General features: G+C 40.2%; 5 protein-coding genes and 1 pseudogene across 6 annotated transcripts; 2 read left to right on the top strand and 4 right to left on the bottom strand.

Moving 5' to 3' along the window:
- Positions 1-5,911: 5,911 nt before the first annotated feature.
- LOC128200324 (uncharacterized) lies at positions 5,912-12,788 on the bottom strand. The gene is made up of 8 exons (XM_052893671.1): positions 12,658-12,788; positions 12,007-12,181; positions 10,101-10,196; positions 9,499-9,659; positions 8,844-8,973; positions 8,102-8,174; positions 6,872-7,489; positions 5,912-5,949 (listed from the first exon to the last, which is right to left on the bottom strand). Exons 1-8 carry the CDS (start codon positions 12,786-12,788, stop codon positions 5,912-5,914), a joined length of 1,422 nt encoding a protein of 473 aa, XP_052749631.1.
- Positions 12,789-15,091: 2,303 nt separating this feature from the next.
- Positions 15,092-39,082, bottom strand: LOC113511361 (helicase domino). Its single transcript, XM_052893079.1, has 14 exons — positions 38,509-39,082; positions 34,202-34,458; positions 32,395-32,953; positions 32,121-32,261; positions 30,140-31,395; positions 28,556-28,876; positions 26,220-26,906; positions 25,928-26,136; positions 25,116-25,597; positions 24,505-24,762; positions 24,188-24,394; positions 19,913-19,951; positions 16,195-17,250; positions 15,092-15,451 (listed from the first exon to the last, which is right to left on the bottom strand). Exons 1-14 carry the CDS (start codon positions 38,566-38,568, stop codon positions 15,107-15,109), a joined length of 5,877 nt encoding a protein of 1,958 aa, XP_052749039.1. The 5' UTR covers positions 38,569-39,082; the 3' UTR covers positions 15,092-15,106.
- LOC128200493 (uncharacterized) lies at positions 38,629-40,755 on the bottom strand (annotated as a pseudogene).
- A 1,478-nt stretch (positions 40,756-42,233) lies between these two features.
- LOC113510420 (protein-tyrosine sulfotransferase) lies at positions 42,234-48,903 on the top strand. 2 transcript variants are annotated; one of them, XM_052897670.1, is made up of 4 exons: positions 42,234-42,615; positions 43,058-43,095; positions 47,650-48,195; positions 48,389-48,903. In XM_052897670.1, exons 3-4 carry the CDS (start codon positions 47,668-47,670, stop codon positions 48,872-48,874), a joined length of 1,014 nt encoding a protein of 337 aa, XP_052753630.1. In that variant the 5' UTR covers positions 42,234-42,615; positions 43,058-43,095; positions 47,650-47,667; the 3' UTR covers positions 48,875-48,903. The 2 variants fall into 2 exon arrangements, with proteins under 2 accessions (XP_052753630.1, XP_031768287.2); XM_031912427.2 differs by lacking the exon at positions 43,058-43,095.
- Positions 48,904-58,490: 9,587 nt separating this feature from the next.
- LOC113510419 (probable G-protein coupled receptor Mth-like 1) lies at positions 58,491-65,463 on the top strand. The gene is made up of 4 exons (XM_052897450.1): positions 58,491-59,834; positions 59,946-60,024; positions 64,103-64,438; positions 64,688-65,463. The coding sequence occupies exons 1-4, from the start codon at positions 58,838-58,840 to the stop codon at positions 65,091-65,093; spliced, it is 1,818 nt and encodes a 605-aa protein (XP_052753410.1). The 5' UTR covers positions 58,491-58,837; the 3' UTR covers positions 65,094-65,463.
- Positions 65,464-97,375: 31,912 nt separating this feature from the next.
- On the bottom strand, positions 97,376-117,305 carry LOC128200635 (uncharacterized). The gene is made up of 7 exons (XM_052894934.1): positions 117,146-117,305; positions 116,828-117,028; positions 116,449-116,635; positions 115,562-115,926; positions 112,690-115,465; positions 97,830-97,919; positions 97,376-97,502 (listed from the first exon to the last, which is right to left on the bottom strand). The coding sequence occupies exons 1-7, from the start codon at positions 117,303-117,305 to the stop codon at positions 97,376-97,378; spliced, it is 3,906 nt and encodes a 1,301-aa protein (XP_052750894.1).
- Positions 117,306-144,179: the final 26,874 nt, after the last annotated feature.

Below are 144,179 nucleotides of genomic sequence, written 5' to 3' on the forward strand. Positions count from 1 at the left end.
ACCTAACCCAACTCTGACTATTTCTCCCCTATTTTCTACCCCCCCTATCAGTTTTGGAATTTTTCTAGTATTTTTCCCGTGCTGTGCGCTCCGTCCCGAGTGCATAGACACCACACTTGTCCCTATCGGAGCACTTTTGCGAAAAATTTGCCCGCCCACCTGCCCTTTTTTCTGTCTCTATAAGGTGGAAATTTCGAGACGAAAATTTTTCATTTTCTTTTTCCGCCCGAAATCGATAGTGTTGCTTCCCAGCAACCCTCCCGTCAACTTTTACACACCCGTCTCTCTTTGTTGCATTCCTGCAGCCTCCTACCCCCCAAAAACTCGACCTCTCCTTCCAACCTAACCTATTGAGCAAAACATGCCTATAGTTCATTCACCGGTCAGGAGTCGCATTAAATCTTCTACACCGACACCAGAAGCTACAATGCCTTCTATAGAATCATCCAAACCCATTTCGGCCAAATCGGCTCCTGAGGCCAAACACGCCCCTCGTGACGCAATAGTCGTTCTCGAACGCTGTCCAAATCTTCCAGCAAAAGCCTCAGTAACCCAATCACCGGATGGGCAACTAACTCAGCTCACCAGTCTGACACCTGCCATAGCAGCATCCGATCCCTCTCCTGTCCTCGATAAACCGATATCACCTATCCCAACCCCTCCTCTTCTGCTAGATATGTCCCCAGATAGAACTTCATTAATTGCAGATACAGCGGCCCCTACAACCGCACCGATCGTCCCGAGTACCCCATGTGGTGTCCCAGATTCGGTCTCCAAAAGGAAGAAAGGCGGTAAAAACGTACCGGAAAAACCTCTACCTATCACCGCAGAACAGGTCTCTGACTTGGCCTCCCACATGTTGTCACCTCGTTGTCAGAGGCTATCACCTCGGCGACCTTTGAAACCAAAAGTGTCACTACACAAAACAAGAACTTTATATCTCGCGCCTCCGAAGAGATTCGGAAAGCCATGGGCATCTTCCAACGATTGTCACCCGGCGCCTTGCCTGCTGCTGCTGGCCGAGAAGCCTGCGGAAACAATGCCATCACTTCTGTTCCGGAGACATCCACTATCCCGGACTCGGCGAGTTTGTGCAGCGAACTTCTCACCTGCATGCGAGAGGAGATGGGTAAAATAAAGAGAGAGCTGACCCGATCCGTACGTGGCGCTTCTACTCCTAATACCGATCTCGCCTCCGACACTGCCGTCGCAGCACAGGCGCCCCGCCCTCGAGGTCCTCAGCCCACCTATGCGCAAGTAGCGGACCTCGGGAGAAAACCCCCAAGTGCACCGAAGAAGACTTCGACCTCGCCACCAGTCACGCGACCCGCCCTTATAGTTACGCCCAAGGTTCAGGCGGAAACTAGGCAAGACGCTATAAATGCGTTCAGACGCAGCATCTCCTTTAAAGAGTGCAACTATGCGCCAGTTAAAGTAATCCCGATATCGCGAGGCAAACTCAGAGTCGAGTTCGACACGGATCGCGAATGCGATGATGTTTTACATCGACTGTCGATCTCCAATGCATCCTGGGTCACTGCTGAAAAATCTCACAAAATCAAGCCAATGCTCATCCTTAAGGGCGTAGCACTCACGACCCCAAGCGACGAGCTAGCTAAGATAATGCTTCAGCAGAACCCCGAACTCAGCAACTTCTCTGAGGATGCCGTTCAATTCAAATTCAAGCGCAACAATCGCAATCCCAATTTGTATAACGCTGTTCTAGTCGTCAGCCCCGGACTATGGAGAGAGCGGCCACCGCCATGGAGAGAGTTCGAGTGGACCATCAAAGGGTGCATTGCGAAGATTTCTCTCCGTTTATACAATGCCACTCTTGTCTGCAATTCGGACACATGAAATCGCGCTGCCCTAACGAGATAAGACGTTGCGCACACTGTGCGGAGAGTTCTCACACCGACAGTGACTGCCCCGCAAAGAATAGCACGCCCAAATGTTATAACTGCTCACAGAATAACTCCAGATATCAGACTGAAAACAGCGTCAAACACAAGGCCACATCACCCTCATGCCCCGTAGTCATCACTGTAAAAAGGCGAATAACTTCCCGAATCAATTATGGACCAGAGTAAATTAATCAAGGTTATCCAATGCAATTTAGATCGTTCCAAAGGCGCTTTACTGGAGTTTACTCGCTTTTTCGTGGCCGGCGAGTACTCCATTGCTCTGGTTTCCGAGCCGTATGTCGACTCGACCAATCTTGTTAAATCCATCCCAGGTGTGCAAATATTTCAATTCCCCAATGCCTCATCTGATAGAATTAAGGCCTGCATCTTTGTTAAAGAGGGCATCCCCTGTTTTAGCGCTTTAGGCTTCACCCAGTACTCCTCGCCCAACCTGTCTGTAGTGCAATTAAAAATTAGAGCGACGCCACTGTTTATAGCATCGGCCTATGTAGAGCCAGACGCTGACAACCTGAGTACAATCGAGCGTTTAGACGTTTTCCTCACCGGCATTGGCGATTCTCGCTGCGTCGTGGGTGGTGACTTCAATGGTTGGCATCCCATTTGGGGCAGCGAGAGAGCTAACGCCAAGTAGTGCACTCACCGATCTGGCACATGGACACGACTTCTTTTTCTGCAACACCGGAGTGACACCCACATTTGAGACCATTACCCATGGCAGACACAGGACATCCATCATCGATATAACAATGGCCTCGGCATCCACCGTTGACTGGATCGAAAATTGGGCGGTCAATCTTGAAGCATGTCCTATTTCTCAGCATAACGCAGTCGTTTTTGACATTCATGCTCGTTGCGACCGACACTACGGAGGTAACAACGCGCATTCCACCTTCAAGTATAAGAGTCATAAAGCAAATTGGGTCAAATTCAAAACTGAACTTCACACACTTATGACTAACACAGATCTTCTCGATATCCCCATATCCAGCCTGGATGCATACGGATTGGAAAGCTTTGTGGACAGGACCACTGAAATTATACATGCGGCTTGCAAGGAATCCATGCCTCCCAAGGGTCCCGGCGGTCGTTACAGACCTCCCTGGTGGACCGACGCACTGGAAAGTCGAAAGGCTGAAGTCATCGGTCTCCATCGTCGGCTTCATGCTGCCAGACACCGCTCTCCCGAGTCGCAGGATGAAATTGACCGTCTATCTCAGGAAACCCAAGCCAAACGCACCCTGTATGCGCAAGAGCTCAGAGATGCATCGACGGCTAACTTCCGCGAATTCTGCAACCGCCAGAGCAAAGAGAATGTCTGGTCTCTGACCAATCGTCTCCTCAAGGAAACTGCACCTCGGCGTCCCCCTATCACTCTCAAACTCGGTACAGAGCACACTACTGATGCGCAACAAACCGCCAAGGTCCTACTTGACCACTTCTATCCGGATGACTCACTTGACTCCTCTCCCAGACACCGTGACCTCAGACAACGTACCAACGACCTGCCTGACACCCCTGACGAACCCCCTTTCGTTGTCGGGGAAGTACTGGAAACTCTTAAAACGATGAATCCCAAAAAAGCGCCCGGTTTGGATGGCTTGACCTCCGATATATGCATGCAATTTGCCCTGGCATACCCAAATCTCATCACGCACATTCTTAATCGTTGTCTCGAGTTGCAGTACTTTCCTAGACAATGGAAGAAAGCTTTTGTTAAAATCATCCCGAAACCGAATAAGTCCGATTACAGCGATCTCTCTTCTCATCGTCCCATCGGTCTGTTGTCTGTGCTTGGCAAGTTGTTAGAGAAGATACTCATAAAGCGGGTTACATATGCTGCTGGTATTGCGGGTAAATTAAATAACAGGCAGTTCGGCTTCAAAGAGCAAACCAACACCACAGCAGCACTGTCCACAGCTCTTAATGTTATACACTCCGCCAAACAAAATAAGGAATTGGTGATCGCCGTTTCCTTGGATATCAAGGCGGCTTTCGATAACGCTTGGTGGCCAGCGCTCTTCGACGGCCTCCGTCGCATAGGCTGTCCTAAGAACATCTTCGGTCTCATCGGTAGCTACTTTCAGGATAGGGAGGTAGTCCTGAACTACGGGGATGAGCGCGCCACCAAGTCTTTGACGAAGGGTTGCATCCAGGGATCGGCGTGTGGCCCTATAATGTGGAATGTGATTCTAGACGAGCTACTTGATATCCAACTACCACGAGGTTGTCACATCCAGGCTTTCGCCGACGATGTACTCCTCGTGGTACATAGCGCTAGAATTGAGGAGTTACAGAGGCTCACCAACACCGCGCTACTCAAAATTATTGAGTGGGGCCATAGCGTAAAACTGACTTTTAGCCCCTCAAAAACGCACGCTATTGCTTTCACACCCAAAGCCAAAGGAGCCACCATCAGAATGGCAGACACCGCTCTCCCTTTCGTGAGAGAACTTAAACTTCTCGGGGTCACACTGGATGAAAAACTGTCATTTAATAGGCACGTACAGCTCATCATCGACAAAGCCACGCGCATATTCAACAGACTCTGTCTCTTCTGTCGTCCCACTTGGGGAGCCCACCCCGAAAATGTCAGAACTATATACCAGCACGTCGTCGAGCCTATCATCACGTATGCTGCTGGTGTATGGGGGCAAGCGGCTCTTAAGAAAGGTATCAAGAGGAGACTGTTGAGTATGCAGCGAGGATTTGCGATTCGAATTATTAGGGCGTTTAGGACTGTGTCCACTACTGCAGCGATCGCGTTAGCAGAACTCACTCCCTTGGACCTTAAAGTTCTCGAAGTCCACCACCTTGAGCAAACGCGACTCACAGGATCTACGCATCTTCTGCGCAGTGATTTGTCTCTTGAGCGTCCCACCCCGCCTCATAAGTTACTTCACCCTGCTGTCAGAGTCTCCATCACTTCGCTTCCTTATTCCTCTCTCACCACTTCACAGTCATCCCTCACCATTTATACAGATGGAAGTAAGCTGGAGAATTCTGACACCGGGGCCGCTTTCGTCGCATATTCTGAAAATAAGCAAATCGCTGTTAAGAAGTTTAAACTCCATCGATCTTGCTCAGTCTTCCAGGCCGAGCTTCTCGCCATCCTTAAAGCTTGCACGTGGGCTAACTCGTTCCACCCACATTCACATATCACCATATTAACCGACTCCCAAGCGGCCCTCGCCGCATTGCAAGATCGAAGCAATACGCATCCTCTGGTCTCACAAACTCATGCACAAATCCATTCGCGCACATCCGGTTCGTTTAGCTTCGTGTGGGTCAAGGGACATATAGGCGTAGACGGGAACGAGGCGGCTGACTCTGCGGCGAAACACGCTGCCGCTTCACACTCCTCTTTATCCTATGCTTCTTATCCCATGTCTTTTGTCAAGCATAATATCCGCGCTGAACACAACCGTATTTGGCAAGCAAGATATGAGAGTTCGTCTCAAGGTCGTCATACGATTTCTCTTCTCCCTAAATTAACTGACATTACCAGATTTAGACAGCTACTCAAAACTTCCTTTCATCTTACTCAAATATTAACAGGACACGGCTATACAAAGCAATACTTGCATCGCTTCAATATAGCCGCTGACGACGCTTGTCCCTGTGATGATTCCACTACGCAGACTTTTGAACATCTTCTAGAACACTGCCCCAGATTTAGCCAGAAGAGACTAAATCATGTCTTGCTTTGCAACAATCTGAGATTGCCCCCATTTAACATATTAGAATTGTTAAAACACGAATCGGCCATCAGTTCATTCGACACTTTTGCTAAACACATTATCACCAATCTTAAAGCTTTCAACGGCCAACTAAGATCATGACAGACTACTTGCGTCCACTAATTAATTAATATCACCTCACCTTCACAAGTCTTCACCTCCCACTAGTACATTTATCACACTCGCCTCACCTCCATTCCATTGTCCGTGTATATAGTTGTCAATTCATCATTACCACATTCATCATCATCAATTCACCTTGTTCCCCCATTGGCATTCGAGTAATCCTGCGGATGTGGTGTATGGATAGCCGTATCAAATCGCGTCTGCCATTCCGCCTGGCCTGGCCTGGCCTGGCCTGGCCTGGCCTGGCCTGGCCTGGCCTGGCCTGGCCTGGCCTGGCCTGGCCTGGCCTGGCCTGGCCTGGCCTGGCCTGGCCTGGCCTGGCCTGGCCTGGCCTGGCCTGGCCTGGCCTGGCCTGGCCTGGCCTGGCCTGGCCTGGCCTGGCCTGGCCTGGCCTGGCCTGGCCTGGCCTGGCCTGGCCTGGCCTGGCCTGGCCTGGCCTGGCCTGGCCTGGCCTGGCCTGGCCTGGCCTGGCCTGGCCTGGCCTGGCCTGGCCTGGCCTGGCCTGGCCTGGCCTGGCCTGGCCTGGCCTGGCCTGGCCTGGCCTGGCCTGGCCTGGCCTGGCCTGGCCTGGCCTGGCCTGGCCTGGCCTGGCCTGGCCTGGCCTGGCCCTGGCCTGGCCTGGCCTGGCCTGGCCTGGCCTGGCCTGGCCTGGCCTGGCCTGGCCTGGCCTGGCCTGGCCTGGCCTGGCCTGGCCTGGCCTGGCCTGGCCTGGCCTGGCCTGGCCTGGCCTGGCCTGGCCTGGCCTGGCCTGGCCTGGCCTGGCCTGGCCTGGCCTGGCCTGGCCTGGCCTGGCCTGGCCTGGCCTGGCCTGGCCTGGCCTGGCCTGGCCTGGCCTGGCCTGGCCTGGCCTGGCCTGGCCTGGCCTGGCCTGGCCTGGCCTGGCCTGGCCTGGCCTGGCCTGGCCTGGCCTGGCCTGGCCTGGCCTGGCCTGGCCTGGCCTGGCCTGGCCTGGCCTGGCCTGGCCTGGCCTGGCCTGGCCTGGCCTGGCCTGGCCTGGCCTGGCCTGGCCTGGCCTGGCCTGGCCTGGCCTGGCCTGGCCTGGCCTGGCCTGGCCTGGCCTGGCCTGGCCTGGCCTGGCCTGGCCTGGCCCTGGCCTGGCCTGGCTGGCCTGGCCTGCACATGCGCAGCCGCAGAGCGCGGGGCCGGCGGCGGGCGGCGCGGGCGCGGCGTGCACGTGCACGTGCACGAGGCGCAGCGCGCCCAGCAGCCGCGCCAGCGGGGCCAGCGCGTCCTGCGCCGCCAGCGCGCCCGGCCGCAGCGCCTCGCGCCCGGCGCGCAGCACGTTGGCGGCGAACACGAGCGGCGGGTGCAGCACCGCGTTAAAGGCTAGCGCCAACGCCGGCTTCAGCGCGTAGTCCGACGCCGTCTGCACGCAGCCCGTCACCGCGCCGCGCAACGTTATCAGCACACACCTGCGAGTCGCGGCGGAATGGCTTGTGAGATAGTATAGATACTGGTTGTCAGAGGCGAGCGTATCGACATAGACGTGTTGCGGCGGGCACCTTTCGATATGCAGCAGCAGCGCGAGCGGCGCGGCGAGCAGCAGGCGCGCGGCGGCGAGCGGCTCGGCGAGCAGCTCGGCGGCGCGGCGGCCGGCGCGGCGCGCGCCCGCCTCCAGCCGCGCCGCGCGCGCGCCGCCGCTCGTGCGCAGGTACTCGGCGCCGCCGCGCTCGAAGTAGTACACCTCCACGCGCTCCGGGCCTGCCGTGCAGACACGCACACCTTTACAATAACATCGTCCAGCTCGATTCACATAATCGGCCGTCGGCGACGCGTGACACGCAAATAAAAATCTTATATAATACCTACCTCAACAGATAATTACGCTATGTGGGCACAAAAATATTAAGCTATTTGTTAAATAAAGGGATTTTAGTAAATTTTTTTTTTTAGCTTTCATCACCTACTTCATCTCGCATTAAGGTCACAGGTTCGAGGTTCCTGAAAAGTGCATTGTCGATGACGATGCCTATTTTTCATCATTGTTTGGAATTATGCCTATTCATCCTCACACGCTTGAACCTAAAGTGCAATTTCAGATGAATTTTGTCCCGCGAACACTCAGACTGTAGAATAAACTCCCTGCCAAGGTTTTCCTACCAGACCACAATATAAACAAATAAGAAGGGTATGTTAAAGTTTCTTCAGGGTCGGCAACGCGCACGTGACACCCCCTAGTGTTGCAGGTGTCCATAGTCTACAGTGACCGTTTACCATCAGACGAGCTGTATGCTTGTTTGCTTGTTTGCCACCTTTGAATATAAAATTGACCAAAATATATATTAGGTTGTATGTCACAATAATATTACTTACTGCAGTCTTTTGAATTGACTTGTTCATTTCCAAATTGCTTGAGATCACTCCAATCTGATATTTTATATTTTTGCTGTAATTACACAACAGTTACAAAATTAACATATAATAAAATATATATATAAAGTACACGCCACCATCAACGACGTATCTATCGAGAACACTATGGTTGTGACAATATCATTTTTAGTGAACGACAATGATATGGTCACCCTGCCTGCGCTACCAGTATACACTGGCGATACCAATAAGAGACAGGTGAGGATGAAAGTCAGTTACCATGTCTTGACCATTTTCATAAGAACAGCGGCGGCCTGAGGGGGGGTGGCAAACAAGGCAATTACCCGGGGCCTCGCGCTTACCCGGGGCCTCAATGAATAATAAGACAGTTTTCTTAAGTCAGCGGAAAATTTCCAGTAATTTGATATATATATATATATATATATATATATATATATATATATATATATATATATATATATATATATATATATATATATTGTATAACTTTAATATTTGTCGTCAAACATGACAAATACCGCAATCAAACAACCAGGCCTAGTTTCGCATACTTTTCAGGAAGGACAAAGGGCCTCGCAAAGACCAACCGCCCGGAGCTTCGCAATGGGTTAGACGACGATAGACGACCGACACCCACGAGGGGGAGGGGGGAGGACGATATCATTATGTATGGCTAGGTGTATACAGCTGTATGCGTGATGTAGTGGGTGGGAGTAGTCACCTGAGGTCCGGCGGTGAGGTGTGGGTCCGGCTTATCGTCCTCCAGTAGGGCGGCGGCTCCAGTAGTAGTGTCGCCGCCCGCGCCCTCCGCGTCACCTCGGCCCATGAAGTTCCAAGCTGGCCGCACCCCGCTGTTCATAATTATATATATATAAATATAAAAATAATAATAGTACTATAAATACGAGCCCCACCCGGTCCCGAAAAGCGACACCGTCAGGTTCTACTGGGACCGATCCATCATCACGAACAAGACAGTTCTTGCGAACAAATCTGATATCGTAATAATGGATCGAGCACTTTCGAGGGTGTTTTTGGTGGATGTCACCATACCGCATGACGAGAACCTCGTGAAAGCCGAAACAGAGAAAAAGAGAAAATATCTCGACCTGGCTCACGAGGTGACCGAAATGTGGGGGGTGACAACATCTCAGACGGTTGGGATTCCGAGGCGGCTCATTCCTGGGAAAGATGCAGAAAGCGGTGATTTTAGATTCTGCCCGCATTGTACGCCAGTTTCTCTCCCTGGGGCCCTGATCCGCGACCGACTGTGCTTCTGGCGGGGGTTACTTGCCATCTCCTCTCCTTAAGAGGGGAGATGAGAATTTTTGTGAAATTTAAAAAATAATAATAAAAAAAAGCACAAGTATTATTACGGGTCATTATCACGCCACAATTGCACGAGCGGCGGGCACGCGTGCGTGGCAGCGACTGCAGCGACAGGTCCGTCAGGGCGACTGAACGCTAGCGGCGCGCACAACGCTGCCGGCAGTATGTACACAGCTCCGCTTCCACAGTCCGGGCGTCCGTCTCCCTCCTTATGCTACATCAACATGCATCAGAAACAAAAGTCATTGTTGTTACTATTATTACCGTATATAGTCAGTCAATAAAGCTAACTAGTTGCCAGCTAATCTAACTAAAAAAACTAGCGATCTGTCCCGACTTCACACGGTGTGAAAATAAAATAATATCCATTTTAAAATCGGTTTAGTATTTTTAAAACAGGTTATATTTTCTGGATGATAATGAAATGGTAAACCCGCCTGCGCTAACGGTGTCCTCCAGCTGGTGGGCTCCAGTGAGGGATGACGGATGGGGATGAAGCAGGTCAGTTAGTCCATTGTAATGAATATATCAGGTATTCAGCACGATGGTTTCCAGGAGGGACCACGTGGAGATCGACCTGACAGGGTATAATGCTAATAATGGGACTCTTTTGATATTAGCTAAGATCAGTGTCGTAGCAACAACATACAAGAGGCCCAGGACGAGGACTGGAAGCGGTGGGCAAGCGCGGCCCGGCATCCGCCGCCGCTGGTCTCCGCTGTTGTCGGTATTTCTCTACCACAACCTGCGTAAGTAAGTGTACTGCATACACATTTTGCTGGTAACAGAAATGCATTAGGATAAATAAATAATAAATAAATAAAAAATACATACCGAGTATGACTATGTTAAATATCCCACTAGTAACATGTTCATAGTCTGAGTACCTAAGTATGTTGACATCTATCGTAACTAAATGGCGTTGTATAAAATTAGAAAGCCATATTAAAATATCTGTAGTAATCTATACTTACAATAAATCTGTAGAGAGGTCAATTCTGTACATGAGATATATTTCCAAAATAACTATCAGCGGGTGATTAGTGATCGATACTGATGCCAAAAATGCAAGCAGTAAAATTTTTGTCTGTCTGTCTGTATGTTCGTTATAGAAACAAAAACTACTCGACGGATTTTAACGAAACTTGGTACAATTATTCTTCATTCTCCTGAGCAGGTTACAGTATATTTTTTATCACGCTACGATCAATAGGAGCAGCGCAGTGAAGGGAAATGTAGGAAAAACGGGAGAAGTTACTCCATTTTTAAGCTTCCGTCGCGTGTGCAGCCTTAATGGCCACTTTTTAAAATGTAAAAATGTCCACCCGTGTGACGCCGGGACGGGCCGCTAGTAAATAAATAAATAAGTAATGATCATATACTTGTAGTTATTTAGAGGTTATTTAGTTTTGTCACCCATAATGGTGCTAGGTCCGATGCGTGGAACAGAGTACGGTAGTCCGGTTCTTCAAGAAGAGTGGTAACGGCAATATCCTATTTAAGAACTATACACCGATATCCTTTGTGAACTGCCTCTACATACCGATTCGAAAAAAAAAAAAAAAAACTATGCAGCGGGGGAAAAGGAGTTGTTAGCAATGGAGTTTGACAGCCCCATTGCTAACAATATGTCCTATTAGGTCGACCTCCACGTAGTCCCCCATGGAAACCGTCGTGAACAATTCTTGTTGAATTCGTCACGATGGACTAACTGACCTGCTTCATCCGTCACTGGTGCCCCGCCTGCGTATACCGATAGCGCAGGTGGGGTTACCATACCATTATCATCCAATAAGACATACGCTACGGCAAATTATACAGAAGACAGAAGAGTATATTCTGCTAGTACGTGTGACGTTTGTGGACTGTGAGAAAACCTTTGATTCGGTCGAGACATGGGCGGTACTGCAATCCTTCAATTAATTAAGAATTGTAGTACCATTAATTAATAGCCTATATATGTATGTCCAGCAATGGACAGATAGTGGCCGATATGATGACGATGATGATGATGATGATGAATGGTTGCATATATATCACAGATTTATTTTTATTTCTTTGCAAATATACCTTGTTGTGGATACTTGAAGTTCTTATTTGATAGACCGAGATCAGAGTAGTTGTCGGCAAAGGCACCCTCTGTTGTTCAGATTGTGACGGGTTCCTTTTTACCTTTATGCTAGGTAGGTAGGTGGTAGAACTATAAAACTCTCTTTTTTACTTTTGATTAAAACAAGATGGCGCTGTTAAATTTCACAATAACTAATCTCTGTCCCTTGTATTTATAAGTAATTTTGAATTTATAACAAATTTATCGATTAAATAACTGGAGCCGTAGTAGCGACCATACTGAGTGTTCAGGGAATGGTTATCTTCTGCTACCTTACCGTCACTTCTTTTTCTATTAGGTGAGGTAAGACCAAGCGCAAACTAGTGATTATCTACAATGTTTTTAGGAAAATAAAATTACTGTGCCTAATTGAATTTAAGAACAATGTTTGTCGGGTTACCTTAATAATTTAAATGTAAGAAGGTACCCGCTGCTACCTATATACCTGAATATATGACGCTGCATCGTCAGCGGCCGGCCGGGGAGTGCTGCCAGCAGCCGGCCGCGCGTGCTGCGCCGCCGTAGTCGATTGCCCGGCCGCGCCCGCCGCGCCCGCCGCCCCCGCGGCCTCGTGTATCTCGTTGTATCCACTGTTACTGTCAGATGGCAACTGGCTGCAGCTTGACGCGTTAACATCTGGAAATTACTTTGATGCTCTTCTTTCCTTCTTATTCTATACAAATAGCTAGCGCCACGTGACAGTGACAGTGACGGTACCTATCAAGCACGCGCAGGCGGTGCAGCTGTGCCATACTGTGCCCACTTGTCTTGTGTCTAATAATGCTAATTTGAATTTCAATTATTATAAACTTCACGAACGATACTTACACAAATAGATATTATTATAGTTCTAAGTTCGCTTCAGATTTTTGGTTTCCAAATTCTGGAGAATGGTACTTTTTTAGAAGAACTATCTGAGAACTAGAGACTAGGTAAATTGGATAATACTATTATAAACTCTCTTATGATACCAGCAAAACCTATTTTACTACGAATATCAGTAAAATTACATCGACGTATGAGAATCGACACAACGTGCCTACAGGTTCTCGTCGTTATTACCAAAATAATATCTGCGGGCGGTGCTGTGGACTACCTTCCTACCATCTTCGAAGTCGCGCAGTATCCATCAGCGCAGGTTGTGTGCGCCGCCGACTGCGCGAATTTCATCTTGGAAACACAGGACATATCATACATCGGAAGCCCCAGCTTTTCAGCCGTCGTCATGAAGTTTTTTTTTTATATATGAGCTTTGTATTTTTATAATACAACCTTTTAAGTATGAGCCATGATACGGTCGCGCCTCCCATCGCGGAGATATGTAAGGTATCGGTTAAGCTTTCCCCTTTCTGCTCAAAATGTAGTTTGCGCAGGCTGTAGCAAACTTTGAGCTCGCCAGTATAAAAGCATGCTAAGCAGCGGAAGTGTAGGATTTCCTAACCAACCCACCTCATAAAGACATAATTAAAACTACACTTATTAATAGACTTTCTTGGACTGAACAAAAGCGTTGAGGAACTGGGTGGACGCAAGTCTTCCCAATTCCTCCGTCACTTACAATTTCTTGCCGGTTTGTCCCTACGCGATGATATGTTATTATGGCAGCTTTGGTTAGGTCGCTTACCTGAAAACGTGCAAGTCTTTGCTACACATACCGATGTACCTTTAGCAAAATTAGCTGATTTAGCTGACAAAATTTTAGAGGTAACTCCAAATTTTTTCCTCTGTCTGCGCAGCAATTAATCACTCCGCTCACATCTCAAATGATGATGATCCGATACTAGTTATAGCTCAACGTTTAGAGTCATTGTACACTCAGATTATTAGGCATAGGCTATAGGCATTATAGCGAGGACGCAACCCTGGTCGATCAAAGTCAAGATCGCTTGGTCGCTCACAACAACCTGGTATTTGTTGGTACCAGCACCCATTTGAAGAGCTGCGCTGTGAGTGTGCCTTTGGCACTAGTTTGGTAGGTACGGAACACATTTTAGCAGATAAAACAGATTTCAGCAGAGTATACCTAGATATGTATTGGCGATTTCCGACTCTTTTGCTTCAACGCCTCTGTTCGATGTTACTTTTGAGAAGTGTAAGCCGTACGCATTCATTTTAATTATGCGTAAATCTCTTCACACTCTTATAAGCTATATTTATTACAATTCAAAATAAGTGCCAATGTAGGTATTATATTTTCATTGATAAGATCGATATTTTTGACAATTATTACTGTTGGTGACATAATTTTTTTAAAACCACGTCACGGTCGCCAGTATGGGAAGGGTTCGTTGTATAAAACAATAAAATAGAAAATCCTGAATAGAGATATATTACATTTTTCCTACATTACAATAATAGTATAATATAATAAATATTAATAAAAAAATTAAAAGTAAAATAAATAAAACTTCAACAACTGTAATGCAATAAAAATAGATCGTAATTATTTATTTCCGAAACATTTTATTACTTTGAACAAGAATTTCCAACAAATTTTTCCAAGGAATTTCCAAAAAAAAAAAATTCTTTTTTAATTCCATAAAAAAGAAAACCTATGTAGCAATGATGCAGTTCACTTTATCCTTATAGCGTAATAATTATTTATGCGAGATTGAGCCAACATACTAGAGGCGCTACAAAAGCGAGGTAGCCCCAACAGCACTGTGAAACTGTTATTATATTGGACTCGTAGGGCATTGAGAGGACTGTGTGCAGTTGACCCACCGGCAGCTCGTGTAGAATGTTTACAAGTATGCTTTCAAGAGTGTAATTTTTACTTCTTCACTACGAGCAAACCTGACGAGCCGACATGTTGCATCTAACAGCCAATGCCCTACGCTCCCTTTCGACATTAGTTTGATCTTTAAGGTCATCAATAAAATAATGCCCCAGGTATTTAAATTTATACACTCTTTTTATATTTGCTCCGTATAATCGGATATTGAGCACATGTGTAGAACATTTAGCCCATGACTCGCCGAGTACATCTTACACATGGGTGGCAGCACAACTGCAATGCCGTTGGTGTTGTGGGTAATCATGGGCAGCGGTAGTCACTTACCATCAGGTGAGCCGCAAGCTAGTTTGCTCCGTGATGTTAAAAAAAAAGAAAAAAAAAAAAAACGTGCATAATGTGTCTTAGGGCTCTGATCGTTAGAGTCAGAGCAGTACCATGTCGTCTCTCGCTCTAACTATATGTAAATTGTTGTAATTAAGTTCGGCTTTGTCGATCTCTATCCATCCGGTTATGCCTTCATAACGTTAATCATAGATCGATAATTATATTGAGTGTGGGGTCATTAGTAGTGAGGCAATTGCTAGCAATGTAAGTAGCTAGATTTTTACAGTTTTATCTGTAAAACATTGTGACTAATATTTGATAATTTCCTCACGACGGGTCAATCTATAATCCCTCGCCGAGGCCCCGCTGGGATTACCATTCCAGTGTTAAATGATGGCGGAGCGGGGGCGTCACTGCGAGAGGTGGCGCTCACTTGTTACTTTATCATCTCCCACATGCAACTTAAATAGACTACAAGTTTTTGCTAGCTTGTGCAGGATTTTTCAATAAAAACGACAAGTGGATCGATAATTAATTTATTGTCTCGATTCAGGTGGCCTCTGTGCGGTGACGGCAGCGGCGGGCGCTGCGGGCGTGGCTGCTGCGGCGGTGGCGGCGGCGGCGGGAGCGGCGGGGGCGGCTGCGGCGGCGGGGGCCGGCGCCAGGTGCGTGACCACGACGTGCGAGTGGCGCGCCGCCGGCAGCAGCCGCGCGGGCCGGCGGCGGCGGCGGCGGCGGCGGCGCGCCGCAGCGGCAGCTGCTGCAGCTGCAGCGTGCGCAGCGTGGCGCCACCCGTCGCCTCCGCGCCCGACGAGCTCGCTGCGGCACCCTGTCCACGCCACACACGTAGTTAATACATATTCTACTGCGTGATACTAGCTTCAGATTCCATACAAATAATTAGATATTGGTGAAGAATTATGAGTAGATTTCATTGTTGTTATCCTGTCGTTATTTTTATGTAAATAAGCTTTGGTTTGCTGATGACATAGCGGAAATGGTGGAATCCCTGCTTCTTAATAGGCTGGTCTTATACATAAGCAAGACTAAAATCATATCTAACGTACATGTCACTCCTATATCGGTCACGATAATATTTCAGAGTTTGAAGACGAAGGTCTTTAACCAGTGCGTGTTGCCAATGATGACTTATGGGACCGAAACATGCTTCTACACTGTTGTTTGTATGCAAAAACTCTAAATTACACAGCGGGCTATGATCGGAGTTTCTTTGCGTGATAGAATCTGAAACGAGGACATCCGCAAAAGAACTAAAGTAACCGACATAGCCTGAAGGATAAGCAAGCTGAACTGGCAATGGGCTAGTCACATAGTTCGAAGAATCGACAACCGATGGGCAATCAAGGTTCTTGAGTGCGGACCCCCCACTAGATAGAATGACGACCTCAAATGCATTGCAGGGAGTTAGTGGATGCAGGTGGCTCAGGACCTTCTCTTATGGCAGTCTGTGGGGGAGGCATGTGTCCAGCAGTAGATGGATACTGGCTGAAATGATGATGGTTTGCCTGTTTCAAATAATATATAGATGGAATACCATAAGGAGGAACGTACCTGAGCGTGTGGTGCGCCCGCGTGGTGTAATATTTTAAGATGGTGGCGGGCGGCGAGCGCCTGCTGCTGTCTGTAGAGCAGCTGCGCGGGCGCCGCGCTAGTGACCGTCGCCACGGCCACGGGAGCTGCGGCCCGCGGCTTGTCCGGCGACGCGGCCACCGCCGGGCCCGGCGCTGCTTGCCCGGCGGCCGCGGCCGGCCGGACCCGGCGCGCCGGCTCCGTCTTCGTCAACTGGGCCGCGTGCGTGGCCACCACGATCCGCTGCGGCGGGGTGGCCGCGGGCGGCGCGGCGGCGGCGGCGGCGGCGGCGGCGGGCGCGGCGGCGGGGGCGCCGGCCTTGAGCTTCTCCTTGGCGATGCGGTCGGCGCGGCGCGACGCGACCTCCATGGGCGTGGGGGGCGCGTCGTAGTCGATGCCGTGGTCGGCGAGCAGCGCCGCGTGCTTGGGGTTGGGGTGCGGCGGCTCGTCGAGGCGGCGCTTGGGCGCGTCGCGGCGGCGCTGCGCGGCGTCGAGCATGGCGTCGAGGCGCGGCAGCGGCGGGCGCGGCGGCTCGTCGTCGGCGCGGCGGCGCGCGGCGCGGCGGTGCTTGCGGCGCGCGCGCTCGGGGTCGGCGAGTGCGTCGTGGCGGTCGCGCGCGGCGCGCGGCGAGCGGTGCGCGCGCGCCAGCTCGGCCAGCGCGTCCGCCACCCACTCCCAGTTGGGCGCCAGCGCGGCCGGCGGCTCGCCGGGCAGCCGCTGCAGGCGCAGCGCGCGCCGCAGCGCCGCGTCCTCGGCGGCCGACCAGTCGGGCGGCGCGGGCGCGGCGCCGTGCGGCGGCGGCAGGCGCGCGCGCGGCCGCGGCCGCCCGCCGCCGCGCTCGAACAGCGAGGGCGGCGCGGGCGGCGGGCGCGCGGCGCCGGCGCGGCCGCGGCGCGGCGAGCGCGCGGCGCGCGGCGAGCGCCGCCCGACGGCGGGCAGCAGCGCCTCGGCGGCGGCGCCGCGCCGGTACAGCGCGCGCGCCCAGCTCTCGCAGTACACGTCACCGTCGCCGGAGGGCGGCGTGGGCGGGCACCACACCTGCAGTCAGCCCGCGGCGTATAATTATAATAATTTGCCAGAAATATAAATAATATGATGTTACAGTTTGTTTTTTAATGTTCAGTATGTTTCGCCATATTTAATAGCATGCAAATGTTTATAAATAGTGTTAAAGCATTAACAATATGCAATGAATATTATTCACTCCTGCGTATAATGAAGCGGTTTCAGCGGTAAAACCAATGGACGAGTGGTAAGTTATTAATAGATAATCACACACAACATCAACCAGTAACAAGAGTCACTCATCACGACATCGCAAGAACGCCAGTCATAACGCAGGAGAAATTTACATGACCTTTCAGGTTTTCAAAATTGTAACTGACTCGCAAAACAAAACTGCAACGCATTACATCAAATTTATATTACATCAACGCTTCAAATTATTATCTATTTTTATTTACCCTAGTTAAACCGCTCAAATACTAGGTATATTTATTCATCATCATCATCATCATCCGTTCATCATCAAAACACAAGCGCACATAATTAACAAATAGTATCCATCAAACACAATGAATCCATCACATTGTAATTTTAATATAATAACATAACAAAATGGAACTCCCTACGAATAATACTGAGTGTATAATTTATTCGTTTGTCATTTGTTTTACGGTTCAGCAACACAAGAAAATTTTCGTGCGATGATTTTTTATGACTTTCGATGTCATCTAAGTCAACAAGAAAGTTATGATAGACTACGATTGGCCTTTCACAATGAAGCCCCGTCTCGTGCCACTGTTTATAACTGGTTTAATGAGTTTAAACGTGGTCGCACTAATCTCACCGATGATGTGCGTGAGGGACGGCCTTCTACGGCGACGACTGAAGATAACATCAGTGTTGTGCGGCGTGTGATAGAGACTGACAAAAGAGTGACCTATCAGCAGATCCGGGCAAGCTTAGGGATTGGTATGAGTCAAGTGCACAAAATCCTCCATGAACATCTGGCGGCGAGGAAGCTTTGTGCCTAGTGCATACCTCATAATTTGACCGAGACTCAAAAACTCCGTCGTGTTGATTGATGGCGTGAAATGCATGAAAGATTTAACAGAGGTGACTCAAATTCTGTGTTTGACATAGTTACGGGAGACGAAAGCTGGATTTACTGTTATAATCCCGAAACTAAAAGACAGTCAGTTCAGTGGGTGTTTCCTTCCGAGGAGTTGCCAACTAAAGTGAAGAGAGGTCGAAGCGTGGGAAAAAAGATGGTGGCCTCGTTCTTTGGAAAAACAGGTCATTACTCGACAATTGTTTTAGGGGATCGAAAAACAGTTACTGCAGAGTGGTACAGTAACAATTGTTTGCCACATGTTTTGGAAAAAGTGCGTGAGAAACGACCTCGCAGTAGGATCCTCCTTCACCACGACATTGCTTCGTCCCACACAATGATTTGGCGACCTCAGACGTAGAACTACTGGGTCATCCGCCTTATAGCCCCGACCTCGCACCTTGCGATTTTTATTTATTCCGAAAAATAAAAGAAAAACTTCGAGAAAACGTTTTATGGACGCCGAGGAAGCTGTGGCTACGTTTCAGAAGGCCGTCGAAGAAATCCCTAAGAACGTGCTTTTCTCAGTGGTTCTATCGGATGCAGCGATGTATTGACGTGAATGGACACTATCTTGAAAAGATAAAGGTAAAAACTTGCTAATTTAATCAGTTTTTAATTTTCTAAGGGGTTTCAGTTTGACACTCGTATTAAAATATTTCAAATTAATATTTATACAAATACTTGTGTCAATATATTTAAATCCGGAACAAGCCCAAAATTAAAATCCCAAGATATAATAAATGGTATACAGTATAGCTGAATCATTTATACATACATACATTTCATTATTTAAAAAAGTCATTTATTGAATAAAAATTATATTCCAGCAACCATTTTTTTAACCGTAATTTAGCGTAAAATTAAATGAAATATTTTTTTGCTTCGTGACTTAATGGCAGTTCCCTCTGACTTTGGTATTTTATCATACATTCTAATGGTCTTTATATCACAATTTTGTTGCTGCAGTGTGGCTCTGCAGACGGGCAATTTCAACCGTGTGGGATCTCTTGATCTTGAATAAATTCACACTCGAAAGTTTTGTAAGAAATTGTGGGTTTTGTTTGATAAATATTCCTACTTCATAAATATACATCGATGTAAGAGTTAATATTTCTATTTTTTTAAATAGTGGTCTAAATGTTTCGGTTGGTTTTACACCGCAGATATCTCTAACGCATTTTTTCTGTGCTGTAATGTCGAAAAAGGTCTCTATAAGACCTTTTTCGACATTACAGTTTCCCCAAAGCAGAATCCTATATCTTAAAATCGAACCCACATGCCTACCACGACACGCTATCAGTACGGTTTGTTCATTGGCCACTCTTTTTAATCGCCTAAGAGCGTATACAAAACTGTTTAGACGTTTCCTTACGTAGTTAGTATGAGCCTTCCAGTTACAATTTTTATCCAAGATAAGTCCTAAAAATTTAATTTCAGTCACTTTTTCATTTTTACATTTTATAACCATATTGTTGGTGGCATGGAATAATTAGAAAATTGTAAAAATTTAGCCTTAGAAATGTTAACATTTAGGTCATTATTTTGAAGCAAAGATAAAATTTTTTTACAATGTGCTGTACTCACCGGCATGGTCTCGCCGCCGCCGGTGTCGCTCACCCACACCTGTAAAGACGACTATACTTAATTCTATACATTTAATACCATTAAAATTTTGGATATTTTTTCGGATATCACCTTTCGAGTGGCGCTATGACAGAGACGATACTCACTGTCTCGTGGCTCGGCGAGCCGCTAAGTGATGGCTGGCTGCCGTACGTTTAGTCTACATTCTGCTGTACTATCTCATATTGAAGAAAAACAAATAGTAAGCAATACATGCACAGTATATATTGGCCGTAATGGATATTAAGAACGCGCGTCGTCTCTACTTCCCTAATCGATACCCTCGTATTCGTTAGGACGTGCTGCATGTTGCGATTCAAATTAAAATTTCCGATACCTATTACATTCAACAACAACTACAAAAACATGAGTGTAACACACTAATGTAATGTAATGTAGATTGGACTCTCTTTACCGCGCTTAGCGTCTCATTTGGGCCGTTGTGCATATGAATCGGAGTTAGTACAGCCAGCCCAGCTCCGCCCAGAAGCACAGAAGCTTTCTGGTATCTTCACATGCCTCACGGAGCGACCTCACCGTTCCGAGGACTTCTAAACGTTGATGGGCCAGTGTCATATTTCAGGATTAAGTGAGTAGTCGTTTCTTCGGCGTCGAAACAGCCTCGACATAGAGGGCCGTCTATGGCTCCTTTTGTATATACATGTTTGTTTAATGGGCAATGGCCCGTTATTGTCCCTATCATTATTTTAAGGTTTTTCCTATCTAGATGTAGTAAACGTTTTGAGAGTCGTTGATTCAACGTTGGCACGACCAATTTTAATTACCTGCAATCAGTAGCCTGTATCCATCTTTGATTTTGTATGTCAGCGGATCTTTGACGAATACATATTCAAAATTGCGAGAACGGAAGAAGTGGATACGGGCCTACCACCTTCGTTCCAGAATCCGTTCTAGCTAACTCGTCTGCGGCATCATTACCATAAGATCCACTGTGCCCTCTTATCCACTGGAGGATAACTTAGTTATTGGAAGATATCTTACCCAGTGCCCGGTGGCATTCAATTATCAATTTGTTGTTTGTCTTGTTGTTTCGTAATGCTGCGCTGTCAGATAAGAATGTAATGCTAATACTATTTATTCCTAGCTTATGTACAGCTGCAGCAGCCTCGGTTATTGCAACACATTCGCATTGGAATATTGAGCTGTGTACGCCAAGCTGTATGTCAATGTTTATATTAAGGTCTAAGGAAAAGACTCCGGCTCCTGAACTGGTCTCAGTATTGGCGAGCCATCGATAACGTTACACTATCTGATATACAAAACAACAAACAGAATGGCAACGATTGAAATATATTTTGATATTCATCTAAACTAGCTACATCTGTTTTTTTTTTTTTTTTTAAGAATGATAATGGAATCGTAACGCTACCGTGATAAATTCAACAATAAATAAATAAATCTACAATCACGACGGTTTCTAGGCGGAACTGCGAGGGGGTCTAGCTGATAGAGTATATTGCTGGCAATGGGGTTGGTAATCTCCATTACTAACAACCCTTTCTGCCCCGACTCGGATCTGGATGTTCTGGGAAAGTCTCTAGTTATTAGCCTAGTAGCTAGTGATTTTTTGTAGCCAAGATTGATTGCCGTGTGAGTGGGGCGGCGCTCGCGGCCGTAACGACTGCCGCCGCGCTGTGGTCGCACGGTCGCGGTGGAATCGCTTCGATAGAAAGAATGCCAAATGGCAGCGCTGTTTGTCTAAGAACGACGGTTCCCGCTACCATCGGTGGACCGTCCGTCACTTTACTATTCCAAGTTCCGTAAAAAAAAAATTAAGGAAAACAACATTTTGTGACAAATAACAATTTGCGTGAAACGATCACTCGATTCTTAAAGTTGATTTTTGTAAGTGACAATATCGACTGATGAAATATTTCGAAACTGACGAGTTTAATTCCTGACCAGGAAAATCATTTTCCTAATAATGTAATGATGCAGTTTCAGTATTTTTCGTTATTTCTTAGTTTTAAATTTAACCACCGATACAGTGTAATTGTATAAAAAGATATAACAAAAAAAAAGTTTGTTATAAACGTTTAGCTTTTTAAAAAATTATTATTACTCATATTCATAGAATCCTAAACGTATATTGATGCTAGGCGTGGATAATATCGGTTATGTGCAATATAGTATCTTAACTATATATTATTATTATCTATTTCGATTCGAAGAGATATAGGACGCAACTCGCTATGAAGTTGGCGAGTGTTTTCGTTTCGATGTCACCCACACCGAGTCCGCTATTCATATATTAAAATTCACAATTTAGCGATGATGACGATAAAAAAAAAACATCACCATTTTCCGTATCCCCTACACCCGGTCCGACAACTGTATATATTTACATAAAAGCTGCTCGCTCTGACTTTTACGTATCCTTATTGCTTCTAGATATTACTACTGCCTATCGGTCATCCATTATGCAAATTTCATATATGAAGGAGCCAATATAGTAGATGTCAGTCGTGGTCGACGTCATATGTCGGCTCCTTCATTTAGATATTTATTATATTTTGAATAAACCGACAACGTATGTGCAGTCGTCGTGATAATCTTTATATAGTTGTGATATTGGGACAATACGATATGTATCGCCCATATCTAATTTCTGATACATCATGAGACATACTATAGCACGGTTGTAACAGATCTGCGCGAGGTTGCCCACCGAATACTTACACCTGATCCTTCAGGATGTACCTGTAGGTATGTTTGCGCTACCAATCGCGTTACATGGCTGCCACTTGTCTAAGGGCGCTGTGCTTCTGGCAGGTCACCATAACGGATTCATTTGTTTTATTGTCATTAACCAGATGCTATACTCGTACTGCTGCGCAAGGTGTCTATCTCTTAAGGATAACCCACAATAACCATTTTTTATCGTTTACATTTTACGGGAAAAAATGGCTTATTTACGAAGTGATTTTAAGCAATACAGCATTAATTTTTATCCAATTAAGTACCTTAAATACATTGTCCATTTCATAAATTAATATGGCTCTTTACAGCATGTAATTTAAATGAATATTTCCGAAGATATTACAAATTTAAAATGCAGGGACATAGCAGTGCGGAGGTACCGGTCCGGCCGACGACGGGCCGGTATCTCCGCACTATTTGATTCGCATACTACGTTGTTTTATGGTCGAGTTGATGGAGGATCTATAGCGAACTTTAACAAGACAGGTGCCTTCGCCATCTCAGGTCAGGTTAGCGGGGGAGGCGAGAGTCAAAATGACCCACACAGCGTACATCTGCGTCCACGATAACCAGGCAACCGCAGCAAAACAAAAGATCGATAGACCGCGCAGATCACTACTACTATTGAGAATGTAAATCCGTGATGGTGACGTGCACAAGAGTTAGACGTAACGTTTTAATATTGTGTTATAACAAAACCTAAGCAACCTAAATACCATATGTACTCAGTACGAGTTGATCATTCTACATTGGTTATTGATGTCCAGGACAATTTATAATTATATACTTAGTGCATATGATTAGAACGCATACCAATGTAGCGACCACTCACACTATCTATGCCGAGTAAAATATAACTTTTTTTTTAAAGGTACCAACCAAGCAGTAACTTTCTTTTACCAATATTCTATTAGGGTCAACGCAGATGGAGGATAACTTTTAACAGATGAGTGACAAAATGTTGTTTTAAAATTCTCCGCGGATCAAAATCCCCCGTCCGCGCCGGCCGCTAAGGGTGGTGGGGGTGATGGGGGGGTGGGCGGCGGTCGCTCGGCCCGTAAATGCTTGCCATCTTACATCCCTGACGTTCGGGCGGGCGGCTCGCGCAGGCGCGGGCCTGCAGACGGTGACGGTCAAGCATTTACGGACGAGAAACGAGCGGCACCGTCGAACGTCAGGAATATAAAACGCACGTGTAGCATCGAATCATTTATTATCATCACGGGGGCGCGCGTCCGTCGCGTTCGACAGCCAGGCGTCCAGCGTGCCGTTCCGGAGCGGCCGGCGCCGCGCCGCGCCGCCGCCGCCGCCGCCGTCCGCGCCGTCCAGCGTCCACAGGTTGATGTGCACGGTGCCGCGCGAGCGCGTGCGCGGCGCCGCGGCCGCGGCCGGCGCGGGGTGCGCCGCGGGCGGGGACGGCGGCGGCGACGGCGGCGGCGGCGGCGGCGGCGGCGGCGGCGGCGGCGGCGGCGGCGCGAGCGGCGCGGGCGGCGCGCGGCGCCGGCGGACACGCACCTTGGCGCGGGCTTGCTCCCGCTCGTACGTGAGCTCGGGCTCGGGCTCGGGCTCGGTCGCGGCGGGCGGCTGGTCGCGCAGCTGGCGGCGCGCCGCCTCCCACTCGCGCAGCTGGCGCCGCATCTCGCCGAGCGCGCTGCGCTCCGCCTCGGTGGCCGCCTCGCTGCTCTCCACGAGCCGCATCGCGTACTTCTCTATCGGCGTGAGCTGTCGACGAGACGACCGATCAATATGCGATGCGATACGAAACTAAACACGACAGGGGCGAGGGCGAGGGCGAGGGCGAGGAGGAGAGCGAGCGGTCGGCCGGGCCGTACCTGCTTCATGAGCGCGGCGAGGTCGCCGGCGTCGTCGGCGGCGCGGGCGGGGCTGGCGGGCGGCTCGTCGTCGAGCGGCAGCGTCTCGTCAAACTCGGCGAGCTCGCCCTGCGCCTCGCAGCGGGCGGCGTGCGCGGCGGCCGCGTCGGCCTCGTCCTCGGCGGCGGCCAGCGCCGACTCCAGCTCGCCGCCGGCCTCGGCGCCCGACGAACTTGGAACGTTCTCCGCCTCCGCGCCGAATAGTTCCTTGATGTTAGACTGCAACCGAGTAAATTTCACTTTTATATTTGCATGTGATCAAGTATGAGTCGAAACCGGTGATCTGCGAAGCGAGTACCGTCTGCGAAGAGGATTGAAAGTAGACGCTACTGAACCCCGACGTTCAGTAACTGCGAGTAGTACATTTCAATATCTGATACATTATCTAGGCGAAGTACTCGTCGCCGATCCAAGCCCGATCAATTCAAATTCTATTAAATTACAACACATCTAAGCTACTTCTAAGGAAGCCGGTAATATAAAAACTGTTGCGACTCTGTTATCGATTTGAAACTGTGGTTTAGGGTGATTCTGTCCCCGGTGCCATAAGACTATCGATCGGATGGACTCACGAGTTTCAGGTAGGAGGTGGTGAAGTGGCCGCCATCGATGGCGAGGTCGCCGAGAGCGCGCTTCTGGTCGGCCTTGCGCAGGATGTTCTCCTCGACGGTGGCGGCGGTGACGAGGCGGAACACGTGCACGTCGCGCGTCTGGCCGATGCGGTGGCAGCGGTCCTGCGCCTGCGCGTCCATGGTCGGGTTCCAGTCCGAGTCGTAGAACACGACCGAGTCGGCGCCGGTGAGGTTGAGGCCGACGCCGCCGCTGCGCGTCGACAGAATAAACGCGAAGATGCGCGCGTCGCTGTTGAAGCGGTCGACGAGCGGCTGGCGGCGGTCCACGCGCGTGCTGCCGTCCAGCCGCAGGTACGTGTGGCCGTGCATGGACAGGAACGCCTCCAACACGTCCAGTACGCGCGTCATTTGCGTGAAGATCAGCACGCGGTGCCCGCCCGCCTTAAGCCGCCGCAGCAGCCCATCCAACGTCTGCAGCTTTCCTTTAAACGATATCGTTCCCTTTTATTACACCGTTTTAACATGAAACTGTTGAACGAAGCGAGTTTTTCTACGAATTAAGGAAAATCATAGTTTCTTTAGGGAATCCTACTCGAAGGACCAATTTTATACACGGTCTTATCCGGCGGTACCGAATTAACTGGATTATATAGACAAATCGAAACGAAAGAAATTCGTAATCGGTTCTTCAATGATAATCAGATTGGCAAACAAACAAATTGATGGAAAACGGTAACCGCCGCCGAGATATGAGTAACACGACAGGATTACAAACGCATCAGTTTAAATAATCGCTCAGAGCTAGTACTAACCGCAATCGTACTGCAGCAGGCGCGGGTGCGGGAAGGCGACCGCCTGGCGCGAGGCGGGCGCGTGCAGCAGCGCCAGCAGCGCGCGCGCCGCGGGCGCCAGCGCCGCCTCCAGCAGCGCGGCGCGGCGCCGCCAGCCGCGCGCCGCCTCGCCCGCGCCCGCCGCCAGCCGCGCGCCGCCCGCCACGGCGCCGCGCCAGCACACGCTGAACCTGAAAATGTCGCATATTACATTGCAATCATTTAGAAGCGGGCGAATTTAACGTCACCACCGTAAACTCGTAACGCCGTATACCTGTCGATGACGTCGTGCAGGCGGTCGAGCAATGTGGTAAAATCGACCGGCGGCACGGGCGGCGGGCCCGCGTCGACCGCGGCGCGCAGGTCGGCGCCGTAGAGCGGCAGCCGCCAGCAGCGGCGCTCGTTGACGGCCGCGAGGCGACGCAGCGCGGCGCGGCGGCGCGCGGCGAGGCGCGCGGCGGAGGGCGCGGCGGGCGGCGCGGCGGGCGGCGCGGGCGCGGGCGCGGCGCGGGCGGCGTGTGCGCGGGGCCGCGGCGCGGGCGGCGCGGCGACGGCGGCGGGCGCGGCGGGCGCGGCGCGCGGCACGAGGCGCAGGTGCAGGCGCAGCGCGGCGGGCGGCGGCGGCGGCGGCGCGAGCGCGGCGCCGGTGGCGGCGCCGGCCAGCTCCTCGACGAGGCGGCGCGGCGGCGCCAGGTGGCGCGCGCGGTGCGCGGCGAAGGCGCCGGCGCCGGCCAGCTCGAGCGCGGCGAGGTCGCCGCCGAGGCGCGCGGCGCGGGCGGCGCGGGCGGCCCAGCCGCCGCCGAGCGCGAGCGCGGGCGCGCGGTACTGCAGCGGCGGCAGCTGCAGCGGCGACGCGACCGGCCGCGGCTCGAACAGGTCCGGATGGTTGCACACCTTGCGCAGCTGCATCAGTACGTTGATCACGCTCAGCAGGTTGCCTGACGCGAGGCTCTCCTTGGTCCTGCGCGGAAAACGTACGAGTTACGGTAACGAGCGCCTCGCTACTCCGACACCGATACGTATCTACAAAGATTGAGATATTTGTATTCAATTGTAATGTTTTATAGTATTTGTAGTTAAGCGTGTTGAGTCTCCCATCCGAGAAATAGGTATTGGCGATCCGCACGCATGCTAAAAGTAAAGGAGTTAAGGGGCCGCCTAAAAATCAGCGCTATGTAGGTACATCTCGTTGGAGCGTGCATATATAGCAACAGCTGAGACAGCTCCTATTACCAGCAACATTAATTGTTTTTTTTTTATCTTTTGTTTCAATTTTTTATTTTCTTAATACAGGTATTAAAGGTTATCTATCTAAAGTAAAAAAAATCAAAATGGCCGTCAATTTTAGTAACATTCATCCATATTTAAAGTATAATTCACATTAAAATTTTACTAATTAAGCAACATCAAACAATTATAATAAAAAATTATAATAAATCTGCTGCATTGTCTTGAAATAATATTACTAATGATGATAATATGATAGTAATTCTCTACCAGCTCGATAGTCGATAGATTATATAAAGGTGTTTCCATGCATCATAGCTCTGGAGGATACTCGAACAATTATACAAAACCGATAATGCAGTTCGAGTGTTCATGGAGGCATGCATGGGACAATAAACGATCCTTACTATCCAGGGCATTTGACGCATCCCACTGAGTAAATTAAGGTTAAGAGAGGTATTCCTCATCATAATATATTATAATATCGTTGTGAGTGAGGCGGATGTGAAACGGTCTATCTGCCAGAAATTTCCTTGTCGAGCGCGAATAAAATCTGAGCTCATAACGGCTGAGTCATACCCTTACTCCTCTACACTTTTGGCGTGCTCAAGTGGTCTCCAACCGATATCGAAGCCTTGGATCGGAAAGTCCGCACCTATATGACCCTCCACAGAACGCGTCATTCGAAGTCGTTAGTCATGAGGCTATATATCTCGCGAAAAGCTAACAGTCAAGACCTATTAAGCCTTAAGACCATGCATAACCGCGAGGTTAACAGCCTCAGGACATATTTTCTAAAGAGATGAGGGTATGCATAGAGGTCATAGAATGTGACAACGGATTCACCCCTCTTTTTCTGGCTAAAAAGGATTGGCAAAAACCTAAGGTGCAGGTTGCCTTTCAACGGGAGGCCGTATGGAAAGAGGAGTCGCACGGAAGATGGTTCAAAGCTCTTCACGGGCCATACGTCAACACAGACACTTCCGTTTCGTCGTTTGGCTACAATTGTCTTAATAGAGTTTTCATAGCACAAGAAATGTTTGCAGCAAGCACTTTGTGACATCACCCCTCGAACGTGTTGGGAGTCATTAATTGATTACATATTTGAGATTTATAACTATGTTGAACAACATTATGACCTCTTTCCGAAAATCAAGGATATATCCACGTTTGTAATGCAAAGATTAGTATTGGATGATATCTCTCGGCCCGCTTTGTATCGAAACAATGGGCCTACTGTGTACATAAAAAAATATATAACAAATTTAGTACAAAACAATTGAGAGCAAAATAATAGTAGTATGAATGTTGTGTTGTGTTGTGTCGTGTCGTGTCGTGTGGTGTCGTGTCGTGTCGTGTGGTGTCGTGTCGTGTCGCGTATACCTGGCGCGCGCCATGAAGTCGTCGTAGAGGAAGCGCTGGCGGCGCGCGAGGCGGCACAGCAGCACGTGGTCGTACTTGCGCGGCATCTGGCGCTCCACGTCGGCCTTGAGGCGGCGCAGCAGGAAGGGCCGCAGCACGCCGTGCAGGCGCCGCACCAGCGCCTCGTTGTAGCGGTGCGAGCCGTCCGCGATGCCCGCCACCTCGCTGAACCACTCGCGGAACTCCGAGTGCGACGCGAACACGTCCGGCATCAGGAAGTGCATCAGCGACCACAGCTCCAGCAGGCTGTTCTGCAGCGGCGTGCCCGTCAGCAGCAGCCGCCTGCCCACCACGTATACCGATCATAACCACTATCTCCACCGACAAACGACCATACCCATTAGCCTAAACATAATTCTATTGCCGATGACTTGCGCCTAGTGTTGCCAGGTGTCCCGATTTGCGAGGGACGCGTCCCAATTTGTAATGAAAAAGTTAAATGAAAAGCTTTTTCATAAAAAAAAATATATTTACGCTAAGTATATTACTACGTATTGTGTATATTTACACCTAAAGTACAATTTTATTTTATAATTTCTACTAGTCCAGCAAGACTGATTACTTGTTATGTAAGATTAAATACATATTTAATTTTGTTTACTGTCCCATCTACAACAAATTTAAAACAAATCAAACCTAGCAACATTACTTGCGCCATATGTTTAAAAGTATTAATGTTAGTTGCAAATATAGCCACCACTTCAGTACACTTGTGTTTTCTTGCACCCTAAATTGATATACAAAAGTGAAGATTAACCTACAAAATGTATGATCCTTCGAGCCGGACTACCCGAGAACTGCATTGATATCTATTCACCACTGCGTCGACCCTTTCCGCGAGAGTATATCGTCGGATTATATTAGTCCGATAACAATGAAATTTAACAAATTGAATGATCTACGCAAGTAGAACTATTATTTAGTGGATGGAAGCCAGTGGCAATGCTCCGAAGAAGGCCAAAGCGATTCCATCAAATAGCAAAATTTTGGCAAGTTTTCTAGAACACACTAGATATAATCTTAATAGATTTCTTCAAAAAGGAAAAACAATAAATGGAGAGTATTGCGCCACACTCTTGGACCACTTGAATTAAGAAAATAAAACAAAACTGCTTTATATGGTCATGATATTATTTCATTAGGATAATGCTCCTGGCCATTCTTTCCTCATTGCAATGATCAAGCTGGTGGAGTTACGATATGAAATGATTCCCTATCCACCATATTGTTTCAAGTGATTTTTTGAAACATGAAAAAGTTACTTAGGAGACAACAATTTCGAGGTTATCTCTGAAACTAAGGAATATTTTGAGGAGCTTGGAAAAGATTACTATAACATCAAAAACTTCAACATCATTAAATCAAGAGTTTCAAAAGGAGATTATGTTGAAAAACAAATGACACTCATTCAAAAAAGTAACTCTTTGTTTCATTTTTACCGGACTTATCAATCCACCTTCATAGTGTTAATCTACAAATAATACCAAATTCATCAATTCAGTAAATTTAAATAATGAATAGAAATAGATGATTGCTGAAACTCACCTTTCAGTTTGAAAATTTAACAACATCTGCCACCTCTGAGATTTAAAGTTTTTAATATTTTGAGCTTCGTCCAGTATAAGATATTTCCATCGCTTTCTACGAAAACTTTGATGGTCCTGCACTACAAGTTTATACGAGGTTATGCACACATGAAAAGAGTTCACTTTAGTCCAGCCGACACGCTTGAGCTTGCGCTCCTTGATGGTGCCGTAGTAGGTGAGCAGCTTGAAGGCGGGGCACCACTTCTTGAACTCCATCTCCCAGTTGAGCACGAGCGAGGTGGGCGCCACGACCAGGTGCGGCCCCCAGTCGTGCCGCTCGAGCGCCAGGTGCGCCAGCAGCGCGATGGTCTGGATGGTCTTGCCGAGCCCCATCTCGTCGGCCAGGATGCCGTTGAGGCCGCGCGCGTGCATGGTGGCGAGCCAGTGCAGCCCCACGTGCTGGTACTCGCGCAGCGCGTGGCGCAGCAGCCGCGGCACGGGCGTGCCCACCGCCGTCGACGACAGCGTCGTGCCCGTGGGCTGCAGCGTGGCCGCCAGCGACGCGGCCGCCTCCACGCGCTGCTCGCCGCCCTCCGCCGCGCCCTGCACCAGCGCCTCGAGCGCCTCGGACGCGGAGCCGGAGCTGTCCTCGTCGCTGGACTGGTCCGAGGGCGCGGCGGTGCCGGTGCCGGCGCTCGTGTCGGCGTCCGTGTCGGTGTCGGTGTCGGCGTCCGTGTCGGAGCCGGGGCCGGGGTCCGCGTGGCCGGCGCGGCCGCAGCGGCGCACGAGGTCGTCGAGCCCGAGGCGGGCGTCGTCGCGCAGCGCGGCCAGCTCGGCGGCGCGGGCGGCGCGGGCGGCGGGCGACTCGCGGCGCTCCTGGCGGGCGATGGAGCGCTCGTCGTCGGCCGAGTCGTCGCCGCCGGGCGCGTAGTCGGACGGCGGCGGCGAGTGCGCGCGCAGGTAGCCGGGCGGCAGCAGGTCGCCGAGCTCGAGCCGCGACTCGCGCCGCAGCGCCTCGAGCTCGTCGCGGTGGTCGGCGGCGTCGTGCGCGGCCTCGCGCTCGGCGGCCGCGATGGTCTCCTCGTCGTCGTCGGACGCGTCGCGCGGCTCGAACTCGTCGTCGGAGGGCGGCGTGTCGGGCTGGCCGCCGCCGGACAGGTTGGCGGCCAGTTGCTGCGAGTACCGCTCGGTGCGGTCCACGATGTAGCTCAGCTGCTCGTCCAGGGCCTCTTTACGAGCGCGCTCCACCCGTCGCACGCGTTTCCATTCGACTAGCTGCAATAACACCGAGTATAAGGAAGTCTGCTTAGCAGCTGAACTGACATGTCTATGATATGATAGTGTATTATGGCACTAAAATCAGAATATGTATATGTAAATGTTTTAACATTGTATGATGGGTATGGTATAAGTGACATGCCAGATATCTATATCCACAGATATCCAAGTGAAATAAAAAATGTATTGTACCTTTATCTGTATCTGTAATTTTTTTTTTTAATTTTGAATGGATCTTTTATCTTATTAAATGTTACTAAGTGTATGAAATTCTAATTATATAAATAAGTATTCCCTTCTGAACTTGTTGTAGATATTGTTAGATAGATAGATAAATTATTTATTCACCATTACAAGAGCACATAATTATTTAATTTATAAGTGAAACAAAAAACTTTTAGGTGGTTTATAATAGACCTAAAAGAGTGTGGACACTCCTTGTCGCCCGCTGCTACCTATCATCACCCCCTCTCAAATAACCTATATGTACAGACATTAGTTGTTTCTGTAGTTATGACGAGCACAAGACAAGTGGTATTTTGTATGAAATGCTGGGTGTGTCTGTCTGTCTAGTTGATTACTATTACATTATGCATAAAAAAATAGATTGGAGTAGTTACTTTTGATAACAATAAAATTTCATTTCAGCATTTTTAGAGTATTATTTTACAACAACATAAGTAACAATTTATTTAAGTTTAGTATGTAATTACACGATTTACCTTTTCAACATTTGACCAAAATGTCCGAATTTCTTTTGCAGCGAATGCCGCAATCTTCCGTAACTGTAACTCCTGTGCTTTTTCAGCCTTCTGTGCCGCCATTGCTTTATCTTGAAAGTATTTTTGAACTGCACGAGCACACTGAAAATAAAACGGTTAAAAAAAAATAACTATAAAGAGCTCTCATTAGTTTACAATGGTCTCGACAACAAAAACAGTCCATTGACATCATTATCCTAACAAAATGTGTCTAGTAACATCTGAACCGACGTACCTTTTTTGCGGCCTGTTTCTTCCATTTACGCTCATGCGCAAAGTCCTGCGCGAGCCAGGCCATCTCTTCGAGCAGATAATCCCAGTGTGTTTTAGCACGAGGAGGTTCCATCACTCGCGGCAGTCGCCGCTCGGCCCACAGGCCGGCGCGTGTGAGTTCTGCCACCCGCGACGCCACGTACGCCTCCTGTTTCGCCTTTTCGACCATCTCATCGGCCGCGGAGGGAGGTGCGGAGGGCGTAGACGGAACGGGAGGCGTGAGCGGCGCAGATGGCGCGGACGGCGCGGGCGGCGCAGGCGGCGCGGACGGCGCGGGCGGCGCGAGCGAAACGGGCGGCGTGAGCGGCGCGCGCGTGGCAGGCGGCGGCGCGGCAGGCGGAGGCGGCGGCTCGGGCGGCACGATGGCCGGCGGCGGCGACACGATCTGCACGGCGGGGGGGCGTCGCGCCTCTAGAAAAGCGAGCAGCTGAGGTGCCGGAGGGCGTTTCCGCCAAGCTACGTAATCCATCATATTGCCACCGGCCTGGAGAAAGTAGAGCTCACTCAGTTGTTCCGTTATCCTGGAATAAAAAATAATGCTGTGTAAGTTGTAGCCCGCATTTGCATGGAGTAGGAAGATGATGTAAAAGAAAATGAAAACTCAACAATGAATGCATTGCTTTTCCGGTGGTTTTCTTGAGTCTAACTTTGTAATGGCATCTATTAGCTTATTGGTGTATCCATATTTATACAGTAATCATAATTAGGTAATACGATCGCAATCTGATGTAATAGTTAATTTGTATCTGTTCATCAAAAAGAATCTGTAAAGATCGAGTGTCGGCAGAGAGGTATATCTCGAACTAGGGAATATGAACATAGGGCTCCAAATAAGGAGGCGTTTTACTACTAGTTGACACACTTAGCGTGTGATTCGGCAATGCTTAGTCGCCTCTTAAGACACCCACGGGAAAGGAAGGGATGGCCTATGCCGGGACCACATGGCCATCGACGGCTCTAAAATACTTAGTATAACTACATGATTGATGTGCTTTCATACGCCCTGCGTCATCTCTTTCGGCCGGTGATCGGTCGTCCTTCGAATTGGGGACCGGTAGACAGTAGAGGTCGCCAGATCGGAGGCCGACCACATACTCATTTGTTGCAGTATTCGGCCGTTCATTTATCTTCCTAATACTCCTCAAATATTGCGTTTAAATTGCGCCCACCAAATGCCCTCTTGTATAGGCATTCCGCCACTTGTATCCAATAGCGAGGACGGGATGCCTTAAATACCTATATATAATGTACCTCAAACCATAAAAAAATAAAAATAAAACTTAGTATTGTTTATCTAATATTCCCTACATCCCTTGTAGATAAATGGGCGTATATAATGCAGTGTACTGTGATCCCTTTAAGCACATCTACAGTTCTGTGTTATTGCCTTCTTTTACTCATCTAAATATTATCCTGCAATAATGTTTAAACCCTCGACGCAAAAAGAAGCGTGTTATAAGTTTGACCTGCCTGTGTGTCTGTTTGTGCATTGTAGTTCCTAAACAAATGAGCCGATTGAGATTTTTTTTTGTTTGAAAGCTGAGGTAATGGAAATTCCTTAGATTATGATCGTTAGCTGCATTTTATGAAGATCTGTTCAGGTGTTTCGGGAGTTACTTAATTTTTTTTTTATTTATGTGTGTACCATGCTATTTACATCCTAACTTTTTTATAGGTTTTTAAACAGAATAGATTAAAATACATTTTATTTCTTTATATTATTTTATCATTTATTATGAAATAACAGTGATATGCAATAATTTACTCACCTTTCACGCAAGCTTCTCTGACGCAGAGCCTCATATTCAAGAATCCGTTTGCGAAGAGCGTGCACCTCATCGCTGGATATCTTTGGCCTTTTCCGAGGCGGCTCATCGATACGTTCAACGCCCGCTGTTCCACCGTTGAGGATCCCGCCCGGTGCCGCGCTGCCGCCACCGCTAGCGCCGACGCCGCCGCCGCCGCCGCCGCCGCCGCCGCCTCCGCCTCCGCCGCCACCGGCGGAGATCCCGATTCGTTCCACACCCTGAATATAATTCATTGTAAGACTCTAACATGATCTCAATATCATATTACCTCACTAAACTACAATATTATCAACTTACTAACTTATCTATGTTACAGTTGTTGTCAGTATAAGTATTACTCACATTTATATACATATGTCGTATCATGTATGACTTTTCAAATTGTATATGACGTCACTCTTGCTAGTAAGAGAACGGACCCACCCCTACACCACGTTTTAAATTACAAACCTATGAACTTTTTTTTATATGGATATCCTTTCAACAACAACATACACAATAAAAAAAGGCAGATGTAAAACTATGTAGAGTATGTGTATTTTTTTATGAATGACTAACGACCCGCCCCGGCTTCGCACGGGTGCAAAGCCGCACCGCTATGTCCTTGCATTTTAAATCTGTAATATCTTCGGAAATATTCATTTAAAATATATTAAATGGACAATGTATTTAAGGTACTTAACCCTAGAAAGATAATCATATTAATTAAAATATTAAAAATTAATGCGGTATTGCTTAAAATCACTTCGTAAATAAGCCATTTTTTCCCGTAAAATGTTATTGTTAAAAAATGGTTATTGTGGATTATCCTTAAGAGATAGACATATACCATCAGGGACTTTTTTGTTAATCTTTTTAAGGTGTACATGTACTTACAGTACATTAATTCTTTATAAAATAATTTACTTTTTATTTTTGATTTATCTCGTGGGGTTCAGCCAGCGTTTGCAATGTAAGCGCAAAAAATGTGTTAATTTGCGACATCACATTAGAGACCTCTAAATTTATCAGTGTTTCTCTACAATATTATGCATGTATTATACATATAACCTTCCTCTCGAATCACTTTATCTATTACAAAAAACCGCTTCAAAATCAGTTGTGGTGTTTTAAAGATTTAAGCATACATAGGGACAGACAGCGACAGCGACTTTGTTTTATACTATGTAGTGATAATGGAATTATAGCCCCACCTGCGCTCTGGGTATACGTTGGCGGGGTACCGATGACGGATGTCAGTTGAAGATGAAGCAGGTCTATGAGCCCATTGTGATCAATCATTAACCATCCATCAAGAATTAACCATGATGGTTTCCAGAGGGTACCCCGCGTGAGATCAACCTAGGACTTTGGGTATATTGCTAGTAATGGGACTGTTAGATATCATTACTAACAATCCCTTTCTCCCCCGGATATGTGTATTAGATATGTAGATACATAGCAAAGAAATGATAAAGTACACAAATATCTTTGTAGAGAGCATGTCTGGCTAAATTCGTGTTGCTAACCCTGAAAAAGGCCCGACGGTATTCCTTCAATTATGCTTAGGACCAGCGCGCCAGTGTTAGTCCCGGCTCTTACCCGTCTTTTTTGGCTTTGTTACTAATCAGGTTTTGGAAAACTGCTCTGGTATATCTAATCCCTAAAAAGGGATTCTCAGATTCAGCTAACTATAGGCCCATAGCTATTACTTGCTTATTCTCGAAGGTTATGGAATCTATCATTAACCGTAAACTGCTCCGAAACCTAGAAGAGCACCAGCTGATCTGTGATCGCCAGTACGGCTTTCAACAGGGACGCTCGATCGGTGATCTTTTAGCTTATTTAAAACACCGATGGGCAGTGGAAATCGAGAATAAGGGATAGGCCTTAGTTGAAATTACCGAAAAACCGCTTGAAATTGTATAAAGTTCAAATCAGGTCACATACGGAATACTGTTCTCACCTATAGGCAGGAGCGCCACAATACCAGCTCCTTCCGTTAGACCGCATTCAAAGTCGCGCAACACGAATTATTGATGATCAGTATTTACTCTCCAACTCGATCTACTGAAACTGCATAGAGATGTATTTCTGTACATCTTCTATCAAATTTAACATGGAGTGTGAGAGATTCTTTGGATTGATACCTCAGCAGCAAGCATTTTTACCAACGTACAACCCGCCTCAAACTAAAGTTTCATCACAACCATCTGGATATGTGGCAGTCTATCACCATATGTTTTTCAAAGCACTTTCTTCCACAACCACTCTTTGGAATCAACTTCCCGCAGCAATATTTCTAAACCGATATGACATCATAACCTTCAAGAAAAGAGCATATTGTTTTTTAAAAGGCCCGCAGCACACATACAATGCTTCTTCGTTGTAGGTGATCATGGGCGGCGGTAGTCACTTAACATTAGGTGAGCCGCATGTTTGTTCCTCCCATGTTATAAAAAAAATCTCAATACACTGTTTTCCAAAAAAAAAAGGGAAGGGAGGATTAGCAACATATTTATTAGTATAAACATCTTATCAGGTTGACCTTCACATGGTTCCCCCTGGGAACCATAGTGAAAGGAACCATATATATCAATATCGTACACGGCTCAAGTGGCTCTCTATCCATTTCTTGAGGAGAGCAATTCTTATTTTTAACGCAGTACTGACAACCTCCAACTCATAATTCCTACTCATTCATCCTCTTTCTACTCCAAATCCTTTTCCATGCAAGCAGTTCGTTTGTGAAACTCACTCATTACCTGTGAGTTCAATCTTTGCACATTTTTAAAAACTTAATAAAATCCCGCTACCTATCCTTATAATCATTTACCAGCTCTATGGCAAGAGGTGTGATAGTAAAAGGGTGGCAATGATATCTGGTCATATAATTCTCTGGAATACTCTCCATTGTACAGCCAATAGGAAACGGATAAAAAGGTAACATACTGTCTCAAACAAAATTGTCTGTTAGAATGGGTTTATCGACAACTCATATCACTTGACATTATACAGTCAAGTGGAAGGAGCCGATATTGGGGTGTTCCTGCCCAAAGATGTAAACAATATTCCATATGTCAATGTTTTATTTGTCTTTCAGAAATCTGCCTGCAGAAATTAGCTGCAAGATCTTACGACTATAACACAATTGTATTATATTTGTTCATTTTGAGCGTTGTCCATGTAATTAACATAAATATTTTTTTTTTTATGTATTTGTCCTACAAATCTTTATTCAGTGATTTTTTGTGTAATAAAGTGGATTCAAAATTATGTTAAGAGCAATTATTTTTAAGTAAGTAATGCAACTTCTTCATTAGTTTTCTATGAAACATTGTTTTGAAAAAATGCAGATTTTTATTGAAGTCTACATTTTTATTCAAAATAAATAGAAGTAGGATCATGGCATAAATAAACTGAAATAAGCACATTTTCTTAACATAACCATATTTTAAGAAAATCTGCTTATTTAAATAATTTGGAGTTCATTTTTTCATATTAAAGCAAAAGTTTTTTAAATATAAAAAAATCTTCCATGCAAAATTATTTTTTCAAATTCACAAGCTACCTAAGTGGCCTTCAACCAATACATCCAGCCTGTTGTACAATGATAGAACCCATAATGAAACATCTGCTTGCTTTACATACATCAGCCAACATAAAATCAAACCAAAACTAATTTATTATTAATAGGTGTAGAGATATTATAATTATATTATCCTATTAATACTATAAATGTAGAAGTCAACAAATAGATTTATGTATAGTACTATAATTGAACAAGTGTGAATGAAATTTGGCAAACAGAGGGGCCATGATGACGGGCTATAAGTAGAATATGAAAAAACATGTGTTTATAGGTGAGCCCACAGGTTGATTACCATTCTATGCTGTACAAAGCAGACATGAACATTTTAAACTTTATGTATTTTGTAGCACAGTACAAGTGACAATCAACATTTTGATAGTCTACTGTAACAAACCAGTATTGAGTAAGAATTTTGGAGTCAGACAATTTAATAATCATAATTTGATACTTTGCTATAATCATTTGAATCCGTAAGTTATATTTATAGATAGTTATTAATTTATAAATATAAACATTATTTGTCATAAAAGAAATGAAAATAAAATTAACTATTTTTTTTCTTCTATTTTAATTACGAGTTTAATAGTTTTGTAGAATATCAACATTCCAGTACATCAAAATTGGTTGTAAGAAATAGCCGGCTTCTGACACATTAAGATATTGACAGATATGGAAAATTATGATGAATTGGACTAACCATGAGTTGTAGCGCTGGGCCGCGTGTGAGAGACACAGCAGACTCATCACAATCGCTCATGTTGTGACATCGCGATCACTACTGTTGGTCTTCTCGACATATGAATTGTAAACAATCACTTCACCGCACTGCACAATTTTTATATACATATACATTTATTTTTTCCTTATTTATTTCTATTGTATTCACAGACAGAGAAACGAGTCACTGTAAACTAATTAAAAAAGTGAGGTCAGGCTGATAGTCATACATATCACATGAATTACAAACTCGCAATCCATCGTAAACAAAATAATTACAGACATTGAAAAGAGCGGCCATATTGAAGATTAACCGATTTCGTTTGCTGAGACGCGGTAAGGCATCAAAAAATTAATCAAGATTTCTTAGCACTGTCATTGCTCATCATGAAAATAATATGAATACTTAAAAAGAATATATAGTTGATCTAACACTTTATTATAATATTTGCACACTGTATTTATTTAAAAGACATATTTTAAAATTATTAGAAGTCTGTAAGGAAGTCGATTTATTATTCGTTTTAATCAGTGTTGCCAACAATCAACGTGGCGTCAAATTCTCGCTAATAACTAGGACTGCTTAGGATTTTCTAGTTAAATTTTGTGTATTATATAAAAAAAAAAGTTAGTGTATTATTACAAAAATTTTATTAAATTGCCACTTCCCTACTAATAAAAAAAAAAATACAGATTTCTGTATGTACGCATTCTCATGCTTATCAAAAAAACAAAATGGAAAAATATGCCATATTGCGTTCTAGAAAGTGTGCTCTCAATAATTCTCTCATTTCATTAAAATTCCTTTTCATAAATCCATTTTATGCTTATTAATTAATCCTGGCCCATTGATTTATAACTCCTTAGCGTCCTTTATTTTTATAGGCGATATCTATAGATGACGGTTACCATTTTCCATCAGGTGGGCCGTCAGCTTGTTTGTCATTCTAAGTTGTATAAAAAAAAAAATATCTGTCGACTACTGAACATAGAACTCTCCTTTAAAAAACCAGTGAGTGATGATAGATGAGAATAATAAGGCTGGTCAATTAGTCCATCGTGATGAATACATTTGCAATTGAGCACTATGACCGAATCAAAGGCTTTCTCATAATCCACAAACGCCAGACATAGTGGCAAATTATACTCTTCGGTCTTCTGTATAATCTGCCGTAGCGTATGTATGTGTCCTATGGTGCTAAAACTTTTTGGAAGCTAGCTTGTTCGGGTGGCTGGAAGTCGTCGAGTTTGCGTGTAAGACGATTGGTCAAGATTCTCGAAAACAGTACGTAGGCGGGATATAGGTCTATAATTCCTCAATAGGCGTAAAGCACTTCTGCTCTACGCCTCTGGCGTAACACCGTTATGGATGATAAAATTAAATAACTCCTGAAGGACCATAAGTACCAGTTTTCCACCCGTTCTCAGAAGCTCTGTTATAATTCCATCCACCCCAGGTGCCTTGCCGTTTTTAAGCTGTTTGAGAGCCCTTTCAATCTCCTGTAAACTGACGTCCGGATTATCATCGGTATAGTGTGGGGTGACTTTAGCTCTTTGGTCGTTATGCGCATTAGTATGCGGTGTTAACGGCGTTGTGTACAGTTGTCTATAAAACCTCTTAATCTCACTTAAAATCTTAGATGCGGCGGAAATTACGTCACTAGTGTCGGTCTTCAACTTTGTCAGTTGGCTTCGCCCAATAGCCAAATCTCTGGCGAACACTTTGGAATCTTGGTTCTGCTCTATGGCCTGTTCAATACATATAGTGTTGAACTGGCGTATGTCACGCCATATACATTTGGAGATTTGCTTATTAAGTTGTCTATGTTTTTTTTTTTATACAACTTAGAATGGCAAACAAGCTGACGGCCCACCTGATGGAAAGTGATAACCGTAGCCTATAGAAATGAGCAGTATCATGGACATAACAGAGTATACTGTTTTGCCCATGATATCCCCATGCGTTGCCATTCCTGAGGACTCAGGTGTTATTCCTCTGTATCCAGTAAATTCATGCTATATCCGTCCCTTCAAACCGAAACACAGCCATGCAAACACAACTGCTTCACGGTTGAAACACGAATGGGGCAGAGATACCTAAGCAATCAACTTTTGTACAAAGTCTTCTTCTGGTAAATTCTGACTCAGACGTTGAAGACTGGGACCATAATACGCGCCGCCTCCTCATAAGATCCAGAGTGCGATTAGAGAGCTTTTTGGTTCTTTTTGAGCGTTAGTGTTTGCAAAATTTAACTCCCACTGCTTGGACAGTTTCCATCAGCTTAATGTTGATATCGTCCGATCTTTCACAGTTCACTAGACACTGAAAGCGATTCGACAATTCGAGTTGAAAACTCCCGGGGTTTTCGATAAGGGCATACAAAGATCGGAGCATCAACTTCATTAAACGAAACCCTTCTCATACTCCGGACCGGCTATTTTCCATCAAATTGGAAACTAGGCAGAGTCATAGCCCTCCTCTCATCTTTAGAACATTATTAACGAGGGACTTGCGGACGATGAACCCGATACCGTCGAACGGATTGTCAGTCTCCCAGTGATAAAACAAGGTACCGGATTCAAGTATTACCGTATCCTCTCCATGTTTTCGGACTTCAGATAATCCTATGATATCCCAGTGTAACTAGTTCACTTCTTCTTCCACCTCCACAATCTTTTTATTGGTCCTTAAGGTTCGTGCATTGTATGTTGTATGGAGATTCTTAGCACCCCTGCTCCGCCGTTACTGTGACCGCTACTATGACCAGGAATACCGGAACTGCCGGGGACTGGGGGCCGTTGCTTTACGGTGTTTACCATTGGAGAGTTTTGTCAGTACTTGCCGCGCTTGGTAAGCGGGTTGGCAACCACAGTTAGGTCTTTTAAGATATTTTAAGAGGGACGCTGCTGCTTATCTCTCGACCACAAGTTCCCTTAATCGCCTCTTACAACACCCACGGGAAAAAAAGGGGTGTCCCATTCTATGCCGGGACCGACACGGTGGTATAATGTAATGAAATACCTTAAATCTTTCTAAGGTAACTTAACTATTTGTAAGGGACTCTCTAGGTAAAAAAATTCGAAATAGAATAGATGGAATGCAAATTTATATAGTGTGTTGCTGGTTGTATTTATGAGATTGTAATACGTTAGAGAGAGATAGACATATAAAAATGCATCTGCCTTTTGACTAGTCCGTAAATATATGTAACTTGGTTTTCATCATCATCATCTTCCTACCCTTATCCCAATTATTATTTGGGGTCGGCGTAATATGGTTTTATCCATATTACTAAAGGATTGGGCTTATAGTTTCACTTGGTTTTATTGACCCTATAACCCTACAAATTCAAATATAACCTGCTTGCATACTTTCTACATAAATTGTGTCAAATATATAATCAAATAAAATTATCTAGTAAAAATCTAGCAAATGAACATAACTTTTACAGACACATTTTTATACACTAGCCTGCTGTGAACTAAGAAAAATAGCAACTAATAGTGTATCTTTCGTCCTCTTTTAATTAATTATATTTGCATAAGAAGAAAGGAGGCAATCATATGATTTACAGTTTTTATTTTATCAGTCCTTCTATGTAATTCCTTGTTCTTAGGCTCTAGACGGTTTATTTCCGATTTGTTTTAACATTTTGACCGTTATTGCAATGACAATGACATTTGGTATACGTATGATTACTTATCTACACTTATGTGATATACATGTTGCTAACTTCATTAAACACAATAAAATTAAAAATTAACCATATTCATATTTACTCAAAATCGCAATTCTTTAATATTATACCTGTACTGTAATAAAAGATCTTGGATCATAATAACAATATTCTGTATATATTTTTTATGGTATAATCTCGGATTTGGTTTGTTATTGGCTGCGTACTGCAAAAACAAGTACAGTATTGCTGTATAGTCGTTCGCTAATTTGCAAATAATTCAATCGCTTTTTATGTTCAATATTTATTCATACGTTCAGTTTCGTGAGTGAAGTGAAGCGATTTTAAAGAGATGTGTTGGCAAAAAGGGAGCAGTAATTATTTTTTTGCATAGAGTCGAGTTCATGTAGGTGAGTAATATAAACTGTAAATAAGGAATGTTATCCTGAATTATTACCACCAATACATTTGCATTATGTTTAAATTTAATCGATTTTGTGATTAATATTCGTAAATGCAAATATACATGCACCACGTTACTGATTCAATATTGTAATCCACAAAATATTATGTATAAGCCATAATACATGTAATATTTTGGTAGAATAATTTACTGAATTTACTAATTCATGTAGGTAATCAGTCTAAACAATTACGTTACTGTTATAAAATTGGTGGTAGTGCTATTGGCATAGCGCTACTTTATTACTAAGTATATGGAGGCAGTCGGCTACACGAGCCTTTGTAAAATGTGTTGAGGATGCAGTGTCCGGGATCCAGTAGCCATGGTTCATTAGTGTTAGTGCAACATGATAATTATATGCATGAAGTCTTTACATGTAATTGTTACAGGATCTGTTTTGGTCATAACAAGAAGTGGTAAACCTATCGTAAGTTAATAGTACCATACCATATACGGTGTCATGAATATGATGGGTTTTTATCAGTAGTATGACCTCATTATTTTTTGCATTAGTTTAACATTGTTTCATTATTTGTCATTCATTACCTTATCGTACTTTTTTGCAATGAGACTAAACTGTAAGATATATCATTACATTCATGTATGGGCATCAATGTATGGGCTCTACATTTGTTACTAATGTATTATTATGAGATTTTGATATTTAAATATTTTGGTGACATATAGCGATGGGTGTCCTCACAGGTGGGCCATAATCATATTTGTGGTGACATAAATTGTTCTAGCAGAGTATAGGCCAGTGGGCCTTCATATGGTGGGACTTTATTGCTGTGCTTGTGACTGCGTTGTTAGGACATTGATTGATTTGTATAAAAAGTTACTTGGCTCTCTTCATACTCAATTTTTGTCTGAACCATTAAGGCTTTAAAGTGTTACAAGCAAACAACATCAATTTCATGTTTCTAATATCAGCAAGGAGTGATATTGAGCACACATATATTTATGAGTGTGTGTACATACATATAATTACTACACACAATACTGTTGTAGTGGCTGGCAGCCCTTTACACCTTTGTTGTATGTGAAATTGAACATTTACTGATAACAAAATTTGTAATGATCAAAAACCAATAAAAACTGTATGGAACAATAACCAAAAAAGCATGAAATTGTGTACATAGTGAAGTATTGTGTGTATGTTATTTTCAAATTATAATTTTTCAATAAACTACCTGAATAGATATTAGTTTAATAATTATAAATAAATATTTTTATTTTTTTTCATATATTTATTGATATAAGAAGTTAGAAGTCTGTTGTTGTAAGTATAAGAGATGAGTATAAGTAAATTAATTAAATACCATAAATGAAATATATCATACATTATTTTTTTAAAAAATCATGCTTACTGCAAGCACCACAATTGCCATATATCTGACTTGCCCCACCTTATGCCAGAAGTTGGGTACATACATGCAATTTGCCAATTGTACTTGTTGTAAGTCTGTAGTTAGAAATGGAAAGTAGTAAACAAAATAGTTTTATACTTGCAGTTTTCCACATTAGTAAGTCCTACTACTAATATAAATAGTTATTAAAATAAATATATAAAAGTAAATAAATACAACAGTTTGTGAAGATGTATGGACGGACGTTTGTTATTCTCATGTACAAACTACTGAATGGATTTAAATTAAATTTGGTACATCCATGTGTTATACCTCATCCTAACATATAGGATACTAATATATACATGAGAAAACCCCATAAACAATCAACAACATCAGATTTATTATGTTTATGTAAAAAAGTGATTGATTGATAGTTAAATTTCTTGTATCTAGATTTAATTTTAGGTCTTGAATAAGAATCTTTGTAAATTTTTTTATTCCCAGTGAAAAAACAAAGTGTATAGAAGATATCATAGACATACTGACAGACTGCCAATGTAATCATAAAAAGGAGGCAAGGAAATTGTTATTCTATTATATTATTAGTCACATTTGAATTTATATGGAGTTGAAGTTGCAATAAAAATCGGTAAAAAAAACTTTTAAGTTAAACGGTTTTATTTGATGTGCACTGAAAACTACAAAATAAATAAATAGTTACTTACCTATCAACCTACGTAGGTGATCTCGGTCATTAATATCTCTGATGGTAGTGGTTGTCATAACATGAACTATGTCAGCGGTCGAAAGGCAGTTCATGAGAGAACACTAACACCAGGGTTTGCTTGGTAGGTAAACTAAGCAGCCCACACTATAACAAGTAGGTATTTTGACCTTCTAGTTCAGAAATATTTTAGTACTAGGCAGAATAGCTTTTAGGCATATTAGACTAAAATAAAAACGTGGGGCCCATTAACTATTTCTGTATTACTTTCTACTATACTAAGTGTGGATTGCATCGACTTATTATAATCGTCATCATCATCATCCTAGCGGTTTATCCCGGTCGCATCCGAAACCTCATAGCTCCGGAGTCCAGGGTCCGCTGAATCGACTTACTATAATCGTAACTGGAGGTTTGACCATCAATAACCAGCAGTTACGGCTTCACCAGCGAACACCGAGCTCATGATCTACCAAAGTATAAGATATGCTCTGCTATAGGTATGATTTCAGAGGGGCCCCACGTTTTTATTTTAGTCTAATATGCCTAAAAGCTATTCTGCCTAGTACTAAAATATTTCTGAACTAGAAGGTCAAAATACCTACTTGTTATAGTGTGGGCTGCTTAGTTTACCTACCAGCAAACCCTGGTGTTAGTGTTCTCTCATGAACTGCCTTTCGACCGCTGACATAGTTCATGTTATGACAACCACTACCATCAGAGATATTAATGACCGAGATCACCTACGTAGGTTGATAGGTAAGTAACTATTTATTTATTTTGTACTTTTCAGTGCACATAAAATAAAACCGTTTAACTTAAAAGTTTTTTAACCGATTTTTATTTTCTTGTTTTTAGTATTTAGTGAAATTGTTTACCGAATATTCCTCATTCTATTTAATTCATTCAGTGCATCATTATTACATGGTTTCTTACCTGATAATTTAGTACAATCTAATTCCTCAATACATAGCCCTTCCAGAGACTTGACTTAGAGCCATGTATGCTTGTCCTTCCTCAAACCATTTTGAGCCCAAATATACTACTGCATGGTCGACGGTGCTGCCCTGCATTTTATGGACGGTGAATGCCCATGACAAAACTATGGGCAACATCCTTTTTTCAGCCATACCATAATTGAATTTTGCTGGAAACTGTATGGCTTTAGGGTAAATAACGTGCATGCCGTCTGTGCCAAAGTCAATTAAAACTGATGATATATCTGTTTCGTACATTTGGGTTCGACGGAACTGAGGCCAAAAAATTACTGTAATGTGGCCTATAGCGTTATTTACCAATCCTTTTGTAACGTCAATGTTGGACCGCAACATTACTTTTGCACCTACAAATATTTCAAGTACTGATGGTAAGCCTCCAGTCTTATTTATATTTGTTGGTATTTTTTGTTTATTGTTACCATGTTGTTCCCACGATTAAGGGGCATTTTGACGGTCGACCCCCCCCCCCCCCGCAGTCCAGTAAAGGGGCAAGGCTTAATATACAACAAGATGCGCCCAATCTTGAGGGGGAAGCGCTTACGACATTACATTTTTATCCACCCTAATGCCATACAGTCCTCGGCACGTTTTAACCTATTACCTTAACTTGGGTGGTATAACTACCGCTTACTAACGAGGTATCTAATTACCTATTTTTTTTTTTATCTGCCTCTAACGTCACACAATCTTAGACGCAACTGTTCTCGATACGACTAATCATGCCCCCACCTAATACGCCATTTTGTAACAGCGTCCATCTTGAATTTGAAATTTTGACATAATCATCGTGTTTTACTAGTGTAGCCCTTTCATTTGATACCCATATTGCGGGGGTTAAGGAAAAATATGTAATCCGCCATTTTGTATCGGCGGCCATCTTAGATTTATAATGTTATTGATTTTATTATATTGTATTGTCATCTAAATTAAATGTGTGTACCAAATTACAGATCAATCTGACAACGGGAAGGTATTTAAATTCCAATTTCTAATTTTGACCCAAATAAATAAATACCGTACGGGTCGAGCTAAATAAAACCGTTTAATAATAAAAATGCAAAAAATCCTATATTTGTTATAATTTTAATTTTAATTCATGCACCTTTATGGCTTGGATTATATTAGATAGGTATGTTTTTCCACCAATTTTTGTACAAAATATTTCTGATAGTTATATATTATTGCATTTAAAGAGATAAATAATTAACACTTAAAAATGTGGAATTTTGTGGTTTTTTCCTAATTTATGTTGTATACAAATACAACACATTTATTTCTAATCAACTATGTTTACTTAAAATTAACTCCATTTTAAAGTATAAATATATTTAGAACTTGTTTTATTTATACTCTTGTCAAATCAGCTTTGAGCCTATATTTTTTATTTTTCTATTTGTTTGTCTCACTCTGACATATACATTATCATATTTTTCACTTTTATATTATCATTCTATATACCTAATACTGTAAATAAGATATTGATGTTACATTACTTCATATGAAATAAATTTCATTATTTGATATTAACCATATGGGTCTCGATAGGTGGACAAAGATCTCCACCCAGTATGTGTCTACTGATGGACAGCGTAGCCGGGACTGGCCCAGGAAGCGATTGTGTGACGATCTAAGTGCTGGACTAAAAAGGACTGCTTTGAAGTGGCACTGAATGGGAAGTTTAGATAGGAGATGGGGAGACCTATGGCCGGCAGTGGGACATCATGGGTCAGAAAATAATAGATAGATTTAAAATATGACGTAAGGCACGTGTACCACTATATATCTAGTCGAGAGAGCTTAATTTTTAGAATACGAGTACATGTCATAATGACTGTTTCAACCAATACCTGTTTCTGATACTTGTATTACAGTTAAAATCGGGGGTTACATTGGATATATTTTTTCAGGTGGGAGGCGGGGGGAGCATGGGTAGGGGTGCGCGCTGGCGGCTGGCGGCGGCGCTGGCGGCGGCGGCGCTGGTGACGTGGGCGTGGCGCGGCGGCGGCGCGGGCGGCGCGGGCGGCGGGGCGCGGCGCGGCGCGGCGGCGCCGGTGGAGGGCCGCGAGCTGCCGCTGATCTTCATCGGCGGCGTGCCGCGCTCGGGCACGACGCTGATGCGCGCGATGCTGGACGCGCACCCGGACGTGCGCTGCGGCCAGGAGACGCGCGTGGTGCCGCGCATCCTGCAGATGCGGCAGCACTGGGCGCGCTCGCAGAAGGAGAGCGTGCGCCTGGAGCAGGCCGGCGTGTCCAAGGCCGTGCTCGACAACGCCATCGCCGCCTTCTGCCTCGAGGTCATCGTGCGCCACGGCGAGCCCGCGCCGCGCCTCTGCAACAAGGACCCGCTCGTCCTCAAGATGGGCACCTACGTCCTCGAACTTTTCCCCAATGCTAAATTCTTGTTCATGGTGCGCGACGGTCGTGCTACTGTTCATTCGATAATCACCAGGAAGGTGAGTTAGCTAGTATTCGTAAGTCGAGTGGTATTTTAATGACACGTTTTAAGTCTTCAGTCCTCGCATTATGATTCGTTCGTATTAGTATTCGTAAAAATATATTGTATATACATATATTCTGTATTATATGTGTTATTAATTATTAAATAATGTGTATTGTGTTGTATTAATTTGTCGATCGCAATCTCAGGTGACGATCACGGGCTTCGACTTGACCAGCTACCGCCAGTGTTTGAACAAGTGGAACCACGCGGTAGAGCTGATGTACCAGCAGTGCAAGACGATGGGCCCCGACAAGTGTCTGATGGTGCGGTACGAGTCGCTGGTGCTGGCGCCGGAGGACACGCTGCGCCGCGTGCTGGCCTTCCTCGAGCTGCCGTGGGACGAGGCCGTGCTGCACCACGAGCGCTACATCAACCAGCCCAACGGCGTCGCGCTCTCCAACGTGGAGCGGTCGTCGGACCAGGTGGTGCGGCCGGTGAACCTGGACGCGCTGGACAAGTGGGTGGGGCAGATCCCGGCCGACGTGCGCGCCGACATGGCCGAGCTGGCACCCATGCTGTCGGTGCTGGGCTACGACCCCTGGGCCAACCCGCCGCGCTACTCGCCCGCCGCCGCCGCCGCCGCCGCCTCCGCCTCCGCCGCCGCCACGCAGCGCGCGCCGCAGCCACCTTAGACAAATAATAAATAAATTATCACTGTTGTCTTGGTGTTTTTAATTATAGCCCCCACATTGTAAACGAGTGTAGTAGTATGTTGCGCGTTATAATAACGAGACACCGGACCTGCTGTCTCGTCTCATGCGTGCGACAGCGCAGATCTATTAAATGGAATTATTCTTAAAATACATGAATCGATTGATGTGAAGGAATGTTGATACAAATTGTGAATTCAATGTCTGACCGCGTGACAGCTTATTGTAGGTAGATGTTATTATTAAAATTGCGCCTCTTCATAAGGTACCATCATCATATCGGCGTCCACTGCTGAACTTAAGCTTACCCCTTAGTGGGTTTTGCCAATAGTCATGCTTGGCAGGCGGATTGGCAACCGTAGCCAGGCTTTACAGATGTTTTCCCATAGAGAGAGCCCATCCCTCGCCCTCCCTTAATGGACTTATGACACCCACTGGAAAGGCCTATTCTATGCCGGGACCACGTGGCTGTTCTGTAATTGCTGTGGTAACACACCTCGGACACTTCACTTGGACTTCACGATCCGTGATTGTCACAATTACAGAAACTGTATATTTCTGTAGTGAATTGAATGTGTGATTTTGAAAAAGTTATGCCTCGTTCATTCGACTCAATAATTTATTGCATTCTCATATTGTAACAATATAGATCTTAAGCGTTTGAGGTACAGTATCAAAATAATTATTTAAATCTTTGGAAAATAACAAAGGTGTACTTCAGTTAACCAAACTGCTGATTATTATATTTTTTTTAACACGGGGGAAACGAGCATACAGCTCCCTGATGGTAAGTGATAACCGGCGCCCATAGGCACCCGCAACACCAGAGGCATGCATGTGTGCTGCCGGCCTTTTGAAAAGAAATATGCTGTTTTCTTGAAGCTGACGCATATTTGAGAGGGCGTGAGGTTAGACCACAGAGAGCGACAGGGCGTGTGCATACTATACCTAAGTACTATTTACTTTATTACTTATAATGTGGTATTAAGTAGTTAACAAATACGCTCAAAATTGTCAGAATTGACTTCCTCGCGACTGGAGAAAGGATGCAGCTATTGTGATAAACGCAGTGAGTCAGTTGATAGGGCGACGATGAGCCTCCCTACACATTGTGAACGCCAATTTTGCGAAGATTTGTGTATTTACTGCACATATCGTCATAGTCGTAGAATACTGACGGATCTGACAAATATTATATTTTTAGCATCAGAAGTGGAAAATAATAAAAAAAAAAAGAGGACGGTAGCAACACAAATGATTTAATACTTATTATTACAAAATTATAACAATTTTATAAAGATATTTAAATAATAAATCGAACAAATCACCAATCTTAAGTAATTAAAATAATAATAAACCGATTACAGCAAAACACGTCACACACACCGTCTGCGCTCCTCGAGAGTTGGCGAACGAAAAAGACCAATGCTATGAACTACCCGGTTTTTATAGGCTTGGCTCCCCACTCCTTGCCCCACTCCTTGTTTTTAGTAGTCTTAATATCTAACACGGCCTATCCTGACGTAGAGTCGTCCTCGACTCTAGCATCTTCGTCCGTGCTCGATGATAGACACAGGTCTTCCTCTAAGACGTTCTGTGGCGTGCAGGTGCTTCCTTGTGATCCCGATGGTCCTGCTATAGGATCACTATCATCAGAGTTATCTGAAACATATATGAATCATACACACAAAGCTCGCGTCTTTATCACATTCATTCGTCTAACTTTCACTCGTTATTTAAGGTAGGAAAATTAATTCACTTTCATATTTCAATCATAAAAGATCTGGGTTATAAAGAGCTCAACTTGGGGACATAGTGGTAGGTTCTTCTCTTCTCTGGGCTGTTCGAAGTCCAAACTGGCAGAGTTGCTACATCTGTGAACAAATCAGGCAAAGGGCGTCCCCAGTGCCTGCATCAGCAGAGGCATCACTGAATCGCTTGCTGATACCCGTAAAATCTTTACACACCATTGTAAAGCTTTACGTCACCAGTCAGACAGAGGCATCACTGAATCGCTTGCTCTGACCGGTCCGGGATGGAGGCATCACTGAATCGCACATCCCAATGTACCGTGTACATTTGACTTAGAAGTCACACCATATGAGTCTAACAGGTTACCAAACAGCACAATGTTTATAACTCAGCCAGTCACTGTGTATGTGTGTAGTGAAACAGGGAGGTTATTTTAATGGGTTAGTATTAGTCAGTGAACGGCGAGCTTGATATGTGTGTATGATGTAATTTTGTGACTGCCTAAGATACAAACGTGTACATACAAAATAGTAACCGTCAACTTACTTGCAAAAAATGGGGCGCACGTTTCGGGACACCATTCCCCGTGCCACTGAACCATGTATTCTGCTGCCGCTTGTGTAGTCTTCCCGTATGACCCACTCAACAATTTCAACTCATAGCGGCCACTAGGCAAAATCCTGGTGACTTTGTACGGTCCTCGCATTCCTGGGTCCAACTTACCCGTTGATTGCGAGTATTTAATGACAAACACTAAGTCATTGACTTTAAAAATACGAGGTGCACACCGATTTCGATTAACGTAATTATTTTGACATTCCCGATTTTTCTCCAATAATTCGTTGGCCCACGCCCTTCGAATTGCGCGCCAACCTTCCCTATTACATAAAGATCCTTCCATTGCTACGTCTCGTACCAGTAAACGGATAAGTGGCGTCGTTGCTTCGGTGCTAACAAGCAGGTTCAGAGCTGACGTCTGTGTCGTCTTTTGTTTTGTAATATTCAAGATGAGTTGAAGCCTCCATAGCTGATCTGACCATGACGCCATCTTATGGTTGGCTTCGATTCTAATCATGTTAAGTACGGTCCGCACGTACCGTTCTATCTGACCGTTAGAGTGGTGCATCTCAGGTGTTATATAGTGTACTGAACAACCGAGTTCGGAGATGAACTTAGTAAAAATGGACGATTCAAACATTGCCCACGGTCTTTTACTAATAATCTTGGTACACCGAATAATGATATAGCATTAGTGAGTATACGTACAAGTTCGCCTGCGTCTTGCCTATGTATTGCATATAACATACAAAACTTTGTAAAAGCATCTACTATTAGCAACACAAATCTATAACCGTTGGACTCGGGCAATGGTCCTAAGGCGTCTAAGTGCAAAGTATCAAAAGGGGTGTCTGGCTTTTTCCATGAAGTTATTAGCTGGTGTGGAGCCCTGGGTACACGTTTTTTGGATAAACATACTAAACAATGCGTAACGTATTTGTTAACAAATTGTCGTAATCCAGGGAACCAAAAATGTTTAAGTATTAAATCTAGAGTTTTGTCCGCGCCTATATGTTCGTGTCCGTCATGAAATATTCTCAACAAACTTAACCGATGCCCCTTTGGTATAAAACAAAGTAGTCTCGGTTCATCGCCTACTGGAGAATAGCGATAATTAAGGGATTAAAAATAGCTAATATGGGTTCACTGGTTAGACAAGTTATGATTTCTTGACGCGCACGTTCTTGCTCCGGTGTCCAACAAAAGTCAATATTTTTCTTAGTTAGGCGTGATATGCAAGCGGTTTTGGTTGCATAATTTTTTTTATGTAACGTCTAAAATAACCTGACAAGCCTAAGAACTGCCTAACCTGTTTAACGTTTGCGGGAGCCGGTGCGTTCACCAGTGCTTCCACCTTACTCAAAATCGGCCTAACCTGACCTTGGCTCACCATACGCCCTAGGTATTCTACTTGCATCGAGAGAAAGGTACATTTCCGTAAGTTAATAGAAAAGCCCGCATTTGTCAGAGTCGTTAACACGTCTCTCAACAGGTTAATACCTTCTTCGACTGCGTGACTCATCAGTAAGACGTCATCTACGTAAACTAACACATTACCAGCCTCAATATGTTTGCGAAGGGTTTCGTTAATGATACGTTGGTATACAATCGGAGAGTTAGTCAATCCGTAGGGCATTTTCAAATATTCAAAATGACCCTCTGGAATGACAAATGCCGTTCGGTGTATAGACTCCTCATCTATTTGGATTTGATGAAAGCCAGTAGCCATATCTAAACTCGAAAAATATTTAAAGTTACCTAATCGATCTATATGGTCGTCAATGAGAGGCATAGGATAACGGTCTCTAACAGTTACTCGATTTAATGCTCGGAAGTCAACGCACATTCGATCGCTGCCATCTTTCTTTTTCACAAGAAGGATGGGGCTAACATATTCTGAATTTGAATCGTGAATGATACCTTTTTCTTTTAAATCATGTACTATTTCACGAACTTTGAATTTCTCTTGATGTGGTAATCTATACGGTCTATAAGCTATAGGAGTGTCATCCTTAACGACAATACTCATTTTGCCTGTAGTAACAGTTGTTGAAGTTGTACCAGATATCAAATAATTTGAAAAGTCATTAATCACTAACATGAGCAAATTGCGATCATCACCTTGAAGAGGTGTATTGATTTGGTCTTTTGTATTGGGGACTACCGTATACTTGCTGTTGTGTCATAGGTGAACGCGTTAAATATTGTTTAGCTTTAGACCTAACATAAGTGACACCGTCGCGATTAAGTATATCCGTACCTATTATCAAAGGAAATGCGATGCATGACTCTGGAACGACTACAAAATCCGCTTTAAGAGTAATTTCATCAAATTCGATAGTCAACGTTACATAAAAATTGGCATGAATTACTGTTGCACTGATTCCCTTTAACGCACAATTAATAGGTTTTAATTCACATGAAAGATATTTTACTACCCCGGATGATATAAACGAAATATTCCAGGCGCCACTATCAATGGGTGCGTCAACGGGAATACCCTGTATTACCGCTGTTACTACGTCTTTGCTTCGAGAGGGATCCGTTAATAAAAGGGTAGTGCATAAATTTAGGTTTCGTTTATTACGCATATTCGATCTTTCTTTTGCGAAACAATTTTCCTCGCGATGGCCCGGTTTCTTACAAAAGTCACATTTTGTGCTTTTGTATTCGAAGTGACAGATCGCTGCGTAGATTCAGAAGAATCAACAATAGCGTGGGTAGAAACAATAGTGTCCTTTGGCTTTTTCGTGCAATTCAACCTTTTATGTCCAGACTGACCACAGTTAAAACACCTAAGGGGACCTTTCATATGATTTAAAGGTAAGGGGCGCTTTCCTAGATTATTTCTTGTTGCCGTACTATTGCTAGGTTTAACGTAAATATTAAGAAACGACACTATGTTGTCGCAAGTCAAATTAGCATTCGCTGCGGCGGCTCGGATTTGAGGGTCACTAATACCGCGTATGATTATTAGTGTCATGAGCTCCTCACTTAGTCCCTTTACTACACGTAAACGTAATAGGCTACGTCGAGCGTATTCAGCATAAGTACAAATTTTTTCGGAAGTTGTTTTCATAATATCGAATAGTATATTGGCATAGTCAAGTGTACGCGGACAAAGTGGTTTAAATTCTTGTAGAAAATTGGACCATGTCCTTTCATTAGTTACCCACTCGTCTAACCAAGTGCGCGCGTCACCCCTGAGGCATTTCGATACACGTGACAAACACTCCGAATCACTCCACCCGTTAGTATCCTTAGCGCGTTCAACCTCTGCACACCATACCTCGATATTATGAAGTGAGGGATCAAAACTAGACACAAAATGGTTGCGACCGTTGTGAACTAATAGATTTAATCGCGTCTGCTAATGCTTGCGTACTATCTACTACCCTATCTTCGCGGAAAGCTTGATCAACATTGTTAATAATAATATCGGACCGGGATGTGTCCAGTTGGCGATCCCCAGGTGGGGTAGTCACACGAATGGGAATATTCGATACGTTATTTTGCTGTACTTTAGTTACGGTGACATTCCTACTTGGCGTAGAACAGTTAAATGTTACATCGGAAATGGTGGGTAATTCGAGATTATGTTGACAAGTATTATCACTATGATTATTTGTGGAGTAATTTTTTTCTAATGTATTTAATCGCGTCAATATCGCTTGTAATGTTTCTTGCATCGAATTATGGGATACTATGGGTTGGCGAGGAGGCGTGTTAGTACGTTTATTCCGTAACCTAGGCTGTGATGTTTGCATCCTATCTCGCGATCTAGTAGGTGATCTATAAGTCGACCTATGGCGTGATCTAACATGCGATCTACTATGCGACCTATCACGCGATCTACTATCACGGTCGTGTCGACGCGTCTTGCTGCGCGACTGACTCCGCTTATCACAGATAATGTTCAACAACAATTGTTCATGCACATACAAGAAATATAAAAACAAAAGAAGATTGATGCTTTGTTGATCTTATATTAAACAGATCGAAAGTTATAGTGGGCATTTAAGTTCTTTATCCCACTTCTGATTTTAGCATCAGAAGTGGAAAATAATAAAAAAAAAAAGAGGACGGTAGCAACACAAATGATTTAATACTTATTATTACAAAATTATAACAATTTTATAAAGATATTTAAATAATAAATCGAACAAATCACCAATCTTAAGTAATTAAAATAATAATAAACCGATTACAGCAAAACACGTCACACACACCGTCTGCGCTCCTCGAGAGTTGGCGAACGAAAAAGACCAATGCTATGAACTACCCGGTTTTTATAGGCTTGGCTCCCCACTCCTTGCCCCACTCCTTGTTTTTAGTAGTCTTAATATCTAACAATATATATAGATCCGTCAGTATTCTACCACTATGACGATATGTACATACATATATTTAGTCTATTCAAACAAATATGTTTATTCTTTTTCCCATACAAACTTTTTTTTTATTTTATTTATACAACTTAGAATGGCAAACAAGCTGACGGTCAACCTGATGGAAAGTGGTAACCGTCGCCTATAGATATGAGCAGTACCATAGACATAACAGAGTATACTGTTTCGCCCATGATACCCCCCATGCGTTGCCATTCCTGAGGACTCACGAGGACCCGACAAACCGAAACAGCCATGCAAAGTCAACTGCTTCACGGTAGAAACACGAATGGGACAGAGGTACCCAAGCAATCGACTTTTGTACAAAGTCTTCCTCTGTTCCTAATTGCCAGTTAAAACATTTCAGTAACTATAATAATAACGCCAAATATATTAATGAAAAATGAACTATATTTGAAAAGTAGTGTGTGTGGTTTCCTATGTCTAGTATAGTGTTATATTATTTGTGCTTATGTGTTGCCAAATGTGAAATTTTAGAACGGCGAGAATTTTTTGATAAATAAAATTTAGAATAGTGCCATCTATGAATTTCACGAAACATTATCATACCATAAAATTTGTTTCCTAGCGTCATCTCAGTATCTCATGTGGATACTAGATGTCGCTGCTTGTTCTTCAAACGAATAAATCTTTTTCACTTCCGATGTAACTACATAACAGTGGGATAGCATATATATGTATATGTCTATCGTAAATATTGTATATCATCATCATCATCATCATATCAGCCTTTAATAGTTTACTGCTGAATATAGGCCTCCTCCTTGGGGGTCAGGCTTCAGAGATGTTTAAGAGGGACGCTGCTGCCCATCCCTCGCCTTCCCTTAGTTGGTTCTTACGACACCGACGCGACGGGCAAGGAAGGGGTAGCCTATTCTATGCCGGGATCACACAGCCATTTGTTGTTCTATTTAGTGGACAATAAATAAGTACATGCTGTATGGTCCCGGCATAGAATGGGCCACTCCCTTCTTTCCCGTTCGTGTCATAAGAAGCGACTAAGGGAACTTAATGGTCGAAGGATTGGCAGCAGCGTCCCTCTTAAAACATCAATAAAGTCTATGTAACTGCGATTGCCAATCCAAGCGAGGCAACTACTGCCAATACTTCCCTTATCGGGGAGACTTATGGTCAGCAGTGCATCGCTGACGGCTGATATGAATCATCATCAGATGCAATGAATACATAAATAGTAATAAAAATATTTATCTTGTTAATCAATCAATCAAATACTATATTTGCCAAATATACGTGTTACAAAGAGGCGTAAATACTCACATCTGGGTTGGTTTTATTATTTCCTATCATTTGCTGTACAGACCGTGGCCCGTGGGGCTCAGATGCCAAGCATTTTTATCGGACGATCACAACGCGCCACATCGAGGTTACTAATGACTCAAGAGCTGGTAGCTACTTTGCGCAAAAGATAAGTTTGGCGATCCAAAGAGGCCATGCTGCCAGTATCTTGGGTACGCTGCCTCGATGTGGTGCGCTGGAAGACTATTTATATAATTATAAATGTTTAGTGTTGTTTTTTAACAAGCTTACTAGTCTAGTAATCTGAAAGTAATAGGGTCTCATATAAAAGTTCTACATTTGTACTATATAGTTTTTTTATATAAAAAACAAACCATATACAAACTTAAATGTACCAATCACAGAAATTGTAATAATATCACGAAGTGGTAAACATGCATACATCCAGTCTGATGAAAAACAGTTACTGTAGTCTTTAGATACCTGCAACACTAGGGGTGTCACATGCGCGTTGCCGACCCTGAAGAAACCTCTTTACCCCCCTTTTGAAGAACCCCACGCTGTAGTCTCTTGGGAAAATCTCGGCAGGGAGCTCATTCTACAGCCTCAGCATTTATAAGAGAAAATTCCTTTGAAACCACATTGCACGTGATCCTTTATCTTTAAGTATATGAGAATGAATTCCTTGTGGACCACTCTCCCAGTGATCGATGATAAAAGGTGCTTATCTATATCATAATATGAGATACAAAAAGCCTGAGGCTTTGGGAGAAGCTCTCTGTTGGAGATTTTTTAATGGATGATAATGGAGTGGTTAATTTTGCTTGTGCAAAATTAGTATATAGGCAGCAATGATAGGCAACGATGAAGTAGGTTAGACGGCCCATTTGACAAATTTAAAAACAATCATGATGGTTCCTAGGGGCAGCCATGTGAAGGTCAACATGTTAGTATGTATTACTAACAAAGTGTTGTTAATCCTCCCCTTTTTTTTCGAAAAGAGTGTATGGAGTTTTTTTTTATAACACGGGGCAAACGAGCAATGACCACCGCCGCCCATGATCACCCGCAACACCAAAGGCATCGCAGGTGTGCTGCCGGTCTTTTAAGAAGTAATATGTTTTTTTCTTGAAGATTATGTTGTCGTATCGGTTAGGAAATACTGCTGCTGGAAGTTGATTCCAAAGAGTGGTCGTCTTGAGGGTATATTGCTAGTAATGAGGCCATTAGGCCTCATTACTAACAATCCCTTTCCCCCAACAGTTCAAGGTTAATAATTATAGACGATAAATATGTGAGATTGGCTATTTTAGTTATCCAAGATCACATGATAGGGCAAATGACCTCAGAGCCCCAGCCTTTTCAATTCCGTAATCTTATCGCAGACGCCATAGCCAATATCGACTAGAGATATACCATATACTATATCTTTAATGCTTAACTACTAAACTGATGTAGATTGACATTATAGATAAAAATACAGAGTATACGGGATTAAATTATCATAAAATTTTTGTACACGAAATCTGGGATGTCATCTCATAGTAATAGGAGAGCGCGTAATTAGTGTGTAGTGGGGTTGATCGCATCGTGCAGCGTGCATCGTACCGGTTGTGGTCGCGGCGCGCCAGTCAGCTGGCGGCGGGGCGCTCCGCGCCGCTCGCGTCCGTCGCCGCCGCCGGCTGCCGCGCCACGCTGCACGGCCGCTCTCTCCACTAGTGTCGTGTTTACTCTCCACGAGGAAACTCGTGTCGTTGGCGAGCTGAGCTTTTACGCACGTGTTCTTACGCTAACATGTTTTTTTCGCAACTTGCGGGTTTATCGCACAAGATTAAATATATAAGATATCATCAATGGGCAGTCGTAGTTGTCTATTCTTCATAATAGTGCAGTGCTTATAGTGGCGTAAAATTGACGAGATGCAGTGTCGATTACTATTTTATTGTGGTCGGTAAACGCGGTCCGAGTGATGTTCGGAACCATAAGCCTGGCCGTGTGGAGTGTGTGGTGGGTGGCGGCCGGCGGTGTTCAACCGCCTTTACTAAACGTACCGCTTTGCTGTCCCGCCGGCCAAGAATTAGGACAAGAGGCAATTTCGCGCAACTTAACGCAAGTTCTGTCGGTCGCAGACGCCATCGAAGCCTGCCAGCCCTCCGACAGACGAGACCCGTGGAAGCCTCGCATCTATGCCCCAGCGAGAGGCTCTTTTATGGTGCGGTTGCCGGCTCACTGGCACTTGGCGTACGGAGCCATCCCCGACTGCGATAAGGTTCGCGTGCTTCCCGAGCACGCAGCAGCGTATGCGTTGCTCGCTAACAATGGCTCTCTGTGGTTACGCAGTGCGGCGCTCGCGTTGCCGACGAGCGTTTACTGTGCTGATGCAACCGCTGCACTAGTCTGTGTCGAGAATGCTCCCCATCCGCCTTCCAAGTGTTGCCCCGAAAACAGAACGTTCGATGGAATCAGATGTATCGATGATGAACGCCGTGCGGCGAAGACGGTGCTAGAATTGAACGCTCTCGCGAATGGTAGCGCGGTCGGAGTCGGGTGGCCGGCGTGCGCGGAGGGGCTGCGTTACGCGGTAGCGGGAGCTCTGCGAGGAGCGAAGCTAGATAAGGAGGGAGGACTTCAACTAGTGCAAGGAGAGTGGCTCGCGGCCGGCGCTTGGTGCGCTGAGGCCGTGGTGGACGAGGACGAGCCACGAATCCTAGCATGCGAGGCGGCGGCGCGAGCCACTAGACCAGCCCAGGCCACGCGGCACGCGCTGTACGGCGCCGGGCTGGCAGTGGGCGCGGCGTTCCTGGCGGCGACCCTGGCAGCCGGCTTCGCGCTGCCCGCCGCACACCACGCGCTCCACTGGCGCTGCCAGACGCACTACGTGGCGGCGCTGATGCTGGGCGACGTGCTGCTCGCCGCCACGCAATTGGCCGGGGACAGGGTGCCTCCGACGCTATGTCGAGCTCTCGGTGAGTTCCGCCCTTTTAATACCTACATCGATGTACGATATGGTAAAGTACTTCGAATACTTTAAAATTCTTACATTGAATTGTTTTGTTTTGTTGTGTTGCATGGTGCAGCGGTGTGTATGCACTTTCTGTTCCTGTCAGCGTTCTTCTGGCTCAACACGATGTGTTTCAACATATGGTGGACATTTAGGTGAGTTTTAAATGTAGGAAGATTTATTGATCACTTACAAGATATTTGAAGTACATTTCAAACCATTATCATCATAAACTTCCTTGCTAGAATTATTGGATCAACATAGAGAAGTTGAGTAAAAGAACAGAAACAGTTGGACCGAGATAAGAATAAAATGTCCTTTTAAAATTGGAAACTACTCGGTACTAATGTGCACCTGTACCTATTCGCGTAACATTCAATTATTTTCTCTTACTTGATATTTAATTCATATTGAAAGAAGAGAACGAATTTATCAGCATATAAAAAGAGATTATTATATTTTATGCAGAGAATTTAAATAAATAAAATAAAAATAACGGCAAACAATGAGTAGGATACGCTTGACATCTATTGCCTCATGACGCCGATATTTATTAATTTATTTTATTAAGCACATTACAAAAAAATGTTTTGGTACAGAAGGCGGACTGAATACTATATAGCGTTCTCTCGCAGCCAACTTAATCTTTACGCATATGCGAGAAGTACAATCCATTGTACTATGCGCTCGTTTAGTTAAATGATATTGATTTTAACTTAAAATTTCTACAATCTGTTTTATTATAAACTTAATAAAAATATAAAAAAAAAAGGAATTGATCCGAACATGAAACTACACTTGGGTAATGTCCAATAGTAGTAGAAATAAAACATCGATTAATTGTATAAATGCTTCAATTGGTCACTGTTCATTTACACTGTGTCTCCGAGTTCTGTACCATAAATATTATTCACAACGTTTCTACTTTCACACCTTAAACAGTCTAACCAGTTACTTACAGAGATGGATGCAAAAGATTTAAACGGGTTTTAGTTATTAATATAAACTTTATAGTAAAATAGTTGTTTCGTGTCGGCTACGTCTCAGTGTTCGTAATCGCAACCTTCCAGCCTGTTCTGAATCTCGGCTTGACGAGATTCGGAACGAAAATATACGACTAATTATTTACACGTACATGCAAGTAAAGCTCGTTTAAATCTTTTATATGCGAGTACAGCAAACAGTTTATAAAGTTAACCAAATTGTGTTCAAAATAATTATCTAGAAACAAATACTTATTATTATAATCATTGTAACAACCCATTGGTGTCCCACTGTTGGGCACAGTTTATTTCATATCAGCAGGCTATTATAGCGCTGGCTGGGTTACTTTATGAGATTTCACTATGAACTCGACTTAGTGAGGGCTGGAGTCGTTACTAACTAATAGTTCCTGCCCTCGGGCTGACTGGAATGCGCTGGTTTATAGGTAGTCTGTTTCTTATTACGACACCTTCTCTCTCTTAATCTTTTATGTCATTCTTAACTTATCGTCCACCACTTTCGTTCGTTTGGACAATAATTATAAAACGCATATGTAAGTTTGAAGGTTTTAAATAATTGCACGTTAAGAAACATGAAGAAAATTAAAATGTTTTTTACTAACGCGTGGTATCGTGATTCTTTTTTAAATTAATAAAAAAATAAATAAATTCTTAACGAGTGCTTACATTATAAAATATACGTTATGTTCTAAAATTAAACTTTCGTTGCCAGGACTAACATTTTTATTGTAGATTGTTATAGATTGGACCTCACGTAACAAATAGTTCGTATGTTGGCAGAGAAGAGTACTATAATTATTAAATCAAAAGTAAAAGTTCGCTCGTGGCGTGTGTCAATGCTATACCCACTGTAATGCAAAGTCCCCGTATTTATGTTGTGTTGTAATTCCATTCTTGCGGAATGCAATACCGAACGTTTCAATCGAAGTGACAATCGGCCGGAGAACGAAACCGATAACACGCATACACTGTGACGATACGAATACGACGCACTCCCTTGTGAATACTAAAGACCGGTAAACCGGTCTTGTGAATCAGGCTCGTATTGCAACAGTTATGCGGACTACAAGGACGTACGTGTTTCATTGTTCAATACAATAATTCGGTAAAACAGATGATTATTTCTCATTTCTAAAATTTGATTTATCAAAGGACGTTTTTATTAAAAAGGTTATAATGATATATGATTATAATCCTAAATAATAATGACATTGATAATAAAAAACCCTAAAAACTAAATATAACCATTATTAAACGACTAGTACAGTAATACATACTACTACTACTACCCATTCGTGTTTCAACCGTGAAGCAGTTGTGTTTGCATGGCTGTGTTTCGGTTTGAAGGGTGGGATATGGCGTGAATTTACTGGGTACAGAGGAATAACACCTGAGTCCTCAGGAATGGCAACGCATGGGGGTATCATGGGCGAAACAGTATACTCTGTTATGTCCATGATACTGCTCATGTCTATAGGCGACGGTTACCACTTTACATCAGGTGGGCCGTCAGCTTGTTTGCCATTCTAAGTTGTATAAAAAAAAATACTAGATTTGTTTCGTTGGTAAGAAATGACGATATTAAATCATAAACAATAACATTGATTATCAAGATCACAAAACACCAGATCTTATATGGTTGCAATGTATTTATGCACAAAAGAAATACCTTCTGAAAATAGAATCTAATTGCATCTTTATATGCAAGCATAACTCCTTAGCGATATATCTTCTATTGTTTATTATGACTATATATTCAATTCGTACTGCTGACGTGCCTTCCAAGCGTGGCAGCTATTGATAAAGCCACCTTTTTATGGCGGGAGGCCTATGTTCATCAGTGGTCAGTAAACGGCTGACATGATGATTCAGTTCCTAATTGAAAGTATTGAGAAAACATTGCGAGAATATTATCATTGTCAATCAATGACATCATCATACTATAGGACCTTATCTCGTATTGGCGTGGACAGTTTTTGGTTTTTTTTAGTACATTTTTGGTACGGAACCCTAACAAACGAATTGAGCACCTCCTTCTTTTGGAGGTAGTTTAAAAATTGATAATTAAAACATAAGAAAATTCTAATGCAATATTTGGGAACGGACGTCCAATTCATATCCGCGACAGAAAATGTAACAATAGGTGACTCATCAAACAGCATTGGATTGCATAAGAAATTGTTGACAAGTCGACAAGTCGGACGTGTCTGGCGTTGTCTTGCGTTGTCTTGCTGCAGCCCACTGACATTGTAAATGTGAAAGTTTGTAAAGATGTTCGGAATTCGGATGTTTGTTGCTCCATTACGCTTAAACGGCAAACGGATTTGACCATACACAACTGGACCACGTCCTAGATTATATATTGTACAGAATGATTTTATCCTCATTTACACGGACAAAGTCGCGGAATACGGTCAGTACATAGTTTGCCTGACTATTTTTAAAAGTTCATTAAGTGAAATACTCATAAGAAGATGAACTTGTTTAAGTACATATGTAAATGTAATAGATTTTATTTTTCGTTTATAATTAATGCTTGAACCTATTGAACCTTTTTATCAATCTTCTTCAAAAATAAGAAGCTTCTCAATTCGGTGTTTTTGATGTTTGTTACCTCATAACTCCGTCAATTCTAAATCTACTATATTTGGAAATACTTTTTTTTTATCTGAAAGGGTATCCTTACAGATCGGTCCCATAAAATTTTTTGTCAAAACCTAGTTTAATTTTAGATTTGGATTTTTGATTGGATTTGTTAAAATTGAAATCGGTTTTTTGGGACACAACATTTAATTATATTTACTACTTTGTATGCGTGGATTAAGTACGTGTAGTGATAGGATTATACATAATACGTATCATATCAGCTTGTAACTGTCCATTGCTGGACATAAGTGTCGCCCTTGGTGGATTTTGCCAGTAGTCGTCACGCTTGTCAGGTGGATTGACAACCGCAGTTAGGCTTTGGAGATGTTTTAAGAGGGACGTTGCTGTCTTCTCTCGCTCTCCCTTAGTCGCTTCTTACGACATCCATGGGAAAGGAAGGGATAACCTATTCTATGCTGGGACCACACGGCAACTTAGTGTATAATTGGAAAATTACAACACGGCGCCTAGATGTGGGATGCTAATGGGTTGTTATGGCTTACTGAATGTGTACATAACATCGATGATAATGTTGCGAAGTGAGCGAGTGCGAGACATGTACGGTGTGGGTCGTGGTGCACAGAGACTTCCGGCCGACGAGCCTGGAGCGCGGCCAGGAGGCGTGGCGGCTGCGCGTGTACATGCTGTACGCGTGGGGCGGGCCGCTCGTGGTGGCCGGCGCGGCCGCGCTGCTCGACCAGCTGCCACCCGCCGCCGCCGGTGCCGGCGCCGCGCCCTTCCTGCGCCCGCGCTTCGCCGTCCAGCGCTGCTGGTTCTACGGTGACATGGAGATCCTCGTCTACTTCTTCGGCCCCGTCGGCGTGCTGCTGCTCGTCAACCTGGCACTCTTTATATCTACCACGCGCCAGCTCACCTGCGGGCTCTGGCGGCGGGACGAGGTCAAGTCCACTTCGGAAAGGTTCGTCGCTTACTTAATGCAACTTAAAAAATGTAATCAACATTTGCTTCTTTTAATGGTGACTTATAGTTTGTTTATTGTATATGGGAGATATCTACACTCAGTAATGAGAAGCTACGGAATGTCATGTGTATTCAATTTAAGACCACAAATTATTACAAGGCCGAAAGAGTTAATAGCTTTTTTAAGTGAATTTTCGTGACTCCCCTGATGGAATTTCTATTAAAAGTGTTGTATGTCCGCGTGCAGGGCGGCGCTGGGGCGCGTGTGTGCCAAGCTGGTGGTGGTGATGGGAGTGACTTGGGGCGCGGACGTGGTGTCGTGGGCGGCCGGCGGGCCCGACTACGTGTGGTACGCGACGGACCTGCTGAACGCGCTGCAGGGCGTGTTCATCTTCCTGGTGGTGGGGTGCCAGCCGCACGCGTGGGCCGCGCTGCGGCGGTGCGCGGCGGCGCGCTGCTGCCGCTGGTGCTGCGGGGCCGCGGCCGCCGCCGACGGCGCCGGCGCCGCCGCGCGCGCCACGCACTCCTCCACGCACCTGCCCTCCTGCGGCGAGTCGCTCACGCACACCACCGCCGCGCCCGCGCCCGCGTCCGCCGCCGCCGCCGCCGCCGCCCCCGCCCCCGCCAAGATCCCCATGGAGACGGTGTGCTGAGTGGTGCGTGCCCGTGCAGTGCAGACTAGTGCCTACTGCCCCGCGAATCCAGCTTTAATGTACTTCTCGTATGTCATACGTGTATTTATTCTACAGTATTATTTTTGTATTTGTGTTTAACGATTACGATAACAGTGTATCGTATGATTGTGTGTAACAGTAGATAGTGATCCGTATCTACGAGTACAGCGAGACTGTCGGCCGCTACGAGAGGCTCTGTGTAGTTCGTTATGTCCGCGAGGCGAAATAGTTGTGTAATTAATGACTAAGTAAGTAGTGACGTGCACTCCGTGCATCCTCACAATGAATGTCGACGAGACTTTCGCTCTTGCCTGTTCGATTGGCTGTTGAATAAAAATTAATGATGTAACGACCGAGTCTCATTGTTCCCGCGTCCACTATGTGAAGGTAGTGCGAGGGGCGGCAGGGTGCTGGCGACGCGGCGCGCGTTTATATCTTTTGTTCGCGCGGCGGCTCTCCCGTCCGCAACATTCGACAGGTGTTGCCGCGCCTGCCTGTGTGTGTATCGACGCGGCGTGCAGCGCGCGCTACGTCAATGGTAAGTGGTCACACACTGGCCGCCGTCCTCCCCCCGCCCCCCGCGGTGCGCGCCACCGGTCCGGTCGCGGCTTTCTCTCGTGTTACGTAAACACTGTGCGCCCAGCACGCTCGCAGTCACGAGTCACGTGAGCCGCATACTCTAACAGGCGTCGCAGGTCGCCGTGAACCAGGCGGTGGCGAATGTGCCCTGCAGCATAATACACATTGGCGAATACATTTTATAGATGTAGACTACACGTGCTCCATGGTTTCGCTCGTTTGAATTAGTTATAACATAAGAAATGTTAAGTAAGGATATAACCTATCTATGCACTAAATTTCATTCAAACCTGTTCGATAGATTTTATATGAAAGGGTAATAAATATCCACCCATACATATTCGCGAACTTTCTCGTTTCTAGTGGTGGTTGCAAGTAGGTTTGTCGCTGCAGGTGTATGCAGGTGCGGTTGTAATTATACAACGATATTTAGCGAGCGAGCCTGCGACCTGAGTAGCAAGCTAGCAGCTTGTGTTGCTATTTCATTTAACTTTGTTCAATGGCTTAAGTTATTTTTATATACCGCGAAGGTAGTAAACAAGCATACAACCCGTCTGATAGGGGTGGAAGAGGAGTTGTTAGTGAAGCGGACTACCAATCCCCATTGCTAGCAATATACCCTGTCAGGTCGACCTCCACGTGGTCCCCCTAGAAACCATCGTGCTGAATGGATGTGGATGTTAGGTGAGAATAAAAAGACAGGTCAGTTAGCCCATCGTGATGAATTCAACAATAAATTAGTCACGATAGTTTCTAGGGAGAACCGCTTGGAGGTCGACCTGATAGGGTATATTGATAGCAATGTGGACTAACCTCTTATTACTAACAATCCCTTCCCCCCGCCCGTTCTGTGCTGGGTGTGTATTGCTGTCGCGGTGCCGTATCCGGCTGTCTGTTGGCACGCGACTGGAGGCGAGCGTTACGTGAATCACGGGATGGTATGGTCGCAGCGCGCTTATGCCTGATTGCGCAATGTTCATGCAATCAATCGCTTCCCATGAACTACCCGTGACATACATACCTGCACCAACTGTCTATCGTCTGACAAATTAACTACCTTTACAGGAGATTAACATATTTTAGTACAGCCGGCGGTTCTTTTTTATTGGGTGATAATGGTATGGTAACTCCGTCCCCGCTATCAGTATACACTGGCGTGGCACCAGTGATAGATGACTGATGAGGATGAACTACTACTACTACATGGTCTTAACAATATCACAGACTGTGTGAAACTGTACCAGTCTTTACTATTATTATAAACTAGTTCTTACCCGTGACATTGTCCGCGTGACCGGGATATGTTTGGTATCGGGGACAAGAAGTTGCCTATTTAAATCTCTATCCTATATGATCGTATAGTGTGTGTAGTGTACCAAATGGCATAGTGACTGGTCAAGCTGTAAAGGCATTGAGAGGTAACAAACAAACAAACTTAAGTAAAAATATTTATATTTACACACACAATATATACACACACACACATATACATGGTACAGGACATATATATATATATATATGTTTATATATATATACATATATATTTTTACATATATACACACACATACATATACAATCAAAAAACGGAACCTTATATAGGATCACTTCGATATATGTCTGTGTGTCGGGATACATATTAATTTTCATAGGAACGCGTGAAGATATCATAAAATAAATAATTATATAATCATAAATAAAGTCTGCAATCTCTGAAATGAAGCAATGAAAAAATAATCTTTAAATCGACGCAATCAAAAGATACGGTCGTTTATGTTCCATTTATATCGCATACTTCGACATTCGCAAAGGGAATCAAAACCTATAGAGTACTTCCCGTTGACCTAGAATCAGGAAATTTGGCAAAAAGCAATGTCATGCAGCACAAGTAAATGGGGGGAAAAACAAAACCCGTAAATTTGTAGTTATTTCATAAAAAAAATTAAACTTGATGTTTTTGTACGGAATCCTCGTAGCGTGAGTTCGACTCGCATTTCACCTGCTTTTTTCCAATGGTCATGTTTGAACTACGGCGAGAGGGTGAAGTGAATTCAAAAAGAAAAGCAGGCAGTAGTCTATATATATCAAGTAATATGATATATCGTTTATACTGTGACATCACAGTTTAGCTTAAGATGTCCTCAGTGCTGTTCAAGTCTGAATGGTTCACCGCTTTCCGTCATTGGTTTGCCATTTCAAGTTGTATAAAAACCGACTGCTAATAATAAATGAGCGGCGATTGTCTTCTCTATTATAACTGTCATTGTTGAGATACAGGTTGTGCTGTATTGAGTAATGGAGTGAGTCATTTGTACTCAACAATGGAGGCATTAGTGAAATGCTGCCAGTGACGCGTCCGATGTTCGTGCAATCGACGCCTCGCTGCAGTACCTAGTAGGTAGGTGTTGGGGGAAAGAGATTATTAGCAATGGAGTTTGACAGCTAATTGATAGCAATATGCCCTATTTTTTTTTTGGGTGATAATGGAATGGTAACCCCACCTGCGCTATCGGTATACACCGGCGGGGCACAAGTGAAGGATGATAGGTGTGGATGAAGCAGGTCAGTTAGCCCATCGTGACGAATTCAACAAGAATTGTTCTCGATGGTTTCCAGGAGGAACCACGTGGAGGTCGACCTAATAGGGCATATTGCTAGCAATGGGGCTGTCAAACTCCATTGCTAACAATCCCTTTCCCCCTAATATGCCCTATTAGATCAACTTCCACGTGGTTCCCCCTGGAAACCATCGTGAACAATTTTTGTTGAATTCGTCACGATGGGCTAATCTGCGTCATCCTCACCTATTATCCTTCTACTCCGCCGGTGTATTCCGATATCGCAGGTGGTGTTACCATTCCTTTATCATCCATTAAAAAAAAGTAGATAGGTGAGGCACGGCGGCACAGCTGTGTCCGTGGTACTTAACGTCACGTCTTTAATATTATGAGTGGATATGTAATAAATAACTTGTAAATACGTGTACGTAGATAAAGGGCTCTGTGTGTAGGGGTTATCGCTCGCCCTGTGCCCTCCGGCCTCGCCGGTCGCGGGCTCTCCGCGGCGCTCTCTGGTGCCGCGCTCCGTCACTCAGCGTGATCACATAGCACGGTCTACAATCTACATTGACAGACCAGATAAGCAGCTCTGTCCGCGACGTACCTACTCGCCTAATAACCGGCGCCGGCTGCATGCATGATTCATTCGGGTGAGCGACTACTATGACTAGCTGCCCATTACTCCTCAGTATCGCATCCCAGATAACGGATATAGGAACTCGTTTAGTTCTTACAATTGGTTGTTTTGTTGTTTATCTCGGTGCGGTGTCCCCGCTCGGGGCGCTCGGGAGCGATGTGTGCGTGTTTGTTGCATGGACACTGGCCCTTTTATCAACCGACTTTCAAAAAGAAGGTTTCGAGTCGCTTGTATTTTTCTACGTTTGTTACCTCATAACCTTATCAGTTGTAAACCAATTTGGAATATTTTTTTTTTTATCTAAAAGAACGTATTTATAGATTGGTCACATAGAAATTTTATCAAAATCGTTCCAGTAGTTTAGTTTTTAAATTAAAATAACTGGTTTTGCCACAAATAGTGGCTAAACTTAATAAAATGGGGAAAAGGGATTGTTAGTAATGGAAATTAGTAACCCTATTGCTAGCAATATACCCTGTCAGGTCGACTTTCTAGTGGTTCCCTCTGGTAACTATCGTGATTGATTTATTATTACATTCGTCACGGTGAGCTAACTGACCCGCTTCATCCCTCACTGATGCCTCGTCAGTGTATGCCGATAGTGTAGGCGGGGTTACCATTCCATTATCACCCAGCAAAAAAACCCTAACAGTAAGTAATGACATGCAGTACAGTGTAGCTCATAGAAGAACAAGTATAATATTATATCAGTTACAACTTATAGAAGGGAGAAGGTATTATTAGTAATGGCTAGTAAATACTAGCAATATACTCTGCTAGCTCGACCTCCACAAGGTTCTCCCTGAAAACCATCGCGATTAGTGCTAATAAATTCGTCACGATGGGCCGACTGACCTCTTTCATCTTGACCTATAATCCGTCACTAGTTCAGGGGGGGTTGCCATTCCATTATCATCTCATATAAATCTATAACCTATAGTTATTTTTCAATATCGAAGTAATTTGCTCGTTTTCAAATTCATTACAGTCGCTATGGTAACTATGAAGTTCGTGCTCAGGATGCTGAGGATACAGGTACATTGCCACCGTGAATAATCTACGTGCTAGAACCGATTTGAATAATATTCGAATAGATAGATAGATAGATAGATATATATAATTTATTTGCATTACTTACAGCACACAAATCACAACCGACGTAGATAGGCATACACAGTAAAAAGAGATAAAAATAAATGCATAAACAAAAAAATACATAAAAGAAAAATATTAATAAAGAGATTGCTTAGCGATAAAGTCGCATTTTGTATCATTTCTCATTACAATTAAATGTATTTACTATTCTATAAATGGTGCAATAAAGTGTAAAATAAAATAAATATATATTTTTTTCCTTTCATGGTCACACACACTATGTCACAAACACAAAATGGTCACAACTCAGTTTATGACTTTTCCCTAAAAAGAATATAATTATTATTAGCAAATTTGGATAAGTTAAGGTAAAATAAGATATTAATATGGAATGTAAAATTGTAGTGGGATATGTCTTAACTGATAAACGGATATTCAATGCAGACCCACACAATGAGTGCTAGGTGCTGGTGAGTCACAGTGATAAGATTATAAATTGCATGTGATTCTCGAACGCATTCCGTGAACGAGCGGCACAAAGAGCATCCGAGGCTGACACGAGAGCTGGGTCACGACTCGCGAGTGGCGCGACCTTGGACACGGCCACTCTGTAGTTAGGTCTCTGCACTTTAGAATTAACTTAAAAATTTTACTACAATGAATAGAGTTATTTGTAAAAGTCACAATCTCCATTGAGTATAAATATTGGGACTTTTGTTTCCCAACACAAATTAATTAGATATTCAGAACAATACAATTCCTTTTTCCCATTCGTGTTTTTGCTGTGCAGAACCTGTGTTTATATGGTTGTGTTTCAGTTTGAAGGATGGGATATAGCAAGTAGATTACAGGATAAGCTCGGGGTGCTCAATAGAGTTAAACAGTACTTCAGCCCGACACAAAGACTTGTTGTACAAGTCGCAAATCCGATCCCTCATTGAGTACTGCTTACATCTGTGGTATGGAGCACCTGGATACCAGCTTGATTCTCTTGACTCGGTTCAAAGACGGCATATGAGAATTGTTGACGATCCTAAGCTCACAGGCGATATCGAGCCTTTTAGTCTAACTTACTGACTTTGCTTCCCTTTATGTATTCTACCGTTAGTATAACGGATTATGTTCTGAGGAATTGTTTGAAATGATGTGCACAGCCACCTTTTATCATCGCACCGCTCGCTGTTGACAGGGAATTCATCCTCACACGCTTGAACCTAAATATCTATGGTGTTGTTCATATCTATAGGCAATGATGTCTAGTTTCTATTAGGGCAATCAGTTTGTTTGCCATTCTGATTATCATAAAAAAATAATGTTTTTGTAAAATTTGTGTTAAACGATTTATTTTAATGAATAAAGTATACCATATTATGTACAATTTACTCATTGATCCGAGTAGAGTCCAGTGAATCGAGCGAGGTCGGCGAGGAGCGCGCTCGGCTGGCGCGGCATAGAATCACGTCTGTGACCGCCTGCACTCGCACGATCAGGTGGCGGCCTTCTTTGCCACGTCTCTAGTTCTCTATTGTACTGAATTGATCCAATTTTCTGACCTGTACAACTGGATTGCACAGAATTATGGCAAACGTACTATCTACGCTTATCACTTTCACTGCATTGTTTGTTAATTGTAAAAGAAGCAAGCGAGTCCATCATTCGAATGAAAGTGTTAATTATTGTGCTAGGTAAGTTTTCTGTTATTACCAATTCACAACGAATACTTAAAATGACTTTTATAAATGTAATGGATTTTATAATAAGACTGAATGTAGAGGTCCAATGTCTGTACATAGAAAGAAAACGCTAAAAACCGAGTCACGGGGTTGATAGAAGTGATATAGAACACATTCAAATTTTTTGTTTCTTTATCTGTTTATACGGGCTAATCTCCGAAACTGTTGGACCAATAAAAATGAAATTATGCATGGTGGTACCTTACATTCTCGGTCAATATATTAAAATACTTTTAATCAAGGAAAATTAAAGAATTCTCGAGGGATAGTTAAAAAACTATAGTAACCAATACAGCTTAGTATACAACGTACTTTGAGTCATTTTGACCAATGACTTTGAGTCATTTTTGACAAAGTGAGAACGATACATCATTTGTTAGTTTTGATCCAGTATTCCCAGATATAGTTCACTACAGTAAGGACGTTAAAAATTTCAATCGAAGGAATATCAAATACCACACGGATAAAATCGGTTGGCATCAGCTAGCTAGTTATATTATTCGTCATTGAGGATCGAAGACACAACAGTAGCAGCATGTAGGCACAGTACAGTACACACAGCAGCGGTCGGTGGAGTATAGTGTGGCCGCTACAATGTACGTATTCGTGCAGTGATGGACGCACTGTACCTACCTACCCGATCATATGTAACATTAGCACAAGTTAGGGATGCTAGCAGCCGCATGTTTGTGGGTTGTTTATTTATTGAACACTCTATTGCAACAATATTACATGAGTTATTGAAGGATTTTTAATAAGTATAGTATAGTACGAAAGGAGGTCTTATTGCTAAGTAATCTTTTCCAGATTACCTTTGGGTAGAAGGAATTAGAGAATGAAATGGAAGATGGCGCGTTAAAAAAATGTACAGCTAAACGTACGTAGTAGTAACATAAGTACATGGACAAATATATACATACACAATTTCTATTATTATTATTACTTTTCCAAATATTTTTTTTTATCATAAATGTAATGCATTTCGATAGCTACTGAACGAGTTTGATGTACTCGTAAATCCAGAGATGGATTTTGACACTTCGGGTTACATTATTTGTAATTGTCGTAGGGATCTCATTTTTTTTTAAGTATATAGCCTATTTTACTGGCTGATAATGTAACTTTCTGTAGGTGAAAGAATTGTTTAAATCGGTTGAGTAGTTTTTGAGTTTATCCATTACAAACAAACAAACAATCACATTTTTCCTGTTTATAATATTAGTATAGAAGTATAGGTTATCCATTACATCGTAGTAACTAAATATTTAAAAAAATATGTGTATATCACATCATCATCATTATTTCAGCTACTATCCTTCCACTGCGGGACATAAGCCTCCCTCATAGACTGCCATAAAGAACGGTCCTGAGCCACCTGCATCCACTGACTCCCTGCATTGTATTTCAGGTCGTCACTCCATCTCGTAAAGGGTCCTCCTACACTGTATTTTCCTGTACGCGGTTGTCACTCAAGAACCTTTCTTCCCCTTCATGTGTATATTATTAATAATTATATAAATTGAATGTAAAGTATCAGTTGGTAGCCCTGGGTGGACGGCGCGCCGGTCGCCACGGTCCAGTCAATTGCTAATAATTGTAGGTGTGCCTCGGCGTGCTATACGTACTGTAGGCCTCATATACTCGCACGAGTCTGTACCTATAGACACCTACACTACGCGTCCTATATATGCGATAGTCTGATACATATATAAACAAAGGACCGGTGTTGTACTCCCTGAGATGCGTCAACATTCATACGTATACGCAATTAGTACGTCTGCACGTACATATATTATGAACGTGGAGGCCCTTTGAAGGCAATCCGCTATGCAATTACTGAGCAATTTAGAATCTAGGCAATCTATTCAGCCAATGTATCTAATATTCCCATCATTATGACCTTTTGCTCTTGTATTAGCAATCCGATCCTCAGCCATAGTTTGTCTGGTCGTGCACTCTGTTTATAGCCTGACTGTATAATCGTTCTGTACATTTGAATCTTCTTGTATCTCGGAACTGTGTTGAATTTAAAAGTTTATATGTAAGTATAGTTTAGTATTGGGTTGGCTAAAAGAGATCGCTTTCAGAGATAAATCCACCCTGGCTTATAATATTTATAACTGTCCTGTCTATGTCATTTCTTTTCATTTAAGAGTTTCCTCTTGTCGGTGCAACTAATTCATGCATCTTCCTCCAGCCAGCTCTATCCCAGGCCATATCCTTGACCTCCCTATACGACGTGACACCTAGTGTTTCTTTTATCTATCCCATGTAGTTATTCCTCGGTCTTCCTCTTCCTCTTTTGTCCTCTATTTTTCCCTCTACTATGCTCTCAAAAAAAATGTAATTTACATGTGCAATAAAGAATATACATTCAATTTAACTATACAGGAAGCTCGAAGTAACAGCTTATTCTTGAAATTATCATTTCGCAATTTTTAAGTTCAAAAAGTAAGTAGAAAATAGATACAAAAACATATAATTATAATAAACTAGTATCTAGAAGAGTACTATACAATTTGACCGGAGCCGTTTGCTATTCCGTAACGAGTATTATGTTATTAACAATATGCAACAGGTAATAATAATTAAAAACATATTACGAAGAACTTTGACCTGTACCTATACGGGCACAGTGCAAATAGTGGTAGCATGACGTTTACTTTAAGTCATTACGAGTAACTAGATTCGACCGCTGGTATTCAGCCTGTTTTTCTTTTTGGTAATTTCATGTTGGTAATTTGACAAAAAATTTTTGTTTTTTTAATTGTGAAGATTCTTACAATTTTTTCATGGATTCAAATATAACATGTATTTCTTGTTTTTAAAAATAAATCTATTATATTTTAGGTGAAATTAGTATGCAACTTTTAAAATTATGTATAAATATTTACGTAGTAATTTCCAATTAATTTTGGTAAATGCGAGTTACATAGGTTGACAGCGATATTATTAGCATCCTTTATTAGATAATATTCTATTGATGGCTTTGAACATTTTTCGTACAGAAACATGAGTCAAAAACGACATAAGAACAATATTCTTGGACCTATGTATATTCTCAGGGTACTTGTATATTACAGATGTAGCGTCTGAACTTTGCTTAAGGTGGATATTTAAATTATACGCCTTTCATCAATAATTCCATCGACATGCAGGAAAGAGACAGCGAATCTAAAGATTAAGACGCTTTGATAAAAACAAGGAAGTCGGTAATTTTATGGTCGAGCAAAGTTGGAAAGCAGGTAAGCAAATACTGGGTAGCGGGCGCGGAGGTGCGGAGGCGCGGCGACTGCATTCCTACTGCTATTTATGTAAAACAAACCCAGTGCCACTGGCCGTAAGGCTTTGCACTTTTTATAGCAGCCAATCGAAATGACCATGCTGCACGGTTACTGTGCGTGTGGCACACGAACAGTGCAGCTGCCTCTGAACGAGGCATCGTTACCTTGACAATACGCTTCATTCTTGCACTCTGGATTGTAGAAAGAGACGTTGTTGTCGTAATCAGAGGAAGACTTTGTACAAAAATCGTTTGCTTGGGTACCTCTGTCCCATTCGTGTTTCAACCGTAAAGCAGTTGTGTTTGCATGGCTGTGTTTCAGTTTGAAGGGTGGGATATGGCGTGAATTTATAGGATACAGAGGAATTACACCTGAGGAATGATTCCTCAGGAATGGCAACGCATGGGGGATATCATGGGCGAAACAGTATACTCTATTATGTCCATGGTACTGCTCATGTCTATAGGTGACGGTTACCACTTTCCATCAGGTGGACCGTCAGCTTGTTTGCCATTTTAAGTTGTATAAAAAAAAAACATATCAAAGCGGCAGCTCGATAATGCCAATATGACCTTTTGATATTTATACATTGATTTACTATCTTTACCAACTTCTCTAACACGAACACATCCACGTAGTTTTCTCAGTAAACTAAGATTCATGTTTGAACATAATTAAGATTGATTATTATAGATGGTAATTTATTATCGACAGTACGGAGATTTAGGGTCTAACTAGGAACCCGGGAAAGTGTAAGTGTAATCAAAATCTGTCACTCAGGCAAGAGTTCGTGAACGTTGCTTAAAGTCGTTCTTATAGCCGAGTACCTACTGCAGCGTGACGAGCGTGAGTAGAGGTCATATTCGTATACCAACTACATACATTTAAAAGTAAATGATAGTGAAAGTCTAATCGCTGCTATTTTTAATTGCAACTCGCTTATAAGTACAGACAGTGTTTAGTAATCAGTTTATTTACCTTGGTGATAGTAACAGTATTAGATTTGACATCTAGACAAGGATATTAAAATAAAGTGTTAAATTATATAATTTTTTTTTATACAACTTAGAATGGCAAACAAGCTGACAGCCCACCTAATGTAAAGTGGTAACCGTCGCCTATAGACATGAGCAGTACCATGGACATAACAGAGTATACTGTTTCGCCCATGATACTCCCCATGTGTTGCCATTCCTGAGGACTCAGGTGTTATTCCTCTGTACCCTGTAAATTCACGCCATATCCCACCCTTCAAACTGAAACACAGCCATGCAAACACAACTGCTTCACGGTAGAAACACGAATGGGACAGAGGTACCCAAGCAATCGACTTTTGTACAAAGTCTCCCTCTGGTGAATGTTCCGGTGATAGTATTGTACCCGTAGCATATATTTATTATGAGTGTGATTGTCTGCAGAGTACATTTATATAAGAATATAATATAGTAAGTAAAGCAAAGCGAGGGAAGCTGGGAATGGCGGCGGAGCACGAGTGCAGCTGCGGCCCTGCGCGCTGCGGTCTGCTTTCTCCGACCCGGTTATGACGCGGCCGCCGTCGCCGCTGCGGATTTCCTATCGTACATCCATGATACTGTTACTCCAATATTAATAGACACGTTTAGTGCATCCTATTTGAAAGTAACTAGTTGGTAATTAAAAAAAGTTAAAATATATTAGGAGTACAAATAAGTTTCCGCCGTTTTATTGTGGATGGCGCGGCACGGAGTTTCGGTTAGCTTTCGCAGATGATAACCGGCTTAAAAAATAGTTTCGACATTCAAGACCAACATAACCTATTAATATTATTGATTTGATATTGGTAAAATATAATTTTTATAACTTGAAAATGTCAAAATTTGAGCCAAATAAGCGTCATTTGCGGGAAATATTAATTTACTTCTTTAATTTAAAGAAATCTGCTGCTAAGGCGCATCAATTGCTCGTAGAAGCATATGGTGAGGGTGCTTTGAGTGAGAGAACGTGTCGAGAGTGGTTTCAAAAGTTTAAAAACGGTGATTTCGACGTAGAAGACAAAGATCGCAGTGGAAGGCCAAAAATTTACGAGGATGCAGAATTGGAGGAATTATTGGAGGAGGATTCATCTCAAACACAAAAAGAACTTGCTCTAACATTAGAAGTCACTCAGCAAGCAGTCTCACATCGTTTAAAATCATTAGGAATGATTCATAAACAAGGAAATTGGGTTCCGTACGAATTAAAGCCGAGAGATATTGAACGCCGATTATGCTTAAGTGAAATGCTGCTAGCTAGACATAAAAAAAAGGGTTTTTTACATCGTATCGTAACTGGTGATGAGAAGTGGATACATTATGAAAATACAAAAAGAAAAAAATCATGGGGATTACCTAAAAACAAGAAAATAAAAATCGGTAAAAAAACTTTTAAGTTAAACGGTTTTATTTTATGTGGCACTGAAAACTACAAAATAAATAAATAGTTACTTACCTATCAACCTACGTAGGTGATCTCGGTCATTAACGCGTCAACATCAACAGCAAAACCGAATATTCACGGAAAAAAACTTATGCTGTGTATTTGGTGGGATCAGCTAGGTGTAGTGTATTATGAGTTGCTTAATCCGAGCGAAACAATTACTGGAGCCCTCTATCGAACACAATTGATGAGATTGAGCCGAGCTCTGAAAGAAAAACGCCCTCAATACTATTCTAGACACGAAAAAAATTATTCTTCTGCATGACAATGCTCGTCCACATGTTGCGGCTCCCGTAAAAAAGTACTTGGAAACACTTGATTGGGAAGTGTTACCCCACCCGCCGTATTCACCAGACATTGCACCGTCCGATTATCACCTGTTTCGGTCCATGGCACATGCTCTGACGACGCAGCGGTTTACATCTTATGAGGATACCAAAAATTGGGTTGATTCGTGGATAGCCTCAAAAGACAAGGAGTTCTTCAGACGTGGAATTCGAATGCTGCCTGAGAGATGGGAAAAAGTGGTTGCAAGTGATGGGCAATATTTTATATAAATCTATATTACCGTTCTTCTATAATAAATATTTAATTTGTGTTAAAAAACGGCGGAAACTTATTTGTACTCCTAATATTTATTACCAAAGTATGTTTGTATAAGCACAAAGTTTAACATTGATCCCCACACTAGGCTGAGCCTGTCATATAGAAACCAGGAATTGTGTTGCCAAATACATGCTTACAGAAATTAAAATAGGCTTTCTAGTGGTGCAGATAACTGTTTACCTATAAGTTTATATAAAGCAGTTTTTTTACAATACGATTTCATGACCAATAAATTCATGTGTGTGTGTGTGTGTGTGTGTGTGTGTGTGTGTGTGTGTGTGTGTGTGTGTGGAATGGAATTTTTGTTTATATGATTAACATGAGTATGTTTTCATTATTTCTCTCAGAAGTAGAATATTGATAATAGATTGATTAAAAAAAACAGAAGAGTTGTGTTCAAAAACATTCATTCATTTGCCCAAATTTCGCCTTGCCTAAATCTGAGGATGCATTGGTTAGTAGAGAAATATAATAATAGCAATGTGGCAGTGCGCGTTTGTATCCAATAGCTGCCGCATTCCTTGCACTATTGTTTTGAGAAAGTACTGCGAGTGGCCGCGCGAATATTTTACCCACACATTTCACGAGCGTTCCAACAAGTACAAGTGAGTACAATGGAAGTGGTTTAAGTATGCCACACTTATATCTTTATGTGCTGATATTATCCATTCATGTATTTGTGTGTATTAATGATTATGGGCGTAGAGTATTCGGTGTTGTGGATGTGAGCCCGGCTGGATTGTTTCAAAGGTCAACCACGCACAACGGGTTTGTATTTTTTGCATCGTCTCTACCTACACGCACAGATGGTGCAATGGTACTCGTATTCGTATAGGCTGAGACAGCTGCAAGTATGTAGGTGTTGCACCGACGTATACAACTGTAGGAACATTCACGAATATTCATTTGGGATCATTATTCCTGGACTTTATATATACTTAGCATTATTTTTTAATTGATTATTTAAATTTATACGCATTATAAGCGTATAACATCTTATATTTAATGTGGTTCGCATACCACTCGCATTTTCTTTATGCTGCGCTCATTATCGTATTAATCAATTTCACTATTTAGAGTTTCACTCTTGGCCGTATCTTATTCTCAACAAAGGTTTATAATACTTATAATTGGGGAGAAAGGGATTGTTAGTAATGGAGACTGAGAATCCCATTGCTAGCAATATAGCCAACCAGGTCGACCTCCTCGCGGTTCCCCCTGGAAACTATCATGGTTAATTCATGATGAATTCATCATGATGGGCTAACTGGCCTGTTTTCATTCTCATCAATCACCCTTCACTGGTGCTCCGCCAGCGTATCCCGTTAGCCAGGCGGGGTTGCCATTCCATATTCACCCATCAAAAAAAAATACATATAATTGTAATATATTATGTAGGTACCTCATCAAATGTCAATTAGTTGATGATGTAAAAAAATACACAACATTGTATTTTTGTCGAGTTTGTTTTATTAATTGTGCATTATAAATAAATAAATAATAATAATAAATAAACAATTTGCCTTGATAAGGTTCTGTAATTTTACATTTTCATTTCCGTGGCGGAATGGTCCATATTTGTACTTGCTTATTAACGTCGCCTATTTTATTATCTTTGAATTAAGTATTTTTTTTTTTTTTTTATGGGTGTAAATGGTATGGTAGCCCCGCCTGCGCTAATGGGATACGCTGGCGGAGCACCAGTGAAGGATGATAGGTTTGTTAGCCCATCGTGACTAATTCAACAAGAATTGTTCACGATGGTTTCCAGGGGGAACCACGTGGAGGTCGACCTGGTAGGGCGTATTGCTAGTAATGGGGCTGTCAAACTCCATTGCTAACAATCCCTTTCCCCCCTGAATTAAGTATTTTATGGATGATAATAAGTAGGAAGAAAGTATATCTTTATTAATATTGTAAATATGAAAGTTTGTTTATCTGTTACCTGTTGGCCTCGGTCTCAGCCATAGGTTTTTTTTTATTAAACTTGAAAGGCAAACAAGCTGACGAGCCACCACCATGCATGCATGGCTGTGTTTCGGTTTGAAGGGTGGGATATGGCGTGAATTTACTGGGTACGGAGGAATAACACCTGAGTCCTCAGTAATGGCAACGCATGGGGGGTATCATGGGCGAAACAGTATACTCTGTTATGTCCATGGTTCTGTTCATGTCTATAGGCGACGGTTACCACTTTCCATCAGATGGGCCGTCAGCTTGTTTGCCATTCTAAGTTGTATAAAACAAAAATATATAGTATTTGGTGGACAGCGGTAACTGTCGCTAGTAGACATGGTAAATTATTATGTTAACTTTATTATCTGCTGTTTTGTGATTATTCTGGAAAATTTCATAGATTGGATTATTGTAGTCATAACATAAAGTATTAATGACTGAGCAGTCACGTGGTCGGCCGGAACACAATGATAACGAATTGTGTTGACGAGGTAATTAACGTAGGTATAGGGGCTCCCCAGTACGAGTGGAGCGGTTACGGCTCCCACATTATATTAGGTGAGATATCAGTTTATGAAAAGTTTTGCAGGGAGTCAGTGGATGTAGGTGATCCTAAAAATCATTAGTAAGACTGTTTTTTTTTTTTTTTTTGATGGGTGAAAATGGTATGGTAACTCCGCCTGCGTTAACGGGATACGCTGGCGGAGCACCAGTGAAGGGTGATAGATGAGAATGAAAACAGGTCAGTTAGCCCATCATGATGAATTCATCAGGAATTAACCATGATAGTTTCCAGGTAGAACCGCGAGGAGGTCGACCTGGTTGGGTGTATTGCTAGCAATGGGATTCTCAGTCTCCATTACTAATAATCCCTTCCCCTCAGTAAAATTGGTTTAGAATCAGCAATGATGCGGCGGAATATAACGGTGAATTAAGAACTTTGTCCGATTACAGAATAAAATGTCAAATCAATGACTGCGAGCGAGTAATGTCGAAACGCACCGTTAATAATCTTTTTCCTCTGTTTCTAGTGTGAATAATAGGTATGCTTAATACGAACGGTGTGCAATATGTTCTAAATACAATGTTAAAATGCATACTATTCATATTTTAATTTGTGTGTCGACATCAGATCGTAATAATTGTTGCGCTGCAGAAATTGTTACATTGCATTATCTACGTCGATTACCTAATCGTGTTACGCCATTTATATAAACGCCTTGTAGGGTCGGTATCGTCCGAATAGTTATTCTATTAATAAAGTTTGTAATGGATGGCAAAAAAGAAATTTGGTACACACGTAGGTAATGTAAGGTATATGCTAACTTAACATATCGGTCTTTAACTTTCCACTGCTGAGTACAAGGACAACTAAGCGAGTTTTGGCAGTAGTTGTCATGCCTGGCAGGTGGATTAGCAACCGCAGGTAGCTTTGGAAATGTTTAAAGAAGGACGTTGCTGCCCATCCCTTGGTCTTCCTTAGTAGCCTCTTACGACACCCATGGGAAAGAAAGAAGTGGCCTATTCTATGGATCACGGGATCAATTTAGCATATAGGATATTTTATATACTGTTTGACGTGGGCGAAGCTGCGGAATACAGCTAGTTAGAAATAATTATTATTACACCAACTCATAAATACTTTTTGATTATATTGAATGTGGTTAACTATCAAGAAGAATTCGCGAGAAACACGACAGTTACTTGTGTAACGGGAATGAAGCACGGGTTTAGACACTACACCACCGTCTGCTCCCGCCGCCGTCTCCGCTCCCACCTCCGGCCGCACCGATGTCTTCACTCTGCGAGCTGCGGCCCTCAGGGCGAGACGAGATTATGCTGAAATCGGCAAACATATTGAATTTATAAAATTCCCATTACACTCACATATAGACATTGTTAAAAAAAGATATGTTATACCATATAAGTAATATGGCAAATTACTGTTTTTAAATAATTAAGCAATCGTCTAGAAAGGCTATAAATAAGTTGAATCCAAATGGCTCTTTGAATTTAATAATTTAATAATCTTGTGTAGGTTTTACATTTAAGGCTATATAGAAAATTTTTGAACATCTCTGTAAATTATTGATGCCCATTAATTCCTCTTTTTCCGAGTCTAGGGGCAGTATGTAAAACTTTTCTTGACAAATCAGTTCAGGGTGCGATAGGGCTGATATTCCTGTGGAAGGTAAAAGCCCCTACAATAAAAAGAAAAAAAGTAGCAGGGCATTAAAATTTACCAAGAAAAAAAAAATGCAATTTTGATGTCACCTGTTCGTCAAACTGTTTGTTAGACACATCATTATCATTATGTTATTACATGTACAGTTAGAATAAATTGAACAAACGCATTTCTATATAAAGGAGGGGTGTGCGAAATGTTATTTATGCTAAGAATTATCAACCGATTTATGTTTGTTTTATGGAGTTATAAGGTAACAAAACCCCATCAGTTGTAAACCAATTTTGATAATTCTATTTTATGTTATTAAATATTATCAAAATAGGTCCAGTGGTTGAGTTTTAAAATTAAAATAATTGGGTTTGCTACAATTGATAAAAAAGCCGGCAGCACACCTGCAATGCCGTTGGTGTTGTGGGTGATCATGGGCGGCGGTAGTCACTTACCATCAGGTGAGCCGCATGCCCGTTTGCCCCCTGTGTTGTAAAAAAAAAATTGAAGTTGTTAAGGTTATTTTTTGTGGATCACAATTTTATATTTAAAGTGGTTCGAAATCTCAGTGGGCCGTCGACGTCGCGGTGGTAGTGGCGGCGAGCTGCGGCGGCCGGGGACGGCCGGCGGCGCCGTCAGCTGACATCAGCGGAGATAGTAAAATGGGGCTTTTAACACATCTGGTACAGTAATGAGACATACCACAGCTAATGTGCTCTCTCTGCCTGCACATTAACGTATCTATGTTTCGTGATATTTTACTATTACCGTTCCAAGATACCTCGGCTCTAGATAGCGTCTTGCGAAACTATGATAACCAGCAATCACCACTCTTAGTTGCGATAAACGTTGCGTTGCGGACAATATTTCAAATAGTTGGTCATTTTCATTAATTAATATAATGTGTTTTAATTATGTGTAAATGTAATAAACTTACGAGATGTGAAAGTGGATCATACACAGAATTTATTCTAATTTAAAATCTAGCATTAAATTCGCCAGTAGTTGCCACGCTTGGCAGGCCTGTTAGCAACTGCAGTTAGACTTTGTTGATGTTTTAAGAGAGACTCTGCTGCCCATCCCTCGACCATTATGTTCCCTTAGTCGCCTTTTACGACAGCCACGGGAAAGGAAGGGGTGGCGTATTCTATGCCGGGACCACACGGTGATTACATACGTAAATATAGAAAAAATAATGTTCTTTATCTTTATACTTTTCCGTAATAATTAAAGATATTTGTATCATTGATACTTGATAGTCAACTAGGAGAATGAATCAATGTAGTGTTACTAAAATATAATTATTCAATAAATTAGTATTTATTCACGTAGTGTGGGTATATCTATTGACACGTTGATAACTGCATCAAATATTAGTTCGTATTTAGGCCGTGTGTACGTATATTTGATAATTATATTTTGTCTAATACAATGTTGTGTTTAAAAGTAAGTGTAAGTAATGTGACACCATATAGAGAATGTACATACAATACGCAGAAGTTATGCACATATTGTTTTATTTGTGGTATGCATTCGTAACATGTGCGGATGCGTGGACGCGCGGACGGCAAGGACGGGCCTCCAGCCACGGTGCTCGCTCCACATTTAGGTGTCAGATTACCGAGGGATAATTTGTTACTTTTCAACTGGCTCCAATAAGGTTCAATTCGACAATATATGTATATTTGTTTTATCTTGCGCGATATTATTGACAATTTTAATAACTATTTCCTGAAACTAGTTTAATTTCATTTTAATCACATACAAGTACAAATATATACTTAAATGACAATTTGTGGTCAGATTAAAGTTGATTTGATTTTTTAAATAGCTCGTTTTCAATTTTAACAATATCTTGTCTATAAAATGTATAATTGAATTAAACAAATTCTTTTTAAAGTTTTCTCGTTTTCTAAAAAAAAAACGTGAATAGATTTATGTACAATTGAAGCTATTTTTCAATATAACTATTTAAAAAATAATGTAGCCTCAGTATGTATTTATATATATTGCATGTAGCTGTATATGCTGCTAAAACGATATAATACAAACGCTAATCTGGATCCAGCCTTGTATATGAGCTAAGTTAAACCTCATTAACAGACTTCCTCACTTATCTGACTTAGTAGCTGCTGTATAAACTTTTCATAGGTAATTGGCAGGTAACTCGCAGACTGGGGTGTTAATTTCCCGCTCTACCGAATACTTTTATCTCGCACTCCTACGGTAGGTAAAACAACGTTATTTATATAATTTTGCTGATCAATATTCAAAAGTTAAACATTTATACTTAATTAATCTGTGATGTTCTCAAATAGGTACAAAAGCATAGAATATCCTCAATATTAAATACTCTTCGTTGGTGAGAGCAGCACTTATCGATTATTTCTTTTAAATGTTCATATTGGGTCGATTTCTGTTTTGGGGATAGAAAAGTAATAAAAATCTGGACTAGATAAAAGCGGTCAGGTCAGGGAGTGAGATACAATTTATAAAATTTAAATAATATCTTGAAATAAAACATTGATTCATGTAGGACATTATAGACGCATACTACAGATAATGAGGATGAATCGTACCGCGCAAAAGCGGTTCGTGTATTGTATACCGCTAAGATCGCTTCCTGTTGACGTATCGCATACATGGAAGAATGTAATGTCATTACTCGCAGCTGGGCTGTTCACTGGGAATCCTTGTAAAGCTGTGTGATATCTGAGCCCGTAGAGAGCTCCTTGTTGCAAATTTACGATTGTTTATCTTTTGAATACAAATATTAATAATATACATATTTCAGTCAGTCAATAATTTATTTTGTAATGAAATAGAATAGATAGAAATGTGTTGTAAAATAACTTTGAGCAAGTTTTGTAGGATCAATCGATAGATAGATACAGAAATACATAAAGTAGGCTAATAAATTGGTAATGTCATTTAAAATATTACAATCTCAAATATTTTTCTCAACTTTTTATCACAAGAATTTCTCAATTGAATAGTATGTTCTGTTAACTATTTATTATATTAGTATTTAATTTATTTATATTGTAATGTTCTCTGTGTCACAAGTTTTTTGCAGCGTGAGCACGTGCGTTCGTATCCGAAACATGTGCAGCGGGCAAGCAAGATACCATACATGGCGCCGTGGGTCAGCGAATTCTTCGCGCTTTACAGGAAGTATAATTGTGACTGTCAAATTTATAAAATACATAACATGATGATAAAGAAGCTTTTATTCTGTACGATAATAAAAATATATTTAAAGCTTTGGAAAATATCTTATTATTGTTATTTAAATAAAAATAATATGTACCCGTTGGTTTGTCTTTTATTTTTGTCTGTATTTGTTATTTTTATTTAAGTAGATTAACTATATGGTTTACATGGATCTTAAGTAAAAAATTCAATGTAAAATAGGTTGTTAGTTACAAAAGTGCAATCAGTCATGCGTGTCATTTGTTCTTTGATGTTTAGAAAGTGGTAAACCCATTAAAAAGATCAATCATTTAGTTAATACACAGCAGAATCACTAGTGGACTAGTTTTTGTTGGTCTCGTGGGAATTTATCGATTTTCTAATATGTATAGCACACGTATAACGAATCGACACGAAAGTTATTCGCATTGGAGCGGTGAAAATAGCAATTTTTGTGTCTACCCTACGAGTATTACCATTCAGCACTTCTGCCAATTTGGACCACTACCACAGAATGTCTATTTTTTTTATTGGATGAAAATGGAATGGTAACCCCGCCTGCGCTAATGGGATACGCTGACGGGGCGCCAGTGAATGGTGATCGATGAGGATGAAATCAGGCCAGTTAGCCCATCATGATGAATTCGTCTGGAATTAATCATGATAGTTTCCAGGGGGAACCGCGAGGAGGTCGACCTAGTTGGGTATAGTATAGTTGGGCTAGTAATGGGATTCTCAGTCTCCATTACTAACAATCCCTTTCCCCCCACAGAATGTCTTATTGTCCCCACAGACAATATAAAACTGGTTTTGTATGTCAACGTATAGTATTATGTATAATTAAATTGGATTTACTGGGTTATTTTTACTGAAATATGTTGATAGCTCACTAAATGGAAAGTGGTACCTCACTCACGTGTAAACACGAACAGAATCAGTATCACTTTCTCATACCAATGATTATATAGATTATACCAATAATCTATGTTGAAGGCCTTATATGTTCAGCAATGAGCAAGGAATGGTTGAAATGATGATGACAGGTAGAGTTGTGGGTCTGATCTGGGTATAGTGATACATTGTAGTTTTACCTATATCGATCGAGAGGTATTAATAATAAACAGGTTTTTTTTTATAATGTAAGCAGTTAGTATATTTATATTACTATACAGGGGCCTACACATTACGATTACGCGTACGCATATACAGTACGATTTTTTTTTATGGGCGATAATGGAATGGTAACCCCACTTGTGAAGGATGATAGGTGAAGATGAAGCAGGTCAGTTAGTCCATCGTGACGAATTTAACAAGAATTGTTCACGATGGTTTCCAGGGGGAACCACGTGGAGGTCGACTTAATAGGGCATATTGCTAGCAATGGGAATATCAAACTCCATAGCTAACAATCCCTATCCCCCCTATATAGTACGATTATCATTGATATTTTTTTATAAAATGTTATTAGTACAGGAAATATTTATTATTTTAACGATTACGTAGTTTATCTAATATGGTTTAGCATTAAATGTAACCACTTTGAATAACTACGAAGAGCCGAGCTCGTCGTAGCCCCGCGAGGGGGTGGGTGCAGGGGATGCCAGGCGAGGAGGGCAGGGGTGGGCGGGGGAGCCGCGAGCGTACCGCCACTAGATTAAATCGTGAGTGCGTGCGGCTCCGCATTTTCTCTACACCTATCGAATAAAGGTTATATTGCGAGGAGCGGCGTCGCCACATAACTAATTATCCATACAGAGTCCATGCTACATACTAACGAGCCGTTCTAGGTGATTTTATACAAGCGTACTACAACTGAGCCGGTGCAAACCAGTTCTTATTATGGAAGAGTGTGTTAACAATGTTAATAGAGGAAAATTAAATGATAATCTAGCCTGCGCTATTAGTTTAACCTGGCGTGCTTGGAAATTAGTGATAAATGTGCCAAAAATTAAACGCAATTGCTGCCAGGAAGGACTGCGTGGAGTTCACCTATCAGAGTATATTGGCTGCCACGAGCCGCTAGACTATGTTGCTATCAATATATTTCTTCCATATATAAGTGTGAGTGTACTTACAGTGTGAGTATACGTCGTGTGTGCTTCGGTATAGAATGGGCCACCCCTTTCTTTCCCGTGGGTGTCGTAAAAGACTACTAAGGGAGGGCGAGGGATGAACAGCAATGTCCTTCTTAAAATATCTCTAAAAGCGTAACTGCGGTTGCCAACCCGCCTGCCAAACATGACAACTACTGGCAAAACACCCCTTATGGGAAAGGCTTATGTTCAGCAGTGGACAGTTAACGGTTGAAATAATAATACCTACAGTGGATCGCTTGTATGAAACTTGGGCTCTGTATAGAGACTTACTCAGGTGTCACCGCGCCGCGGGCGGACTCAGCCCCGTTTACCGATATAACATTATCGGCATTTGCTCATTTTCATTCCACTTCTGCAGAATTGTAGTAAAGATAATATTTCTAATGTCTTCAATGACATTTCGGGCGTCGTTTACAGCTGTAACAGTGACGTCTGAACTGATCACTTGAATCGGTTATAAGTATGAGTAGTTATAATAGGACTCGAATAAAAGTGTTACAATGGTTATTCGTTATATACTTAGATGTTGATAATTCCAGTTTTTAAGTCAAATATAATTTGATACATACATTAGACATGTATGCACTCTACCCACCACTCGTATTAAATTTGGAGGACGTGGTAATGAATTAAACACAAATCTAACTTAATAAAGACATACACAGAAAACTTTAAGAAAAAAATGGTATTGGCTGCTATTATTCTTCTCAAACTCTTCACATGTCTTTTTTAAATATTTCATATGTACAGACAACGTCAAGTTATAAATTTATTATATTATTATAGTATGATGATAATGTATGTAAATATTTATAGTTGGGTACAATGAACACAGTACAGTATCAGTAATTACCTAAACAAAATCTAGTACACGTATAGGAGCGAGGAGGGTGGGGGGATTAATTGTTAGTAAAGGGGTCGAACTACCTCCTTGTTCGTAATATACCCTACCAGGTCGACCTCCACGCGGTTTCCACTGGAATTATCGTAGGTAATGTTGAACTCGTCACGATGGGCTAGCTGACCTTCTTTCGTCCTTACCCATCACCCTTTACTAGTGGGGCACCAGTGAACGGCCAGCGTATACTGATAGCGCAAGCGGGGTCACAATTTCCTTTTCACATATAAAAAAAAATACACATATCTGAAGACAATCCAAACATATTTTTAAGGGTTTTTAAAATATGTCTGAAATGACAATGCTAGTCCTATCGTAGTTTAATTTCGGTCTTGTCGTCATCTAAGAGTCCACCTCGAGGAGTTCTGTTACTAGCGTGATCACGTCAAAGGTATATTTCATTCCATCATCGGTAATTAACTAATCGGCTCGCTCGTAAAATGTCAGCGGTGTCATGTGGGATATTAATGGGCGATGCATTCTTCAATAACGTGTTAGTGGCATGCTTGTATAATTAGATATTTCTCCAAACATTCTTAAAAAATATATATATATAGTATAAGGCAAACAAGGACGGTGATGAAAAGTGGTAACTCCCATGTATGCGTTGCCATTTCTATAGGTATGATTTTAGACCGAAACACAGCCATGCAAATACAACTGCTTCACGGTTTTTACTTTTTAGTCTAATATGTTATCCTTGTGGTGGTGAAAGCTATATTTTTTCTGCCTAGTACTAAAATATTTCTGAACACAACACCAATGGCATTGTAGGGTCAAAATAAAGGTTATGATGTCGTCTCGGTTGAGAAATACTGCTGCTGGATGTTGATTCCAAACAGTGGTTATGCGTGGAAGAAAGTGCCTTGTAAAACGCACGATGGAAGACCGCCACTCATCCAGATGTGTGGGATGAAACTTTAGTTGTACGGTGGTAAAAAATAGCAGCAGGAATCAATACGAACAATACCTTAGAGCACTGCCCATGATAAATTCGATAGGTGATAACAGTATTTCGTATGTGGCCTGACTTGAGCTTTATACAATTTCAAGCGGTGTTTCGGCGTGAAACACTGTCTTGCTCTATGTATCGATAAAGTTCTCTTCCTAGTTGGTCTCGTATTCATTTTGTCATATTCAAAGTTGCTATTTTTATTAGCAAAGAATCAATAAATTATTGGAAAGTAATAAAACTATAGTAGAATGGGAGTGGCCTATGTCCAGCAGTGGACAGTTAACGGCAAATACAATAACAACAAAATTATTATAGACATTTCTTTCTCTAGCAATTTACAATAATTATAATATTTTTTAATTTTATTAACTATTTCAATTAACAAATGATTATTTATTAATAAACAATTTGATTATAATTTTTGTAAATTAAAAAAAAAATGTAAAACTAATAATAAACAATACAGTAAATAATACATCGATGGTGATAATTGTTGACACCTGTTTGTAGTTTACATTGTAAAAACGGTTGTATTATTATACGACTTCATATTTCTATTATTATTTATATTAGCAGACGACTCTTTGTGCCTTTATACCTTCTGATACGACGAATGAATACCATACACTGCTCTAAATTCTCCCACGAATGAGGTCTTTTTACACATACAGGTAAATAAAAAAAATACTGTAAGATGAAAGTGTTTCAAAAGAGAGTATTGCTTTAGGCGATCTTTGAACGTATAAAATGTGGAAAAATATTACACAACATGACGTTACAGTGCGGTTTTCACAACCTTCGCAACTTCATTGACGGTAATTGTATACTAAATATATAACTAAAACATAGGTCGTGATATTCCTTAGATATTCGTTAAGAGTAGATCGTCAGCTATGATATAATATCATCATCATATTAGACTTTAACTGTCCACTGCTGGACATGGGCCTTCCCTATTGGGGTTTTTTGTCAGTAGTTGTCACGCTTAGCAACCGCAGTTTGGCTTTAGTTATGTTTTAATAAGGACGCTGTTGCCCATCTCTCGCCTTCCCTAAGTCGTCTCTTACGATACGTACGAGAACGAAAGGGCTGGCCAATTTTATGCGGGGACCATATGGTAGTTATGCTACACATCCGGTAAATTAATATTGCACGAGTTTCTTCCCATAAGAAACTAGGCGACTTTGTATATGGTTCAGATTTGGTGTTGGAACGGTAGATATATGTACTGTAGGTGAGATAGAAAGCTAATTACACACAGAGAAAGGGAATGTTAGTAATGGGAATTGACAATTGCGTAATATTGCAAAATAATCTGTCGTGGCAGCTTCGCTGGAATTCGTTATAACTCAAGTGACTTGAGTACATCCTTACCAATCGTCGTTCATTGGTGCCCCGCCAGCATATACTGATACTGCAGATAAGGTTATCATTCTGGTATCATCTGTCTAAGAGCAGAACGCCTAAGACTTGTCACAGATGTTTGTCAAACGGCATCGTTTCCATCGGCGTCGTTAGCCCGCAGCCGCAGCGCGCATAACTGTTGACTAGTTTGTAAATACAAAGTACTGCTCAATCGTGAGAAGGTAACGGTCACGAACAAAACAATTCTGAGCCGCGGAGCGGGCTGGCAGCTGTGCAGTGGCCCAGGGTTGCCAGTTGAATTTTTAAAATATATCTAATATAAAATATATCTAATAAATTAATTATATTGGTATTAAAATACGAGTGTAGGTATAGGAGACTATTGTGAATAACTGATTTTTAATGACCATGTAATTTTAGATATAGTATATTTAATTAAATATATATGAATGTGTAAGTAGATATAATATATAAAATAATTTCGAATTTGGTCGATCCTAACAACTTCGTGTTTTAACATAGAATTAAATTAACAAAACTAATTCGTCCTAGAGACGATGATACGCTTCACCGCATATTGTATTGTTGAATTTGAATAATGTTTGGAGAAATGTGGGCAATTTTAGAATCTGCGCAACGGCAAAATAAAAAAATCTCCGAATACTTTTGCAATCATAATTATATTTTCAAAATTAATGGTAGAAAAAGAACTGAGATTTTCGGCGGTGTAACTTAAATGTCACACTTAATTTCATACGGAAACTAACAATTGTTTATTCTTGAAGAGTGACGACGCTTCATTTATTGTAAATATTTCTCGTTTTTGAAGGAATTTAGTAATTAATCTGAGAGCCGATCGTTTGACTTAATAGTATATCATTATATTCGTGTTGTTCAGTTCAATCTGTTGTATTTATGACATCAAAATAATACGAAACTAGTAATATTAAATAATGTAGTATGGATTACGACTGGCAACCCTAGCTATCGTGGACCACTCGGCGGAGCGACGACCCTACTGCATTTATTCATTTGTATTTTCAACACTCTGAAAAGTTGTGAATTGTATTTTCAGAGGAATGCTTGCGTATTGTATTATTAAAAACTGGGAAAAACTGTTTTTTTTTTATACAATTTAGAATGGCAAACAAGCTGACGGCCCACCTGATGGAAAGTGGTAACCGTCGCCTATAGACATGAGCAGTACCATGGACATAATAGAGTTTTCATTTCACTTATATGTATGATATTTTCTGTGTATGTTAGGCCTTATTTTTTGTCAATTACGAAGCGATTTTGATGATCATGTTCGCATTGGATAGGGCAGGTGACCCGTATTGTTTTGATATACATGTTTTGAGGAAAAAAAAACTTTAATAAATTCAATTGAAATGTGAATATTTATGTTGACTGTTACAATAATTGTGCGTAGGAAGGGGGGGGGGGAGGGGTTGTTAGTAATGTAATACTATCAGTCTCATTGCTAGCGATATGCCCTATAAGGTCGACCTCCACGTGGTTCCCACTGGAAACCATCGTGCTGAACTCCTGGTGTATTCATCACGATGGACTAACTGACCTGCCTTTTCATTGTCACCTGTCACCCTTCACTGGTGCCCCGCCAGTGTATACCGTTAGCGCAGGCTGGGCTATCATTCCATTATCATCAATTAAAAAATAAATAGTTATGCGTTTTAATATGTTTCGCTATATTAACAGATCGTTTGCACTGCGGTCAGAAGGTCTACGTGTCCTCAGGAGTATTACTTACACACGTGCATGCACCGCCGTCCATCCGTCTACTCGCATCACCTTGGCACGCGCACACGTCACTCAGTCTAAACATATAATATTAATCTACAGTCTAAACCAAGGGATCTTTTACTGTATAAAATGATAACAAATTATTGTACTTATAAACATGTAATGGTAATACATTTGTCATTTATTTCTCGCAACTTGTTTCGGTAATCCAAAAATGTGTGATTTTTTTTGTTGGATGAAAATGAATTGGTAACCCCGCCCGTGCTAACGGGATACGCTAACGGAGCACCAGTGAAGGGTGATCGATGAGGATGAAAACAGGCCAGTTAGCCTACCATGATGAATTTATCATGAAGAATTAATCATGATAGTTTCCAAGGGGAACCGCGTGGAGGTCGACCTGGTTAGGTATATTGCTAGCAATGGGATTTTTAGCCTCCATTACTAACAATTCCTTTCCCCCCAAATGTGTGATATTGGTGTCTTCAGTCTCTAAAGATTTGTTGAATCTGTTATAATTTCTTGATCGTACATAACAGTTGTGATTCGGGGGGAAAGGGATGTTAGCATTGGAGTTTGACAGCCCCATTGCTAGCAATATGCCTTATTAGGTCAACCTCCACGTGGTTCCCCCTGGAAACCATCGTGAACAATTTTTGTGGAATTCGTCACGGTGAGCTAACTGACCTACTTCATCCTCACCTATCATCTTTCACTGGTGCCCCGCCGGTGTATACAGATAGCGCGGGTGGGGTTACGTTCCATTATCATCCATTAAAAAAAAACAGTTGTGATTCATTCATTTCAATTTATTACGTTTTTTCACATCATATGCATATATAGTTTTATTGCACATCACCTGCCAGTACTAGGCGCCCATCAAGTCGAGCTAGTGTTCCCTTACAGTGCACTGTTACAGTACATTGTCGTTTATCACCGGTCCGCCTGTGACCGCGTCGATTGTTATACAGCGCCACCGAGGGACATTTTATAAAGTTCTCTCTCTTTGTAAACAAGTTGTTTCGACTACCCAAGTCTTAAATTACTTATAATATAACTTAATTAAAATAAATATTACTTTAGGATCGTTGGCCTGATTTGATCAATTTTCGATAAAATATTAAAGTTTTTAGGGAAAGAAAATATGGAAAGTTGCTCGGAAAGTTAGAGAAGAAAAGTTGTAATTTTTTAGATGCACTCTCGATAATAATTATTCGACATAATTTATACGGTCAATCACCGCACATTTCGATGCATCAGCGATATGTCGCCGCACACGCATGACGCAGGTGACTTTATTGTAATAATTTTATATCATCATTGTTCAAGTTTGCCAAGCTAGTCGATTGCGCATGTTCAAAATTGAGGCTTTTAAAATCAAAGACAGCTAAATCCAAGTCAAATGTTCAGGAAACTACATAAACTAATATTTTGTCAAGGATATGGAACGATATCCTGTATTTTAAATCAAATTGAAGAAAATTAGAATATTAGTAATAATTTGAATTTGAATTAACATAACTCCCTCTATATTTGAGTACAGAGTCAAAATGAAATCGATTTAATGGCGTTTAGCTTTTAGTTAGCCTTTGATTTTATAGACCTCAACTATATCATATACATAAGTTGTATTAAATATTAATAAAGGCACAGGAATACACCTCTACATAATTATTTGATTGATTATTTTTTTATTTTTCGTTATCTTTTTCAAGCTATTATTTTACGCTATTACATGACAACCAATTATGTTAAAGTACTGAAATAAATATATAGCGGTCTATATATGGTGATGTAAAAAGAATCAAGAAGGTAACATGGCAAAGCAACTGAAATACTATGATGTATAGAGGAAGAAAGTTGCGTCGAAATTAGGTTAGAACAATGTCTGTCGCTCGTATGTAATACATAAAATATAGAGATAGCCCGCGCGTCTCATCCCGAAGTTTGCAAACAAATTTAACTTTACGGACGTAATGTAATTAATGCAGTAGGTAGGCATATTAAAATTAAAACTCAGTGATTCATTACAGGCCTGTATAGAAGCCGGCCATGTTCGCAAATGATTTAGGTAGAAATTCTGCAGATAATAATTAACTTCCTTTACGAAAGTACATTTATACTGATAACTGTTATTTGTATGATAATTATAATGTACAATTTGAAGTACATGATTGAGAAATATTCTTTGTTATGATTAATATACGTAATGAATTTAATAAAATCGTTGTGCTCGTCCTCGAAGAAAGATATGTGTAAATTTTATAAGAGATTTTTACATTCTATAATAATCGATATAATTTAAATTAAAATAGATAAAATATTTTCTTAATTAAAGAACAAAACACATGGATTTTATCGATGCACGATTTAGCAGATATCATTAATTTTATCAGCTCCGAGCTTCAATTACAATCAAGAGAATATGATAAAATTATTAAAGTTGTCGAAGATAGCTGACTAGGTTTCTAGTGGGTAGGTACTTTCCATTTGAACGCTTCTATTATCGGAGATCAGCTACTTTTCCTGCAGAGGCCAGGCCAAGGCAAAGTGATGTCTATTCCTTGTCTTATTTATTTGTCTTTCCCCATATTGAGGGCCAATTAACTTCGTTAAGTTCCTGCCGGCGCCAGTGATGTAATTAAGTGGATACCACTGAATGATTACACTCAATAATGGCTAATATGTAGAATTATTCGTAATAAATTGTTGAGAAAAATTTCATTTATGTATAGGGACATAAATAGGAGATATATTAAAATAAAAGTCATCGTCGCGCGTCGGTATTCAAAAGGGATGGACATTAAGGTAGGTGAGTAGGTAGGTACTCTATACGTGCTGAGGTGCTCTCACACAATTTGAGGCGGTATAATTGAGTAAAATGTCAAGTAGGACAGGCTATTTAAACAGACAGAAATAATGCAGATTACATATATACATATCTGTCACGCCTGTTACCCATTAGGATAGGCAGTAACAAAGAAATGCCAATAGCTTCGATTTAAACAAACCTTTTTCGCTTCTTCTATGTTGATCAATCTTAACGCAGCTTATGTTGGGAAAAAGATCTTACAGTTGATTATATCTGGAAATACATCGAAGATTTTTTTTTTCGTTATTTCTTTAGAAATAAAGTCTGCGCCTGCGCTATCGACATATACTGCTCGGGCACCAGTGAGAGATGATAGATGGGGATGAATTCGATCCATCGTGATTAGTCAACAAGAAATAACCGCTGTTTCCAAGGGGAACCGCGTTGAGGTCGACCTGATAATGTTTGCTGCTACGAGTAGCAATGAAGCTATTAGGCTAACAATTCCTCCCTCTTCTTGTCAATGGTATACGCTCGCAGAGTATTAGTGCAGGACCATGGGTGAAAGGAAGTTTGGTCAGTTTTTTTATTGGTGATAATAAAATAGTAACCCCACCGCGCTATCGGTATACGCTGTAGGGCACCAGTGAAGGATGACAGAGGAGGATGAAACAGGTCAGTTAGCCCATCGTAACGAATTCAAGTTGTCCTGACATGACCAATTTACTAGAGTTAGTATAAAGCACTCATATAATGCCCTTATGAGTATAAAACGTACTTATGTTCGTATAAAAGAGTCAGTTCGATTTGAGACAGTAGGTATTAAAGACTATAGCAGAACTGTTATGATTTATGTAATTAATTATAAATATAAAATACTTGGCAACGCTATGCAAGTATCATATTATTTAGTTTTGGAAAAAAGAATTTACTATATAGTATTATTATAAATAATGAATCATTATTACTTATTTATTAATAGATAGATAGATAGATACTCTTTATTGTTTCCTCCATAAGATTACAATAGTAAACTTATTATAAATATAAACAATTACAAAAAAATATTGCACTGAGAAAACAATTAACGGTCTTATCGCTAAGAGCGATCTCTTCCAGGCAACCTTTGGATGGAGAGGAGTAATGTTTATTTATTAATTTTGGTGACATATGTCTTTAGGCATGTCAGCATTTGAGGAGGTCAAGAGGTCCTAGAAACAACAAAGGTTCAGCATTATTATATTTCACACGCGGTGGGCTCGTGTCGTCGTGGAAACACGAGTAGGATCTCGAAGAGTCGCTGCGTCGCGCCGCGCCCTTCTAAATCATCCTCGCATAGCTTTCGGAAATGTTTTATTTTTATACACATATATACATATCCATCATGCCTTATCCCTTTGGGGTAGGCAAAAACAATGGAATGCCAAATGCTCCTATTCAAACACTGTATCGATAGCTCCACATTCATCAGTCTATTCATACACGCTCGCCAGTTATGAGTACTTATAATTTGGCCCTTCTTCAGCACTTCGCCTAGTTGGTCGACATACGTTCGTCTACAGCAGGCTCTAGCGCCATCTCCATTCATTCTTGCTTGATAAATCTCTTTCGTAATTCTTCTTTCATCCATCCACTCCAAATGGCCAAACCAAAGCAACATCCTCTTTTTGATTTTATTTTTTAATTGTTAAAAAAAAAATAATGGTATAAAAATATTACTATACAGCACTAGTATGGTAGCTCAGTAGCTATCCTTGAAGCAGTCTTCAAGGATTCTTTCGACATTCGAAGTGATTTGAGAACCTGCTTGATTGAAGTCGGTTCAAAATTAATATTATTACTGTCAGTGGGATTTTTAATTTATCACATTTTGGGTCAAAGTGAAATACAAATATTTAATGGATAAAACTATTAGCTTGAAGTTGAAACAATTATTGCATTATTTGGTGCTATAACAAGAAACGGCGTTAATATTCGCGCCGTGCCGTATTCTTAAGAAGCAACTATGCAGTTTATTATTAATTCAGGTTTTAAAGGGCAGCCAAAAGAAGGCTATGATTTCGACAATGTCCCCAGGCGACTATCGGCATTCCTATTTACCGGCTTAATCGAACGAGTTGCTACAAGGATTCGCCTGGGGCGCAATATACGGTTCGTATTTTGCAAAATTTGTAGGGAAACCGGGCAATACCAGAGTGCTTCTGAGTTTCCGCTGATTTGTTCCGTTATCACTATTGAATTTATTAAATTGTGTAACGTTTTTCTTGGACCTAACCTGCATGCACTACCGGAATTCACTTCATCTCTAAATAATACTTGTAATTAAACACAGCTTTACCAACATTTATTTTTCACAGGTTTTATTTTTCACAGGTATTTAGAGAGAGGACTTCATATATCTAGTCCTAAATAGTTTAATGTATATCAACCGCATTAATTGCAGGATTTTCTTATTTTGTTAACATACCGTAGATACAGTTATTTCTATTGTAGTAATCATTCGTTGTAATAAATATTTTAAATGTAATACATACTAATAGTGTTGTTTAAGAGAGTACCTCGGATGCGGCGGCAGTACGTGCTCCGACGCAGCGCTGTCGGCTTTAGCTGTGTAGTTGCTTCCATAACTGTAATGAAGATATTCTGTACTGTTTGAATAAAGGTTTTTTTAGATTTAGATTAATTATACCAGGCGTGCGTACAGAATTTTTGAATAGAACAAGAACTATAATAGAAAAGTAAGTAGTTGAATGTTGAATAAAAAAAAATGGATAATGTTAATCAATTAAAAATAGCTATTCGCTTATAAATCTTAGCTATATTTTATCTTTTAAATTATAGAATAATAGCTCAGTCAGATAAGACTAGATTGGGATCTATATATCGAACCAATATTTTGTAAATAAATGATTATTATTATTATTATTATAAAATTTCTAAATTTTGGTAGTACATATTTGTCCACTTGTGTCGTCGATAAGCTACGTTAAATGCAATTGTTTATTATAAAAGTAGCCTATATAATATTGACACCAGAAAGTTGTATTTTTACATAGGAGCGATAAAGCTTTCAAGGTGGGAGGAGAGGGTATTTAGTGACAGGGATTAGAGCCCTATTGTCAGTAATGTCAGATCGATCTCCACGCGTTTGTAACTGGAAAACATTGCAGTAAATTCGTCACAACGAGCCAACTGTCTTGACTTCTGCTAATTTTATATTTCACTTGTATATGACCAGTCCACGCTTAACACAAAGCTGGATTTTGTTTGTGTTTAGTTCGCACATTGCCGGGAGTGGGGCCAAGTCGCGCGCCGCCAGACGCCGCGGTGGGTGGTTTGTTGAGACTACTGCAGCCTTATTTATACCCACACATCGTTCTGTTTGCACTCCGTAGACACCTCATAGACGTATTAACTAATTATACCCGCGCTCTGGGAATAATTCTGTTATATAACACCCATGTACTCTGTTGTGGTCGAATTGCGCTGCATTTCAATATTATCTATTGAGTTAGAAGATTTTGGATAATACAATATATCAGCGTAGGTGTCCTGTTTGAGGTTTTTTTTTTGTGTAACTTAGAATGACAAACAAGCTGACGGCTCACCTGATGGAAAGTGGTTGCCATTAACTTTATATTACGGAAACGTTTGCTTAGAAACTATTGTACAAACTTGGATTATGCTCGTACAAAAATTGTCGGTATTCTATATTGTACTTGTAAACTTAAACTTATAAATTTAAAAGAAAGAGTGACATTGTGAGCAAGGGTGGGATTATCTCTGAAAGTGTTCTCTTCCAACATTTGTTCCATTCGAGTTTGAGCTACTGCTGTACGTTCATAATTATATTTTAGGTTGAAAGGTATCGCATGATTGCATGGGAAAGGCACTTACAACGATCCTGTGATACCCTAAGTGGATATCGAAGCGGCGAATAATACAATGCGTTGTTGTTTATAGGTGATGCAACGATTATCATTTCACAATAGAACGAATGTTAGCTAGTTAGCTATTTTAATAGGTATAAGAAAACCTTACTCACCCAGATGGTTGTCAGTTATTCGAGCTATGTGAAGGATTAATTAGCAAGCTGTAGTAGCAATGGGCCAATCATTTATTCCTAACAGTGTTTGTATGGAGGGGGAGGCGAAGGTATAGTTATTGATGGAGTTTGACAGTACATTGCTAGCAATATATTCTATTGGGTCGACCTCCACGTGGTTCCCCCTGGAAACCATAGTGAACAATTCTTGTTGAATTCGTCACGATGGGCTAACTGACCTGCTTCATCCTCACTTATCATCCTTCACTGGTGCCCCGCCGGTGTATACCGATAGCGCGGTTGGGGTTACCATTCCATTATCACCTATTAAAAAAAAAAAAACAGTATTTGTATTGCTTTAATAAATGAAAATGTCACAAATTAGTGCCTTCTTCCAGTGCGTGACAAGGAAAACTTGAAATAAAGCCTTATAACAAGCTGTTAATAAAATGCAATAGTTAACTATAACCTTCCACTTCACGGAGAGGGACTCGTCCTCAGGAATTACTGTCATAAGCGTATTTTTTACTAGTAACTAATATAGTAACCCGTTTAAAAGGTAAATGATGTTTTATCATCAATGTGCCTCTTCATTATTATCTTTATTATGCATATCTTTATCTTAAACACGTAAAGGTCAGTTGCTGTCTTTCAGATTATAAATTAAACAGACATTTCCATCCGTTTCGTTTAATTTACAGCGCGATGAAGACTGATTGCTGAGGCTCGTTGGCGTTGTTTGACTGATGAACACTAACTACTCACGATGAGGACCTACTGAGTGGTGAGTGCCAGACTATCCACTACGTTTTACATTTAATAACTTTCCTTTCATTGCTATTAACGTCTCGAAAATATTTAGCGTAGTAATATTTTATTATTTTTATATTTCCTTATCATGTTATGTCAAAGGGAATGCGAGTTTTTTAAAGGAAAGGATTTCGTGAAATGTTTATCTGATAACAACGTCTTGGTAAAAAAAATGACGACTATATGCCCAATGATATTATAGCTCTTATCAATTAAAATATAGTAAAAAGGGAAAAAGGAAACCTATTGATATTTATTTTACAAATAAAACTTTTAGTCAATTACCTATATTTATTTATTTATTCATTAGTACAAATATGTGTAGACGGCGGACTTAATGCTAAAAGCGTTCTCTCCCAGTCAACCATAGGGAAGTGTCAGAACACTCGAATGCGGTACTACTAATTATTGATATACATACATACTAAAATGACATATATATAAATGTATGAATAACAAATATACTTACACATATATGACATATACTATATTATACATGAAATTGAGAATAATATAAAGCACTTACTGCTCGGATAAAGATAAAAAGTGAGCGTTGTTGTACCTATAGTTGTTGAATTTTTAATGCAACTTAGAATGGCAAACAAACTGATGGCCCACCTGATGGAAAGTGGTAACTATTGCCTATAGACATGATCAGTAGCATGGACATAACAGAGGTATACTTTGTTATGTCCATGTGTGAGGTATGTGCGAAACAGTATTGTTTCGTCCACGATACCCCCCATGCGTTACCATTCCTGAAGACTCAGGTGTTATTCCTCCGTACCCTGTAAATTTCACCCTTCGAACTGAAACACAACCATGCAAACACAACTGCTTCACGGTAGAAACACGAATGGGACAGAAGTACCCGAGCAATCGAATTTTGTACAAAGTCTCCTGTTTGGTGACAGACAGGCACCTTCTTTTGAGCTCTCAATTGTAATCGTTAAATCACGAATTCTTATGTCTTATCATTAATCATTTTAGTTGGTTTCGATTTTTTTGGGCTAGATAGCTACAAGAATATCTGCCAATGCTTATTTCTAGAAAGGCTAGGTTTACTAAATCTTTTTTTAACGTAAGCGATCCATAAAATCGAGGGCTTTCCATGGTTCAGTTGGAGTAGAGTGGTTCAAGTGGTCGAAATAAAATAAAGGGCTCCTAAAAACTCATCAGGAAAGTAGTGCTGTTGATTTTGTCACGTTCTTAGACTGTTGCTCTGCACTGGGGCGCGCCATGTTAGCGACAGACTTCTTATTATATGAATGTTAATTTTTAGATTGTATATCTGTTTGTATAAAGTTATATTTTTTGTTTTTCCTTTATTGTCATATAGGTCTTGGTGGAAGAAATATAAACTGGCAATTCTCTAATTATATTTATTTATTGCAGCTGCCCCTCCCCCCTCCCACCAGCGCACGTTTAACAATAGTAATAATAGCACATAAATGATCTTATAACAAGCAATTAATTTACATCTCCAATTAGATGTTAAGTACCTAAAATATAAAGTTTTTATGTGTCTAACATTAAATTACAAGTTTATGATATTAGAAACATAAAAGGCAAGTATCTTTATGACTGGGGAATGATTAGATCGATATGTCTATTTTATTTAATGGTCGTAGTGTATAATAATCCGATTAACGTCTTAGGAATAGAAAGAAAAAAAAATGGTACATGGACAGGACGACGACTGTCTGGTCAGCTGTATTGTAACATACATTTCTAAATAATTTAGAAAGGATTATTTCTACATAAAAAAATGTAAGGTATTTGGTAAGGGTTGATTTAATAGGCTATACTGATCTGTAATTCATTTAATACTGCGGTCAGCTTATGGCTTACTACCGTAGATTATTAAGTTTAATAATATAGGTGTACTTAAATAATAAAAGGTAAAAGGTTTTTTATTCAGGACAGTACAAATTGTGTCTGTGTATTTTTGAAAGAAAAATATTATTTTCTCAAACATGCTTGGAAATGTGAGCATTATTTTGGCAATCTTCGAGATAAATCAAAATTGTAGTATTGGCCAGATACATGAAAAAGTTGTATGATAATCCATATCTGTCGTGTTTTTAAACGGTTTTATTTAGCTCGACCTGTACGGTATTTATTTATTTGGGTCAAAATTAGAAATTGGAATTTAAGCACCTTCCCGTTGTCAGATTGATCTGAAATTTGGTACACACATTTAATTTAGATGACAATACAATATAATAAAATCAATAACATTATAAATCTAAGATGGCCGCCGATACAAAATGGCGGATTACATATTTTTCCTTAACCCCCGCAATATGGGTATCAAATGAAAGGGCTACACTAGTAAAACACGATGATTATGTCAAAATTTAAAATTCAAGATGGACGCCGTTCCAATATGGCGGACTAGGTACATATTTTTCCACAACCATCACAATATGGGTATCAAATAATAGGACTACACTGAGACACCCAGACACTAGACACTCGGACACTAGAGACTCAGACGCTAGACCCTCAGACACTAGACACTCAGACACTCAGACCCTAGACACACAGACACTAGACACTCGGATACAAGACACTCAGACACTAGACACTCGGACACTAGACACTCAGACACTAGACACTCGACACTCGACACTCAGACACTAAACACCAGACACAAGACACTCAGACACTCGACACTCAGACACTAGACACTAGACACTCATCACTAGACACTCGACACTCGACACTCGACACTCAGATACTAAACACTAGACACTAGACACTAGACACTCAGACACTCGACACTCAGACACTAGACACTCGACACTCGACACTCAGATACTAAACACTAGACACTAGACACTCAGACACTCGACACTCTTGACACTCGACACTCGACAGACACTAGACACTCAGACACTAGACACTCAGACACTCGACACTCAGACACTAGACACTCGACACTCGACACTCAAATACTAAACACTACACACTAGACACTCCGACACTCGGATATAAGACACTCAGACACTAGACTCTCAGACACTTGACACTCAGACACCCAGACACTAGACACTCAGACACTAGACACTCGAAACTCGATACTCGACACTTGACACTCGACACTCGACACTCGACACTCGACACTCGACACTCGACACTTAGACACAAGACACTCAGACACTCGACACTCAGACACTAGACACTAGACACTCATCACTAGACACTCGACACTCGACACTCAGATACTAAACACTAGACACTAGACACTAGACACTTTGACACTCGTCACTCAGACACTAGACACTAGACACTCGACACTCGACACTCAGATACTAAACACTAGACACTAGACACTCAGACATCCAGACACTAGACACTCAGACACTGGACACTCGGATACAAGACACTCAGACACTAGACTCTCAGACACTTGACACTCAGACACCCAGACACTAGACACTCTGACACTCGACACTCGACACTCAGACACAAAACACCAGACACTAGACACTCAGACACTCGACACTCGAAGTTACTCGACACTCGACACTCGACACTCGACACTCGACACCTCGACACTCGACACCCGACACTCGACACTCGACACTCGACACTCGACACTCGGATATAAGACACTCAGACACTAGACTCTCAGACACTTGACACTCAGACACCCAGACACTATAGACACTCTGAAACTCGACACTCGACATGACACTCGACACTCGACACTCGACACTCGACACTCGACACTCGACACTCGACACTCGACACTCGACACTCGACACTCGACACTCGACACTCGACACTTAGACACTAGACACTCAGACACCCAGACACTAGACACTCAGACACTAGACTCTCAGACACTTGACACTCAGACACCCAGACGCTAAACACTCTGACACTAGACACTCGATACTCGATACTCGACACTCGACACTGTTGACACTTCGACACGACACTCGACACTCGACACTCGACACTCAGACACTCAGACACTCAGACACTAGACACTCAGACACTCGACACTAGACACTCAGACACTCAGACACTCAGACACTCAGACACTAGACACTCAGACACTAGACACTCAGACACTAGACACTCAGACACTAGACACTCAGACACTAGACACTCAGACACTAGACACTAGACACTCGACACTCGACAGTCGACAGTCGACAGTCGACACTCGACACTCGACACTCAGACACTAAACACTAGACACTAGACACTAGACACTCAGACACTCGACACTCAGACACTAGACACTCGACACTCGACACTCGACATTCGACACTCAGATACTAAACACTAGACACTAGACACTCAGACACTGGACACTCGGATACAAGACACTCTGACACTAGACTCTCAGACACTTGACACTCAGACACCTTTTAGATCTCAGTTCCGTCGAACCCAAATGTACGAAACAGATATATCATCAGTTTTAATTGACTTTGGCACAGACGGCATGCACGTTATTTACCCTAAAGCCATACAGTTTCCAGCAAAATTCAATTATGGTACGGCTGAAAAAAGGATGTTGCCCTTAGTTTTGTCATGAGCATTCACCGTCCATAAAATGCAGGGCAGCACCGTCGACCATGCAGTAGTATATTTGGGCTCAAAATGGTTTGAGGAAGGACAAGCATACGTGGCTCTAAGTCGAGTCAAGTCTCTGGAAGGGCTATGTATTGAGGAATTAGATTGTACTAAATTATCAGGTAAGAAACCATGTAATAATGATGCACTGAATGAATTAAATAGAATGAGGAATATTCGGTAAACAATTTCACTCAATACTAAAAACAAGAAAATAAAAATCGGTAAAAAAACTTTTAAGTTAAACGGTTTTATTTTATGTGCACTGAAAACTACAAAATAAATAAATAGTTACTTACCTATCAACCTACGTAGGTGATCTCGGTCATTAATATCTCTAATGGTAGTGGTTGTCATAACATGAACCATGTCAGCGGCCAAAAGGCAGTTCATGAGAGAACACTAACACCAGGGTTTGCTTGGTAGGTAAACTAAGCAGCCCGCACTATAACAAGTAGGTATTTTGACCTTCTAGTTCAGAAATATTTTAGTACTAGGCAGAATAGCTTTTAGGCATATTAGACTAAAATAAAAACGTGGGGCCCCTCTGAAATCATACCTATAGCAGAGCATATCTTATACTTTGGTAGATCATGAGCTCGGCGTTCGCTGGTGAAGCCGTAACGGCTGGTTATTGATGGTCAAAACCTCCAGTTACGATTATAGTAAGTCGATTCAGCGGACCCTGGACTCCGGAGCTATGAGGTTTCGGATGCGACCGGGCAATATATAATAAGTGCAATCCACACTTAGTATAGTAGAAAGTAATACAGAAATAGTTAATGGGCCCCACGTTTTTATTTTAGTCTAATATGCCTAAAAGCTATTCTGCCTAGTACTAAAATATTTCTGAACTAGAAGGTCAAAATACCTACTTGTTATAGTGCGGGCTGCTTAGTTTACCTACCAAGCAAACCCTGGTGTTAGTGTTCTCTCATGAACTGCCTTTTGGCCGCTGACATGGTTCATGTTATGACAACCACTACCATTAGAGATATTAATGACCGAGATCACCTACGTAGGTTGATAGGTAAGTAACTATTTATTTATTTTGTAGTTTTCAGTGCACATAAAATAAAACCGTTTAACTTAAAAGTTTTTTTACCGATTTTTATTTATTGATGGACTCACGTATGTGTGCCTCAGCTACGCTCGGCTCACATTTGCACGTTCATCCATCAATACCTCAGTTGCTGGCTGCTGCAGTAATGTAATTCGGGTATATATGAGTATGTTATGTATTGACATCGCTAATTTTGAACCAGTTTAGATAATTCTCTTCGTAATGAATAGAGATCACTCTCATCTTGATCTCGTATTAAGTAATTTTTATTAAGTTGTCTGATTGTCTGCTGATAAAATTAATATAAAGTCTCGTGCTGTGAGTAAACGTTACATTTATAACTAAAATATATGATAGAGCAAAAGAAACCAACGGCTAGTTTTAATAATAAGCTATGCCTTAGATTTATGCTTACTAATATACAAGTCGAAGCACGCCGAGTGGTACAATGAACTTTGGATAGTACATAATATATGCGAGCATATAATATTTATTCATGAAACAATCTGCAAACTGTTGCTTCGTATAGGCCCTTATTACAATGTTGAAATAATTAGGCATATACCTACCTAATACGAGACGAATAACGCTCGTATACATTGTGCTACTTATATTACTTATTTTATCTTAGTGTAATAGTATGTTGACAAATAATTAGGGCAACGTATGTAATTCTAATTTATATAAATTAGAATTGTTCGGATTGATACCTGCTGCTGATTTTCACCACCGTACAACCCGCCATAAACTAAAGTGTCATCCCAACCATCTGGACGAGTGGCGGTCTTCCACCGTGCGTTTTTCAAGGCACTTTCTTCCACGCACAACCATTCTTTGGAATCAGCTTCCAGCAGCAGTATTTCCGAACCGATACGACAACATAACCTTCAAGAAAAGAGTATATTCCTTTTTAAAAGGCCGGCAGCACACCTGCAATGCCGCTGGTGTTGTGGGTGATCATGGGCGGCGGTAGTCACTTACCATCAGGTGAGCCGCATGTTCGTTTGCCCTCTGTGTTGTAAAAAAATATATATATATGTATTTGTATGTGCCAAATATAGGCACAAATAAAAACTTCTTTCCTTTTTATTTAGTATATTGTTTAAGAAATAATTCTTGAAAGAAGCAATTACAGCGGTACCCTGCACTTTGGTTGTATATTGTTAAGAGAGAAACTAGCTGAAAACCAGCGCTGTGCAGTTGTTCACATTGCGCTGGGACACTCACAGCATCAGCTGAGCCGGCTCCTTTTGCCTAGTATGGGACACTTCTTGTACATGTATTTTCTATATAATTTATGTTATCATTGTGTGTTTATTTTATTTATTTCTCTCACAAAACTGTTTAACTTACTGGCAATAAATGTTTTTAATTCTATTCTGTTATGTTCTGTTCTGTTCTGTTCTATTCTATTCTATTCTAAATATAGTTAATTGATTACATTATTTATCATTTATTAAAAGTCACACATAAAAAAAGTCACGTCTATCTTCTAATGGAGTAAGTACAAAATAATTATTTTTTCTTTCTATAATTCTTAAGACTTTCTACAATTTAATCATAGTCTAAGAGTAAATATACACCATTTTTAAGGGAGCAGGACTCTTCTGAGAAATAAACTTAAATACGTCAATGATAATTACCTGCCCACGCTATGCACCATGGCCTAGTCACATTATTCTCAATACGAGTATAAACATGTCATTAGGAATTATATGCGGTTAATGAACACCCTTAAAGCTGACGAAAATATGTGAATAATGACACCGACGACACGAGTGCGCACTCATCACCCCTTAATCACGTTTGTCTTTTGTACACATATCGTTTTTATAAACATACAAGTACTTCCCACTTGGCTTGTGATAGGATCATATTCTTAAATCACTAGTCCCCTATTAAATATGAGTTTATATAGATAGATTTTTTTTTTATTGGGTGATAATGGAATGGTAACCCCGCCTGCGCTATCGGGATACGCTGGCGGAGCACCAGTGAAGAATGATAGGTGAGGATGAAGCAGGTCAGTTGGCCCATCGTGATGAATTTAACAATAATTGTTCACGATGGTTTCCAGGGGGAACCACGTGGAGGTCGACCTAATAGGGCATATTGCTAGCAATGGGGCTGTCAAACTCCATTGCTAACAATCCCTTTCCCCCCTATATAGATAGATTATAGATAGATAATTTATTTGCATCACTTACAGCACACAAACAGCAAAAGATACAAATGCAATGTGAAAAAAGATAAAAAAAAAGATACATGTACAAAAGATTTAAAAAAAAACCCAAAAACAAAATCAGAATGCATAAAATTAGTAAATTTTTTTTATATATGTTGCAGTTAAAACCCTTAACCAGTCAAAAGTACTATTGACTAGCAAAATCAGTCAAAAGTACTTTTGACTGACCAGGTTGGTCAAAAGTGATTTTGAGTGAAAATTATTGGTCATTAGTATTTTTGACTGACGCTCTTCATCAAAAGTAGTTTAAACTGCAATAAAGCATCAGTCAAAAGCACTATTAACTCGTTAGATGTGAATAAAAAAGACATTTATTAAATGTGAAATCGTTTATTACCAAAAATTTGGCCTTACAATTAATACAAAGAAAACATACTAACCTAACCTAAGTAAATTAGGTTAGGTTAGGACTTTTTAAGAGTTTTGACTGATACAATCAGTCAAAATCACTTTTGACAGAATCGCTTAGTCAAAAGCACTTGTGACCAGCTCCATTGGGCAAAAGTACTTCTAACTGTTATTTTAGCCAAAAGTATTATTGACTTAAGCATACGGTGAAAAGTACTTTTGACTGATTTTGCTAGTCAATAGTACTTTTGACTGATTAAGGGTTTTGACTGCAACATATATAACTACAGATAATATAAACTTATATTAATCGTGCGAACGTCTGTTAGTAGTCGACTATAATCGACTCAATACAATTCAGTTTCACGCAATTCATCGATTGTCAAGAATGTTAATTGGAAACACTATTATGTTCAGGAACCAGTGTTGTATGGATGGCGCTTAATTGATCGAGTGGAGGCAATTAGCAGACAGTTAATATATTAATTTGTTTGTTTATGCCGCTATTGTATTTCAACTCCAGCAGCAGTATTTCCGAACCGATACGACAACATAACCTTCAAGAAAAGAGCATATTTGTTTTTAAAAGGCCGGTAGCACACCTACAATGCCGTTGGTGTTGTGGATGACCATGGGCGGCGGTAGTCACTTACCATCAGGTGAGCCGTATGCTCGTTTGCCCCCTGTGTTGTAAAAAAAAAACTGTAATGTATGGAACAAATTACATAATCAATTATTTGCCAAGGTTTCCGGTCATGAAAAAAAATCTATATTTTATAAAGTATTGAGAGGCCTGAGATAGACCCATGAGAAAACCAAAGTTAAAAAGATTGGTTTTATGAAAATCGTACGATTAAGTAATCTTTGAAGTGTATCTGAAAAAAGGATAAATTACAAAGGATTTTCTATAAAGAAACGGAATATTGTAAAAAATCGATCTTAAAAATATCCATTAAAAATTATATATATAATATATATATATATATATATAATGATTTATAATTTATGTAAATATTTATTTAAATTTCTGTCTTGCACTACTACTGCCCACTCACGACTTCCTACGCCACTGTGTTAGGTTGACTGGAAGAAATCTCTTTTAGAGATAAGTTCGCCTTTGCTAACATTGTTATTAACTTATTGTTGTTACTGTATGTTTTAATGCAATAAAGAATGTATATTCCAAAAGAACGATATTTCGATATAATTGAATCGTGATCGGTAACCCTCGGTCGCATCAGTTGAATAGTACAAACAGAGAGAGCGCAGCACCTGGTGTCCCGTGTCTATTACTATGGCAGCTGCTGACGTGATGATTAAGTCGTTACAAAAAGCAGCGGCTCCAATCGTGACTAAATATAATGATATTAACACAAGAGTATATAATCTTATGCATGCAAAGAGAAATATTAAAATTGGTTTAGTGTTGGCGAAGATATGTGTACTGTAGTATTCCGTATCTACACATTGTGTTTATTGCTTTTCCAATTAGATATATACTTTGTATAAAAGTCGTTTGCTTGGGTACCTTTGTCCCATTCGTGTTTCTACCATAAGACGAATTGGTGCAATATGTTGGACGGTGTTAAACATATGTGACGATATTTTTATGTTGTGACTGTTACCATGGTCGTATCTTTTTATAGAGTTTTCTTAGAAATTGGGTATTTTATAGCTGTAAGTTATAATATATTTATAACGTTTATTACATCTAGATAGAAAAAACCTCAAAATAATGATAGGGACAATAACGGGTCATTGTCCATTAAACAAACATTTATACACAATAGGGGCCACAGACAGCCCTCTATGTTGAGGCTGTTTCGACGCCGAAGAAACGGCTGCTCACGTAATCCTGGAATGCGAGGCTATGGCCCATCAACGTTTAGAAATCGGAACGGTGAGGTTCCGTCTTGAAGAACCCAGGAAGCTTCTGCGCTTCTGGGCGGAGCTAGGTTGGCTGTACTAGCCACGACTCACACGCACAACGGCCCAAATGGGAGGCTAAGTGCGGAAAACAGAGTCTTTCTTACATTACATTACATTACAATATATTTATTTTTAATTTTAGCTTGAAATCATAAACTGTTTCAACAAGAGAGAAAATGATTTGAAAGATGTATAATAAGTGGGCGGGACTTTGTTTTCTAAATTGGTTATTGCATGGTAAACAAACCTTCTACTGGGTATTATTATAATAACATGTGTGACTTCGGGTGTATTTTTAAATATAAATTAAAATGAATGAATGAGTGATTATAGTTTATTTGCGTTATACAATATAGGAAATAAGCAAGACAATGAATGTAACGGTATAGTTATATAAGTACAGTAAGGCGGTCTTATTGCTGAGAGCAATCTTTTCAACACATCTTTAAGGTAATGGACTAATATTTATTTGTTTGTTGTACAAGTAGGCATGATGACATTGTATAATTAAGCACATTTGGAATAACAGCTTTTTTTTATAAAACTTAGAATGGCAACAAGCTGACGGCCCACCTGATAAAAAGCGTATCCCGTTAGCGCAGGCGGGGTTACCACACCATTTTCACCCATTAAAAAAAAAAAAAACTTTAAACGCCACTTTAGGGTGGAATTGCTTTTGAAATCAAATTCTAAGATTTCGCAAAATTAAATAAAGAAATCAATTGATCATCGTTTGTCTGCTGAGAATGTTGCATCGGTAATTCGGTCCGTGGTAAGAGGAAAGTCGTCGGGACATGTTAGTCTAAGTATAGAGCACCTGCTACATGCTGCCAAATATTTATACCAAGAAGCAAGATTTTTACCCTTTGCGTCGGAAATCCATATCTACCTGATAAATTAATGTACACTTGATTGTAGCTACAGTGATGAATAAAACTGGTAAATCCTCTGATTTATCAAACTATAGGCCGATGTCATTGGCCACAATAATAGCTAAAGTATTGGATAGCCTGCTTGATCAATATCCGAAGGAGCATATTTGTTTAAATGATGCCCAATTTGGATTCAAGGCCAGTCCCTCTCTGCTTAGTCGCCTCCTCGCCAGCTCCAACGGCATTCTGAGCGTGTTATAAAAGTCTCTGTGCGAGAATGTAAAGTGGACTGTATGTACGATAAGTTCTTTGAAATATTTGAGAATGCGAAAAACGACAAGTTGTTTTAAAAGCAGTACTAAATTACCTAGATTCAAAATTAGTTCAAATGACTTACCCTTTGATTAGCGAAAATTCCTTTTACAACATACTCAGATCACTCAGTTCCCTAAAGCATGCTAAAGTTACCTGAGATTACCTCGTAAATGTTATAAGAACTAAGGGTTTCGATCTTGAATCTTCCGACAGACGTTTCAATCTTAAATCCTTTTAAATATTTAAGAACGACACGAGAAATTATCTGTTGTGTAGTTCTTTTATAAAACAAAAATATTAAATTCAAAAACTAGTCACACGATTGTGAAATTAAATGTTATACTTATTAAATACTTTATGAGCGACAACGACAAAACTGTTCTGTTTCTGTATTTAAGAGCAGACACCAACAACTTTTTTTTATCTTACTACCTCCAATCAAAATTATTAATTGCCACATACAAGAATAAATGTTTTTATGAATTATCGAGAATGTTGCCATGCAATTATTACATCTAAAGTGAACATTCCGCCCACCTAAATACAAGGTATTTAAACGAAAATAAATAATAATAATACACAAAGAAGTACAATTATGAATCTTAATAAAGTTTACTAATATAATTTGAAATTACAGCTATTAAGAATAAATAATTTAGCGAAAATATTTTAATAACATATAGGCAATGGACAAATTTTAACAACTGGTCTTTTGTATTGACCGGTTACAGTTTTTACTGTTACAACCCTACAGACACCATCATGTCCGGGATGCAAAGCGATGATACGACCCATAGTCCATTTTAAGGGGCTTGATTGTTCATTTACAATTAGTACTAATGTACCGATAGCTATATTAGTATAATTTTTATCCCATTTAGCCTTTTGGTTAAGCGTGTGTATATATTCACGTTGGTACCTACGCCAAAAGTCCTGATGGATTTTTTTAACTAGCTTCCATCGCTGAAGGATGCTAATAGTTTGATTGGTTATATTTTCTTCCGGAATAGTCGACAAAGGTTCCAATGTCAAGAAATGGCCTGGGGTTAACACTGAAAAATCGTTAGCATCAGAGCTGAGTGGCGACAGAGGACGAGAATTTAACATTGATTCTATCTGAGTTAAAATTGTATAAAATTCTTCAAAGGTTAATCTTTGAAGACCAATAACCCGAACCAGATGAGCCTTGACAGACTTTATTCCAGCTTCAGCCAACCCATTAAAATGCGGGCTACCAGGTGGGCTTAACGAAAATTTTATTTCTTGAGATTCTGAAATCTCTTTCATGATCGAAGCAAGATAGTTACTAGCACCAACGAAATTTCTTCCTTGGTCCGATATAATATGGCTACAACGACCTCTTCGTGCGATAAATCTTTTTAATGCGGCTAAAAAGGCTTCAGTTGTAAGTTCTGAGGCAAGCTCTAGATGAATGGCCTTGGTGGCAGTGCACACAAAAACGCAAATGTAGCCTTTATAGGTCTTTACGCCCCTACCACGACCTAACGCAATATCAAAAGGACCGCCGTAATCAACGACAACATTTGAAAAAGGTTTAATTTGATTGATACGATAAGCGGGCAGATTGCCCATAAGAGGGGCTGGAGCCGGCTGAGGCTTAGCCCGAAAACATTTCATACAACCTGCTATGACAGATCGAATCGCTCTCTTAGGTGACAGAATCCAAAAATTTTGCGCCAGTATATTCTGAAGTGTTTGTGCACCAGGATGCATAAACTTTTTGTGACAATCATCAATTATGAGATGAGTTAGGCGATGATCGCGAGGTAAGAGAAGGGGGTGCTTGACATTATAATTTACATTGGCATTAGCCAGTCGTCCGCCCACCCTCAAAAGTCCCGCAACATCGAGGAACAACGACAATTTACGTAAGCTTTTAGGAAGTAAATTCGAACGGTTTCTTTTCAAATTATCAATTTCCTTCGAAAAGGTAGTTTGCTGGACATATTTAATTAAATACATAAAAGATTTATTCGTTTCAGACGACAATAAAGGACCAAAATTTTTTTCATTTGAACTGCTTCGACGCGAGTTATGAATAAACCGGAAACAAAACGACAATACACGTTTCAAAGTTATTAGCAACGAGAATTTATTTAATAACTGATCGACAAAGTTGACATTAGAAGAAGTTTGAAGACAAAGAATCTTTTGCTCTGCTTGAACGTCATGAGAAGATGGCAAAATTAACAATGATTCTGGCCAATTTTCTTCAGGTTCAGATAGCCATACTGGCCCCTTCCACCAACATTTATGTTTAACTAAGTCAGCTGGATGCATGCCGCGTGATCTTCCATCAGCAGGATTAAAATTTGTACTAACATGATGCCAACATTCAGGAGAGACTATGTCTTGGATATGACTTACTCTATTAGCTACAAACGTCTGCCATTTAGATGGGCATGACTTTATCCACGACAAAGCAACAGTAGAATCTGACCAAGCAAAAATGTTATTTATATCATGCAGTGGTTTCAAAGCACTCAGTACTGAATTTATCAAGTCTGCTAGTAAAACAGCAGCTTGTAACTCCAATCGAGGTAACGACAGTTTACGAAGAGGTGCAACTTTAGTTTTTGCACAGCAAAATTCGACAGAACAACAACCATTTGCATCGACAGACCGACAATAAACGACAGCGCAATATCCACGCTCTGAAGCATCACAAAAACCGTGAAACTGTAGAGACACAAAAGAGTTGACCATACGACGAGTGATAGAAATAGACGACAAAGACGATAATTGAGATTTGAACTTCGACCATTCCCTGGCAATATCCTCAGGTATATCGCTATCCCAAGAAACGCCCGAAGTCCAAAGAAGCTGCATAAGATACTTAGCGTAGAATGTAACAGGACCAAGAAAACCTAAAGGATCATAGATTCGTGCAATGTCCGATAATATTGTTCTTTTTGTGAGTCGCCGCTCTTCGAATTCAGCAACTTTAAATGTAAAGCAGTCTACACTTGGTATCCACAAAAGTCCCAAAATTTTAAGTGTGACATCAGAGGCTTCTTCGAAACTCCTAAATTCCTCTGAGTACAAATCAGATGGTTTAATATTATTCAAGAAATCTTTATGATTAGAGGTCCACTTTCGTAAATGGAACCCATTCGACGACAACATTTTAGTCAATTCCGATCTTATGCTTAAAGCCTTTTCGACAGATTCAGCTCCTGATACCACATCATCCACATAAATATCACGACTCAACACAGCGGATCCCGATGGAAATTCCGTTGCCGAGTTTTCAGCCACTTGAGCAATTGTACGCAGCGCTTGATAAGGAGCAGACGACACGCCATACGTGACTGTAAGGAGTTTATAGTCTCGAATAGGTTCATCAGGTGAAGATCGCCACAGAATTCGCTGATATTCCGAATCTTTATCAGAAACCATTATTTGACGGTACATTTGTTTAATATCACCTGTGAAAACTACAGAGTGCCAACGAAAACGCAATAATAAATCAGTGATATTTAATTGAAGCTTAGGACCAGGCAAAAGAGTATCATTTAAGGACAGATTATTAGCATCTTTTGCACTGGCATCAAATACGACACGAAGTGGAGTTGTAACTGATTCAGGCCGTAATATACCATGATGAGGGATATAATAAAATTCGCCGACACTACTGATTGGAACATTGACTTCTTTAAGATGACCACATGTCTCATAGTCTTCCATGAAAGAAGTATATAGCTGGCGAAATTCAAAATTATTTTTTAATTTATTTTCAAGCGACAAAAACCTTCTCATAGCTATCTCCCGCGAATTTGAGAAGATGGGTTTATTATTAGGATCAATGAAAGGTAAGGGTACAATAAACCTCCCTTCATGATTACGATGAGAATTTTTAACGAAGTATTGTTCACAAATCTGATCTTCCTTCGACAATTTTGAAGAAGATGTGACATTTTCTATCTCCCAAAATCTTTTAATATTATTATCTAACGACAAGTTCGAAATATTACACTGGGAATTATTTGTAACGAAATAACAATCCGCGTTTCGATTTTGACAACTATCAGCTGAGTTGCACTCACCCATAATAATCCAACCAAATACAGTGCGCAAAGCCCGTGGTTGTCCTACTTTACCTTTTCTTAAACCAGGGAGCAGTGCAGAAGCAAAAACACCAGCGCTTAAAAGCATATCAATTGGACCAGGACGATCGAAGTCAGAGTCGGCAAGTGATAATTTATTTATGTGAGACCAATCTGCAGAATTAATATACTGGCTTGGTTGATGAGCACAAATCGACGATAACACTAAAGCCTTTAAATTAAAATTACATGGTGATGAAGAGTTTATCGGTTTAATTTCACAAAACGATGACCCAAGTGGTTGTGCTGTAGAATGACCAATACCGCTTATAGACTGCTGTGTTTTAGTTATAGGCAATTGTAACCTGTTTACACAAGACTCCGAAATAAAATTACATGCACTTGCACAATCGAGCAGTACACGAACTGGTTGATAATTACCGTGACCATCTTTTATTAAAACCTTAGCTGTTGAAAATAAAACTGTTTTATCACTAAACTTGGCCACTGATGTCAAGACAGTGCTACTTAATGTTTCATTTTCAGTGACAGAAGTTTCAGGCTTGGGTTTGTCAAAATGCAACAATGAATGATGAGAATAGTTACAAAATTCACAACGATAGGTAGCACGACACTGTTTTACTGTATGACTATTCGAAAAACACAATAAACACAAACGTTTCTCCTTAACAAAATCAAAACGAAATTTTACATTTAGTTTTATAAATTTTTCACATTTAGCAAGAGAGTGCTGGCCTGTACAATATATACAAGTTACATGGGATACCAAAAGAGATGATTTTGCTTTAAATTTTAATTGATTATTTCCTTTATTATTATTTTGATTTATCTTGGAAACCATCGACGATGAACCACTTAATTCTAACGCTTTATAGTGCTTCTCAATAAACTTTTGTAAATGTTCAAACTTAGGAATAGAATCCTGAATATCCTCTGTATTCTGATCAAGTTGGAATGCTTCCTTTGTAACTTTATCAAGTTTAGACCACAACAAATGGAATAGCATAAAATTTTTATCTGGCAATTTATATTTTTCTAATATGGCTAAATTTTCTGAAAATGTACGATAAATACGTTCAAGTTCGGAACTTGATTTAAATTTAATGGGTTCACAATATAACATTTTTTCATAGTAAATTGTAGCGATTTGTCGCTGTCTATTATAATACTTCGTAAGAGTTTCATAAGCATTCATATAATTTTCATTCGTAACAGGATAATTTTTAATCAATTCATAAGCTTTACCCTGAACACTTGACAACAAATAATGTAATTTTTCTACATTCGATATATTCGTTCTATTATGAACTAGAGAGTCAAACAATTGTATGAATGAAATCCAATTGTCTATGGTACTGTCAAAAGGTTTAATACTGATCTTGGGTAATTTCACAGATGTCTGTGGCTCACTATTGTTATTATTTAAGTTAGAAGCACATTTTTTATCTGTGGAATTAATTTCACAAAATCTTTGTTTTATATGTTTCATTTTTGTATCAAATTTAACTGTAATTTCAAATTCACTAGAACGCTCTTGACGATTCAATGTTGATAACAACTTACATTGTGCTATATGAAATTCGTTTGCCAAATCCTTAAAGTCTACTTCAGAAAATCCCAATAGGTCTGATTGTTCCATAATTTCCAATCTCATTACCGCATAATCACGAGAAATGCGATTTATATCACCATTATCATAACTAAGACTTTCATTGGTCGCCATTTCGATAAAATTCAAATTAATGCCAATAAATGAAGTTAAAAATAATAAACTATTAAAAAAACGTACACTAATTCACTAATTGTACGATATATTTACGTAATAATTTGCAACGACAACAAAATCGATAAGTATAGATTCAATCAATATTGAAATCAATATTCGATGTATGGCTGTATAGCAATTGTACCTTTGCCTCTCTAAAAATGTAGTGCTTATTAATAATTTAATTCCACTATCAATGATTTTAATAATTAGTTATCTACCCTCGACTAAAATAAAAACTGCACAATGGAATGCAAAAATACTAATTAGTTCAACTAGATAACAGTTTATTTTAATATTATATTACTATAGTTTGCAAATCAAATTTACTAATAATACAATTATGTCGCCTATCAATGATATCCGGCTCGAAGGACCAAAATGTACGAGAATGTAAAGTGGACTGTATGTACGATAAGTTCTTTGAAATATTTGAGAATGCGAAAAACGACAAGTTGTTTTAAAAGCAGTACTAAATTACCTAGATTCAAAATTAGTTCAAATGACTTACCCTTTGATTAGCGAAAATTCCTTTTACAACATACTCAGATCACTCAGTTCCCTAAAGCATGCTAAAGTTACCTGAGATTACCTCGTAAATGTTATAAGAACTAAGGGTTTCGATCTTGAATCTTCCGACAGACGTTTCAATCTTAAATCCTTTTAAATATTTAAGAACGACACGAGAAATTATCTGTTGTGTAGTTCTTTTATAAAACAAAAATATTAAATTCAAAAACTAGTCACACGATTGTGAAATTAAATGTTATACTTATTAAATACTTTATGAGCGACAACGACAAAAAAAAATTATTATGATATTATATTATATTATAATATTATTGTTAACCTAAACATTGTACTTTTAGAAGCAATTTTATAAAATTTAAAAAATAAAATTATTATATCTCAAATATGAATACGTACTACGGTACTCGGACGGTTCGTATCGGTGTATGTCAAAAATCACATCGAGTAATCAAATTGTCAGTCAAAGTCACAAGTAGGTACATTTTGATTCGCAACAAGCGACTTAAAACGAACACACGCACACCGATGAATGAAAAATCCTGCGCTGTTAAAAAATATTTGAATTCGGAACATAGAATCGGATGTTTATGAATACTTTTTGCTCGCAACAAGCAATCTATTGATTTATAAAGAAAATCGATTCAAAATTAATAAATAATCAATACGGATAAATTTACAAGAAGAATTGTGAAAACCAGCTGCGAATTGGCATCGTAATCGCTATAAAATATGTAAACGAAATAAAAACCTTTTGGACAATGAAAGGGGTCGGACTTGCTACTTTAGACTCGTGAGTGGAAGTGTGAGCTAAGTATTAGCTAGTTTATTGTTGGCGTGGGTGTATGCATAGCGTATATACAGTGCATTCAATATATTTGGCCGTCGGCTCGTCACACTTGGTGTTGGCGGAGGGTGTTCACCTCCATTATTTATTGCTGCGCTCTTCATTTCATTATTAGTTTAGATTTATTTAGTTTGAATTAAACGAATTACAATTCATATTTCAATATCAAGACCAGAGGGAGACTTTGTACAAAAGTCGATTGCTTGGGTATCTCTGTCCCATTCGTGTTTCTACCGTGAAGCAGTTGTATTTGCATGGCTGTGTTTCGGTTTGAAGGGTGGGATATTGCATGAATTTACTGGGTACAGAGGAATAACACCTGAGTCCTCAGGAATGGCAACGCATGGGGGGTATCATGGGCGAAACAGTACACTCTGTTATGTCCATGGTACTGCTCACGTCTGTAGGCGACAGTTATCACTTTCCATCAGGTGGGTCGGCAGTTTGTTTGCCATTCTAAGTAGTATAAAAAAAAATTAAAAAAAAAAACAAGACACACTAATAAACAGTGAGGTTTCTCAATTCTATTGTATATTTTTTATGATTAATTATTATTACAGTTGACACTGTTTTGATTGTAACTTATTTAATTAGTTAGGAACAATTTAAGTCCGTTTTTTAATAGAGCAAAATTTTATTTATTTATTTAACTCATTACAGCACCAGAAATATAAAAATAAACAATGATATATAAACTATTCAAGTGAAATACAGTAGCATAAAGATTAAAATATATACATAAAGATACAAAAGGCGGTCTTATCGCTAGGGCGATCTCTTACAGGCAACTTTTGGTTAAAGGAGAATTAAACTCATCAAATTGTGTCGTCATTCAAATAATATAAAATCACTGCAGAATAATGGAGGTCAATACACTATACCGTATCGTTTAAGTTAAACTTAACGACAAGTTATAAATGTTTCTTTAATAAAATTAAATTTAACGCAAATTATAATTTGCTTCTTCATTAACTAGTTCATTAAATTGTAATAATTGCTAAATGGAATTGTTGTTTGAACTATGATATAATTTTGTAAATACTGCCTCTTATAAATTAACAGTCCAACCCGGTTTCAAATTTTTATTTTCGTTTCGTTTCGACAGGTGGTTCACCCTCATACCCTACAGTCTAAATGGTCGCGTACAATGCGGTTTCAGAGATATTTTCTTCCACGAACACTCAGGTTACAGAATGAGCTTCTTGCCGAAGTTTTCTTAAGAGACTATAGCATGGGGTTGTTCAAAAGGAGGGTAAAGAGGTTTCTTTAGGGTCGGCAACGCGCGCGTAATATTTCTGGTATTGCAGGCGTTCATAGGTTACGGTAACCACTTACCATCAGGTGGGCAGTATGCTTGTTTGCCACCTTAGTGGTATAAAAAAATGAGTGTATATTTTTAATTTTTTCGTATTGTTTTAAATTTTTTTTGTCATACAAATCTTATTTCAACAATTACAAACACAACAACAATAAACAATATTTTAAATTTTGAATAAAAGTAAGGAATTGTTTTATATAGATAAGTTTTTTGAAATTTGAAAAAAAACTGTGATTCATGTAGGTATATTGTAAAAATATTTCACACTGGACAAAAAGCTTTCCTTTGTTTAACTCCAATATTTGTCATGCCATTCAGGCGCCGTAACCATCATATAAAAAAATAAAAAGCTCGCTTAAAAAAATATTATTAGTATAAAGGTCTTTTCGTGACCTACTATTAGTGAATATTTGATATGTTTTGTGAGTTTTAACATTCCGCTGCGTTTTATGGTCACTCATATCATGGTATTTCTATCGAATGATTTTGCTTTCTGTATATAAGAGATTTTGGGAATAAGAGATCATAATCATCATAATGTAGCCTTTCCCATAGTCTGCCATAAGGAACGGTGGTGAGCCACTTGCATCCACTGACTCCCTGCAACGCATTTCAGATTGTGCGTTTGCCCGTACAAGGTCGCCTCAATAACCTTTCTTCTCCATCGGTTGTCTGTTCTTCGAGCTATGTGACTAGCCCATTGCCATATAAGGTATATATTTCATTAGTGCAAAAAAGGTTATAAAAAAAAGAAAAAATAATTGAACGACTTTGCTAATCCGAAAAACAGAAAACAACGGGCGAGAGATCCTCGTCGAAATAACTTTAAACCAGGTACTCTAAAAAAAGATTTACCAGAGGGAGACTTTGTACAAAAGTCGATTGCTTGGGTACCTCTGTCCCATTCGTGTTTCTACCGTGAAGCAGTTGCGTTTGCATGGCTGTGTTTTGGTTTGAAGGGTGGGATATGGCGTGAATTTACAGGGTACAGAGGAATAACACCTGAGTCCTCATGAATGGCAACGCATGGGGGTATCATGGGCGTAACAGTATACTCTGTTATGTCCATGGTACTGCTCATGTCTATAGGCGACGGTTACCACTTTCCATCAGGCGGGCCGCCAGCTTGTTTGTCATTCTAAGTTGTATAAAAAAAAAATTAATTAATTCAAATCATTGTAATCTTATTTTTTCATTATCTCATCACGGCCTTCTCAACGGTGCCAAATATAATTTGACGTAATTACATCATGTATCCTGCGACCACTCCACACTGATTGCTTGCGTACTTCACTTTAAATTTCAACACCTTATTTTTTATACACCCATTTTTAAAACCATTAGGTTTCCTAATCATTTATTATTATCATCATATCGGCCTTTAACTGTCCACTGCTGAACATAAGCCTCTCCCTTGAGAGGTTTTGCCACTAGTTGCCATGCTTGGAAGGCGGATTGGCAACAGCAGTTAGGCTTTGGTGATGTTTTAAGAGGGACGCTGCTGTCCATCCCTCGCCTTTCCCTTAGTCCCCTCTTACGACATACATATACCATAAGGGATGGCCTATACTATGACGGGACCATACGGCAATCTTCTTAATCTTAATCATTGTAATAGATTAATTGTTTCAAATCATTAGTCTACTGTAATCAGTTTGTAATTTGATAGCGTCAAGTTTGTATTTTTTGTTAGTTGGAGAAGATACAAACAACCTAATCGTAAATAAACTAAAAATAATTAAACACAATTTAATTATGTCCCACGGAAAAATCATCTGATATATACTCCTATGAATAGATTACGATTGTCGAAAACAGTGGGCGACATTAATTTTTGTCGAAGTATGTAAACATCTTGTCTGTTGACAAATTTCTAACGATCTAATTGCAAATTGTCATTACTACTTACCCCTGACGGATAAGTCGTGAAGAGTCCATGTCGATTAAATAAAGTTAAAGACTATAACGGAAATATACTTCCATATCGAATTAAACAGAAATATATAAAAAAAACAAATCATAGCATTTATGTATTGTATTGTATTCAGATAAGAAGAATTTTACAAATCGGTCAACAATCGACGGACTTATGTACGAGGTAATAAACATAAAAAATTGCAAACGAATCGAGAACTTTCTTCTTTTAGAAGTTGGTTGAAAATAATAATGCTTGGACATATCGTCATAGTCGTAGAATACTGACGGATCTATATATGTAATATTTGTCAGATCCGTCAGTATTCTACCACTATGACGATATTGCAAAGTACAATTTCTCAAACTAAGCAGAACCTGTACTGTGGGTATCAGATAACTGATAGAGATATAAAGAAAACGCAGAGGATGAACTCGCGACCACCTAGACGTGAGTCGGTGTGTATAGCTGCTGTCTAAACACAGTTCATTAGTTGGAAAGGCACGCACGTATCTACTTATCATCGTCGATCAAAATTCCACTAGCAGTCTTAGACAGGCTTGCCAGCGCTTCGTTTTATCCCATAATAGTACCTGCCAGGTTAAGTAGCAAACTTTCAGATATATGAAATATCTACGATAATAAATAAATATACAATTATTATGATCACGTGCGTTCTTTTATTATATCTTTCTTAAGTATTGTTCAACTTTTGGTACGACTTTATCTTACACTTATTTTGTTTCATCTCGATGGAACATTTCTGGTAATTTGTTTATTTAGATTAAAAAAAAAGTGTCTAGTTTTTTAATTAATTAATATTTTATTTATTTTATTTAATTCTTTATTGTACACACCAGTTATAAGAATACGACAGAGGTAATCAAATGTACAAAGGCGAGCTTAACTCTAATAGAGTTTCTCTTCCAGCAACACCCAAACTGGAAAGGGGCATCAATGTCAGCGGGTAGAGCGGTGTACAATGTTGTGACAGTTTTTAAATAGACAAAATCAAGTTAATTACATTATATTTAATCGTACAAGTACATGTATACATATACATAAATATATACCTACATGTATGCAATCAATATTTTATTATTTGTGCTATTAAATTAATTGAAATCTATTTATTGATTGACACGGATAAAAAGTAGCTTATGTCCTTATTCATCACAAATAGTTACAAGTACCTATATTAAATTTTATAATAATCGGTTAAGCCGTTAAAGCGACAAACAAACAAATCCACTTTCACATTTACGATATTAGTAAGGCTTATGGTATCAATACGCCATGTGGTCGCAAGTCCGTGACCGTGTGATATGGTTACAATGTGTCACTACTTGTTTTTATTATTCTGATGTCTTACATAAGAGGCTACTAAGGACCTAGTAGCCTCTATATATATGTATATATACTGTCCACTGCTGAACATAAGTCTCCCCCATAAGGGGAGTTTTGCCAGTAGTTGCAACTTTTGGCAGGCGGGTTGGCAACCGCAGTTAGGACTTTGAGGATATTTTAAGAGGGATGCTGTTGCCCATCCCGCGTCCTCCCTTAGTCGCCTCTTATAACACTCACGGGAAAGGATCCGAAAGGGGTGGTCCATTCTATGCTGCAGTACACATGGCAAATTTTTGTTTTTGATAAATACTAAATAAAGAACAAAAGAGCAATAAGTATTGTCACAAAAGGTCGATAAGACGTTAAGAGCGGACATTATCGGCGTAGGTATGTGTAACGATGGTGAGTCACTCAGGAGCGTGATAAAAGCAGTTTGGCGGGACTCTTTATCAGCTGCCAATAGTAAATAGGCTGAGTTCCACTAATAGACAATGATCACTACTTTTACAGTATTATAGAAAATATTTTTACATCTAGATAGCAAATGCTGTGAATACCTTTAATAGGTATGTACATTAATATTGTATTGTATTTAATGTTTGTTATTTGTGTTATAAAGCAATATGCTGTTGGTGTTCCTAGAAATAAATAAATATATACATAATATCTATATAAACAACGTGTTCCTTTCCATACATGTGTCGAAATATATCATCACAGTTTTTTTTAATGAATGATAATGGAATGATAACCCTACCTGCGCTAACGATGTACGCTGGCGGGGCACCAGTGAGGGATGATAGGTGAGCATGAAAAGGCAGGCCAGTTAGCCCATCGTGATGAATACATCTGGGAATCAGCATGATTGTTTCCGGGGAGGACCACGTGGAGGTCGACCTAACAAGGTATATTGCCAACAATGGGACTAGTAGTTCGCATTACTAACAATCTCTTCCTCCCCCATATAGACATATACACTCCCACTAATAGACATTTTGTGTCATTACCTTTTAAAATTAGTTTAGGTCACGATATTATGGGCTGTGTCCCCAGACGATAGTTGCTTAGTTCCTGATTACATAAAGTATCAACTTGAAGACCAGACGATGGGTTCACAACAATGTGAACCACATTACATCACAGTAAAGCATTATTGGGTTAAAATGTATCCCTTGTATGTTATATTAAAACACCGTTCATAGTTTTTCTTAATATAATTTGGAATGGCAAACAAGCTGACGGCCCACCTGATGGAAAGTGGTAACCGTCGCTTATAGACATGAGCAGTACCATGGACATAACTGAGTATACTGAGTCATCTATATCCTTACCTTTCATGCATTGCCATTCTTGAGGCATAGCACTTAAGTAAGTGTCTGTACTCTGTAATTTCATTGCTATATCTCATCTCTTTAAACACATACATACCCATACAAACAAATGCTTTACATCATAAATACGAATAGGTCAGAGGTACCCAAGGAGATGAATTTTGTACAAGGTTTTCGTCTAGTAGTAGTAAAATAAAATAGTAAAACAAAATACTAAATTGATTTAAATTATAAATTTGAACCGATTATGCATGACTCGTATAAAAAACTATTGTGTATGCAGTATGTTTCTTATGAATCACTCACTGGAAGCACTTTACATGTTTACTTTCCAAATACGTTGCGACACTGTATTGTATTTTTGGTGCGTGGTGGTAATATAATGCGAATTTTATTCAATTATTTCCATGTACCGTTGAGAAGAATAGAACTATCAAAACAGGTTCCTCTTCCACTAGCACTGATTCTGCTCCACGGTGTCATGAGCCAGTATCTAGACTTGGATATATGTATGTATTTACTTGTAAGCTTGTCGTAAGAGGCGACTAAGGGAGGGAGAGGGATGGGCAGCAGCGTCCCTCTTAAAAAATCTCCAAAGCTTAAATGCAGTTGCCAACCCGCTTGCCAAGCGTGGCAACTACTGGGAAAAGCCCCTAAATTTCAGCAGTGGGCACTTAAAGGTTTAAATGATTACTTAAGACACTATTTGTTTTTAAATACTCATATATTTAGACGATTGGAATATGTTGATTAATTAGGACGTGAAATAGTCTATATTCTTCTCTATTTCAAATAGTACGTAAATGCAGAATTTCGTTAAGTCAGTAAATATTCAAGATATAACAAAAAAAAAAACTCATTTTCACATTTCACATAATCTTAGCAATTATAATACTAAAAAGCACTACATACATTTGTAATAGAAAATCGAAAGTGAGATACCATTTCGACCATAGCTATTTAAAATTTGGATTAACGTAATGCAATCGATAAGGTGTTGCGAGCGTCACGCGCGGCATTCATTCATTATTCAGCTGGCTGCGTGGCGGCCGAGTTCAAGGCCTAAATAAAGGATTATTTAAGGCGCCAGGTTGATTTGGTGACATTTGATGTGTTAAATCCGGCTGACCTAAGTCGCGTAATCATATTACGTCCAGAACCAACTGTGGAGTTCATCCAGAGGAGGTACATTGACGAAATACACTGATCACACGACTCCCAGCAGCAGTATTTCTGAACAGATACGACATTGAAACCTTAAAAAAAAAGAGCACGTGTTTCTTAAAAGATTGGTAACATATCTGCAACTTCTCAGATGTTGTGTGTGCCTATGGGCGGTGGCGATCACTTACCGTTAGTTTTGTCCCCTTATGTTATAAAAGAAAGGTTTCACTTGGTTGTGTGGCAGACACTACATGGAAGCGATTTTAATGGTTTATGTTGATTGTTTAACAATCAACAGTGTATGTGTATATGGTTGGACTATTGACTGTTGGATGATGACATGCAGAGAGTAGTTTTTTATACAACTTAGAATGGCAAACAAGCTGACGGCCCACCTGACGGAAAGTGGTAACCGTCGCCTATAGACATGAGCAGACCATGGACATAACAGAGTATACTGTTTAGCCCATAAGTTGCTATTCCTGAGGACTCAGGTGTTATTCCTCTGTACCCAGTAAATTCACGCCATATCCCACCCTTCAAACCGAAACACAGTCATGCAAACACAACTGCTTCACGGTTGAAACACGAAGGGGCAGAGGTACCCAAGCAATCGACTTTTATACAAAGTCTCCCTCTGGTTATAGTTTGTCAATGTTTAACGATGTGTCGGATCGTGGCCCTCTTAATACATAGTCTTTCATTTTTCATCGATCCTCAGTTGGGACAGATTGGAGTCGTGCCGGAATGTTCAGTTGTTGGACAACAGTGTAATGCCTTATTTATTAGGTAATTAATTAATGGCATCATTACATAACCGACCCACTGAAACTGCGTAGAGATGTTGCATGTCTGTGCATCTTCTACTGAATTTATCATGGGGAGTGCTCTGAGGAATTGTTCAGATTGATACCTGCTGCTGTTTTTTACCACCGTACAACCCGTCATAAACTTAAATTTCTTCTCAACAATCTGGACGAGTGGCGGTCCTCCACCGTGCGTTTTTCAATGCACTTTCAAGCAGCAGTTTTTCCGAACAGATACGACATAATATTCTTCAAGAAAAGAGCATATTCCTTTTTAAAAGACTGGCAGCACACCTGCAATGCTGTTGGTGTTGCGGGTGATCATGGGCGGCGGTAGTCACTTACCATCAGGTGAGCCGCATGCTCGTTTGCCCCTTGTGTTTTAAAAAAAAGAAAAACAGATATGTTTGTTTGATTAGTATAGTACATATAAATAAATACGTAATAAATGTTCTATATATAAAATATTTTAAAATAGTCTTTAATATTAGCAAGTTTGCTAAAACATTGCATCATACGTTTGAGTATGTTTGGCGCCGGATCAGTATTAATGTATTAACATTAAGATTATAACCATAATAGATGGTTATTACTGTCTGTATCCCGTAATTTTGTTTAAACGAGTTTCGATGCGATGTATCCTGTGTATTAATTTTGAATGTGGTTTATCTGTCTACTAAATAAATTTATAAAGTTTGAAATCTTATCTTATTTCTTACTATTATAATAAAATTGTGAGTTGAAGATTTATTTATTTATTTATTTATTAGATGCACAAGACAGCTTTACAAGTAGACATTTAATAACATCAACGCTGAGTGCATGTATCACAAGTTGCAAGATCAGATATGAGTGCATGCAGCATGATAAACAACAATAACAAGAGCCTTATATTTAAACATTAGTATTTAATAGTAGTTTATAAACATCAATTACATTTTATATATAATAATAATAATAATAAGTTTATTTCAAAATAAACAATTACAAACATTTTAAATATAGGTGAAACCCTGCTACCTAAATAGGTAAATCCTGTACTTTAGGATAAGCAGTGCTCTTCCCTATACGGCATAACGACACAAAATACGAGTATATATAAATCAAATCAAATCAAATCAAATCATTTATTGCATGAATATGGGTACATACATTAGTTGAAAATAATAATTACATGTCCATTATTCCATATTCTATCATATCGGCGTATACAATATAAAATTAAAGTAATCATAACTTATATAACAATTAAACAATGTCAATAATAATAGTAAAATGCAAAAATGTCAATAAAAATAATTAAATTGCATGTCTAATATTTATCACTGTAGTAGTCATGTAACGTATAGTAACATTTGGCTGTCAAATATTCTTTTGCTTTTTTCTTAAATACATTTAAACTATAAATATACTAAATACTATACTATACTAAAATATAAAAAAGAAACAGTAAAACTAAGGTACTAATACAGTAATAGTTTAATTTGTCCAAATAATATTTTGTAAGTGAAATCTTGACTGTGTAATTTGTGAGTGTATGGAATGGATGAGTTATTGTAAAATGGCAGTCACAACCTAACATACTACTAATAATAAATCTTAAGCTTCATCATATGAATATAAACTAAATATATAAGCATTATAGATATATGATATTGTAATGACAGAAGAAGTACGTAAGAAAGAAACTGTGAAGCACGGTATACCAAATTCAACCGGATTGTTAGTAATGAGATTTAACAACCTCATTGCTAGCAATATATCCTGTCAGGTCGATACGTGGTTTCCTCTGGAAACCATCGTGATGAATTCCAGGTGTATTTATCATGGTGTGCTAATTGACTTGTCCTTTCCTTCTCACCTATCATCCCTCACTAGTGCCCCGCCGGCGTATACCGTTAGCGCAGGCGGGGTTACCATTTCATTATCATACATTAAAAAAAAAAACAAATCCAACCGGATCACTCGACTATGATGTTATATTGTCTGTGCTTACGTTACAGATATTTAAGAAACATGGATATGAGGGGTCTTAATAAGAACAATAGAAAATAAAACAAAAAATATTAGATTTTTTTTCTGTCTGTATATTTGTTCCGATATCATGCAAAAACTACTGCATAAAATTGGATAATGTTTTTACTGGTTTATTTCCGAAAATCTAACTTGAAATATAGTGTATGTATTAGTAAAATGAGACAATCTTAAACAGTGCATTTCTTAGAAAAATATATATTCACTTAGTACTGAGGAAGAAATAATAACATCTTATACATTGTGCCAGTTTTTATAATAAAATAGATTGAAGATGTTATTGACAATAATAATAAATCAAAAAAACAACACATAGAAGATGTAAACAGACATAATAACAAACTATGGTTCGAGTCTAGTTTAGGTATATCATTATTTTCGTCCCTTATTTATCTTCCATATTTCCCCCAATTCTGCACACACTCGGATATTTTTTATTACATTTTATCATTACAATCGGTAGGATTCTTTTCTCGTATTAGCCACATAATAAATTTGTAACGATGGATAGTTTTTTTTTTCTTAAATAATACATAAAATAAAAATAATTTTTATCCATTTAAACTTAATTATAAGCATTTTTGAATAGTCATAATTTATGAATCTGATGCTCAATTCGAAAAACGTGTATTTTTTTTATACAACTTAGAATGGCAAACAAGCTGACGGCCCACCTGATGGAAAGTGGTAACCGTCGCCTATAGACATGAGCAGTACCATGGACATAATAGAGTATACTGTTTCACCCATGGTAACCCTTGCGTTGCCATACCTGAGGACTCAGCTGTTATTCCTTTGTACCCAGTAAATTCACGCCATGATATAGTATATGTCATATATGTGTAAGTATATTTGTTTTTTATATATATTTATTCGTTTATATATGTAATTTTAGTATGTACATATGTATATCAATAATTAGTAGTACCGCATTCGAGTATTCTGACACTTCCCTATGGTTGACTGGGAGAGAATGCTTTTAGCATTAAGTCCGCCATGTACACATATTTGTACTAATAAATAAATAAATTAATAAAAAACGGGCACGAACCTCCGCTGTTGCTTTTAACCGACTTTGAAAAGAATTAGGTTCTCAATTCGGTTACATTTTTTCTCAAACAAAAGTTAAATTTACAAGTTACAATACAAAAATAAAATACACACACACAAACACATATATATGTATATATAACAGTGCTATTGGGATGAACAGTAGGTGCTTTCAATATTAGAATTATTATTAATTAGGTGGCAAGGAAGTGCCGCAGGCAGCCGGGCAGTGAACGTAGTCTGGTAGCTCGTGCCATTTTGCAAGTAGGCCGCCAGCGGGCGCGGCCGCCGCTTTGATCTCACCACATGACTTCTAATTATTTCTACGAACGTCAATTAATACCACATACTTAGATTATAAAATGATGCTTATCGGCGAATGAAATGCTCACTGCATGATTAAGAGAACTGACTGATAGTAACTGAAAATGGCGAGCACAAACAGGAAAAGACGAGGATTATGTAAATAATAACGAAAAACACATTTACTTAATATGAATTTAAATTAGGTGGGCGTCACCTAAGTATAAAAATTAAGGCAATACTTTTTATTTATTAAGCCAATTTGCCATTGTAAGTATAAAAATTAAGGTTTAAAAAGGCTTTTAATCTTCGTAAAATTAGCATGGAACCAACACGAGGTAGATGTTTCGCAAATAATTATGGAAATTTAGCGTACATGCACGAGTTTGTTGACATTTAGTAGAATTTGGAAGTCATCTTTAGAAGTTTAATCTTTTCCTCAGGTTTTTCTTTACAGGTACCTACACAGTTACACGAAACCAATACAAATAATACAAACATTGTAACTTATAAAGATGAATTATGGAAATATTTTTAAAATACAAAAATCATATTGTAGTAATTATTAAGTGACTTTCGAAGCAGGCAAATCCTTTGCTTTTGCTCCATGCTACGGTTAATACTGATGGATTTAGAAGTTTTCAAATTTACAGTTATTTAATAAACAAATTTTCGTAAATAATAATAAATGCCATACATTCACACGAATTGTCCGGTATATGAGCTGCGGCAGTCATAATACAGAGTTATGATGAACTAGGCATCAAACATCTGGGGGTATAGCTCACATTATCCAGCCTTGTTTCTCAGTTAGTACTTTTTCTATGATATAATGAGTACGAGTACATAAGACATAACGGAGTTGACAGAGTTCGCCTAGTTCATCTCGACTGAGTCTTTAAATAGTCTATCAAGTATGATCCACTAGACCGGTATTTAGATCTAGACGGGCGGCCAATGTCTGCTATAGCGACGTATTTAATTTGAGCAAGGGTTGTCGACCGTCCTCCGAGGCCGGCCGCGGAGCACGCTGCGCGCGCGCCGCTCGCGGTCCTACAAAGCGCTTGTAACACGTTATTTATGATGCTACATTCGCTATCTGCTCCGTGCACACCACTTATGCATTTATTAGAGGCGTTATCTCAAAGTTTATTGCGGGAAGTGGTACCTGCGAGATGAGATTTGCCAGGTTCATTGACTCGTCATTTTGCACTGAGTGGTTACACTCTCAGACAGTAGGTCAACGCTGGTGTTATTCAGTTTGTACTGCAGGTAGATATGTATTTATATAAACATACAATTTAATTTTGTCACTGACGTATGATGTTATTCTTTCGATGATTTTTTTTTAAATGGTCTCGTGTTTGGATTGATTTTATAAATTTTAAATTACAATATATGTTTAAGGTAAAACACCGCAGTGGAAGCGTTTTATAAGGAAGAGATTCTGTCTGTCGAGGAGGACTAACCTGGCATCGGCTTCGTGAGTTTTTCTGCTGTAGGTGATCAGCAGTTCTTCCTCAACTCCTATATGCATACACACACAAGTTCTTGCAAGTTCTTCAGGGCACATACAGTTTAAAACACACAAATTACATTTATTTTACAGGAGCAAGCGTCCGCGCACACGCCTCCATTCTGTCAGTACTTTTTTTATTCGTTAAACTAAGGTGGGAGAAAAATAATAATGACGGACTCCAATATTGTAAACAATCTGTGTTTTATTACAAAGGGATAAGGCTTTATTTTGAACAATATACGATAGTTTGTTTATTTTAAATTTTGCATGTTCAGTTAGAATCAGTTTCTGCTAACCGATTTTGCTGAAATTTTGTTTTCATCTTTAGTTCTGATACATCTATGTATATGTATTTTTAAAGTGGCCTCTATCAAGATGATGGAGGACGATGTTGAACATAGGTGTCGCTAATATTTCGCATAGTAAAAGTATAAAACTATTTTGCATCATTTACATCCAGCAATATTCTGCAATACTTTTGAGATCGTGATTTTATTTTGCAGGAGGTCATCCCAAATTTCTTTTATTGGATGAAAATGGAATGGTGACTCCCCCTGCGCTGTCGATGTACGCTGGCGGGACACCAGTGAGGGATGACGGGTGAAGTAGGTCAGTTGGGCCATCGTGTTGAATTCATCTAAAATTATCCGCGATGGTTTCCAGAGGGAACTGCGTGGAGGTCGATCTGTTAGGGTATATTGCTAGTAAAGAATCTGGTAGATCTTATTACTAACAATACCTGTCTCACCGGTCATTCATAACGTAATTAATTGTTTGTAATTTGTATTGTGCCTACGTATATACATATATGTACGTATAACATGTGGGTATGTATGTATAAGTACGGGGCAATTGACGTAGCCAGGTACTCACTACCAAGGTCGCTTGGCGAAAAGGTTTGGATTATAGATCATATGGTTCATATGAGAGAGTATGTACATGTAAAGATAAAAATATATTTAAAAAGTTTATGTATTCATGAATTGATTTTTGCAAAATTTACGAATGAACTAAAGTTAAAGAAAGCTAACGTAAGATCCTAACTCAAAATTTGTTTAGTACTTTCGAGGTCACATATAGTCGTCACTTAGTAATCTATGTCAGAGTTCTTTATGTACAATCAAGATAACTTTATGTTCTTCACACCAGGAGGCGCCACCCGCAGATGTGTAGTAATTAGTCCAGTTAGTGTCAATCAAATTTTGAAATCTATTTTTTAATGTAACTTAGAACGACAAACAAGCTGGCGGCCCGCCTGATGGAAAGTGGTAACCGTCGCTTATAGATATGAGCAGTTCCATATACATAACAGAGTATACTTTTTTGCCCATGATATCCCCCATGCGTTGTCATTTTTAAGGATTAAAGTGCAGTATAAAGACTAAGTACTATGGACATAACATTTTGACACTAGTTTTCATGCCGAATAAAAAAAAAAATTAAATGCCTACTTAGAAAGTTTTATGTGAAACACGGACAGACGCGAGAATAACATCGCATCACGTGTTATGAATCGGAGATACGAGTACACTGGGAGAGGAGAGTGGAATTCTTTATCCGCGGGGCCGGGGCCTATACGTGCGCATGTACGGGGATTATCGAAATATTTTCTTTATCTAATATAATTCCCGCGTGCCTCCGCGACGGCGACAAAGGTGAAAAGTGTACTAAACACAATAGAGTCACATAATTTTGTTTTCTCATACCATCATTTTATTTATCATACACTCAGGTGTTCTACTATGATATTGGTTCTTTTATAAACAGTAGTTTACAAATAATAATATTTTTTATTTCGAACTTTTTGGTCCATTAATATTTATAAGTAACAATGTTTTTAAAACTAATGTTAGTAAATTAACACACACACACGCACACGCACACGCACACGCACACGCACACGCACACACGCACACGCACACGCACACACGCAAACGCAAACGCACACGCACACGCACGCACGCACGCACGCATGCACTCACTCACACAAACGCACACGCACACAAGGGAATATTATAAAAAAGTAATTAATTAAAATTATTCATCCATTCAGAACATCGCTTTTTGTTAATTGGAAAAATCAATTAAATAAATCAAGTAATTCCTCAAAATTCTCGTTGAGGCTTTAACAGATATTTTAATAAAAGTATGGTATATAATATCTTTTCTCTAGGTAGTTAACATTCACCAGAATCAATTAATGTAACACAACACCCAATAGCAAAACACCATTTTGTGCATTAGTGTATTGTTGTACTGGCGGAAAATAAATAAACATATCGTTAGCGAGCGCGCGTACGGTAACATGTGTTCTGTCGGCTCGCACCGCACTGTACCGCACTGTACCGCACCGCGCCGCACCGTCCGCGTCGGATCAAAAATAAAACAACGCCACCAGATGGTCATCGTGGCGGTTATTATTTTGTTCTTGTTTTTATTACTAGTAATCATAACATATCGGTAACCTAATTTTTACGGTGTCGACATGGTGTAAGAATGGTTATTTTTAGTAGTTTTAACGGCAGGGTGGGGGAAAGGGATTGTTAGTAATGGATACTAAGAATCCCATTGCTAGCAATATACCCAACCAGGTCGACCTCTTCGCGGTTTCCCCTGGAATCTATCATGATGAATTCCTGATGAATTCATCATGATGGGCTGGCCTGTTTTCATCCTCATCGATCACCCTTCACTGGTGCTCCGCCAGCGTGTCCCGTTAGCGCAGGCGGGGATACTATTCCATTTTCTGCCAATAAAAAAAAGTACTTTTAACGGGGCTATGACGCCGGATTGGTGAAGGTATATTTTGTTATTAGCAAACTGTCCCGATTTCACTTGGTTTCTTTTTAATACAGCTCAATTTACTCGCTAAAATATAGCTTTCTAATGGTGATAGAATTTTAAAATAAGTTAAGTACTTTTTGAGTTTTTTTAGGCATGAAAATGGCATGATTACCCTGCCTGTGCTATCGGTATACACTAGCGGGGTACAAGTGAGCGGTGATAGGTGAGGATGAAAAGGCAGGTCAGTTAGCCCATTGTGACGAATTCAATGATAAATTGGTCACGATAGTTTCCAGGGGGAACCGCCTGGAGGTCGACCTGATAAGGTATATTGATAGCAATGGGGACTAAACTCCCTATTACTAACAATCCCTTCCCCCCAACTTTTTGAGGTTTTCTATTATAAATCAAAAGTAACTCTAATCTTACTAAATCTTAAACTAATCTTAACTCTTTATAATACACGTATTGCTTTGGATAATAATAATTATTATACTAAATTATTGACAAAGTCTTACAATTTGAACATATGTTGGCAATTTACCAGAGGGAGACTTTGTACAAAAGTCGATTGCTTGGGTACCTCTGTCCCATTCGTGTTTCAACCGTGAAGCAGTTGTGTTTGCATGGCTGTGTTTCGGTTTAAAGGGTGGGATATGGCGTGAATTTACTGGGTACAGAGGAATAACACCTGAGTCCTCAGGAATGGCAACGCATGGGGGTATCATGGGCGAAACAGTATACTCGGTTAGGTCCATGGTACTGCTCATGTCTATAAGCGACGGTTACCACTTTCCATCAGGTGGGCCGTCAGCTTGTTTGCCATTCTAAGTTTTATAAAAAAAAAAAATCGAAACACCGCGCGCTGATGGCAGTGCAAGAAACCACGGCGACCCTGGTTTTTTTTTAATGGGTGATAATGGAATGGTAAACCCACCCGCGTTATCGGTATACACCGGCGGGGCACCAGTGAAGGATAATAGGCGAGGATGAAGCAGGTCAGTTAGCCCATCGTGACGAATTCAATAAGATGATGGTTTCCAGGGAGAACCACGTGGAGGTTGACCTAATAGGGCATATTGCTAGCAATGCGGCTGTCAAACTCCATTGCTGACAATCCCTTTCCCCCCACGGCGACCGTGTTGTCGGTTCCCTAAATTGGGCCCCGATAATAAAGACATGTTTAAACTACAGAAGCAATGACACGTAGTGGTCCTTCTACGTATTTATTACCTTTAGATTGTTTATAATAATTACGTCCCGTGTGAAACTAGTGGTCACTGTAGCCCCATGTTTTGGGGTAATTAGGGGCATTCTTTGATTGAACCGTGACATGAACACTTGTAGTTATCGTAGTGATTGTGATATATACCTAAAATTGTTTTTTTTACAACGCAGGGGGCAAACGAGCATGCGGCTCACCTGATGGTAAGTGACTACCGCCGCCCATGATCACCCACAACACCTACGGCATTGCAGGTGTGCTGCCGGCCTTTTAAAAAGGAATATGCTCTTTTCTTGAAGGTTATGTTGTCGTATCGGTTCGGAAATACTGCTGCTGGAAGTTGATTCCAAAGTTTGGTTGTGCGTGGAAGAAAGTGCCTTGAAAAACGCACGGTGGAAGACCGCCACTCGTCCAGATGATTGGGATGAAACTTTAGTTTGTGGCGGGTTGTACGTTTGTAATCGAGTTCAGGACTAAATCATATAATTCAGTGTATTGATCCTGTAGAAATGTTATCTAGTTAATAAATTAGTTCTTTAAAGACTCTTGTCTCTTGTATCTAATATAAATAAATAACATGGGACATAATACGATCAACTCTCAAACTAAATAAATCCTGTATTATACGTATAGACCTGTAATAATACTATTTTACATTACTCATAGTAAACAAAGGAAACCGTACGTATATCCGTTTATACAAATATCGCGACCGATGGGCTGTGGGTTTGAATCGTGATAATACACGTGATTGGATCCATGTTTATTGAATAGCTTATATGTATAAAAATAAAAAAGAAGTATCGTCCTTGTATTATATTCATTCATACATGCACTTATATTACTTGCACACACCCACTCTAACTTGCCTACCTCGCTTTGGAATTATAAAGTTCGTTTGCATAAATACAATCCGTTATTGGCTATATTTATAAGCGACTTAGCAGGTTTTTAAGAGCTGTGGATTTTTGTATTAAATAAATCATCCCAACCATCTGGACGAGTGGCGGTCTTCCACCGTGCGTTTTTCAAGGCACTTTCTTCCACGCACAACCATTCTTTGGAATCAACTTCCAGCAGTAGTATTTCTGAACCGATACGACAACATAACCTTCAAGAAAAGAGTATATTCCTTTTTAAAAGGCCGGCAGTACACCTGCAATGCCGCTGGTGTTGCGGGTGATCATGGGCGGCGGTAATCACTTACCATCAGGTGAGCCGCATGCTCGTTTGCCCTCTGCGTTTAAAATAAAAAAAATATATATAACTCAAGTATAATCCAGTGACTTCACTTTTTATTTACGACAATATATCCCTTGGGATATGTTTCTTATTGTAGCTAATATTAATCAACGGTCATCAGAAATAATTGGACGTCATGAAGAGACTCTCCAGTTACTGTGAGAATTAATTAGTAACAATACTAGTCTAGGCAAAGGTCTAGCTAGTAATTAATTGATATCACATCCAGTACCAAAGTCGAAGCGTATCGTTTACAATTTGGTTGTAAGTAGAGAGTCTAAACTTTAAAGTTTATAAGAGACAGCGAATTTATTGTGGATTCAAAACGTGGTCTTTTAACATTTTTTTTTATAATAGCGCCACACCGTCCTGACTGAATACAGGGACAGTATAGTTCATGAATCCCTGCACAGCATAGGTCACCCCTTTCTATCCCGTGGGTGTCGTAAGAGGCGACTAAGGGAGGGCGAGGGATGGCAGCAGCGTCCCTCTTAAAAGATTTCTAATGCCTGATTGCGGTTGCCAATCCGTCTGCCAAGCGTGGTAATTACTGGTGAAACCCTCCAAGGGGGAGGCTTATGTTCAGCAATGGACAGTTATGATGATGTTGATGATGATAGGCTATTAAAAGTTGAAAAAAAAGTATATTTTAGAGGAATTAAAAAGAATATGGACTGTAGAATCTGCTCAATAATAGTAGTTAGTATAAAAAATAAAAAACGTGAAATAAAAAAGAAAAATATATAAAATACTATAAAAGTGACATGATACACACGAACGATATTGCGGGTACTCAAACTGTATAAATACTCGTACACTTGCACGTCGTATTACAGCAGCGAGGCGAGGCAGGCAGGCAGGCAGGCAGGCAGGGGGCCGTGTGTCCACGTCTTATCACGTATTCATGCTTTCGTAGATCCTCGTGTAATGCGAGCGTGGGCGATAATATATGGAAGTTGCAGATAAGTATTACAACTTGGTGCGTAAACAGCAGCGGGTACAAACTTCAACTCCAATATGGATGTTCGTGAATTACTTTATCGCGACCATATTACTTTACTGCGATGAGCTTGCACTCAAACAATTTGCTTTTATCTTATCTCTTTATTGTTGTCTGTCATGTCGCAAATTATATTTTTATTTTAAAAGGGATAAACAATAAGAATTTAAATATTATTAATATTGTTACTTATAGATACTTTTCATGATAATTATTATTTTCGTCAATTTTTAATCGAGAATCATATACCTACAGTGTTTTTGGATACTGTCGTCGAAGCAGAATACAACAGGATTAGCGCGGGTGACGCCGAATCTATAAGTCCACTAGTTTACTGATATCTAAGTCCCATATTAGATACGGGACTAGGCATTTACTAAAAATATTTTTCTAGAAAACGAAAATTAGAGACATCGGGCGACGGTCCACCGGAATAGCTCTATTTGCTTCTGAAATTCTGTGCAATCTTTTATTAATTTTGCGGTGTTGAATTGAAAGCTGGTATAAGGAGCAAAATTCTCGAAATTCCAGAGCGGACCTCGACGGAGACCGTAAAAGCGCATTTTGGTTCACATTGGAATTTCGGGATAAAAAGTATATTTATATTAAAACGACCTGTAGTCGAGATATCGGTCAAGTATTAGGCGTATCTACACATTTTTCTATAACTGAAATCAACTACAAAATGCAGGATATTGAAATGTATTAATTTTTGTATATAAATTATGCAATATTTTTGTCAATTTTGAGCCGATTTTTATTAGCCTTTTTTTAATACTCGTTCTTCGGCATCGATTTTATATTTATTTAGCCATAAAAGTTGCTGCTTTTTTGCGAACCACCAGTATTTTTAATTATTATATCATATGTGGTATTCAGCACATGTTCTACGCCAGTATGTCAGGGTGAATACGTACTTCTCGCAAGCTAGTGTAAGAATATTTGCAGCGCTAATATTTGTACAGCAAGCGCAAGCAGGCAGCCACAAATAAAATGTGTGTTCTGTTGCAACAACGTTTTAAAATACCCCATTAAAATTCCATATCTTCCATACGAAATGGGTTTTTGTAGGTGATGGAAAAAATATTTTCTACGTGAGCTCATCAGACGAGATATCAAGTGGGCGTTAATTGAAATTAGATAAATATGAAGAAAAAGAAATTAGGTAAAAATAATACATGACGTAAAGTAATATAATTCATTTTTATTGAAACCTATTTAATTATATATGTAAAATGTATACTTTTTTAGAAATAAAAAAAAAAAACCAAATTAAACGAAATTAACATTTTATTGACACAGGAGTTACGTCGACTAGGTAACCTACATTGAATGGGAACGATAAATTAATCTAGATAGCTCTCTTTCGGTTATACTTGTTCCTATCTAATTTTATGGGGGACGAGCTCGACCCGTCAACTGATAAATGTAATTGGACAAGAACTTTTTAAAATCCATTCTCATCTGAAACATTTCATAAAGTTGATTAGTCTCCGTGCTTGTCTTTGTTAGTATAAGTGAAACCTATAATTTATCATATTGTAAAAATAACTGCTTTGTATAAACTTATTGGTAAACAGTTATCTGTACTACTAGAAAGCAAGTACTAGTATTTTTTTTTGATGGATGAAAATGGAATGGCAGCTCCACCTGCGCTACCGGTATACGCTGGTGGAGCACCAGTGAAGGGTGATCGATGAAAATGAAAACAGGCCAGTTAGCATCATGATGAATTCATCAGGAATTAACCATGATAGTTTCCAAGGGGAACCGCGAGGAGGTTGACCTGGTTGGGTATATTGCTAGCAATGGGATTCTCAGTCTCCATTACTTACAATCCCATTTCCTCCAAGTACTAGTATTACTACTAGTATTTGGCAACACGATTCCCGGTTCCTACATGACAGGCTCAGCCTAGTGTAGGAATCAACGTTAAAGTTTGTGCTTATACAAACATACTTTGGTAATAAATACATGTTTACTTTATTTTTAGTCTATATTTTAATTATAAAGCTGTACATATTCGTTAATTAATGCTCTGAAAGTAAACATACTCTAATTAAAAAACTAAAGATGTAAAAATTGGAATTTAAGTTAATATACATTTCAGTTTCCAGAGAAATTAGTGTTTTAATAATGACAAGGTTCAAAGGTGCATGTCAAACACAATTATAAAGTTTGTATACAGAACTCATAGTCAGTTGGTACTCATTTATTTCATAGACTTTAAAAATGGCTCGATGGATCAAGGAGATGTTTAGTCATATACATAATGAAATATAAAAAACAGTCTTTCTAAGTTTTATGAATATGCAAATAGTTTAGTTATTATTGTCATTTCGTCTTTACAAAGTAATGCCAGCCTGACAAAGTACAGTTAACTATACATAATATTGTTTCTCTTAAGCTTTATGTTAAGAAAGGGTTGCGCACCAGAGAGGATTCTTCTCTGGACAACAATACTTTGCAAAAAGTACAGACAAATTTAGGGGTCTCTTTGTTAGATGATGAAATATCAGCATATGAAATAATATTATGAACTTCACAAAATATACCTTTTCTAACAGAAAAAAGTAAACATGAAACAAGTAAGAATGAAAAAGGGCGGTTAATTTTTGTACCCTTCAGGTCTGTATAAGATATTATGAAACTTAACGATTTAAAAATGTTTAAACAGTTCTAAAATCTATGTGGATTTGTACAGCGTCCAGCTAGGGGCCGGTTAACAACGTCTGGGCACGAACCTGTGAGCCTGTGTGCCTGTGTACAGTGCAGCCGGCCATTTGAGCGCAATATCCGTCGTCTGTAATGTTCTGTATGAATTGCTCCTTTCTACTGTGCTGCTAGCAATATAGAGGGCGGCGTCAGTTGCAACAGACGTGTAATTAAATGCGACATACCACAATCTATTACAAGTATCTTTAAGTGTTGTGCACGGGGCAGGGAAATTAATCTTTTGTGTAGTTGTCTATAGCAGTTTCTTGGAGGTAATATTGTCTCAAGAATTACAAAGACCAGATAGATAGATAGATAATTTATTTGTATTACTTACAGCACACAAATTACAACATACATATACAAAAAAGCGAGATAACATAAATGATAAAAAAAATACATAAAGCTAAATACAATTTTCGTTTGTGAGTGTGCCATAGCAATACAAAATATATATATATATATATATATATATATCCGTACAGTAAAAAGACAGATATACAGTAAACAGACACATATGACAGTCTATCTAGCAGACAAATGGAACATAGAGGTAACTTGCTGGAATGTCTAACTTTTGCCTCTCAATTAAGAATTTTTGTAAATTAATTTTGAAACTGGACTTAGTGGCGATCAGTCTTATGGGAGGTGGTATATTGTTCCAACATTTTGCGGCTTGATATCGGAAGCTACCATTAAAAGCTGCTGTTTTATGGGGATTACAATCTAGAAGAAAACGTGAATCTGTAGTACTGTGATTATGTAATCTGGTGAATTTAAGTTTAGTTTATATATATATATATATATATATATATATATATATATATATATATATATATATATATATATATATATATAAACTCAAATTGTATGAAATGGCGCATTAAAAGGAAGTTTAGTTAATTTTATGCTTATTAATTATATTTTTATGTATGAGGTATATTCAGTCCTAAGGTATATCCGTGAAGATCGTGACTAACAGACGATGAAGACGGTATTCATGTTAGTAACCGAAACACAGCCTCCATATCCTTTAGTTTGTATTGTAAATATCGTAGATAATATAATGAACTCCATTATTTATGTTCTTTTTTATATGAAAGTTGCAACTGCGAAGATCCAGGAGGGTATAATGGTGTCAAGCATCTAATTGTTGGGGGCGGCCATCAGGCGGCGTTGCTTGCCATTCTGTTCGCTATTTTTTATTTCCCCGAGGGTTCTATGCAATTTAACTTTTAAAAACTGTAGCCGCCCACGACATGCTTTTATTTTGTTAGATGCGTAAAAAGCGTGCGATGCATGGATTAAATGTAGGTATAGTGTGAGTTATTTATAGAGTTAAAAATAAAAACTGAACCTTTGTGCGGTCACTATTTTTCTATGAGGTGCTTATTTCAAAATACGATTGGTATACAAACGCATCGTTTAAATTATTTTCTCAAAGGTAATGTCTAAAATGTCACAGGTGGGCCAACAAGTAAAATCCTACTAATTAATATTATAAATGTAAAAGTTTATAACGACGGATGGATGTTTATCATTACTCTTTCATGCAAAAACCACTGAATGGATTCGAATGGAATTTGCTACACGGGTAATGTGTTACATAAAACCGATTTCAAAATGTATTTGAATGATATTTGGTACACAGGCGGACCTTATCCTGGTAATATATACGTAACGTTAGGATATATCCTAATTCCCTTTGACAAAGTTATAGTATATAATTAGTGCTTATTACCTAATAATAAATGCTTTTCGTTCGTATGTAATACATGTCGAATATTTGGTGAAAATGCGGTAACAAAATTACGAATATAGCTATCAACTATACTTCTTAATCTAAAACACAATCATTAATGAAATTTTTAGTGGGCGATAATAGAATGGTAACTCCACCTGCGCTATCGGTATACATCAGCGGGGCACTAGTAAAGGATGATAGGTGAGGATGAAGCAGGTCAGTTAGCCAATCGTGACGAATTCAACAAGAATTGTTCACGATGGTTTTTAGGGGGAATCACGTGGAGGTCGGCTTAATAGGGTTATATTGCTAGCAATGGGGCTGTCAAACTACCCTTTCCTTTCAACGACCAATATTAGGTGCGTCTATAAATTTATTGATGGGAGTAAGATGTTTCTTGCTCGTGTAGGTAAATATTTCAACGTTTGTTTTTGATAATACCGTCATAGTCGTAGAATACTGACGGATCTGACAAATATTACATATATATATATATATATATATATCCGTCAGTATTCTACGACTATGACGATAAGGGTTTTTTTTAATGGGTGATAATAGAATGGTAACCCCGCCCGCGCTGTCGGTATTCACAGGCGGGGCACCAGTGAGGGATGATAGGTGAGGATGAAGCAGGTCAGTTAGCCCATCGTGACAAATTCAACAAGAATTGTTCACGATGGTTTCCAGGGGGAACTACGTGGAGGTCGACCTGATAGGGTGTATTGTTAGCAATATGTTCATTAGACCCCATTACTAACAATCCATTTCCCCCCTGACAATATGGTTGTCAAAATACAACTTGTAAACAGCGTGTTTCAGGACATGTATTTTGATGAAAACATAATGAAATACATTACATTATGTTTTCAAATGAAACAACAACAATGAAGAAACAACAATGATGTCGTACAATACATACGTATTGCACGACATCATTGTTGTTTCACGACATAAATATTTAAGGCGGTAAATGATCAGACGGCGGATGTTTTAGTGCTTGTAGATATTGTGCTTGAGATATCTGCGTAAGATTTGTGTATTTAATTTATAAAATATATTAAAAAAGTTTAAAAACTAGTCATATTATGTAATAGTGTAATATTGGTGGAATTTTAAATTAATTCAATTCAGTGCGGGTATTTTTGTTTAGGCAACGCAAGATTTTGGCATTTTGAAAATAGATATATTTTTTTAAATGGTTGATAATGGAATGGTCCCACCCTTCAAACCGAAACACAGCCATATAAATACAACTGTTTTACGGTTACAACACGAATGGGACATAGGTACCCAAGCAATCGACTTTTGTACAAAGTCTCCTTCTGGTAATAAATAGCCTGTTTTTTAAACGGTTTTATTTAGCTCGACCCGTACGGTATTTATTTATTTGGGTCAAAATTAGAAATTAGAATTTAAGCACCTTCCCGTTGTCAGATTGATCTGAAATTTGGTACACACATTTAATTTAGATGACAATACGAGTACAATATAATAAAATCAATAACATTATAAATTTAAGATGGCCGCCGATACAAAATGGCGGATTACATATTTTTCCTTAACCCCCGCAATATGGGTATCAAATGAAAGGGCTACACTAGTAAAACACGATGATTATGTCAAAATTTAAAATTCAAGATGGACGCCGTTCCAATATGGCGGACTAGGTACATATTTTTCCACAACCACCACAATATGGGTATCAAATAATAGGACTACACTGAGACACTCAGACACTAAACACTAGACACTAGACACTAGACACTCAGACACTCGACACTCAGACACTAGACACTCGACACTCGACACTCGACACTCAAATACTAAACACTAGACACTAGACACTCCGACACTCGGATATAAGACACTCAGACACTAGACTCTCAGACACTTGACACTCAGGCACCCAGACACTAGACACTCAGACACTAGACACTCAGACACTAGACACTCGAAA

Source organism: Galleria mellonella, unplaced genomic scaffold (genome assembly GCF_026898425.1).
Source record: "Galleria mellonella isolate WM207_F2 unplaced genomic scaffold, CSIRO_AGI_GalMel_v1 utg103, whole genome shotgun sequence".
Classification (NCBI taxonomy): domain Eukaryota; kingdom Metazoa; phylum Arthropoda; class Insecta; order Lepidoptera; family Pyralidae; genus Galleria; species Galleria mellonella.

Excerpts from the sequence above, each read along its gene's own strand:
- LOC113511361 (XM_052893079.1), bottom strand. The coding sequence starts at position 38,568 with ATGAGCGATTGTGATGAGTCTGCTGTGTCTCTCACACGCGGCCCAGCG. Across the intron at positions 25,598-25,927 it reads CCTGCTGCAGTACGATTGCG|GAAAGCTGCAGACGTTGGAT; the intron begins GTTAGTACTAGC and ends TATCGTTTAAAG. Across the intron at positions 15,452-16,194 it reads CGGGCGCACCACACGCTCAG|GGTGCCGCAGCGAGCTCGTC; the intron begins GTACGTTCCTCC and ends TGGCGTGGACAG.
- LOC128200324 (XM_052893671.1), bottom strand. The coding sequence starts at position 12,788 with ATGACGACGGCTGAAAAGCTGGGGCTTCCGATGTATGATATGTCCTGT. Across the intron at positions 12,182-12,657 it reads ACTTCGAAGATGGTAGGAAG|CTGCAGCCAGTTGCCATCTG; the intron begins GTAGTCCACAGC and ends TAACGCGTCAAG. Across the intron at positions 5,950-6,871 it reads CCAGGCCAGGCCAGGGCCAG|GATTACTCGAATGCCAATGG; the intron begins GCCAGGCCAGGC and ends CCACATCCGCAG.
- LOC113510420 (XM_052897670.1), top strand. The coding sequence starts at position 47,668 with ATGGGTAGGGGTGCGCGCTGGCGGCTGGCGGCGGCGCTGGCGGCGGCG. Across the intron at positions 48,196-48,388 it reads ATTCGATAATCACCAGGAAG|GTGACGATCACGGGCTTCGA; the intron begins GTGAGTTAGCTA and ends TCGCAATCTCAG.
- LOC128200635 (XM_052894934.1), bottom strand. The coding sequence starts at position 117,305 with ATGGCGACCAATGAAAGTCTTAGTTATGATAATGGTGATATAAATCGC. Across the intron at positions 117,029-117,145 it reads CGAATTTCATATAGCACAAT|ATAAAAAATGTGCTTCTAAC; the intron begins GTAAGTTGTTAT and ends TTAATTCCACAG. Across the intron at positions 115,927-116,448 it reads ATTGAGAAGCACTATAAAGC|GTTACAATTGCCTATAACTA; the intron begins GTTAGAATTAAG and ends TTGTGTAAACAG.
- LOC113510419 (XM_052897450.1), top strand. The coding sequence starts at position 58,838 with ATGTTCGGAACCATAAGCCTGGCCGTGTGGAGTGTGTGGTGGGTGGCG. Across the intron at positions 59,835-59,945 it reads GACGCTATGTCGAGCTCTCG|CGGTGTGTATGCACTTTCTG; the intron begins GTGAGTTCCGCC and ends TGCATGGTGCAG. Across the intron at positions 60,025-64,102 it reads AACATATGGTGGACATTTAG|AGACTTCCGGCCGACGAGCC; the intron begins GTGAGTTTTAAA and ends CGTGGTGCACAG.